This window comes from Ruditapes philippinarum, unplaced genomic scaffold (assembly GCF_026571515.1).
Source record: "Ruditapes philippinarum isolate M1 unplaced genomic scaffold, ASM2657151v2 ctg3459_1_1_1_1, whole genome shotgun sequence".
Taxonomy (NCBI): domain Eukaryota; kingdom Metazoa; phylum Mollusca; class Bivalvia; order Venerida; family Veneridae; genus Ruditapes; species Ruditapes philippinarum.
This window is the reverse complement of record NW_026855417.1, coordinates 238,653-382,831: the sequence shown is the minus strand read 5'-3', so window position 1 is coordinate 382,831 and position 144,179 is coordinate 238,653. Positions and strand designations below refer to the sequence as shown.

The 144,179-nt window shown below is 33.0% G+C and overlaps 10 protein-coding genes and 3 long non-coding RNA genes across 21 annotated transcripts in view; 7 read left to right on the top strand and 6 right to left on the bottom strand.

Annotated features, from left to right (window-relative positions):
- LOC132743235 (cholesterol transporter ABCA5-like) overlaps nucleotides 1-15,333 on the bottom strand; it is a 44,000-nt gene extending 28,667 nt beyond the window's left edge. Inside the window, exons 1-6 of one of the 5 annotated variants that reach the window (XM_060731769.1) lie at nucleotides 15,158-15,333; nucleotides 10,791-10,935; nucleotides 8,877-9,652; nucleotides 8,056-8,242; nucleotides 7,550-7,726; nucleotides 352-496 (exon numbers count right to left, since the gene is read on the bottom strand). In XM_060731769.1, the coding sequence (XP_060587752.1) occupies nucleotides 352-496; nucleotides 7,550-7,726; nucleotides 8,056-8,242; nucleotides 8,877-9,652; nucleotides 10,791-10,877 (1,372 nt within the window). In that variant the 5' untranslated portion in view covers nucleotides 10,878-10,935; nucleotides 15,158-15,333. Of the gene's footprint in view, nucleotides 1-351; nucleotides 497-7,549; nucleotides 7,727-8,055; nucleotides 8,243-8,876; nucleotides 9,653-10,790; nucleotides 10,936-14,574; nucleotides 14,766-15,157 lie in introns of those variants that run through there. The other 4 variants (XM_060731768.1, XM_060731770.1, XM_060731771.1 and 1 more) reach the window with 4 other exon arrangements.
- A 6,271-nt stretch (nucleotides 15,334-21,604) lies between these two features.
- LOC132743234 (transmembrane protein 180-like) lies at nucleotides 21,605-26,784 on the top strand. The gene is made up of 4 exons (XM_060731765.1): nucleotides 21,605-22,636; nucleotides 22,924-23,078; nucleotides 24,538-24,621; nucleotides 25,619-26,784. The coding sequence occupies exons 1-4, from the start codon at nucleotides 21,752-21,754 to the stop codon at nucleotides 25,914-25,916; spliced, it is 1,422 nt and encodes a 473-aa protein (XP_060587748.1). The 5' UTR covers nucleotides 21,605-21,751; the 3' UTR covers nucleotides 25,917-26,784.
- A 4,379-nt stretch (nucleotides 26,785-31,163) lies between these two features.
- Nucleotides 31,164-46,188, top strand: LOC132743233 (transmembrane protein 180-like). The gene is made up of 4 exons (XM_060731764.1): nucleotides 31,164-32,065; nucleotides 32,268-32,422; nucleotides 42,500-42,583; nucleotides 45,703-46,188. The coding sequence occupies exons 1-4, from the start codon at nucleotides 31,178-31,180 to the stop codon at nucleotides 45,977-45,979; spliced, it is 1,404 nt and encodes a 467-aa protein (XP_060587747.1). The 5' UTR covers nucleotides 31,164-31,177; the 3' UTR covers nucleotides 45,980-46,188.
- Nucleotides 40,654-41,015, bottom strand: LOC132743219 (uncharacterized). Its single transcript, XR_009627545.1, has 2 exons — nucleotides 40,852-41,015; nucleotides 40,654-40,717 (listed from the first exon to the last, which is right to left on the bottom strand). It is a non-coding gene; the product is annotated as an uncharacterized LOC132743219 (long non-coding RNA).
- Nucleotides 46,189-50,432: 4,244 nt separating the features above from the next.
- Nucleotides 50,433-58,749, top strand: LOC132743232 (transmembrane protein 180-like). 3 transcript variants are annotated; one of them, XM_060731763.1, is made up of 5 exons: nucleotides 50,433-50,498; nucleotides 53,920-54,935; nucleotides 57,030-57,184; nucleotides 57,428-57,511; nucleotides 57,983-58,749. In XM_060731763.1, the coding sequence occupies exons 2-5, from the start codon at nucleotides 54,048-54,050 to the stop codon at nucleotides 58,284-58,286; spliced, it is 1,431 nt and encodes a 476-aa protein (XP_060587746.1). In that variant the 5' UTR covers nucleotides 50,433-50,498; nucleotides 53,920-54,047; the 3' UTR covers nucleotides 58,287-58,749. The 3 variants fall into 3 exon arrangements, with proteins under 3 accessions (XP_060587746.1, XP_060587744.1, XP_060587745.1); XM_060731761.1 differs by lacking the exon at nucleotides 50,433-50,498 and adding an exon at nucleotides 51,498-51,751; XM_060731762.1 differs by lacking the exon at nucleotides 50,433-50,498 and adding an exon at nucleotides 51,838-52,025.
- Nucleotides 58,750-60,742: 1,993 nt separating this feature from the next.
- Nucleotides 60,743-61,617, bottom strand: LOC132743249 (putative per-hexamer repeat protein 5). The gene is made up of 2 exons (XM_060731784.1): nucleotides 61,567-61,617; nucleotides 60,743-61,330 (listed from the first exon to the last, which is right to left on the bottom strand). The coding sequence occupies exons 1-2, from the start codon at nucleotides 61,615-61,617 to the stop codon at nucleotides 60,743-60,745; spliced, it is 639 nt and encodes a 212-aa protein (XP_060587767.1).
- On the top strand, nucleotides 61,616-62,458 carry LOC132743247 (serine-rich adhesin for platelets-like; the record flags this gene model as incomplete). The annotated part of the gene is made up of 1 exon (XM_060731783.1): nucleotides 61,616-62,458. A coding segment is annotated over one exon (843 nt), but the record flags the coding sequence as incomplete, so codon positions are not given.
- Nucleotides 62,459-81,117: 18,659 nt separating this feature from the next.
- On the bottom strand, nucleotides 81,118-94,601 carry LOC132743231 (uncharacterized). The gene is made up of 3 exons (XR_009627547.1): nucleotides 94,514-94,601; nucleotides 93,711-93,843; nucleotides 81,118-81,168 (listed from the first exon to the last, which is right to left on the bottom strand). It is a non-coding gene; the product is annotated as an uncharacterized LOC132743231 (long non-coding RNA).
- LOC132743218 (uncharacterized) lies at nucleotides 87,028-88,513 on the top strand. Its single transcript, XR_009627544.1, has 4 exons — nucleotides 87,028-87,247; nucleotides 87,713-87,818; nucleotides 87,981-88,091; nucleotides 88,481-88,513. It is a non-coding gene; the product is annotated as an uncharacterized LOC132743218 (long non-coding RNA).
- Nucleotides 94,602-94,606: 5 nt separating the features above from the next.
- LOC132743230 (uncharacterized) lies at nucleotides 94,607-102,998 on the bottom strand. Of its 2 annotated transcripts, none has more exons than XM_060731758.1 (5): nucleotides 102,813-102,998; nucleotides 101,476-102,418; nucleotides 97,399-97,553; nucleotides 96,677-96,760; nucleotides 94,607-95,233 (listed from the first exon to the last, which is right to left on the bottom strand). In XM_060731758.1, exons 2-5 carry the CDS (start codon nucleotides 101,713-101,715, stop codon nucleotides 94,924-94,926), a joined length of 789 nt encoding a protein of 262 aa, XP_060587741.1. In that variant the 5' UTR covers nucleotides 101,716-102,418; nucleotides 102,813-102,998; the 3' UTR covers nucleotides 94,607-94,923. The 2 variants fall into 2 exon arrangements, with proteins under 2 accessions (XP_060587741.1, XP_060587743.1); XM_060731760.1 differs by lacking the exon at nucleotides 102,813-102,998 and adding an exon at nucleotides 102,537-102,654.
- Nucleotides 102,999-103,815: 817 nt separating this feature from the next.
- Nucleotides 103,816-105,268, top strand: LOC132743246 (solute carrier family 49 member 4-like). Its single transcript, XM_060731782.1, has 2 exons — nucleotides 103,816-104,717; nucleotides 104,952-105,268. The coding sequence occupies exons 1-2, from the start codon at nucleotides 103,907-103,909 to the stop codon at nucleotides 105,266-105,268; spliced, it is 1,128 nt and encodes a 375-aa protein (XP_060587765.1). The 5' UTR covers nucleotides 103,816-103,906.
- Nucleotides 105,269-105,924: 656 nt separating this feature from the next.
- On the bottom strand, nucleotides 105,925-122,959 carry LOC132743228 (AN1-type zinc finger protein 1-like). Its single transcript, XM_060731756.1, has 8 exons — nucleotides 122,842-122,959; nucleotides 114,303-114,345; nucleotides 113,587-113,626; nucleotides 112,566-112,693; nucleotides 111,542-111,636; nucleotides 110,798-110,991; nucleotides 110,163-110,243; nucleotides 105,925-106,787 (listed from the first exon to the last, which is right to left on the bottom strand). The coding sequence occupies exons 1-8, from the start codon at nucleotides 122,897-122,899 to the stop codon at nucleotides 106,620-106,622; spliced, it is 807 nt and encodes a 268-aa protein (XP_060587739.1). The 5' UTR covers nucleotides 122,900-122,959; the 3' UTR covers nucleotides 105,925-106,619.
- A 164-nt stretch (nucleotides 122,960-123,123) lies between these two features.
- On the top strand, nucleotides 123,124-138,114 carry LOC132743226 (cyclic nucleotide-binding domain-containing protein 1-like). 2 transcript variants are annotated; one of them, XM_060731755.1, is made up of 14 exons: nucleotides 123,124-123,250; nucleotides 124,287-124,368; nucleotides 124,908-125,021; nucleotides 126,451-126,497; nucleotides 127,391-127,562; nucleotides 128,046-128,194; nucleotides 129,597-129,727; nucleotides 130,765-130,826; nucleotides 131,692-131,770; nucleotides 132,241-132,373; nucleotides 135,099-135,208; nucleotides 136,502-136,652; nucleotides 137,224-137,291; nucleotides 137,944-138,114. In XM_060731755.1, exons 1-14 carry the CDS (start codon nucleotides 123,136-123,138, stop codon nucleotides 138,070-138,072), a joined length of 1,542 nt encoding a protein of 513 aa, XP_060587738.1. In that variant the 5' UTR covers nucleotides 123,124-123,135; the 3' UTR covers nucleotides 138,073-138,114. The 2 variants fall into 2 exon arrangements, with proteins under 2 accessions (XP_060587738.1, XP_060587737.1); XM_060731754.1 differs by lacking the exon at nucleotides 135,099-135,208 and adding an exon at nucleotides 133,265-133,374.
- Nucleotides 138,115-144,179: the final 6,065 nt, after the last annotated feature.

Genomic DNA, 144,179 nt, shown 5'->3' with positions numbered 1-144,179 from the left:
AAACACACTAGAAGATGTTTCATGCCAAATATCTAAGCTCTAGCTCTTATGGTTTTTTAAAAGAAGATATTTAAAGTTTTTTCTTTCGGTTGCCATGGCAACCAGAGTTCTGCATGGAATTAAATTCTTTGAACAATTTTTAAAAGGTGACCACCAAAGGAACATTCCTGTGAAGTTTGGATGAAATTGGCTTAGTGGTTTATGAGGAGATGTCATTTAAAGTAAAAGTTTACGGACGGACGGACGACGGACGGACGACGGACGGACGACGGACGAAAAGCGATCGCAAAAGCTCACCCTGTCACTTTGTGACAGGTGAGCTAAAAACAACAACAACACAAGAACTCTAACCTGGTATAACATTATCAAAGTAGACTGCCAGGGCAAAGTAAAGTATTGCATCTAGTAACAACATAAGGAGTGGACCATACAATGGGAATTCTCCCTGACTGGCAGTTTCAAACGTCATACCTCCACGTATATCCAGAAATATCGCCTGAAATATATAGACTATGTTATCTCACTATTTTAAACCCTAAATTTATTATTGTACATTTTTTTTCTAAAACTGTGACTGTGTCCTTTGTCATTTGAAATATTCATAGGAGATTTTAACTCTACTTCAGACTAAACCATATACCATAATCAGGAAAAAATACACTGTCAAATAATATGCTTGACTTTTAACCTTGTATATTAAAATGCAAAGTTAATTTCCACCAATTAGTCAGGTTTTCAAGTCATATAACAAACTTAGAAGCAGACTAGACTTTTTGAAGAAAAAAAAACAAAAAAACAAAAAAATAAATCATACCCTTTTTAAAAATTACACTTCAATTTATTTGAGATATGGCTTTATAACTGCCCAATTTTTTGTTTTTAAAATTGCCTTTTCCCAGTCATATATTCTAAATTTTTTTGCTTTTTTTTGTTTCACCTTGCAAATTACTTTTTTAACCTTTTTTACATATTAGTACAAATATAGATCGCTAGAGTACTGAAAATTTCTACTGTAAAAACAAGAGCCCGGTTTGAGCCGGGTGATGCTCCCCGAATAGGTTTTTTGGACACAGGAAAGTAACACCTCTTGTAGTTTCAGAGTTATGTCCCTGGAAAAATAGTTCAAAAGTGCAATAATTCCAAAATTAGGCAAGGCCCAGAGTTTTACTGTTCTTTGCCACTGCACTTCTAATCACTGTGATTTATCAACCTACAAAGTTTTCTTGTTCATATCTGTTATGGTTTCCGAGTTATGTTCCGGACAACTTCAAAAAAGTAAAAATAAACAAAGGGCAATAACTCCAGAAATAGGCAAGGCAGAGTTATGATTCTTGTGCACTGCACATCTACCCATTGAGATATATCTACCTACAAAGTTTCATGTTCATATCTCTTGTAGTTTTACAGCTATGTCCAGTACAAGATTTTTCTAAAAAGGGGAGATAATTCAAAAATGAGGCTTTAACAGAGTTATGGTTCTTTTTGCACTGCACTTCTACTCAATGAGATATATCTACCTACAAATGTTTCATCTTGATATCTCTTATAGTTTTAGAGTTATGTTCCGGACAAAGTTCAAAGTGTTGAAATTAACAAAGGGCAATAACTCCAAAATTAGGACAAAAAAGAGTTATTGTTCTTATGCACTGCACATCTACCCATTAAGATGTATTCACCTACAAAAGTTTCATGTTGATATCTCCTATAGTTTTAAAGTTATGCCCGGACAAGATTTTTCTATAAGGGGAGATAATTCAATAACCGGGCAAAATAGAGTTATGGTTCTTTGACACTGCACTCCCCTTCAATGCCCTCTACCACTGTATGAAGTTTAAACAAATTATCTCCAAGGGTTTTCAAGTTATGCTCCGGACAAGACAACGGACGGACGGACGGACGGACGGACGGACGGACGGATAAGGCGCCGACTATATGCTCCCCTGAAATTTTTCGGGGAGCATAAAAATTGGATACATTTTTTAAAAGTAAATTAGGAATAAACTTTTTCATTCAAACATGATTTTTTGTAATGCTTACCATACATGTACAGTTGGTACTAATTTCTAATTACTTAACCTTTTGGCCTAAATAGTTAATGCTTAATTTAATTAGAAACCTTGTTACCCTACAAGTAAACATTTGTCCTTGACAACGCAAACAGGTCAGTTTATAGATATTGCGTTATACACAGATAAACTAACTTTTATTCTGATAAAAATTTCAAAATACATTATATGGTTTATTTGTAACACAGATAGATAACCTGAATGTTAACAGAACATTGAGGTAACTGCTTGATAACATTTTGAGTCAACCTCACTTGACATTGAATAACATTGTAAACAGTTAGGTGACACAGATAACAAGCACATAGTGAGACAAATATGTTATCTTATTCTATCTGAAGTGAACAATATTTATAATATAATCAAGCACATGTGATCTAACTCTCTTTAAAGTCATATGTTGAATGATTAACATTAACACTGCTAAATTTTTAATCTACTTGCTGGGACAAGAACAGACCAGCCTTTTGTCACCAGTATAGAGCCAGGCTAGTCAGTACACCAGAACAGTCTGACCAGGCTCTTTACTGCTGGTAGCTCAACTTTTATATTTTGTTAATAAAATACCTAAACTTTTAATTAGACTTATCCAAATTCACAGAAGGACAAAATCTATTACAAACATTCTGCAGGGTAAGTGGTTCAGTCAAATGCTGAAAGACGTTTAACCTTTAACCTCTAAAGTTTACCCATCTAAATTCACAGTGAATTTTGAGTTTAAGAAATAAATATTAATGCTGAAATGCTATAATAAAGCTGTATCTCTGGTACAGAGACAAGTTATCATTGTTGCCACTGTTATCATCAAGTAAAATAGATAAAGTGCCACTGTAATTATTATTACAGGCTTTCTTTCCTCAGAGTTTCTTCTTAAAGAACACGTGAATCCCATTGGTTCATGTATTTTACAAGCATTACAAGACTTCAATACATTCTAAACAGAACAGCATGCTAAACAAACATAACATACCAGTGGCATGCCTAATGAACGATCTTCACACGATTAGACCAACCTTTTTTTATTATCTAACTTTAAGTTCAAGATAGTAAGTATACATTGGGGTGTTAAAGTTAACAAGAGGGCCATGATGGCCTTGAGATCGCTCACCTGTATATAGGCCCCCCCCACAACCCCCACCTCCCCAACATTGCAGGGACAATTTAACCCAAGGGCTTTTATTTGCACAAACTTGGTAGACACCCATAAGAAGATGTTTCATGCTAAACATCTAAGCTCTAGCTCATTGGGCTTTTTAAAAGAAGATTTTTTTAAAGTTTTTACTATACACATATAGTTAAAAACAATGACACCCCTGGGGCCGGACCAGTTTTGACCCCAGGTCTTTTATTTGAACAAACTTTTAAGACACTCACTAAAAGATGTTTCATGCTTAATGTCTTAACTCTAGCTATTTGGGTTTTTTCAAAGAAGATTTTTTAAGTTTTTGCTATATACACATATAAGGAAAATCAATGACCCCTGGGGCGGGGCCAATTTTGACCCCAGGGCTTTTAATTGAACAAACTTGGTAGACACCCATTAGAACATGTTTGATGCTCAATATCTTAGCCATAGCTCTTTGAGTTCTTTAAAAGAAGATTTTTTAAGTTTTTACTATATGCATATAGGGAAAATCAATGACACCCCGGGGCGGGCCAATTTTGACCCCAGGGCTTTTATTTGAACAAACTTGGTAGACACCCATTAGAACATGTTTCATGCTAAATATCTTAGCTCTAGCTCTTTGGGTTTTTTAAAAGAAGATTTTTTAAGTTTTTACTATATGCATACAGGGAAAATCAATGACCCCCTGGGGCGGGGCCAATTTTGACCCCAGGGCTTTTATTTGAACAAACTTGGTAGACACCCATTAGAACATATTTCATGCTAAATATCTTAGCTCTAGGTCTTTGGGTTCTTTAAAAGAAGATTTTTTAAGTTTTTACTATATGCATATAGGGAAAATCAATGACCCCCCGGGGCGGGGCCAATTTTGACCCCAGGGCTTTTATTTGAACAAACTTGGTAGACACTCGCTAGAAGATGTTTCATGCCAAATATCTAAGCTCTAGCTCTTTGGGTTTTTTAAAAGAAGATATTTAAAGTTTTTTCTTTCGGTTGCCATGGCAACCAGAGTTCTGCATGGAATTAAATTCTTTGAACAATTTTTAAAGGTCACCACAAAAGAAACATTCCTGTGAAGTTTGGATGAAATTGGCTTAGTGGTTTATGATGAGATGTCATTTAAAGTAAAAGTTTACGGACGGACGGACGACGGACGGACGCCAGACAAAAAGCGATCACAAAAGCTCACCCTGTCACTTTGTGACAGGTGAGCTAAAAAATGATGTCTATATGTCAAAATCTAACCATAGCACTAAAATTTATGTTTTCATAGAAAGGTTTGAATTACCTGATCTATACAGAGGGCTAGAGCTACAGGTGATAACAGACATAATTACCTGATCTATACCGAGTGCTAGAGCTACAGGTGATAACGAATAATTACATGATCTATACCGAGCGGTAGAACTATAAGTGATAACAGACATAATTACCTGATCTTAATTATGATCTATACTGAGTGCTAAAGCTACAGGTGATAACAGACATAATTACCTGATCTATACAGAGTGCTTGAGCTACAGGTGATAACAAACATAATTACCTGATCTATACCGAGAGCTAGAGCTACAGGTGATAACAGACATAATTACCTGATCTATACTGAGCGCTTGAGCTACAGGTGATAACAGACATAATCACCCAATCTATAGAGTGCTAGAGCTACAGGTGATAACAGACATAATTACCCAATCTATAGAGTGCTAGAGCTACAGGTGATAACAGACATAATAACCTGATCTACACAGAGCGCTAGAGCTACATGAGATAACAGACATAATTACCCGATCTATACAGAGTGCTAGAGCTACAGGTGATAACAGACAGGTGATAACAGACATAATTACCTGATCTATACTGAGTGCTAAAGCTACAAGTGATAACTGACATAATTACCTGATCTATACTGAGCGCTAGTGCTACAGGTGATAACAGACATAATAACCCGATCTATACAGAGCGCTAGAGCTACAGATGATAACAGACATAATTACCTGATCAATACCGAGCGCTAGAGCTACAGGTGATAACAGACATAATTACCTGATCTATACTGAGCGCTAAAGCTACATTTGATAACTGACATAATTACCTGATCTATACTGAGCGCTAAAGCTACAGGTGATAACAGACATAATTACCCGATCTATACAGAGTGCTTGAGCTACAGGTGATAACAGACATAATTACCTGATCTATACAGAGCGCTAGAGCTACATGTGATAACAGACAGGTGATAACAGACATAATTACCCAATCTATACCGAGTGCTAGAGCTACAGGTGATAACAGACATAATTACCTGATCTATACAGAGCGTTAGAGCTACAGGTGATAACAGACATAATTACCTGATCTATACCGAGCGCTAGTGCTACAGGTGATAACAGACATAATAACCCAATCAATAGAGTGCTAGAGCTACAGGTGATAACAGACATAATTACCTGATCTATACAGAGTGCTAGAGCTACAGGTGATAACAGACATAATAACCCAATCTATAGAGTGCTAAAGCTACAGGTGATAACAGACATAATTACCTGATCTATACTGAGTGCTAAAGCTACAGGTGATAACAGACATAATTACCTGATCTATACGGAGCGCTAGAGCTACAGGTGATAACAGCCATAATAACCCAATCTATAGAGTGCTAAAGCTACAGGTGATAACAGACGTAATTACCTAATCTATAGAGTGCTAGAGCTACAGGTGATAACAGACATAATTACCTGATCTATACAGAGTGCTAGAGCTACAGGTGATAACAGACATAATTTCCTGATCTATACAGAGCGCTAGAGCTTCAGATGATAACAGACATAATTACCTAATCAATACCGAGCAGTAGAGCTACAGGTGATAACAGACATAATTACCTTATCAATACCGAGCGTAGAGCTACAGGTGATAACAGACATAATTACCTGATCTATACCAAGAGCTAGAGCTACAGGTGATAACAGACATAATTACCTGATCTATACCAAGAGCTAGAGCTACAGGTGATAACAGACATAATTACCTGATCTATAACGAGCGCTAGAGCTACAGGTGATAACAGACATAATAACCCGATCTATACAGAGCGCTAGAGCTACAGGTGATAACAGACATAATTACCTGATCAATACCGAGTGATAGAGCTACAGGTGATAACAGACATAATTACCTGATCTATTTAAAGAGCTAGAGCTACAGGTGATAACAGACATAATTACCTGATCTATACCGAGTGCTAGAGTTACAGGTGATAACAGACATAATTACCTGATCTATACTGAGCGCTAGAGCTACAGGTGCTAGCAGACATAATTACCTGATCTATACCGAGAGCTAGAGCTACAGGTGATAACAGACATAATTACCTGATCTATTACCGAGCGCTAGAGCTACAGGTGATAACAGACATAATTACCTGATTTTTACCGAGCGCTAGAGCTACAGGTGATAACAGACATAATTACCTGATCTATACCGAGCGCTAGAGCTACAGGTGATAACAGACATAATTACCTGATCTATACCGAGCGCTAGAGCTACAGGTGATAACACACATAATTACCTGATCTATACCGAGCGCTAGAGTTACAGGTGATAACAGACATAATTACCTGATCTATACCCAATGCTAGAGCTACAGGTGATAACAGACATAATTACCTGATCTATACCCAATGCTAGAGCTACAGGTGATAACAGACATAATTACCTGATCTATACCCAATGCTAGAGCTACAGGTGATAACAGACATAATTACCTGATCTATACAGAGCGCTAGAGCTACAGGTGATAGCAGACATAATTACCTGATCTAAACCGAGAGCTAGAGCTACAGGTGATAACAGACATAATTACCTGACTCTATACCGAGCGCTAGAGCTACAGGTGATAACAGACATAATTACCTGATCTATACCGAGCGCTAGAGCTACAGGTGATAACAGACATAATAACCTGATCTATACCAAGCCCTAGAGCTACAGGTGATAACAGACATAATTACCTGATCTATTTACCCAATGCTAGAGCTACAGGTGATAACAGACATAATTACCTGACTCTATACCGAGCGCTAGAGCTACAGGTGATAACAGACATAATTACCTGATCTATACCAAGAGCTAGAGCTACAGGTGATAACAGACATAATTACCTGATCTATATCGAGCGCTAAAGCTAACAGGTGATAACAGACATAATTACCTGATCTATACCAAGCGCTAAAGCTACAGGTGATAACAGACATAATTACCTGATCTATACCGAGCGCTAGGGCTACAGGTGATAACAGACATAATTACCTGATCTATACCGAGAGCTAGAGCTACAGGTGATAACAGACATAATTACCTGATCTATACCGAGCGCTAGAGCTACAGGTGATAACAGACATAGTAACCATCTGCCGTACACAGGTACCGAGTATGTTACGTTGCCCGTACCCTCGTCTATTGTCCGTGTTAGACTCACTATCAGGTATAATGTGCTGATCAACATTGTACTCAAACTTGATAATCCACCCGCAGTCTATAATATATATAACACAAAGTAAAATGATTGTATTAAAATACTGACATACTGATAGGTTTTCTAACAATATTAACTATTATTTCAAAGTAATTACTATTTAATCCATTCATAGGTAATTCATATTTATTGCTATATTATCTCTTTTAAAGACATTAGTAACGAGATAAATTATCTTTTCTTGAGAAATAAATGAATCAAATATGGGAACACAATGTTGAATGTTCTTTTTTTCCTACAGCCTACATATCATTTTTTTATTAAGAAAAAAAGAAGGCTATATTTATGGCTACACATATTGTATACTAACAATGCTAACTAGTACTTACAGTAGCTTTATTAAAGAATGGTGTAAACAAGAAGGCCAAAGCAATGATTGACAGTCCGTACAAACACAGCAACATAAAGAATAGAAATACATTGCTGTTCTCAAAAAACTTTGTTGCCACTGCGATGATAGTTACTATCCCAGTGATAGCTATGATCATAAAAATATACACCAACATATAACTCATCCTGAAAATAAAAACCATCATTTATTAGTTATGGTCAACCCTAAACCTGCTGAATCTATTAAATGGACTTGTCCAGCTTCAATTTTTGGAACCGTCCATTATCAATTTTGGGGATATCAAGATGAAAATTTGAAATGAGAAAGCGTACAGTACACAGCCTAGTCAGACTACAGGCCCGGCCCTGTGTAACTTGTGGCAAAGGCTAATCACTCAGTTCCAGGAGGGCAATGGTTAATAACTTGTTTCTAATTCATTTAGGTGGAGGGAACAAGACGTCATGTTTTAGGAACGTGTTGTGTATAATGACATATTTTCTCATGTGACACAGCTATGGTTGTACAACTTGTAGAGTAGTTCTAGTAAATCTTTTAATCAGACTCCGTAGATGTTAATACTAGCTCCAAGTTTTCATCACAATAAAGCAAAAAAAAATATGCTTAAATTAAATCATATGTAAAAATTATACTATACGTAACAAATATGTTTCTATACAAGCAGAATTTAAGATTCTAATCTACAACAGAAGGTCATATAATATACAGCACTGTTCTAATAATTAAAGAAAGGAAAATTACAAGAATATAGGAGAAGGGAAAGTCCCATAATACCGTACTATTAAATGAGGAAAATGTTACCAGAATGCAGAAGATCTAAGTCCCATCATTCTCATGCCTTCTTTTATCTTCTTTTCCTTCTCTGCCACCAATGCTACAGTTAACATTGTTATTAACGGCGAATACGCGATCACGAAATATATTGATGATACAATCTGTATGTAGCTTGTGTCTTGCAGGAAAGCTGATTTCGGTAACATTTCTACCAGTATATCTGGTAAAGAAAATGTCATAACTCCGGTTTCTTTTTGTATCAGTGCTGTATCAATTGCCGACTGTAATATTGAAAATGCTGCAAACAGGTAGCTATTGACTTGACAACTATAGTCATTTTGAAGACCCCCATCATTAGTCTGTCCGTTTTTTCCATCTCTACGACGACAACCTCCTTGTCCAGTATACGTTTTACCAATGTCTGTATTTGGTAATTTACCATCGGGAAATCTTAGAGCATAGGTCAAATTTGAACCATTATTATAATTGATGACAATACCAGCTAGGATATTTGTCTTGTTACGAACGTATTCAGCCTCCACCTCAGTTGCATTAGCGAAATACTGAATAACTATCGTCTGATTTGTCTTGTCTAGAATCAACTGTTTCACGTTCGCCATCAACTGCTGAACTTCTGCAGTATCTGGTGATACTATAAGGTTTTTGTTAGCCATTGTCCAGGTGAATCTACTATCATATAGTGAATAATTTGGAAAGTTGCCAAACTGATCAAGCGGGTCATTTTGTGAAGTTAATCGAATGATTGCCAGTATCACGATAAAGTAAACCGGTAAGAAGAACTCCTGTAGAGAAATGTAAATATCTTATTACAAGGACATTATATGTATAGTCACTAATAGGATGTACCTAACTTTTTATAACTGATATACTGAAATTTCTTTATACTTTAAAGCATACATATTGCTGTTGTTGTTTTCAAATAACTTATATAATGATTAATTGTTCATTTCCATTAAATGTTTTACATACATGAACATCTATTGTTGGATACATATTAAACTGACATAATGTATGCGTATCAAATTAGTGTTATTATATTGATGTTTTCAAACATTGTTATTTTACATGAATTATATTATATACATTTGCTTCTTATACAAGTAACATTTTACATCTTAATACAAATATTAACTTACATTTTATTGTTGTTTTCTTATATGCCTTTCATTATTACATATAATGTTGTTTTCTTACACAACTTACATCATTATATTGTTGTTTTATTATGCAACTTACATATATTGTTATTTTCTTACACAACTTACATATATTGTTGTTTTCTTATCCAACTTACATCTATATTGTTGTTTTCTAAGACAACTTACATATATTGTTGTTTTCTTACACAACTTACATATATTGTTGTTTTCTTAAACAACTTACATATATTGTTGTTTTCTTACACAACTTACATATATTATTATTTTCTTACACAACTTACATATATTGTTGTTTTCTTATGCAACTTACATATATTGTTGTTTTATTAATTGCAACTTACATATATTGTTGTTTTCTTAAACAACTTACATATATTGTTGTTTTCTTACCAAACTTACATATATTGTTGTTTTTTTACACAACTTACATTTATTGTTGTTTTATTATGCAACTTACATATATTGTTGTTTTCTTACACAACAAAAATTTATTCTTGTTTTCTTACACAACTTACATATATTGTTGTTTTATCATACAACTCTCATATATTGTTGTTTTCTTACACAGCTTACATATATTGTTGTTTTCTTACACAAATTACATATATTGTTGTTTTCTTACACAACTTACATATATTGTTGTTTTCTTATACATCTTATATTTGTACATGTATATTGTTGTTTTCTTACACAAACATACATATATTGTTGTTTTGTTATCCAACCTACATCTATATTGTCATTTTCTTAGACAACTTACATATATTGTTGTTTTCTTATTTCTTCTTTTTAAGAGAAGAACTTTGTACATCATAGCCTTGAACTGACCAAACCATGTTGACTGCATCGTCAAACGTTGTTGACCTGATTGTATGTCAGGTGTCACTTTATTTGAGAATGGAGTTCTGAAAAAGATAAAAGTGAAATACTGATCATTTAAACACTAATCCTAAAATGTTATATACTAGAGAACTACATACAGTGTTAATGCTTGTCTGTAAAGGGTAACCACTATCAATAACTGATTTTTATAAATACGGTATCATAAATTTTAAAAGGGGCATAACTTCTAAAAGTATTACTTTCGGGATCTTACAACTGTACCTCGTCATGCCCAGATAATAAATCAAGTATTAAAAGTTTCAAGTTGATATCTTTGACATGTTTAAATTATTCTATTAATAATAAGAATTTTTTACAAATTTCTAAGTTAAAAAATAGCTTTAATATATTGCTTTCAGGATAAAGTCCCTTGCTTTACAACTATGCCTTGTCATTGTCTTCAAGTCTTCCAAGATTCACATTGTTTTGAAATTATTCAACTTAATAAACAATTAAAACAAAAACTCTTAAATTCAAACTTAGGAGGCATTATTACTCCACATATATAGCTTTCAGAGAAATGCCCCTTTTTCAAATTAGTGCCCCTTGTCAAGATTAACGAGCAATGTAAATGTGATACTGTTAGAATTTTTTCGTGTATGGGCTATATTAAGTTTTTGTATGACAACAATAATGATGACAACAATGATGCCTAACCAATCAAAAATTATAACTGGACATAATCCTTGGCTAATGAAAGGATAACACAGAAATGACCCTGGCTTCCTCTAATTGTTATATGGTGTTTATTGATATAACTTTTGACAATGTTGATGGTATGTACTCTACCAGTCTTAGTCTCTACAATGAATTATACTACAGTCTCACCAGTAACTGACCTTCCTGTTTAAATAAACTATGATTGGGATCATTTAACTGTTTATATAAAGATGAAGTGTTTAAATAACTTCACAATGCAAGTAATCAAAACTTTGTAGAGTCAGTCCAAAAGTTTACAAATGTATTAAACTATTTAAGGAGCTCAACTCTGACTGCTGCGTCTGAGGTCCAAAAACCTAAAAGCATTAAATTTAAATTCCTTAAATAGAACAGAACTGATGGGGCATTTAAAATGAATGATTTGCTAAAAGATACTGATAATTAAGAATGTACTCTGATCGTAAATTTTTGCTATCCTTATCCAAATTTGAGTGAAACCTGTTATCTGTTATCGTGCATATAATTATTAGTTTATATCAACTGAAGCAGTAATCTCGTAAAATAATTTCCCGTCCAAGCATGTCAAAAAAACCCAGTGGAGTCCCTTTAACTTCATAGTTCATGTTCAACATTACGAGCTTGACAAATCTTTCATTTTGCAGAAAAGTTTTCTAAGTCACAATATATTCATTTAGAAAGCAAACAGTTTGCAATACTATAAGGCAAATACACATATACTAGACGTATAATGTTATATGATATGAACATCATCTGAACATATGATATGTGAGTTAAAGTCAATTATCTTAAAATGTGTTTCATGCTTGATGATTGGTTGTATCCTCCTCACTTCTACTTGTAATTATCATTAAAACTCATCTTACACCAAGTAAGTAAGATATTATATAAATTATGTACAAGAAAAGCATTGATGCAAAGCAAAAAAAGAAATGCAGCAAGTGAAGATGAACTAGTAGACATCTGATTATAAACTTTTCAATGGTTAATTGTTTTAATTTAACAAAGATAAGATAAGATAATCTTTATTTATAGTCGGTTTCATAAAAACATATAAACATTAGCTATATAAGCTATTGTCCAACATAACAAGTATTGTATTACTAGACATTTAAATATTTAATTTTTTTCCGTAAGAACTTTAATTCTATCAATGTTAATGATAATATCCAAAATACACAGTTCTATAATATCCAAAATATATACCCCCTATATGGTATAAGTTTATTTATACTATAATATAGGGTATTTTTGAATAGTATCATTTATATTGGTTGTTTGATAGAATTTCAAGTTCATGTGGTATTTTCTTTGGAACATGCAACATAATAGTCAAAATGAACAAAGTCTATTAATTTATTTATTTGGGAGGTCAATCTACTATTTTAATGACCTAGTCTGACCCTTCAGTGTGTTTACATGCCTATCAATAAACCCATGACAACTCATTTTACATATTGCAACATTTCATTTTCGATAATCAAACACTCATATCAATACGAATGTTCGGCTTTTATGGCCGACAAAAAGGCTCTAGAAGTTGCAATTGCCCTTTCACAAAATCTGATTTCATTTGATAAGGGTGTCGCCCTTCGGCGTGGACGCTAATTAACATCATCAATTTAGTGGCATCAAAATTATAAAACAAATAATTGAAACATAAACACTGTAGAACTGGATATGTGTCCATAGGACACTGATGTCCCCACATTCTACTGCTTAAAATTGTTAGTCTATTGACATACAACATGACAGTATGACAGACAGACAAACAGACAGACAGACAAACAAAGGAAATTCTACATGTCCCCCTTCCTGCATAAAATAACCTCCTATTTTTACAATGTTGATTATCTTGATTTCTCCCAATATTGAGCTGCAAGAATTTCAAATTTCAATTTTAGATGTATGTTTAAAAGAAATTAAAAACAAGCAAAATACAATGCACAACTACACCTGCTGACCAACATTTCTGTAAAGTTTCATGACTCCAAGTCAAATATGTTTTGAGCTGCATGTGACACAATTTGAAAATTGCAAAATATATTTACTTAGTCATGAGCAATAACTATCAAAACTGAATAAATATACATTTTACAAGCAAAATCCCAGGTGCACAACTTCACATGCTGATCAACATACCTGTAAAGTTTGTTTACACTAGCTCAAGCACTGTTAGAGCTACATATGTGACACAGCACACACGCACTCTGATGGATGGACAAGGGCAAACTTAAATACCCCCTTCCCCCCTCCTCCCTGGAGTGGGAGCATAAAAAGGTGACATAGAGGTGTGTGATTCATGCAACCTAATGCAGGCCAACTGGATGACACAGTCAAATGTACATATCTATATCACTATATTCAGTCAAACATGAATGCATGATATAAAACAATCAACTACAGGCACTAGCTAGCTTTTGATAGCTCACAAAAGTCCAAATAATATCATGCATTTTAATACCTGTAATAAAATAAACTTTATCAATTTATCAAAAATGGAATTATGAATAAAACATACCTAACAATTACAATTGCACATGGTGTGCACAAGGATGGAAAATTTACTTTGAACTCAACTGTATAACCGTAGTAGATTAAGCTCAGTGATCACATGTGGGACTAGTCCAATATATTAGACGTTACAGGCTTGTTATAGTTTTTGTCGGTCAAGCTGCCCAGAAGCAAAAATATCTCAAAGCGACGTCATATTTATAGGACTAATGTGGGACCAGATCACATAAAAGATGCCAAGACATATTCTGCCACTTAAATGAAAAAATACAGTATTTAACAGTGTTTAATTCTATAAATAATAATTAATTAAGCCTTAAAGCAGTCACTCTGGAAGCCAAACAATATACCAATTTCTTAGTTCTCTGAAGGTCCTGTTTACCTAGTTAACTGTTTGTAAACATCATTTTGAAATATTAAATAAATTATAACCAGTTAATAACACCTCGAATAAACTGATAAAGGCTTACCCATTTCTATCCATTCTGAAAGGAAAACGAGTTTTTCTGTTAGATAAGAAAATATAAAGTACCTACTATGAAACTATCCTCTTATCATCAGAGTTTGTGACAAATATCCACCCTTTCCTAAAGATTTACAACCCCAATCACTCTTCTTATCATGTCCTCAATATTGAACTGATACTGTATAGTCTGTTTCAATTTTTGTAACTATCTGTTTTCTACTGTACAGATGTCCTATAGTCTGTTTTTAGATTGCATTCTATATGTTTCGGCGCACGGACTTTGCGGTGTTTCGGTTGATAAAAAATACCAAATTGGGAAATATGTTGCCATGTTTAAATTAAGAAATAAATATAGAGTGTCCTGAAGGTGAATATTTATATGGTGATCCGATAGATGCCTTTATTCCCAGTAATGTCAAAGATACTTGCATGGTGGAGGCACGGACTTTTGACAATTGAAGCCCGGGATGGAGGCGGCGGCATCCGTGATTTACGTTTGGACATATTTCTACTTTTTAATATCACATATGTTCTCCTTCAATAAAATAATTTTCATAGATAATTATTATAATGTAGAAACAACTTACGTTTAAGAAAATATCCTGATCGTTGATCAACTATCATAGGCTACAATTCGAATAAGTTTGTTAATGTATGCTGCAAATGTTTAAATATGCAATGTTATTTTGCAAGCCAACATACATGTTTTTAGATCACCTTAATTTTGAAACAACTTTGTTTACATATTTCACGTGATAACGGATGATTAATAACCAGCTAAGCAAGTTAAACCTTCCTGTATTGACATAATAGCTATCGTTAAACTTCACATGGCATACGTGATACATTGCGAAATATCTGTTGATATAGAATTTGACCTTGCGAAATATCTGTTGATATAGAATTTGACCACGACAAATTGAAAAGGTATGGATTGATAATATTGTTTTGTTTTTCAGCAAGAGTTGTGAACTATAATAAGATCTGCACTATTTCAAGTCCTATCATCACGGGGGAGGAACTGTTACGGTTCTTATGATAACTTGTCATAACTGGTACGGAGTTCGACGGAAACTTTTGTATATACAAATAAAACACTCGTCAAAAATGGTAATTTTCATCTTTCAAAAGTGAGTTTGAGGTGCTAAATTAAACATTGGTGATTATTAGGCTTGCCTTACATATCCAATTTATATTTTATGTGTCCAAAAATAATTTATAGTCATTTTTTCATCGTCTCTTGTTTAAAATCTGGTAAGTTTGAGTAAAATTTCCAAATTACTTATTAATTCGCACATATTGACTTGTTCACAGATATAGATATATAAAAATAAATAACAAAATATACTCAGAAATAGATCATATAAAATTGAATTCTTAAAATCGTATTTTAATTTTTGCTGTTCTAAGTCTGGCTTGAGTGAAATACGTTTCAAATGCTTAAATGTTGTGTGTTTTATGTAGTCTAGCTGTAGCATGTATTCTGCTGTTTATATCTATTTATATCAGATCTTCTTACTTTTGCTGATATCGATAAATGTTAGTACAATATTGTCTTATCTGAATAGAGGAAAACCGAATCCTTAATTAGGAAAGACCAAAACGGCAATATTGAAAATGTTGCAGGCTCGGTTTGATTGAGCCTGTTCATGGACGGTACTGGAAAGTGCAAGTTACCGTCCACGCCCCGAAGCACCGACTTAAGCAAAATTCAACATTTAATCACGAAAATGGTAAAATTTTGAATTAATAAACATCCGCATGAAGCTTAAAGCCTTTCGTTGTATTGTAACCATGTTTTTTTTTATATATCATATCTTTACCAAATGTAATATATTACAGTAGACGGTGTAATTAAAAAGCTCATTAGAGCTTATATGTTTGTTATTATACGAATTCGACTTATAATTAAAATTTACTTGACTTGACCAGGTACGTATATTAATATACGTACCTGACTTGACTTTAAAAGTGCTGGAATCAATGATCCCGAAGGACCAGAAAAATATAACAAAGTGAAGTATGGGGCAACTACAGTATAGTGACAGCTGCCATAACGGACTTGACATCCGCTGTTGTGATGTAATAATGATCTAGATCTGGAGAAAAACTGTTCCCTCGGAAGAATTAATCACAAAAAATTATATGAAAATTGCAGACTCGGTTTGTTTGAATCTGTACATGAGGCGTAATGAAAAAAATGCAACACCTCTTGCGCACCCCAAAGGTGTTAGTCGCATTGATTTGACCTAAAATATCTTTAATCTTGTTATTTTTGTAATAGTATATCTATATACTAAAACAATTAAAATAGAAAAAAAAATTGCTATATTGTTATAGACAATAACAATATGTCTATAACAATATAACAATAATCTTTTTTTTCCCCTCTTTTAATTTTTTAGTATATTGATATAGCTCTCATATTACAAGAATAACAAGACTGAAGACATTTTAGGTCAAATCAATGCGACTAGCACCTTAATTAATTTGACGCACCCTAGCACCTGATTGCACCTGATTGATCGGTATTTATTTTTCAACACTTAAAAGTGCTTGAATCAATTCTAATTAGTTGGACAATGCATTACCATTATACATTATTACATTTTAAACAAAAAGCATCCAGTTTTTACTTTGTTTTGAGTTGGTTTTATTGAGGGGCAGAACGCCTGTTACAGTAGAGATAAAGAGAGTAAGACAGTAAGAGTTTTCTCCCTTTATTTAGTTTGCGCCATATGTACGTACGTCAACGTAAGACTATGGATGGTAAGATTTTAAGTAAATTCCTTTCCTACTTAACATATTATTAGCAGAAAGTCAAGTTCTGAATGGTTGCTAGCAAAATATTATAGAATCATGGGTCTTTTCAGGCTAGAAACACAATTATTTTTCAATGATGTTAAAGGATGATATACATATATATTCTGTAGGCCTACTTGTCTGTTGATTCAGGTAATGTACGTACCTGGTTGATTACAGATAATCATATAAACAAATGTAAATGGGTCATTTCACGTCCATTAATTATATATTAGGTTATAGGTTATTTGCGGATGACACTATAGTCTACTTGACAATTAAAGACCAGACTGACGCTGACAGACTACAGGACGACCTACATAAACTTGAAGTTTGGGAACGGGACTGGGCCGGTACCACTAAAATACGCAACGGAGATTTTTTGGCGCAACGGACGCAACGGGCGCAACGGAGTTCAAAATTTAAAATGTGGCAATAAAATACGATTAGCAATGCATTTTTTCAATTTATATTAGTATGTGCTTAATAAAATAATATTTTGAATTTATAGAAATCATCTAAAAACAATATGTTCTATATAATAAGCATTGTATTATTGTAATACCGCTCAAAACTCCGTTGCGCAAAAATTCATTGGCGCAACGGAGATTTATTTTTTTTTAAACTAGCAAACAAAGTACTTTTAATTGAATTTGCATTAGTATATACTAAATAAAGTCATATGTTGATATTACAGAATCAATGTTAAGTATTTTTTATTATAAACATTCATTGTATTGTTGTTATATACCTTTCATAAACTCCGTTGCGCCGATGGATTATTGCGAAACGGAGATTTTATATTCAAAACTGTGTATACTGTTTTTATGTCTAAAACATAAAATAATTATATAAGTTGGTATTGTTGATATTTATACATATTTTTAACATATACTGTATAAGTTTTGATTTTATTAGGTAGAATACTGGATATATCAGATTCTAAATGGACGGCGAAATGGACATAATTTTTCGGCGCAACGGAAAATAAAGATTTGCATAACGGGTAGATCTTATATTTGAACATAACATAAGAATTTGAGAATAATAAGTAACAGTCTTTTAAAACTGATTTACTTTCCTTTATTTTTTAGAAAATGTTGAAAATAGGATATTGTAAAAGATATTTAAAATTACGGCGAAATGGACACATTTCGACGCAACGGGGATTATCATAACAGTTTTATCATATTATATTATTTTATCAATTTATTATCTTTCATTAATCATTGTGTACTTTTTCAATAACAGTTCGTTGCGTATTCGTATATTTCATCAAGAGCAATCCAAATATTTCATAATTATGATATTAACAAAAGGTAGTCAATTACGAGAGAATTGTTAGCAATTAGCAACGTATCGTGCATGTGTATGGCACGGGTGTTTTAATGTTTTTAACACTTGTAATAGAAAACTTGACCGTCATCAGTGGCGATTCAGACTCCAAAATGTTTTATTACGTCTCACATTTCATATACACCATTTTTTCTCATAGTTTGAGTGAAATATTGGCATAACAAGCTTCAAAAAGCAATATTTTCGACAATAACAAGTTATAAAAAAAAAATTTAATATCTTAGAGTCAATACATGTTTCTCTTTATCACATTATCTAAATGGTGTGAAAACGCTTACGTGTCCAATAAACATCAACCACGTGTCATTGGTAATTTAATTATCGGTACTTAACACCCGTGATAAACATTCTGCCAATCACCAAATTGCTGTTGTTTCGCTAAATAAACAGTAGCTGCATTTGATTTTAACGGGGTTTTCTGATTGGGGAAGGAATTGTTATAAGTAATGTTCAATTTAATTATTTTATGTGTTTTACTGTTTTAAAATGGATATAGAAAGATCAGCAAATTCTACATGCATGTCGTTTTAACTATTTGTAATACAAATCTTTTGAATAAAGATATGACTTTGTTTTACAATCATGTCATTGATTAAAGTCATTACAATATTTAACGTAAATATAACGTAATACACGGGAAAAAAAGAAATAGATTTAAAGACTCATGTTTATCTTCGAATATCAGCCATGACGGAAATAAACGTATTTATTTGTGTAGCAATAAAGCCATTAAGCAGCGTTTTGTTGAAATTGGTTGTGGTAATTTATTGTTAAGATTACATTAGAAAGTCCACAGCGTATGCATTACGGACTTTTCGTATTCTTTAAGTAAAATTCTGAAAATTATGTATAGAAAATTAAGCTATTACAGTACTTTTCGTAAAAATAACGAATTAAACGGGGAAAAAATGAAACAGATTGTAAAATCCATACTTGTCTTCCAGTGTCAGCCATTACGATAAAAACATTGTTTTCTCTTTAAATTCCGTTGCGCCGAAAAAAAATCTCCGTTGCGAATACAAAATGTCCATTTCGCCGGCACACAATCCTTTACAACATCAACATTGCAGCTATATTTGATATACGATTAAGGTTTCTATGTCTTTTTTAAAATTAATTTATTAAATAACATTGGTGTTAATTAATTTCATATATTAGTACATACGTTGTGCCGATTTTCCAAAATTATCTCCGTTGCGCCGTGAAATTCCATTTCGCCAGGCATATATAATCCTTCAGTGTAAACATATACAATTTATGAAACATTTTAAACCATACTTACTTAATAGTGCTAAACAATCATTTTAGATGCTCAAATATAGCATATTGACTTAAAAAAAGGTGTTGTGTCGTTTTTTTTTTAAAAAAATATCTCCGTTGCGCCATGAAATTTCCATTTCGCCAGGCATATGACCCTTCAGTGCAATTAAACATATACAATTTATGAAACATTTTAAAACAAACTTACTTAATAATGCTAAACAATCATTTTAGATGCTTAAATATAGCACATTGACTTTTAAAAAAGGCGTTGTGTCGTTGTTGTTTTTTTAAATATCTCCGTTGCGCCATGAAATTTCCATTTCGCCAGGCATATAACTCTTCAGTGCAATTAAACGTGTTCAATTTATGAAACATTTTAAAACATACTTACTTAATAATGCTAATTAATCATTTTAGATGCTTAAATATAGCACATTGACTTAAAAAAAGGCGTTGTGCCGGTTTTTCTAAAAAAAATATCTCCGTTGCGCCCGTTGCGTCCGTTGCGCCAAAAAATCTCCGTTGCGTATTTTAGTGGTACCCGGACTGGGCTATGGAGTTCAACCCAGACAAGTGTGAGCTGCTGAGGATCACCCGTAAAAAGAACCCCACCATCTTGCCATACACCCTTAAATAATAAAACTCTCAAATCAGCAGAATCTGCAAAATACCTTGGAGTAACTATCTCTTAAGATCTAAACTGGACACAGCACATAAATAACATCACCTCCAAGGCCAAAAATTCTCTAAGATTCATCCAGAGAAACGTCAAAACCCAAAACAGGCAACTCAAAACATCAGCCTATGTTACTTATGTCCGACCACAACTAGAATATTGTTCCACCATATGGCACCCCTGGCAGAAACATCTAAGTCATAAGATTGAAAGTGTCCAACAAGCTGCGGCCAGATATGTCTGTAATAATTATAATTTCGACAGTAGTGTAACCCAAATGCTAAATGAACTTGGGTGGCCTTCCCTAGAAAGCCGCAGACTCCAGTCCTCTCTAGTAGTGTTCTATAAAATCCAATACAAACTTGTATATGTTGACCATAACCATCTGACCCCAACTAGAAATCTGAACTTCCTGATCCCACAGTCCCGTACCCAATATCATCTAAATTCCTACTTCCCTAGAACTCTCAGGTATTGAATAGCCTTCCATATCAGGTCAAATCCAGTCCCAGCCTAGATACCTTCAAGGATAGGCTGGCGACAGTCACCTTCTAGTCCCCTCCCCAGTATATTTTTAATCTTGCACTATTCTTTTTATCCTGCACCTTTTTTATCTGTGATCTTTATCTTTTAGTATGCACTAATTCTTTTAACACAGTTTTCCTGACAAGCGCCTCCCAGTCATAGTCAGAATTGATTGTTCGGGAGTAACATGTAGATGTAGATGTATATTAAATTTGATCCTTTTATTCTGGAAATATAATATAAACGAATGACCCTTACCAGTTCCTTCCCTGACAGTTCTCCCCAAGGTTTGGAAGCTCTTTTTTTAGATTCAATTAATGGAAATGAATACCCCTCCAGGTATATACAATCAAGTAAAAGGAATGTTATTTTGATAGAAAATTACATAAATCTCTTTTTTTATTTCAGGAAAGGTAAAGTTGACATTAATGATTTACAGATGTTAAGCATATACACAGAGGAACTATTCTACACAAGTAGAGTTGAAACACCCTCTTGAAAAGAGTATCAAATGAGCTGAGCTTGCAATTCTAGAAGGGATTCCTAATAGTTCAGCAATATGTCAAAGGAATCTCTACAGAACAGGATATTGGCACTCTCTGCTCTATCAGTTGGATTTAGTCTAATAAGCTCAGCATTCAGCTTTTATTATGTGAAAGTATTTCTAAACCACTATCACATAGAAGAAAGCTGGTTTCAACTGTCCCAGACACTCTTCATGATTTGGAATGCCATTAACGACCCTCTGTTTGCATATTGTCAAGACAGTACAAACTTTAGATGCTCAAGAACTCGACGTGAAAGTGTTTTATATGCAGCACCATTTTTTGCTCTCTCATTCCTCGTGCCATGGTTTCCATGGGGAGATCCAGAGACGCTGCAGCCATGGGTTACAGGAATTCATCTAATTACAGCCTTATGCTTCTGGGACACTATGTTTACATATGTAGGATTAGGCTATTGTTGTCTTTTCACTGAAATGACCTCAGACAATAATGAAAGGCTTAAATTGATTAGATATACTCAGTTAGGTAGCCTTTTGGGATCCTCAAGTGTATTTATTCTACAGAATTTGTCAGATCAGTTAGAAAACTTTCAGATGTTTCAAACGACATGTATTTTAGTTGCAGTGATCAGCTGTTTATTTATGATGTATTGTGGGAAGCATGCTCACACAGAGAGAGAACTTCAGCAAGAAAGTGATGCAAAATCTGGCAAACCTCAAATCGTTAAATTCCAGGAATATTCCTATTTTACACTCTCTAAACAAATTTTGTTTAATAGAGATTTCCTTGCATTTGTGATAATGAACTTTTTCCAAGAATTTCACCGGACATTTGTATCAAACTTTTTCGCAATATTTGGGGACCAACTGATTGAAAAAGGGAGCATTCCATCTATTGTGAGAAGCACATTTTATGGGGCTAGTACAACAGGTGCAAAGGTTGGTTCATTACCTCACACAGACACATATAAAAAATTATATTTAATATGTATTTAGTTAATAATTAAAGTTTTAAGTTAAAAGATATTAGTAGTATACTTCTTTGAAAGAAAATTAATTGTAAATAATTAAAGTAATACTTTTATAATTAGACAAAGCATGAATCATACATGCCATATTTCCCAGTTTCCCAAATAGGGGGATTTGTCTTGAATGAACTTCAAAAACTTTATCATGGCAATATAAAGTTTTTTTAGTTCATTTAACAATAATTCATTTGTTTTCAGTTAACTGTGATATTTGGAGCAAGTATTGTCAGTCGCTATGGTTATTTCAAGGTGTTACGTTATGGTCAGATCATCTTGGTAATCTCTGGGCTAGTTTATTATATCATTGGTCCAGTCAACCAGTGGTGCTTGATGTTATTTATGCTATTAGACAGGTAAAATTTAATAATAATACATATATATCATCTGTAAATATAGAATCACCACTTTACCAGTCATATAACTTTATCAGTCTTTCTGATTATCACCAGAATACCCGGTACTTGCAAACCAAAACTACAATAAGAATTGCTGGCTATCATTGAGTACAAAGATTAACAAGAAAGAGCAGCATTCAATGAATGAATGTAACCCCAATCTTTGTGCAAAAATTATGGTGTTTTATTTTTCTTCAGTTTTTTAAGCACACTTATTTGAATAAAAGTAGTACTATCTTAAACACCCTGGTGTTAGTTTGAACATCATTTATATAAACATGAATGTGAAGAAAACTTTCAGCTTATTTGAATCTTTCTCAAATATGTTTCCTGTATTTATCCAGAACTGCTGTCATGTTAGGAAACATAGTCATTGGTAACATCCAATATTATAGGCCGCAAAGTTCAGACTCATGACCCCTGGATTAAGAAACACTGACAATTTAACCCTAGACCACTACTTCCTTTTATCTCACTGCAAATATTTGGTTCAGATTTTTCATGCTCTGATGGTTTTCATTTAAAACTCCACACATGTCTTTGACATGCATTTAATTACACTTCCTGCTATCTAGATGATATCCTTAACATGATTAATCCTTATTTTGATCAATTGGTTTCTAAAATATATCCCAGTGAACTTAAATTGAATAAAACTAACTCATCAGACGTTATTACATCTTTTTTATATTTAAACATTTCTATCATTAACAATACTATAGTAACTAAAATCTACGATAAAAGAGATGATTTTGATTTTAATATTGTTAACTATCCGCATTTAGATGGAGATGTACCTCATGCTACATCATATGGGGTGTATATTTCTCAATTAATTAGATTTGCTAGGGCGTGCAGTCGTGTTGATGGTTTTAATGAACGCAATTTATTTATTACTTACAAACTTCTTAAACAAGGTTATCGCTATCATAAATTGCGTAAATATTTTTCTAAGTTTTACCATCGTAATTCAGATTTAGTTTTAAAATTTAATTGTAATTTGAAAACTCTTTTACGACTAAGTATTAGCCAACCTGATTTCTATGGAGATAAGGTGTACAAACTTTGTAGGATCATGGAGTAATTAGTTTATATTATTTCACACATTACATGTACCTCCCTTTGCCGCTATTTTTTATAGATTTCTGACGAATCATTTCTACTCTGAACTTAGTATTCTCCTGGATTAAGTTTCTTTTTCTCCATAACCACTGAAAGCATTCACTTGAAACCTAGACATATGGTAAAGGAAATAGATCTAGGTCTATGACAAGACCCATAACCTTGGCACGGAATTTTACTGGATAACTCTTCTCTGTGAAATTTTGTTTGGCTCCTGTTTTACTTTAAAGCACTGAGAAATGAGAAAATTACAGTATGATTTGTTATAGCAAGTCTTGTTTGTTTGATATTACAGTTGTTTAGTGGATTGTATAAGTGCACTGTTCAATCTTGCCTTGTCAGATGTAGCAGACAATGATGTGATACGATATAATAGAAGGTAAAAACTATTTTTATTTTTAGAGTTTTACATATTAAATTTTGTTTCTTGTATTTATATTTATACTCGTATGAAATACTCTAAGAGGGTATACTTTTCGTTGTACTGTAAAACAGGGTGGTCAATATAAAGGAAGTTTTTCTTTATGCATATGCAAACTTTTCAATAACAGGAATGTTTCTTTAGTGACATCCTTTGATATCATTCATTTCTTTTGCTGTTTTGTATTTGTAACACATACCTGGTTGTCATGGAAATAAATAAAAGTTAAAAACATGCATTGTACTTCTGAAATAAAGAAGGAGGTTGATAATGACGATTCATCTTTCTTAGGAAGAAAAAGAAAAGTTGACAACTACAATGTTGCTTAAGAAATGTTTACTATTTAGTGAATTTACAATACATCATTTTGAAAATGATTTGAATGCTGTTACATGGAGTATAATTCTGTTACATTAATGCCCTTTTATTGCAAAAGTTATCAGGTTTTGGATAGTGCCCAAATCTTTTCCCTGCTGACTAAAGTACATGGCATTTTAAGGACAGTTTATGAGTTTGTGGCTGTTATAATGTTTTTTGTTTTGTACGAGTGCCTGTCTGTGTTTTGTTGATGGGGAATTAAACTTTGAGATATTGGATATGTACCGGTAAACAGTGGTTTAACATCAATATTTACCTTATATCTTCATTCTACGACCTGTTGGCTTTTTCCTCGTTAATGTCAAATCTTTTTTAGGGGGATGTAAATATAAAATATAAATGCTTCATACATGTCATAACCAGTAATTACGTAACTGTTGGTTAAGGAATCCAAAAGAGAATATTCTTTTCAGTGGACTCAAACCAACAAGTTTCAGATAAGGATTCCTAAATTACACCATGCAAAATGCATATAGCCGTGAAATTATCATGTCTCTAATATATAAAGTGCAGGTTTTAATTAGAATAAAATTTTGATACTGATGTTGTCAACAATGAGATTTGTTAATCTTTTCAGACATCCAGTTACCTCGATGGTTTACGGAATGAACGCCCTGGTGGTAAAACCTGCCCAATCATTGTCACCAATGTTTGTTGTTAAGATTTTAAACGTTTATGGATACGACCATTTGAAAGATGGAACACTTAATGCCACAGAGGTTCAAGATCTCAGCAGTGTTATGTTTAACTTGCTATGTCTTTATCCATGTGTTATTGGATGTATTCAGTTTTGTTCATGGTCATTTTATAGAATCAGGGAGAAACAGTCATTTGACATGACTGTATATGTTGGTGCAGGGACCGATACAGTGTGACAGGAGTAGTAGTTTTATTATTTATACATTTCTTAATTTATGTATCTATATTTTGATGCCTATTTTATGTTTGTTTGAAAAATTAATTTTAGAAGAACTTTTATTAAGTTTTGAATTGCTGGATATTGATTGTACCGGGTATTTGTTGTTGTTGTTTTGTAAACAATATGTATATATTTCGCTCACCCTTACTAAAGGTTCAGGGTAAGCATTTATGATAGGCAGATAATCTACATTTGTGATTAAATTTCCTCTTTCTCTGATACATTAGGTCTGTTTCACTTTAAATCTTGCCTGTGCCATTCTTGGGTTGTCTTCTTTTAACGCTGATCAAAGTAATTTCATAATTTGATAAGTCTTTAGTACACACTACTGAACCTACTATAGGAAAAAACTAAGGACATTTTTCAAGTGAGCTTATGGGTCTTCACTAAACTAAATCAGTAGTATCATAGATTACAAACAAACAAATGAATGGTACATAGCTTTTAAATATCATTGACTTTTCGATATCTCCTCTTTATCCAATGTATATAACTTTTTAAAGCTTGTGAAAAAACACCTTTGTACTTTTTTTCATGAATGTGTGGATGGATAATCACGTTACGATGTAAATGAAATGATGTAGAAATTTTTAGTCGATAAATCATGACCCAAATTCGGTATTAATTGGATAACCAAACAGTGCATCAGACAAACCCACATTAGAAAATTGTATAACTTATCCTTTATTGGAATGGCGGGTTAATATTTAGAAATGTTGTATCAATTATCATGCCATGTACAAAAATTATATATTTTATTTTGATGGTTCTAGTCAAATGTTTATGAAATAATTATCATTTATGAAAATAAAAGAGAAGAACTAGCAGAATTTATACTTTATCTATTATTTGACGGTAGCTTGGTTAAATAAACTAGTTTTCTATTTTAAAAAAACATTTAAGGGATTTCAGTCCTAAAGAATTGTGCTACCTTGATATAGTTCTCTTCAAATGCGTACTGGTAGTACTGGAAATTTACAGAACCAGTTTTAAAGCTGGCACTGACGATGTAAAAAAGTGCTGTAAAAAGTGCGCATAATGAGTCTTAACAACAGAGATCTTGATTCTTCTGTATGATATAACATGTTTTCTAAGCGGCACAATATAAACATTTGCTTCCTCAATCCTTCCTCTTACACAATGTTTGGTTTCTCGTTTCTTCCTTAGTATTCAAACTTGACGCTTCTCTTGTTTTCTGTCAACAGAAACAGTATCAAATGATTCTTTGCCATTGTAATGCAAAGAATTAAATTCATATACATGTACTTTTGAAAACTATCCATTGATAATTTATAAGAAAATTCCAAGGCAGAACTTGGTGTCAAGGAATTTTCAAAACAACCTTTTAAGTAATTTTCAAGCATGATCTACACTAGATTTCATACTTTGGAAGATAGCAGCTCCCTTACCCAATAACGATGCCTCAGTGATTATATATATTTCCTTATAAGAGCCAAAGTATGCCATAACAGTGTCAGTACTAAAAGTAGATTTGATTTTATGAAAGGCTTCTTGTTAATTTTGCCGTATCCATTTTGCATTTTCTTAATAAAATGACGAATTAGCTCTGATGTGAATTGATTCAAAGTGTGACGCATATATTGTTTGTCATAGCTTAGCAGCTTACCATTCTCACCTCTGGCACAGTTTTTGCTGTGCTATATATTTTCAATAAAAATTTTCTCGGAACTGCTGTCATTCCACCAATGCTTAAATATACCCGAAGAGGTTTTTCTGATGTGTTTTTTAACTCAGTTTAATATTTTTCTGCCGAATTTCCGTGAAACTTCGTTTATTTTATCAGTATATAGTTCTTTTTTTTCATCAAACACACTGATTTATGATCCTGGCTTTACTTTTCAACGGTATTTATGATTCTTTCATATTTGCTCTTTAATAGCATAAAATTCTCCGAAAGTCTTGGTTATTCCATTAATTAATAATGGCTTCGTGTCGCTTTCTTACTGATCATTTGACCACTTTTTGATTCTCTTCGTCGTATTTTCATGGCATTAACAGGACCATGCTTTGCTTTACGTACAATTTCAGATGCTTGAAAATCTGATAATTCCAGTGTTCCAACTTCTTGTGTGTGCCTGTCCAATGTATGTTATCTAATCGTGATCTCTCCTTTATATTTTTATCAGTTTTCTATTTAGTTTGCCTACCGTGCTATATTTCATTGATTTTTTTCTTGGGCGGAGTATTCTGTTAACTGTAATTGTGCGGTTCTCCGTGCTTTCTAATGTGTCAAAATGCAATTTGCTTACCCTCCGAATAGTAAATACAAGAGGTATGGTGTTTCTTGTCTTAGATATGTCAAACCCGTTGATTCAAATGTTAAAATATATTGATCCATCTTATCTATATGATACAGTCACAAACAACTGGTAATGTTTGTATTATTTTTGACACCGTATCAGTTTTCTGATAAAAGGACATCAGTTCCAAAACAGGTATTGTACACTAGTAGTTTTCTATTACTATTTTTAGCTCACCAGAGCCGAAGGCTCAGGGTGAGCTATTAGTATCAAAGGGGGATACTTCGGCGTCCGTCGTCCGTCGTCATGCGTCAACAATAGTCTTCTTCTCTGAAACCGCTGGGCAGATTTACTTTAAATTTGGTCTGTAGCATCCTTGTGACAGTCACACTTGAATTTGCTCATGTCATTTCAATTGGCCCCTTTTAGGGGTCTCTAGGGCTAAAAATAGAAAAACCTTTAAACATCTTCTACTACAGAACTAATTGATGGATAATCACCAAACTTTGCTTGTAGCATTCTTTAATTTTAATTGGTAGTCTTTTATCAAATTTGCTTATTTTAATTTGATTGGCCCCTTTTTGGGGTCTCTAGGGCTAAAAATAGAAAAACCTTTAGACATCTTCTTCTACAGAACTAATGGATAGATGATCACCAAACTTTGTCTGTAGCATTCTTGGGTAGTCTTTTATCAAATTTGCTCATATTAATTTGATTAACCCCTTTTAGGGGCCGCTAAAGCTAAAAATAGAAATACCTTTGAACATCTATATCTAGAGAACTAATTGATGGATGATCACCAAATCTTGTCTGTTGCACTCTTGGGTAGTCTTTTATCAAATTTGCTCATATTAATTTGATTGGCCCCTTTTAGGGGTCTCCAGGGCTTAAAATAGAAAAACCTTTTAATGTTTTCTTCTACAGAACTAATTGATGGATGATCATCAAACTTGGTCTGTAGCATTCTTGTATAGTCTTTTATCAAGTTTGCTCATATTAATGTGATTGGCCCCTTTTAGGGGCAGCTAAAGCTAAAAATAGAAATACCTTTAAACGTCTATTTCTACAGAACTAATTGATGGATGTCTGTAGCATTTTTGGGTAGTCTTTTATCAAGATTGATCATTTAAATTTGATTGGCCCCTTTTAGGGGTCTCTAGAGCTCAAAATAGAAAAATCTTTAAACATCTTCTTCTATAATGATCACCAAATTTTGTAGCATTCTTGGGTAGTCTTTTATCAATTTTGATCATATTAATTTGATTGGCCCCTTTTAGGGGCCGCTAAAGCTAAACATAGAAATACCTTTTAACGTCAATTTCTACAGAACTAATTGATGGATGATCACCAAACTTTGTCTGTAGCATTCTTAGGTACGCTTTTATCAAGTTTGCTCATATTAATTTGATTAGGCCCTTTTAGGGGTCTCTAGGGCTAAAAATAGAAAAACCTTTGACCATTTCCTATTGAAATAATTGATAGGTGATCACCAAACTTTGTAGCATTATTAGGTAGTCTTTTATCAAGTTGCTCATATTAATTTGATTGGCACTGTTTAAGCTAAAGCTTAAATGCCTCAGGTCATGGCATTTCTTCAAATTATTGTTTAAACATATTCTATGCTCATATTAAATATCAGAAAATATTGACAATGGATAATTTGCAACTCTGAAAAGCAGTTGTTTCCGGTGAGCGACTAAGGGCCATCATGACCCTCTTGTTTATTTTTATTATTTCGCTAGTAGAACATTTCAAAAACTAAACCAATCAATTTCATTTTGATCCTCGTCGCCATTGTACTGTACATGTATAGAAAAATCAATATGGAAGTGTTTAGAGAATTTCACTCGTGCTTTATTTAGTCAAAAATACAAAAAAGCTTAAACTGAAACTTTACATGCACAATGTGCACACAGACTTAATCAATAACCGCCCATTAGACTTTTTATTGAACTCCAGTCGGGGACAAATAGTTTTATATTATAGTTTACACAGTTCCTCGGATTGTACCATATCAAAGGTAATAATATTAGTTTTAATTTTAATATATTTCACGCGTGAATACAAGGTATATGGTTTAAAGTAAACTTTTAGTTTTAATGTTATGTTGGCTTGTACTTTTTACCTTATTTACATTAAACCTTTGAGGAAGTTTAAAAATTGTACATTCCGTAAGCTGTTTTATACGCAGTCATGCATTTTACACACGTTAATAATATAAACTATAGTGAATAATAGACAAGGAAAAAACCTTAACATTAGAATAATTAAATACACGATCTATAGTTGGGTTGTTAAATTAATTAAAACTCGCCATGATACTGGTGATTTGTATCCCCTGATTAAGCAGGAAAAGGTTTTACTGCAATTTCTCCTGAATATTAGATAGTTTGAATTTTCAATGTAGAATATTTTGTAATTGCTGTTTACATGTATTACAAATGTATAGCAAGGAAACTATGAATAAATGCATATTTTCCTTGTGTTTAATTTTATATTGTTAATAAGTTTAAATAACAACAAACGCATTACGAGCAATATTAACAATGATATACAGGCAAGCCTGTGTTAAAGACCTCTTCTCAATAAAGATAACCCTGCAAATAAAGGTCATTTGTCATTGCCTTGGGTGGGCCCTTTGTTCGCAGGTTTGACTATATGTATGTTGATGTTAGTTTCATACACTTGCTTAAAAATTATAAAAAATACCCCATTTTTTAAATTTGGGGAAAATTTTACGTGTATACAAAATTTTAATTTTATAAAAGTTTTAAATTTTAAAATTTTTATCGTGAATGGTTTTAAATTTTATTTAAATTTTAAACTAAGCTTTATTATACTTCAATATTGATACAAATAGCGGGATGCTTTTTGAGATAACCGAAATCAATTTGTACATGATTTTTAATTTTTTGGGAATTTTCAACTACAAAATTTAACTGTACATACATAAAACATGACGTCAGGAGCATCATTGCATACGAGAATAGTTGCGCTCGCAGCTTCATCTTTTGGATTAAGTCTGGTTAACTCAGCTTTCACCTTTTATTATGTTAAAGTGTTCTTAAACCATTACCATATAGAAGAAAGCTGGTTTCAACTGTCACAGACACTCTTCATGGTTTGGAACGCCATTAACGACCCTTTGTTTGCATATTGTCAAGACAGTACAAATTTTCGGTTCTCAAGAACTCGACGTGAAAGTGTTTTGTACGCAGCTCCATTATTTGCTCTCTCATTCCTTGTGCCATGGTTTCCATGGGGAGATCCAGAGACTCTGCAGCCATGGGTTACTGGAATTCATCTGATAACTGCTTTATGTTTCTGGGACACAATGTATACATACATTGGATTAGCTGCGTGCTGTTTATTCACGGAACTGGCGTCTGATAATGAAGCAAGACTAAAAATGATAAGGTACAATCATATTGGGTCTTTGGTTGGTTCGTCAAGTATTTTTATTTTGCAATACATGTCAAATCAATTAGAGAATTTCCAAGCTTTTCAAGGAGGTTGTGTCGCTGTAGCTGTTTTAAGTTGCTCGCTGTATATCTACTGCGGCAAATATGCACATACAGAAAGGGAAATTCAACAAGAGAAAGATGTGCAATGTGGGAAACCTAAAGTTATAAAATCACAAGAATACTCCTATTTCACACTTACCAAGCAAATACTATTTAACAGGGACTTTCTTGCTTTTGTTATAACGAACTTTTTTCAAGAATTTCATCGGACTTTCGTATCGAACTTTTTTGCAATATTTGCGGACCAGTTGATAGTAAAAGGTGCCATTCCATCGGTTGTACGGAGCTTGTTTTATGGAGCCAGTTCTGCTGTTCCAAAGGTAAAGTTTATTTTATTCTACATTAATTATAAATTTATTTACTAAATACTGGCATCAACATGGTTTTTCTAGAACACTAGCTGACATCAACATATTTGTTACAAAAATGTTTTGTCGAGTTTATTCTCGGTGATAAAGCAGTTTTCAGTATACAAAGTTTTTAAGTATTAACATTAAAGATGTTTATATGTTTTATTTTTAGATGGTAGTGATATTTGGTACCGGTATAGTTGGCAGGTTTGGGTATTTTAAAGTGATACGTTACAGTCAAGTGTTTATGATGGTGTATGGCTTGTTTTATTTCATGACTGGAATGGGCAACCACTGGTGGCTTATGTTGTTTATGTTGACGGAAAGGTTAGTTTTTTTCCCGCAATTTCGATTGTTTTTTTCCCGAATCCCAAACGTAAAAAACTAAAAAACAAAACAAAATTTCGAATTCGGGAATTTTTAAAAATTTATAAAACATTTTGGGTTTCGAAATGCAAACAATACATACTTAAAAAAAATAAGTAAAATTTTTATAAAATGACAAAAACCTCCCATAAAAAACCCTTTTTGGGCCACTATTTAGAATTAAAAACTTTTCAAAGGGCCTTTTTCCCCAAAACTTTTAAACAATCTTTACAAATGCCGCAAAAAATTTTCAAAGGGGGGGAAAATTACGTGGGGAAAAAAATATGTTTCCCCATAACCCAATTTTTCCCAAAACCCAAACGCGCCCGGGTTTTCAACAGGGTTTCCAAAAAATTTTGGGATTACAAAATTTTTAAAAACAACAAAAAAAATTTTAAGGGGAATTAATTATAAAACGCTTTTTAAAAAAATTGTTCTGACGAAATTTGATCGATTTTAAACTTTTGGGCATCTTAAAAATAAAATATAATGCTAGAAAGAAAAAAAAATTTTTAAATCAAAGGGATATTAACTGGCCTTCAAACGGGGGAATCCCCTCGGTCCCCTCTAAAAAGAATAGTTTATAAACAGGTTTTTTTTAAGAAATTTCTATTTCTTTTTTGTTGCCTTTTTTTTAAACCCGGGTTCGCCCTACTTTTTACCTTGCCCTTTTTTTTTACTATCATTTTTATTTGGGAAAAACCTCAAAAAACCATTCCAAATCCCCATTGACCTCTAGGGAGGTTTTCGTAAAAAAATCATAACGACATCACCAACGCAAAGTTTTCGGCCCGAGCAGGAACCTTTTACCCTTTCCCAAAGGGTTATTTTAAGTATTTCCCGTTTCCATCTAACCAGAACTCATTCCCAAATATTGGTTTCCCTGGCCCAATGTTTTCTGGAAAAAAAATGGGGCTTTTTTTTTGTTTCCGGGAGGGTTGCAAATGATCTTGGATTTAAAGTAAAAAGGGGATTTGGCGTTAGGGGTTCAGCAGAAAAAAGGATTTCACATCATAACAGAAATCGGAGGGACTTTAAACCCAAGGGCTGGGGTTCGCACATAAAATTTGGGAAAGGCTTCTTCACCCAAATTTGTGCCCCTTTTTTAAAAATTTTAAAGGGGAAATAAAAGGGTTGCGAAACCGAGCGGAATTCGGCGCCCCCCAAATTTGCCCCCCATTGGCTGGGAAAGAACGTTCATATTAAATGGGAAGTCCCCCCCCTCTTTTAAATTTAGAAAAGTGAGGGTTTTTGGGTCAAAAATTCTTTCTAAAAAAAGGGCGTTTTTGAGCTCTTTCTGTCTCTAAAAAATTTGGGCCCCCGGTCAGATCTTGGAAAAACAAACCCAAACCACAAATTTTGACCCAAACAAAGAAGAGCTTTTAAAAAGGACTCGTTTTAAAAAGAACTGTTTCCCTTTTACATGCAGGGCTTAAAAACCCAGAGCCCGTAAACAAAACCCCAAATTTTTTAAAGTTCTTTTTCCCTTTTTTTAAAAGGTAAAAGGGTTTCCAGAAATTTACAACCAAAAAATTTAAAACGGATTCTTTGGGTTCGAGTTCATCAAGGAATTGGGCCATTTTTTGTATTTTGGGCAATGAGCCTCTCATTTTTAGGGGCAAATAAAGCGGGCAAGATTTCGGGAAAAAAAGGGCAGAGTTTGAAACCCGAAAAAGCAAAAACCCTTTTGCTCTGATTTCATTTAGGGTTTCTTCCCCACCTTGGTTTTTTACTCTCTCAGGGAAAATTCAAAAGAATCAGATAAAGGTTTCTTTCCCTTTCCCGGGGTTTAAGAAAGGGGTTTTGTGTCTCGCTAAGAAAAAAACTGCAAATTAGCTGGGACGACCCCCAACTTAAGAAAATTTCCCCCACCTTTAAAAGGGGTCTAACTTAAAAATAAAAACCCTTTTTTGGGAAAAACTTTAAAATGTTTTAAAATTTTTTTAAATTTTTTTGTTCTGAGACTTGAAAATGCTGCAAAAATTTTCGTGCTTGCTCATCGTTTGAAACCCTTTTTTGCCCCAAATTTTTATGTTTTCTCTTTCGGTGATTAACCCTCTTTTCCCCTGAACTGGATATAATTTTTTAAACGCACCCTAAACGATAAAATTTTACATGCCATTGAACACCTTTTGGGTAGAATTTTGCCCAAGCTTTTCCTAACAAAGGAAGCCCGAAATTGCCCCCTTTGCAAGAGCCCAATAAAAAAAATACCCTTTTCTTTCAAAAATATGGAATGAGCACTTTTGGCTAAAGAAGTATGAACAATGATTTTTTAAACTTCTGGTCACGGGAGACAATTTTCTGATCTGGGTACTTTCTTTTAACAGAAGGTTTTAAAAGGCTCCACAAAAAATTTTTGGGCCCAGTGAACCAAGGGGTTCAAACCCTTTTCTTGAGCATACGCCCCTAGATGCAATGTCGGCGGGATTGCAGCTTTTTAACAAATTTTTCCCAAATGTTTTTCTTCTGAAATTGGTTTCCCGGAATCTCTGTACTCTATTTGCGAAAAAGAGGGTTAAAATCTACGGGAGTCTTTGGAAAATATAAACCAAGAAAAATTTTTAAATTTGGTGGGTAAAAACCACTGGGAAAAAATTTTGACCCCAAAGTCAAATTTCCCAGCTGCCCCAAATTCCCAAACCTTTTAATTAAAACCCACGGCTGCAGTAAGTTCTAGCCCGGGGAAATTTGTTGTTTTTTTTAAAGGGGGATGAACTTTGATTTCCCCTAACAACAGCGAACAATGAACTTTAAATTTCTTAGGTCTATCATTCTCAGGTATGACCCACGGGCAAAACCCTTAAAGCTTGCATTTTAAAATTTAAATTTTAATTGGGTTTACTCACGAAGAACCAAAATTTCTCGGTTTTTACCCCTTGGCACTGAAAAGGAATGCAAACCGGGCAAGATTAATGTCCCATTCCCCGGGGGGCTTAAAATCATCAGATAAAAAATATCCAATAAAGTGTTTTTTCACACAATTTGCTGAAAAGCTGTTTCCCTATCAAAATCACAGGGGGCTGAAAGCCAAGAGGGTATAAACGGGAATCAATTGGACAAAACCCCACGACGGGAAAAAAGGGAAATTTTTTTAAGGTGATACGGAACGGGAAGGGTTTTTCCGTTTTCCACAACTTTTGTATAAAAGAGTACGCCCCAACAGGAAAATAACCCCAAACAAATGACTTTCTCAAAGGGAACTAGACCTTTTCATCAACAGGTATGTGTTTAAGCCCTTTCTTTGCTGGATTAAAACTTGTCCCAATTTGAAACCAGCTTTACTGCAACATTTCTTTGCTCGATTTATAAAAACAAATTTGGGATCGTTCAGGGGAGGGCAGGATTTTAAATCCGTCATCAACATAAAATCTCCCCTGATAAAATTTAAAATTTCAGCCCCCAAACCAGCTTCGTAATCAAAGCACCCTGTTTAAGAGAAAAATTTGAACATCCGGGGACAAAACCGCCCCAAAAAAGGGGGCATTCATGTGATATTTTTCAACATCCACCAAAATTTTAAGACCCTATCCTTCCACCCCCAAAACCAAAAATCCCAATTTTCCTATTTTACCCAAATTGGGGGAAACTTTTGTTTTTGTCGAAAGGTGAAGGCCACAATTTCCCTTTTCCCTTAAATCTAAAAAGAACCCCATAGTTTACTTTAAAATTGGCCCCGGGGTTTAAAAGCCCATTAAGGATTTACCCTTAACTGAGAAATTTACAGTCAAAAACCCCTGATCTTGCAGGCTTTTTGCGGATGGAACCCCACCATGGTTTTGGTATCCCACACGGGGCCCAAACCCTTTAAACGGTCAATATTTTTCCAGGGGGACCCTAGCAAAACCCTTCTTGTTTAAGGGTTTCAAAAAATGCAGTATTTGGTTTGGTATATTTCACCCTTTTGGCAAGTTTTTTTCCCAACTAAACCAAAGAGGGAAAATAAGGGAGTAAGGATCCTTAATGGGTAAACGGGAATAAAATTTTAAAAGGTAACGGATTTATAGGGACCATCGGGTTGTAAATTTACCTTCTTGCAACAAAATATAAATTTTGGTCTTCTCGAGACAAAATTTTCACAAGAATGGAAAAAGTACAAAAAATCTAGATTCGTCATTTTCGAAAATTTTTTTGGGGTTAAACAAGTTTTTTTTAACGCTTTTTCGGGAGACCTAGCAAAATGAGTAGCCCAGAAAAAAAATTGGGGGGAACTTCACGGGGAAACAACTACAAAATGACTACTCCAATTTCATTTTTACAACTGTGCACATTACCCAAACCCCAACAAATCCCAAACGATCCCCCAACTAAATCTGCCCTCGGGGTTAAAGCCCTTTGGGCCATCTGGGGAATTTTTTTCTAAAAGAAGAAGCCCTAGAAAAATTATCCCTTATGAGGCGTCCCTTCGCATTTAAAGGGACAGGCATTTAAACTTGCCCAACATAGGTGAAATGGGGGCCACTCCCAATTTGAGGAAACGGAATGGTGATCATGGTGCATAATCTTTTTGGTTTAGCTTTTGGGAATCCATACGAAAAGCCCGCTATAAAGGGGGGCACAAGAAAATTTTTAAATTTCTTTCATGGAAAAAAACGTTTTTCAGAATGTTTTGTGGAAAGAAGAATTTTTTCCTTTGACCTGAAATCCCAAAAGGTTTTTGACAGGTGGGACTAAGAATAAATGAAATTTGGTCTATTGATTGCTCTAAAAGCGAAATAACGTTTTTTTCTGTGGGATTGTTTTTTTCTAAACACAATACTGGTACTTTTATGGACCCATTTAAAACCCATGAATGGTGCTCGTAGGAAATAAGTGGGGTTTTGTCTTTCTGGGGAAAACTATACTGGTACTATCATGGTAGCTTTTTAAAACATAAAAAGGGTGTCGTAGAAAATGTTTTTACGGGTTTTTAAAAACCCAACGGGGGTTTATTTTTTGGGAAACCCTTTTTTAGGATTTTCTGTGGGTTTTTCCCAAATTTATAACACCACCTTTCCCAAAGACTTTGGGTAAAATTTTAGAGCTTTGTTTTCATTTTCCTTCCCTTTACAAATTTTGAAACTTTTTTTTGGGTTTTTAAAACAACAAAGAAAAATTTGTTTTTCTTTAATAAAACCCTTTTCGGGCATTTAAAGTTTTAACGGGACAAACTGCAAAACACTGATTTAAATAAAGGGTTTTCCCCCTTAAAATTTTTTGACAAATTACTAAAAATCCCTGAATTAGGGGGGAATTTAAGGGGGTTTTTTTTTTAAATATCAGAAAATTAGAAAAACCCTTTCAAAAGGGGGGTCCCCCCGTGTTTCATCCCCCTTGGGAAACCTTACCCGATTTATCTGACTCAGAGTGGGTTGATTGTTTTAAGGGGACTGAAGAGATGTTTTGGTCCCCAAGCATTTTGGTTAAACCAGACAAAAAAATTCCCAAAAATTGGGAAAAGGGGGGGAAATAAACCCCTTCTGACCCTTCATTTTACTACAAAACCCGGGTTCCCCAACGTGTGACAAATTCCACTTGGTTTAACTTAAGCAAAACTTCTTTTTTCTATCTCTTTGGAGACACCCAAGATTTACCAATAACCCGAAAATTGCATTGTCACACTCCCGGCAAGAAATTGAAAATCGCCTAAGACCATGAAAACCCCTCGCAGCTATTTTGGGCCCTTTTTTTCAACCCTTTCACAAAAGGGCTTTTGAAAAAAATTTAAAAGGGAGGGGCCTATTTTCACCCAACAAACTTCTGCTCATCTTTAAAAATCACAAAAGATGGGAAATAACTCTCAACTACCCAACCGGTTCCAAAAATGTATTTCTTCAAATAATGAATTTTTTCAAAAAGGCGAATAGGGACTTTTTTTTCAAAAAAGTATTGAAAACTGTTTACATCGGGGGTATTTCAACGGATCTCCAAAAAATATTCCAGGTTCCAGGAGGGGTAGTTCTATTAAGACCCTATTTGTTCAAACCAAATGACTTAAAGTTAATCTGCTCGACCCCTTTATCAAAAAACCCTTCTGTAACGTTGATTATTAATACGATCTTGACCTGCTTGTTTGTTTATGGCAGATTGTGAATCATGAGATACTGATGCCATTAGAAAGTGAACTTTTAGGCATAAACGGGTCTTACTGGCAGCGATTCAGAGCTGCAACAGGTGTTGAATCAAATGGGCAGAGAAGAAGTTTGTAAATTGTGGCATATGTGTATTTGACTGCCCTGAGTGTATTGTGAATGCGATGACTTAAATAATTTATAGTCATTTTTTGAATGCTATGAGATTGTGTATCAACATATTTTTGAACGAAATCAGATTTATCTTCAATATGCAACTGGCAACTGCAATTGTTTAGTCACAGTATCAGACTGATTATCTCCAACCAACTCCTGATCTAGAGCCATTAATCTTGCTTTAGCCATTTTTTAATTTCTTAATTGTTGTGATTTTTTCAAACTGGAGCGCGAGAAATGAGCTTCTGCTTCTATGTATCTGAGTCTAGCACTTAAAACAGCGGCTTCGGTTGCCGATTAGAAGTCTTAATATTCAACTGAATTATAAAGAACGTCGCGATCTATAAGACCTATTACTTTGTTGCGAACGTATTGACTGTAAGTCAAAATCTGTGACTTGAAGTTCCGAAATTTTTTCAGATATCCTACACATAATCAGCTGATGCTCAATTTCAATTTTATCGAATGTTTCAGAACTACGAAACTTCAATATTATCATCTGCGCTTAAATTGTTTAACTGATCGTAAGCCGTACACAGTTCAGCAAAAGAATTTTCGAGATTTGTTCTCTCGTCGCGCAGCGCTTTTACTTCTGAACTGTCCGACATAATTATAGATACTTGGACAGATTGCCTTCGCCATTTTGGACACGCAAGACCTGAAATTTTTGTTATATATATCCCTTTGATATTGGTAAACCTTTCTCGGCTTTAAGATCGGATTCCTAGAACTAGATGTAAATCTGGCGACGCGCTCTGAATTTCAGTATTGTCAGAGTTTACAACCTTTTTATTCAAGTGACTGCCCTTCTGCCATCTTAAATGAATGTTTGTATGCACCTACTATGCTAATATATGTGGTTAGTTTTTTCAAAATTGAATGATCTGAGTTAATATAAAAAAAAAAATTAAATTACCTTAGAATAAAGGTGTAGCTGGAATTCCCTGCTTACAAAAACAACAAATAAATCTAAGGGAAATTTTATCCCAAATATAAGTAAAAAATTTTTTTTATGTTAAAAAACTCTGGGCGGAAACCCCTCCCTTTAAGAAAAACAACTGTTTTTCCCAGTTTAAAAACAACCCCAAATTTTGGGTTCAAAAATTTGATTTAAAACGTTTTGGGAAAAATAAAGATGGATTTTTTTCCCCGGGAAAAACAAAAAAATTGAATTTCCGGAAATTATCTTGTTTTGGAATTTTTTTTTTTACGATTATGCACAAAATCCTGTTTTTAATTTTTGGAGGTTTTTCCCCGGGTTTTGAAAATTTTTAAAAATCTTTCTATAAATTTTTTAAATTTTCATTTTATATAATCTGTGGGGTCTTCGGTCTTTCTTTAAATTTGTTTCAAAATTTTTAAATTTGACCTTTAACTTGTTCCCACTTTTAAATTGAGTAATAGGGAACATGAATGAAACAGATCTTTTACCTCGGAGTACTTGTCAGCAAGGTCCTTGTACTTTTGCAGATCATTTTTCAAGTTTAGCAACTGGATTTGGTTTTAAGTTAATATATTTATTAACCTTTCTAGTGAGGTCACATGTGCCCAACCATATAAATAAGGCAATTCTTCTATGCTTCTTTAAAAGATCTTCAATGTTGTGTTCTAACCAAATATATCTTTCGTGGCAATTTGCCTCCACTTTTAAAACACCATATTATTTTCGTTTTCATGAGAAACACTTTTGTTGACAGCTAACTTTATATATCTACCCTTACTGTCACTTATAATGACTGGTTTCCAAGCCAGGTCTGTCTGTGAATTATCAGATGAAGTGGTAGCTTTACAAATATTTTTCTGAAGCCTACTTAAACTCATCTATAACAATCTTAGCTGGGGAGATGTTCCACAGATCTTGTAACAGGATTACACGGTGTGAAGAGTTTTCACTATGGCGACCAGTCGCCTTTCAGGGTATCGAGCTGATGGCGCGCAATCTGGCCGATTGACAAAGACATACACTGAGAGCTTAATACAGTTTATTTCCGCAATTTCGATTGTATTGTTCGCAATGCTCACGTGAAAACTGAAAAGACAAAACACAATCGAATTCTGAGACTTAAAATATCAAACATTTGGTTCGAAATGCAACAATACAATACTCCATAGAAAAATATAGTCAAAATATTATAAAATAGACAACAATTCTGCATAACAAACCTCTTTGCCACTATTTAGAACTTAAAAACTCTTCGAAGATCGTTTTCCCCCAAAACGTTTAACAATCGTTACAAATGCCGCAGAAAAGTCAAAGGGAGATAATCACGTCGGAATTAAATATGTTTCGCACTAAGCCAATTCGTACCACAACCAACGCGACGGCATCAACACTTTGTATATCATCATCTAGTGGATCTTTACAAATCTATATATCCATGGGATCCAAAATTGTTCCGTCCTAGGGGTCATTTATTTCAACATAAACTTATAATGTACGGAATGTCTTTAGAGATCGGTGTATAAATACCAGACCTATAGCTTAGATATCTAGCATAAATGTGTTCACCTTAATCATAAGAAATCATGAAAATTAATTGAAGGTTGTCTCTAGTTGGTGTGGATAGGAAGAGAAAAATATATCTTATTTATAAAGATAGCGTTTCTTATTCTATTTTTGATTTTATTCTATTTTTGATTTGGATGTAAAGATTTAAGCAGTGTGGTATTATTCTTTCAAGTTTATATATTGTTTTATAAATAGACCTGGCATCAAGAATGCCTATTAAAGTTACAGGATAATTAAGATTTAAAGCTTGACATTCAATTTCAAAGAATAAAGAAACAATCAAGAGATATGATGTTTATTATCTTTTATTTTAATATCATTTTAATAGAATGTTCCTTTTAATATCGAACATCGTACAACACATGTTTACGTTTGCCAATTGTATTCAGTGTGCATTTAGTCAGAATTTTAAAGCCGATTTATAATTGTGACTTTTTTTTAGAATCTAAGAGCTTATCGGAGATAGATAAAAAGAGTGTTACATAAAGCCGAGTCTGCAATTTTCATGTAATTTTCTTGTGATTAATGCTTCCGAGGGATCACATTTTATCCAGAATTTTATCGGACAAAATCACGAAGACTACGTACAATTGTTACCCCCATTACGTTGCCATTCACGCGGCAATCAATGTATTATCAGTGGGAAAAATATTATTATTATCTTCATTTTATGATTTTCATGCTCTTGTTACTTTTTTGTAAATCAATTTTCTTCACATTTTTAAAGTGCTTAATAGTGTTTTGGAAACTCTATTTAGAACTGTATAGTTTTACCTTCTACAGTTCTTAAGTTAGTACTTGAACAAGAACTTGTAAAATATGTTTAAATCATTCGTGAGTTCCCAATTGTACTCTTAAGCCAGGTGAGCCACTTCATGGCTATTACCCTTTTGTTTGTCATTATGTGTCTAGTGTATTAAATAGGAAAAGATATTTCTTATTGAATTTTATTGTTCAATAATTACAAAAATTAAAAAGTAAGTAAACATTCTTCTCAAATCCTATAAAGTAAAGTTAAAATATGTCAATTTTATGGATATAATTGAGCCGCGTCATGACAAAACCAACATAATGGGTTTGCGACCAGCATGGATCCAGACCAGCCTGCGCATCCGTGCAGTCTGATCAGGATCCATGCTGTTCGCTTACAAACCCTATAACAAGTAGAGAAACTGATAGCGAACAGCATGGATCCTGATCAGACTGCGCGGATGCGCAGGCTGGTCTGGATCCATGCTGGTCGCAAACCCATTATGTTGGTTTTGTCATGACACGGCTCATATGTTTTTTTGTATATTACAGCATTCTTGCAGACGGCATTTTCTTACTGTTCAATCTTCCACTCTCTGATATAGCCGACAACGATTTGGCACGATACAACCGAAGGTGAGACTCTGTTTTCTTTATTTTACTTCTATATAAAGGGTGTTTTCTTTATTTTACTTCTATATAAAGGGTGTTTCCTTTATTTTACTTCTATATAAAGGGTGTTTTCTTTATTTTACGTCTATATAAAGGGTGTTTTCTTTATTTTACTTCTTATAATACTGCACGTTTGTAACGTCATTTTTCATTGGATAATCGTGACGTTTATATAGTTTTATATACACGGCTGCTGTCGATTCATGAAGAAATTTTATTTTTTTCTCTAAAATGTCTTGCTGTATTATAATTTTCGTTAAAAAGATTTTGAAGGTTATATTCCTTTAATAAACGGCTTTTTCCCCAATAAAACCCTCCCTAACGGTGGGTTATATTTACAAATAGCCGTTTATATAGGGCCATATAACCAGTCAACGATCTTTATAACTAATAATATAAAGGGTGTTTTCTTTATTTTACTTCTATATAAAGGATGTTTTCTTTATTTTACTTCTATATAAAGGGTGTTTTCTTTATTTTACGTCTATATAAAGGGTGTTTTCTTTATTTTACTTCTATATAAAGGGTGTTTTCTTTATTTTACTTCTATATAAAGGGTGTTTTCTTTATTTTACTTCTATATAAAGGGTGTTTTCTTTATTTTACGTCTATATAAAGGGTGTTTTCTTTTTTTACTTCTATATAAAGGGTGTTTTCTTTATTTTACTTCTATATAAAGGGTGTTTTCTTTATTTTACTTCTATATAAAGGGTGTTTTCTTTATGTTACTTCTATATAAAGGGTGTTTTCTTTATGTTACTTCTATATAAAGTGTGTTTTCTTTATGTTACTTCTATATAAAGGGTGTTTTCTTTATTTTACTTCTAAATAAAGGATGTTTTCTTTATTTTGCTTCTATATAAAGGGTGTTTTCTTTATTTTACGTCTATATAAAGGGTGTTTTCTTTTTTAACTTCTATATAAAGGGTGTTTTCTTTATTTTACTTCTATATAAAGGGCGCTTTCTTTATTTTACGTCTATATAAAGGGTGTTTTCTTTATTTTACTTCAATATAAAGGGCGCTTTCTTTATTTTACGTCTATATAAAGGGTGTTTTCTTTTTTAACTTCTATATAAAGGGTGTTTTCTTTATTTTACTTCTATATAAAGGGTGTTTTCTTTATGTTACTTCTATATAAAGGGTGTTTTCTTTATGTTACTTCTATATAAAGGGTGTTGTCTTTATGTTGCTTCTATATAAAGGGTGTTTTCTTTATTTTACGTCTATATAAAGGGTGTTTTCTTTATTTTACTTCTATATAAAGGGTGTTTTCTTTATGTTACTTCTATATAAAGGGTGTTTTCTTTATGTTACTTTTATATATAAAGGGTGTTTTCTTTATTTTACGTCTATATAAAGGGTGTTTTCTTTATTTTACTTCTATATAAAGGGTGTTTTCTTTATGTTACTTCTATATAAAGGGTGTTTTCTTTATTTTACTTCTATATAAAGGGTGTTTTCTTTATTTTACTTCTATATAAAGGGTGTTTTCTTTATTTTACGTCTATATAAAGGATGTTTTCTTTATTTTACTTCTAAATTAAGGGTGCTTTCTTTATGTTACTTCTATATAAAGGGTGTTTTCTTTATTTTACTTCTAAATAAAGGGTGCTTTCTTTAGGTTACTTTTATATAAAGGGTGTTTTCTTTATTTTACTTCTAAATAAAGGGTGCTTTCTTTATGTTACTTCTAAATAAAGGGTGTTTTCTTTATTTACTTCTATATAAAGGGTGTTGTCTTTATTTTACTTTTATATAAAGGGTGTATTCTTTATTTTACTTCTAAATAAACGGTGTTTTCTTTATTTTACTTCTATGTAAAGGGTGTTTTCTTTATGTTACTTCTATATATAGGGTGTTTTCTTTATTTTACTTCTATATAAAGGGTGTTTTCTTTATTTTACTTCTATATAAAGGGTGTTGTCTTTATTTAACTTCTATATAAAGGGTGTATTCTTTATTTTACTTCTATATAAAGGGTGTTTTCTTTATTTTACTTCTATATAAAGGGTGTTTTCTTTATTTTACTTCTTTATAATGTGAGTCATGATGTATAAGACAACAGCATTGCCTGCAATCGTGTATCCTGTAGACAGATTGATGTTGTAACATTTGATTATCACAGAGACTTAATTTAAAGTTGAAATACCGTTGAATATATATTTGGCTTTCAAAGTTTGGCTTTCATAAAGCGTTGATTGTGACCATATTTCGAAGTTAACTAAATGTTGTTTGAACATCATTTCTACTTTTTAGAACATGTATTATTGTTAAATGGACTCCACTGAAGTTTTTTTGAGATGACGGGACTGAAAATATTTTTTCGAGATTAATGTTTCATTTGATTAAGATCTATACCAACAACTTTTGTACAAAATTAAGCTTATTCGCTCAGTCTGTTTTTTTTTTTCCAGAATAATTATTTTAACTGAAAAATGGGTCAAATTGTAAAGTGTTGCACTCAAAACGGAATAAGAAAAGCATAAAAATACAATTTTCGGGGATTTGTTTTGTAATTCTAACTTATCTTCTGTACGTTTTTCTTTTTCTATTGCCCCTGCTAATCTATGTTAAAAAATATGTTTTGAGGCTTTATTCATTAATTTTTAACGATGATTCAAGAAATAAAATCGAATCCTGCCAGTAACTGGTTTCTTTCTACATCAATATTACGGAAAGTCAGTTGTTCTAATCAGATGTCCGCTGGCGCCCAAAATATTGCACGAAGAGGCATCTGAGTCTTCTTCCACCACTAAAGCTAAAATGTCTCGATATGTCCATTACAATATCGAAATGACTTCAAAGCCAAGCACAAACTGGGTAAATGCAGGATACAAGAAGGACCTCCATAAGACCATATGTAAATGTGATAACGTCATATTTAATTATCCCCTTTTTCTTCAACTCTCTTGCAGCTTTCATGAAAGGAAATTAATTGCATTTAAAAACCTGTGTGCTGATCACTATTTACCCGTGTATAATGTTTAATTGTTTCAACATTTACCATGTACATCTTTTTGTCTTTGACAGGATTAAATGCACGATGCATGTGTTTTACAACATTCTTATGAATCTTTTCAGACATCCAGTTACCTCCATGGTTTACGGCATGAACGCCTTGGTGGTGAAACCTGCTATATCATTATCACCTTTGTTTGTTGTTAAGATTTTAAACATGTATGGATACGACCATTTGAAAGATGGAACACTAAATGCCAATGAGGTTCATGATCTCAGCAGCGCTATGTTTAACTTGTTATGTCTTTATCCATGTGTTATTGGATGTGTTCAGTTCTGTGCCTGGTCATTTTATAGAATCAGGGGGGGAAAGCAAGGAGAAAAAAGTCATTCGACATGATTTTAAATGTTGGCTCTAACAACGGCACTGTATTTAGTTTATTTCTATTTCTACTATTTTGATTGCTGTGATAAAGAATTTGATTTACTTTTATCATTTTTAATGCATATTTTATAATTACATGTATTTGCTTCGTATATTTATTTTTGAAGAAATTTTGTTAGGTCGTTTGAATTGCTAAGGTACTATGTATTTGTTTAAATGAAAAATCCAACATAAACAATTCACTTTGTTTCCTCTAATAGCACATATGTCTGATTTACTTCTGAAATTACCTTTGCCATTATAGCAATGTTCGATTGTTAAAATTTGTCTAAGTATTTTGATGCGTCCCCTTTTACATATCACTATAGCTGAACAACACCCTTAAGAATAACTTCACTTGAGCAAATTAATGGAGCTTCATTAAACTTAGTTTGTAGCATTCTTATATTTATTTTGAAATTAATCTTGTTGGGCCCGATGTTTTAAATACCGATAACCTTTCATTATCTTCTCCTTATTTGTGAATACATCAAGCTTGTTACATTACAACTAGGGTTTTGGTAAGAGTTAGATGAATTCTACTAGAGCTTAACATATGATTGGATCAAAACCGCTTAATGTATAACTGTCTTGTATGGTGCTCAATTAAGTGCGTGAACGTCATTGAGCTTGACAATAGAGCAGACAAAGGAAACAACATTTTGATTCGCTTATTTCTCAAGTGCCAAGTGGATTATTTCCAAACGATAAATCATTTTCATAGTCTTCCTGCGTTTATTCATTAATTTTTGAACCAATTTAGTTTTCCATAAACCTGATTCGATTAGCAAGTGAAATTTCTATCGAGATGTAATTTACAAACTTTGGTTATGATAATTTTTCTTTCCTGAAATTTTAAACGTTTTATTAAAAACGATTATGACCCTACTTTTTTATTACATACCGCATGCTTAGTGTTCAACCCCTATACAGTTGAACACAACGCTTTCGTCTTTTGATTTCATCTGACGGACCAAGTGGGAGACTCTATGAGGGACAGTTTTTAAAACCCATTGGGACTGAATTGTCTTAATTTTCGTCTTCTGTCTTGCTTCATCGGGCCTTTGTAGGCGGTATTCTTGCTGCTCTGTCTTCCTTTAAGTTGTGGTCATCCTTATTTACCTTTTGTTTTTCTGCCAAGGATTTACTCTCATTTGCTGTCGACCGAGCCAAAAATTGTTGACCTATCTATAAATAATTCCTCAGTGATAAATGAAGGAGTCTTCACAATATGATGTCTTTCTGACTCACCTGGGTACAGCAATAAAGTTCTCATACATTGCTATATGCTATGTTTAATCGAGAACTATCCACAGTTTCGAGGCTAAAAATCATGCCCCTGTGGTTTAACATGTAATGATTATAACTCTATATAATTGTCTATTTTTAGCTTTAGATTTACACTATTGCATTTTTTTCTTATCTTTTTGAATTTAACGTAAATAGAATATTTTCTTTTTTTTAACTTTTCATATGTATCTTTTACAAAAATCTCAGAAAAAAATACAGTAATGAATTACATGTATTAGGAAAAGACCTTTATAAGCATTGTATAATTTCGGATGTGCTTCTTTTCTATACCCTTGTATTGCGCAAGTAGTCATTGTATATGTAAGATATGTTTGTGCAAAATGTTTGAAATATAATGTGTTTAAACAAATTATCCTCAATTACTTTCTCCTTCCAAACCTCAAAGCAGACTTGGATCAACCTTAATAGGAGTATTGGTGCTGTTTTGCATAAATAGGTAACAATTAAGATACAAAAAAGACGTGGTTACAAGATTGGTTAGTGGAACTCTAAAACGGTTATATATAAACGGTGACAGAAGTGCATGATTCTCACACATACTAATATCAAAAAGAAACAATTTTAACTTATCAAAAAATACAAACCAAAGAACTCAGCTATTAAGCATGCTGTATTGTCTGGATATACTCAATAAAAATGAATAAAAAATAAAAAAATATAATAATAAAATAATGTTTTAAATTTATGTGCTTTATACAAAAAAATCTCGGGGATCACACGAGTAATGTAGACTTCTGGGTACTCTCTAGTTGAACGGGAGCTTACACATGTGACATTAGAGTAATGCATTAATGTCCTTTACATAAGTTATATGAATCTAACCCTGTGTTCAAAAATAGTTATCTGAATATATAAGGCAGGAGAGAAATTAATAAGTATAGATGTAGCAATGTCTTGTATATAAGGTACAACAAAAGTTATCTAGAAGTCATGGTGTGGCCCATCTTTGGTGTTCATTTTGTTAAATAGAATAATACAGAACGAACTGCTTGAACTTTGCATATTGTCTGAACATTATTTTAAGTGTGAATACAGATTTTATGTTCCGATATTTTTACAATTTCACAATATAATAATAAAAATAAGAATCTGTAACTTTTAGAAAGTCCAAAACAGCAAATTGAAACTGTTTTAGGCTCGGTTTCATCGAGCCTGTTCATGGCGGAAGCTGCTGTCCACGTCCCCCCACCGGCTTAAGCAGAATTCAACATTTTGATATGGTGAGGGTGATGTTTAACTTTAGTAACCTTTCGCAATTGTGTTTATACGGCGGTTTTTATGGAACCTCAAAAATAGGACACGTTAGTGTTTGTGGTACACTTATTTTCTTTTTTATTCGTTTTTTACTGGGGTTCGGGGGTTATAGTTTTCCCTTTTTGGGAATATTTTTATAATCCCCCTTTTTGGGAAATTTTGGGTTCCCTTCCCTTTTTTAAAATTTTGTTTTTTGGGAAAGCTTTTTCGGTGATGTGCAGGTTTTCAAAACCCTCAAAACCCCCTTCAATTTTTCCATTTTATTTAAAAGTTTGGGCCCATTGTTTATTCGTTTTGAGCACATGCAATTTTAACTTGGGGGAAGATACGCCGCTTTTCATGGAATGGCATTAACGTGCCACATTGTAAGTGATATCATCACCGCCGTATGAACACAAATGCAGATGGTTCTTAATTCAAATTTCACCACTTCCATGTTTTAATTTTGAACACTGCTTAAGTCGGTGCTATAGGAGGCGTGGACGGTAACTTGCAGTTAGAAATACGGTCGCGCAGGACGTGACAATCTTAATGAGTATACCTGTTGCACAATGCACATACCTGCAACACGTGAAAATCTAAAATTAATATTTGTAGCACCATGCATACAAAAACAGCATGAGACAACCTCAAAGCATACATCTGTAACACATGCAGCTCCAGTCAGTTTTAAGCCAGACACTTTTAACTCCGTGCATATCTGTTCTGAGCAAGAACATTTATGCATAGCAAGTAGGTGCAAATAAATGAGAACATTCTAACAGATCAAAAGATTACTTATGCCCAGAAACTATAAATATATGTACAAATGCAAATTACGCACTCTAAATAGAATACCACTTTATAATTTAAAAAAAATATGACGTATTGCTGTTATAGCATGATCCCAGAAATGATAGATCCGGAAGTAACTCAAATTGTATTAACTTTTCAAATTTAACTAATAAACATTGTTAATGTAATTATCAACGAATCAAATTGTTTCAGTTCCAAATTTAAGATTTCTTTCCATAACCTAATGTTTTTTATTTCTAAATCGTTATAAAAACTTATGCCTTAAAAATTCGCTTTGATTAAGCACACTTTAAAATCATTACAAAGCATCTGAACCACAATTCATTAAACAATGCTAGAAGGATGATTTTGAAACTGGGTTCTGTCTTCTTGTAAAGTACTTTGTAGTCAGTGACTATAGTAGTCTTTTAAATGTAAATATTCAATATTTTTGGTTAATGATGACAAAGATGCAATAATTGAAAACTGGCGAATCTCGTTGTCGTAATATATTGTTTCTATTAACAAATTATTTGCTGAAAATCACAATGTAAGGGGAAATAACTTCAGACTTTATTGAGGGACGGAATGCCGATCATTATAAAACATGATATTTCCAGGTGACAGATGGCTTATATCATATAAAACAAATTCGCTTAATATTATATATGTATATCTACATGTATACTACTACTAACTTACATGAAGTTTTTTTCTTCACGGATTCAAATTAACACAAGAAGAAACAGCAGCAGCAGCAGCAGCAGCAGCAACAACAACAACAACAACAACAACATTTATTTCATTTCGAAAACGTCTTGTTATTTCTGTGCATATATTATTTAAGATCTACACTGGCGTAAGGATATTGATGACTCTGTACATATATTGAACAAAGTCACTGCTGTTTGTACTACATGTATAGTTTTGTCGTATTGTATTTTTCTTGTATCGATTACATATATAAACTATGAACGCTATGAGGTTTTAATTCTACTAAAGAATGATAATCATTAACGTACAAAGTTATGCATAAGTAATATCAATAAAGCACTCAATGGAAACCTGGAATCGTTAATATTTCATGTTGGAATATATCAATACTTCTTGTGTCGGTATTTAGATCGTCTGCATATGTACGAAAGAATGGTAAAAAGTAAGTTTTATTTATAACTTTGAAGAAATCTACAATTTTCGGTATGGTGAATGTTTAAGAATGGTTGTCCCTTTTAATTGTACCTAGAAAGGACCAGTATATCTGAAATTGTGCTGTCCGTTGTATCAGTATATCACTATAGTAACGTAGCATACATGTGAAGTGACAACCGATTTCTAAATATCTCCTGTATCAATATCACGTAAATAACATACAAATACTATATATAACAATTTCCCACAGGTACAAATTAACGTTTGTTGTATGTTTCTTTAACTTGACGACCATCGCCTATATCACATTTTACTTTACCCATTTTATTTATCGGACTTTCAGATTTAATTTCCCGTGTTAATTGTTTTATTGTTTCGTTGTATTTTCTCTTCATATTTCAGTCTTAGTAATATACATGTTATGTGACAAGACATTGTAAATTGCACATGTTAGCACGCTTAAACGACAAAATTATATCATCATTTCTCGAGATAGATCACATATAAGACAGTCACGTCTTCCATATTAATGCATAGCTATTTTTATTTCAAAAGATTATTTTGTTGTTAATTTCATTTGTTGTTCATAATAATTACCGGTAAATTACAAAGATAATCACGATAAAAAAACACACACACACACACACACACAAAACCCACATCATGTTGACCAGTCGTAACTTATCGGCCATTTCCGTCAAAATTATTATTGGTAATAAAACATAACGTAATAATACGAGTTCATTAATAACTTATTGATACAGATGTATCAAAAATATATTTTGCATTAGTTCAGTAATTGAATAAACTTTCTACTTAAAATATTACGGAACTAATTGTTTTTTTTAACCCGTTAATTTACTTCATGACTAATTCAGTCATAGATCTATATAGCCGTTTCAGTTTTTTTTTGTATTATGATAAATATGGTACAATATATGGTGCTGTAGATTTTATTATAATAATAACGGTATCTCTATCATATACAGGATGATGTTGTTTTGCTACATTACATTAAATCAAAGCAAATAAAATATACACATTTGATCAGGTAGCACACCACGAGTGCACTGACTGGATCAATGACCACTAAAACGTCTAGATAATACAAGTGTGTATATAACAAGTGTGTGTTTTGTATTAAAGCTATCAAGGTCAAGGTCTAAACTTTTCATATTATATTTGACACACTTAAACTGTCAAAGTTGAATGTCAGACTTACGCGTTTATCACATTTTCTGGGATCTAAATTGTTTAAAGGTAAGTCGGTTTTAACACGTAAAGAGTATATTTAAATACATTGTAATTTACCTTAAATATTAAAATAAATTATGTTGGTTTAATATCAATGATAATGTACAATTCATGTAAACTTTTGAGGTACAATTTACTAGAAGTTAATTTACACATTCATTTATACGCAATATGTGATCTTACATGTTAAACATGTTATGTTAAAACATATACACGCGTGAATATGCCTCAGGTACTTTAGTTAACGAACTCGTGTTTTACAATATGGAACAGTAACTAGGTATGCTACTTTCATTTTTGATTTACAGATTTAAACTTTAGAAATATATGTCGCAGTTTTAAATCAAAGCTAGAATATGTAAATGCTAGATCAAGAATAGTTAATTAATGTGATATTTTGATATTTACAAATTGCATAGAAATGTTGTAAAATTGTTAAAAACAGAGACAACTGCGTGTATGATTATATGTGACTTATTAATTCCCCTGAATATACAGCTTATTATTTTATACTAAATCTTGGTTACTGATAACCCAGACTACATTCAGCACAATGATAATAACTTTGTAATGTATATAATTCTGAAAAATGAACAAAAATAGTTACAAAGTACATTACTTCGATTCCTAGTAACTACATTCATAATTATTCTTTAAAGTATCACGCCTCTGCAGATTCCAGTTAATTTTCATTAAAATTTGAAATTGTATCAAAAGTAAACTATTGTGAAGCTGACAAAGAAGATAATATGCACATTGGAAACGGCACTTGCAACGCAGGGCTCGACATTAACGGTTGTCCGACTGCCCGGGACAACTAAAAGTTTGGTCCGGGCAAGTTATTTTGAAAAGCACTTGTCCGACAGGGCAAGTGAAAATAAAGAGCATCATTGACAAATGCATGTACAAAATGAATAAAAATAACATCTTTTCATTTATAAACATCTTTAAAACAAAAATACACCATGAATTATTATCAATAATGTGAATATACTACGGTCATGTACATTTGTTGATATAGGAAACGGAAGCAAAAATATGAGCATGCGCCGCGGTAAGGTAATTCTCTGTTCTAATAATAGACTATATCTAATTTTGTACAAGGTAATTCCCAGGTTATGCTGTTGTTTAAATTTTGATGTTTGCATGTAAAGATATCATTGAAAATATGTAGATAATCATATTGATCTTTAAATATAATTGTTAAATAAAGTTTTTGCATTAAAAATGATTTATTGTTTAATCTAATATAACAACATTATGAACTTAGTAAACGAAGACTCGTTTACGGCTGTTGACTTGATGATTGAACTGGGAATTTCCTTACCGCGGCGCATGCTCATATTTTTCCTTCCGTTTCCTATATCAACAAATTTACATGACCGTAGTATATTCACATTGAATAAACAGATGAACCGATGTTTTAGAAAAACTACTAAATACAAAAAAATATTTATGAGCTTGTTTGTTTTTCTGATTTATACATTTTTACCATCTTTAGGTCAGGACAAGTAAGTCTTAGGTCACGGGCAAGTAGTTTTAAAAACTACTTGCCCGACAGGACAACCTGATTCAAAAGTTAATGTCTAGGCCTGCAACGCATGTTAATTACCAAAAAAGAGATCAAAATATGCAAAATTAACCCTTACTGGTAAGTAACGCAGTAGAAATATGGTGAAAATTACTGAAAATCGGCCATTTATCGCAAACCATATAGAAATTATCACTTTTATTTTCAATCTGTTTACTTTTCATAAAACCTCAATACATTTTTTCCAAGTTTGATTTTCTTTAAATATTTTGGCTCACCTGGAGGCATGCAGCTTTAATGTTTACTGTTTAATGCATTTCATTAAAAAATAAATTTTCTTTTTAGCTCAATCAGTGGTCCCTTTCAACTAAAACTTTCAAATATATTTTGCTATTATGCTATGATATACAAAATAGCGTATACTATATGATATATACATATATTTTCAACACCTGTATAGTTTACATATGTACTTGTATACTCATAAACTAAATTACAATGTTTACATTGAGTCTGTGGACAGTGATCTATATGTTGTGTTAATTAAAGTTTTTAACATCATAAGGGGATATAATAGCTCAATGATTTAAGATACTTGTGCAATAAATTGTATTGATATAAAGTTTGTATATTTACCTCCCAGGTGAAGTAATGGTATGACAGCTGTCGTATGTAGCTCATGTTTTAAGATAGCAGTATCGTGTTGTACGTGTCACACTTGTACAACTACAACAATTTCTGTGCAGAAACGGAATATTTATATACATCAAGATGACGTCACGAGTTTCCTTACATACTAGGATAGTGGCACTTGCAGCCTCATCATTTGGTTTCAGTCTGGTGAGCTCGGCATTCAGCTTTTATTATGTGAAAGTATTTCTAAACCACTATCACATAGAAGAAAGCTGGTTTCAACTGTCCCAGACACTCTTCATGATTTGGAATGCCATTAACGACCCTCTGTTTGCATATTTTCAAGACAGTACAAACTTCAGATGCTCAAGAACTCGACGTGAAAGTGTTTTGTACGCAGCACCATTATTTGCTCTCTCATTTCTCGTTCCATGGTTTCCATGGGGAGATCCAGAGACGCTGCAGCCATGGGTTACTGGAATTCATCTGATAACTGCTTTATGCTTCTGGGACACAATGTATACATACGTCGGTTTGGCTGCGTGCTGTTTATTCACGGAACTGGCGTCTGATAATGAAGCAAGACTTAAAATGATAAGGTACAATCATATAGGATGTTTAGTGGGATCATCAAGTATTTTTATTTTGCAATACATGTCAAATCAATTAGAAAATTTCCAAGCTTTCCAAGTAGGTTGTGTTGGTGTTGCAGTTTTAAGTTGTTTGTTACATATTTATTGCGGCAAATATGCACATACTGAAAGAGAAATTCAACAAGAAAAAGACGTAAAATGTGGGAAACCTAAAGTTATAAAATCACAAGAATACTCCTATTTTACACTTACCAAGCAAATACTATTTAACAGGGACTTTCTTGCTTTTGTTATAACGAACTTTTTTCAAGAATTTCATAGGACTTTCTTATCGAACTTTTTTGCAATATTTGCGGACCAGTTGATAGTAAAAGGAGCCATTCCATCATTTGTACGGAGCTTGTTTTATGGAGCCAGTTCTGCTGTTCCAAAGGTAAAGTTTATATATAAATGTACTTATTAATAGCATATTGTAAGATCAAATTTCAAATTAACAAGATGATTATAAATTGAGCGTATGAATTGAGTTTTTTTCTCCTCAAAAAAATTACTTTATTATTATAATCAACACAAGAGTCCATTGTTAACCTGTCTGTTTTGATGTTGAAAAATGTTAAACTATTCATTTTACAGGGCAATGAATTAATACTGTAGATTAAAAATTATCTTGATAACATATATAAGGTATGAAGAATAAAGTCTTTTTAGCTCGCTATTCAATGAATAGGGAGAACTGTTGTACTACAAGGGCCAGGGTCACACTTTGGTTGAGTTTTTGCGTTCAAGTTGGTATCTCCAAAACTACTGAATGGAATGGTTTGAAACTTCACACTCATATTTGAGAACATAATAGAAGGTCACTACCCAAGGCCTATAACTTTAACTTGGATTTCGACAGAATTATGGCCCTTTTTCAAATCTATATGTATACATTATTCAGCCTCTTGTTTTATTATCAAGCACTGAGAATAGTAGAGAGTGCTATCCTTCCATGATAAATTTTAAAGTTATATTAAATGATCCTGTCCTCTCTCTATTTCTCAAACCCCCTAAGAAGTCAGGACACAATAAATAATTACTAAAGCCAATAATATATATATATGTCTGACAAAAACAACAAAACAACGTGTAATTGTACTGATATAAACTTATATTATTTCTGATAAACACTGTCGATCTCAAATATATATCTAGACAGCTGTGACCAGAAAATAGGAAATGAGAGTCGCTGATTTCTTTGTAACATATGATACCTGCACACTATGAACACTAATTATGTAAGGCTTAATGTCTATATATTTACATATAAATATAAATATATTGCAGTTGCACAATTTTGGAGACAATTATATACACCCTATTTTTGTACTTGGTTGACATACTATATCATGGCAACATGGTAAAATATTGTCAACTTGAAACATACCTATAAGACATTTATATCCCTGGGAATATATTTTACTAGAGTGATGTCAATTCTTGAGGGATTCAGTCGGTCAAACAAGCATCTGTTGTCAATAAAAAATTCCATATATGTTACTCTGCTCATGAAATAACACTTTATTGTTTTTTTGTCTTTAAAGTGGTTTATGTGGACACGTTTGGACGGTTTTCCACTTAACTCTCATTGTACTTATACAGATTTCCCCACTAAGCAACCCGTTAGGCCTCAACAGACGGTAGGATTTTGAAGTACAACACCAATTAATTAAAACTAAGATGTACAGGCAAATCTTAATGTATGAAGGGTACTATTTCTTGAATGATAGGACATGTTCTATTTTGAAAATCTTGTCGTACAGATTTCTACAGACCTCCCACAATGACAAGTAACAGATTACCAAATTATCTGTAATGAATGAAATTCCAGAACAATTAGGGCTGAAAGGTAAACATAGTAGTAAAATGGGGTAAAAATGATGTTGAAAAACTCTTCAGGAGACCCAAAGTTGTGGTATGCTCGAATCCCAAATTATTTCGAAAATGAAAATGATTATGTCCCTGTATTGAACTCAATCACGGATGTAGTTTGTAGGCGGCCGGATAGGTCAGTCAGTAGAGCCGCATTACGGTATTCCGAGGGTCCCTGGTTCGAATCTCGGTCAGACTGCACATTAAAAAATAATATGAAAAAAAAATGAAAATAATGAAGGTGCTTCAATCATTACTCATGGAGAAAAAAAATATATAGTGAGTAAAGTATGTAGGGATCAATTGGGAGGGAACTTTATTTTAGGGAAACTTCAGATTATTCCTACAATGCAGAATTACAGTCTGAATGCAAGCGTTGTATTGCTTTGAAAATTGTACATCTTATCTCTAATTAGTGCTGTACAACTAAATCCTACCGTCTGTTGAGGCCTTTACTGAATTGATGCAGATTCCAAAACCATGGTCACCTATATATCTGAAGTATATTTATACTCTTGGGCTATTTCTACTTAAATTTGAACATCTTTTTAGTGAGTTTAAGTCCAGGAGTATCTATGATTTTTTCAATGTTCTTATTTTATTATTTTATTTATAGATGGTAGTGATATTAGGAACTGGTGTTGTGGGCAGGTTTGGATATTTTAAAGTGATACGTTACAGTCAAGTGTTTATGATGGTGTATGGATTGTTTTATTTCATGATAGGAATGGGCAACCACTGGTGGCTTATGTTGTTTATGTTGACAGAAAGGTTAGTTTACATATTTTTTTTTGTCTTTTTTTATGTTTTTTTTTTATTCAAAATTGAATAGTTAAAAAAAAATTTCAATTACGTCGTGCCAAAACAAAACCTCAGTGGAGAGCCTTCAAAGTTGACCGTACAGTTGACCTAAAAACCTATATATTGTAGTGAATTTTAACCTATTCTACACCGGACAATTGATCAAATATATCTTATGTCAATTATTTGAGGGTATGTTTCTATATATTTCAGCATTTTTGCAGACGGTATTTTTTCACTGTTCAATCTTCCACTCTCTGATATAGCCGACAATGATTTGGCACGATACAACCGAAGGTAAAAATATATATATTTTATTTCACTTCCAAGCTATTTTTTCAGCCATACTGCCCTTATTTTTGTTAGTAGTTATATTATCTTTTTGTGAAATTTCGCGGATTAATTAACTAGTATGTGTTAGTGTTCACACTAGACATGTTTACGTTTCAAAAGTATTCATTATTTACAGTATAAATGAAGACATAGACTTTCAATGTTTTACGAATTATGTGAGCAGTAATTCTGTTAAAGAACTACAATGTACATATACTTGCAACAAGGGTGTTTCTTAGCTTTACAACATTTGGCTTTGTACTAGTACAGTAAAAGTCATTGTTAATAATATTGTCACAACTATGGTCAGGCGATTTAACGATTATATAACTAATACAAAAATAAACATAAGAATTTAACCATATATACTTTTTGTATCTGTAGCCTTTGTCACGTGAACCCTAATGGACGGTAATTTCTTTTATATGGTTTCAGACATCCGGTAACCTCGATGGTTTACGGTATGAACGCCCTGGTGGTGAAACCTGCTATATCCTTAAGTCCTATGTTAGTTGTTAAAGTACTTAACACCTATGGATACGACCATTTAAAAGACGGAACACTAACTGCCACAGATGTCCGAGAACTTAGCAGCGTGATGTTTAACTTATTATGTCTTTTTCCATGTGTTATTGGATTTATTCAGTTTTGTTCATGGTCATTTTATTCTATCAGAGGAAAGAAACCTGTAGAAATCACGTGTGTAGTTTTAGCAGGTGGAAATGAATGCTCTACTTAAAATGCAAAATTTAAATGTGTTAAAACTATGAAACAATCAATGTGTTAAAATATGAAACAATCAATGTGTTAAACTATGAAACAATCAATGTGTTAAACTATGAAACAATCAATGTGTTTAACTATGGAAAAAAACAGTGTGTTAAACTATGAAACAATCAATGTGTTAAAATATGAAACAATCATTGAATGTGTTAAAATATGAAACAATCAATGTGTTAAAATATGAAACAATCAATGTGTTAAACTATGAAATAATCTTAAAATCATAGGCTTTTATTTGTTCTGGTGTTAAACATAACTTATTTGGTTAAATGCTAATCTAAGTATATTAATTAAATGAAATGAATACTATGTTTCATGCATGATTTTTTGGATAAGATATTGTAATTATTGCTGTTACTTTTTTCTGCTGTTTCTTTGTTTATTGGCTGATGATTCTTTGTTAGTTGGCTACAGTAGCTTTGTTTAGGTGCTGCAGTTTCTTGATACAGTTTCTTTGTTATGTGCTGCACTTTCTTTGTTTATTGAAAGTAGTTTCTTTATTTCTTGCTGCAGTTTCTTTGTTATCTGGTTGCATTTTCTTGCTGCAGTTTCTTTGTTTCTTGTTGCAGATTTCATTGTTTACTGACTGCAGTTTCTTGCTGCAGCTTGTTTCTTTGTTTCTTGCTGCAGATTTTATTGTTTACTGACTGCAGTTTCTTGCTGCAGCTTGTTTCTTTGTTTCTTGCTGCAGATTTTATTGTTTACTGACTGCAGTTTCTTGCTGCAGCTTGTTTCTTTGTTTCTTGCTGCAGATTTCATTGTTTACTGACTGCAGTTTCTTGCTGCAGCTTGTTTCTTTGTTTCTTGCTGCAGATCGCTTTGTTTATTGACTGCAGTTTCTTAGTTTCTTACTGCACTTTTTGTGTATTAGGAAAACGTACGACGACATCGTCTCAACCATACTCCGCCTATAATATTATTTTAGGTTATAATTTTATTTTGATATGAATGTTATACTGGTTTTAATGTTATTGTGGGTTTCTTGTCATGTACAAGACATTATGTGGATTTATATAAATGTGCCATATTGTTCTGTAGTTGTATTGTTGACATGGTGGTGAAACATCAAGTTTTATCTTAACAGCAAGTACACTTTGATGATAGATCTCTGACAAGTTTATATACTGTTTGATATTTCCGCAATTTAAACTGTTTTAACTGTTGCTAATAGTTTCTTCATAATATCTCTCGCTGTACATAATGATAATAGAAGATATTCAATGTTATAATAAAGTGTCATTGTATGGTTACAAGTTTGATATTAATAATACATATTTGTATGTAATGATATTATATTTCAAAATTTTAGATCCTATGAAGACAAATTGTTAATGTTCATTTGTCGGTTTAAATTACATTTGTAAACTTCAGCAAGGCAATATGTATTTTGTTTTCATGTATGAGTATAAAGTAAACTGTTGTTTGAAGCAAACCTTGAACAAAGAACACCATGGGGGATTTCTGTTGAATTGAAGTATGTTTTTATTTTTGCTAACAAATTATTTTTTTTTAATATTGTTTTTCAGAAACAAGCATTATGTTAAATTTGATTTTTTAATTGATTCAAAGTTTTCAACTTATTATTGATATAAAGTTGTCTTGCTATGACTAATGAACTTGCATATCAGAAAAATTTGTCTTGCATCCCCTTGTAAGACAAATCATGTGTTTTAAATGATGTCATACGCACGCGCCTTTGTGAATAAATTACGTTATTTGGATGACGTCATGTGCCGTTATGAATGAAGTAATAAATTCATACGCTTCTATAAGAAAATAGTGCTAAATGAAAATATTAGATTTTGTAATTTCTTTCCTCAATATCATTAATTTATAATATGCAAGAAAAAGAATCAAACACAGGGTGTCGTCACAAACAGGAATATATAGCTCTCAAGTAAATGTTTAACAGAAACTCGGCAGTACCGTGTTATCGCCGTAAAGAGTTATATATTCCGGTCTGTACCGACAGCCGGTGTATGATCCTTATAGTTTTATTGTTTTGAACTGGATAATGTATAGAATAGTAACGAATTATTTAACTCCTTCTATAGGATATGTTTTATCTATTCTTTATACATTGACAAGAATAAAATATATTTTTGGAAGACAATTCTTCATCCCTTTTAGCTCTTCTTTTTCGAGAAAAATTCAAGCTTTTGCTAGAGTTAGGTTGTTGCCGTTGCTGTCTAGAATCTTTAACGTTGGCCATTACATTTTATTACATAATGGATTGTCTTCATACTTGGACACAACAACCCTTTAGAGAAGACCTTCAAGTAGACCTGACTGAACTTGTTATATTTTTGATAAAATTGGCTGTAACTTGGTAATTTCTAAATGGATACGTGGACAAAACGATCATTTAGGTCATGCCTTCAAGAAGCCCAACTTGATTATGACCTACACTAATCAAATCTCACTACAATCTCCACGGCAAATCACACTCTCACTAACAAGTCCAGTACAACTTTCACTAACAATTCCAGTACAACTCTCACTTACAGGTCCTGTACCACTTTTACTTACAGGTCCTGTACCACTTTTACTTACAGGTCCTGTACCACTTTTACTTACAGGTCCTGTACCACTTTCACTTACAGGTCCTGTACCACTTTCACTTACAGGTCCTGTACCACTTTCACTTACAGGTCCTGTACCACTTTTACTTACAGGTCCTGTACCACTTTTACTTACAGGTCCTGTACCACTTTTACTTACAGGTCCTGTACCACTTTTACTTACAGGTCCTGTACCACTTTCACTTACAGGTCCTGTACCACTTTTACTTACAGGTCCTGTACCACTTTTACTTACAGGTCCTGTACCACTTTTACTTACAGGTCCTGTACCACTTTTACTTACAGGTCCTGTACCACTTTTACTTACAGGTCCTGTACCACTTTTACTTACAAAACCTGTACCACTCTCACTAACAAGTCCAGTACAGCTCTCACTAACAAGTCCTGTACCACTGTTACTAACAAGTCCTGTACCTTTCTAACTAACAAGTCCAGTACAACTCTCAATAACAATTTCAGAACCACTCTCACTAATAAGTCAAGTATCATTGTTACTAACAAGTCCAGTACAACTCTCACTAACAAGGCCAGTACCACTCATACTAACAAGTCATGTACCTCTCTCACTAACAAGTCCAGTACAACTCTTACTAACAAGTCCTGTACCCCTCTTACTAACAAGTCCAGTACCACTCTCACTAACAAGTCCAGTACCACTCTCACTAACAAGTCCTGTCCAACTCTCACTAACAAGTTCAGTACCATTCTCAGTAACAAGTCCAATATCACTCTCACTAATAAGTCCAGTACCACTCTCACTAACAAGTCCAGTACCACCCTCACTAACAAGTTCAGTACCACTCTCAATAACAAGTCCAGTATCACTCTCACTTATAAGTCCAGTACCAGTCTTACTAACAAATCCAGTACCAATCTCACTACCAAGTCCAGTACCTCTCTCATAAACAAGTCCAATACCAATCTCACTAATAAATCCAGTACCATTCTCACTAACAAGTCCAGTACAACTCTCACTAACAAGTCCAGTACCACTCTCACTAACAAGTCCAGTACAACTCTCACTAACAAGTCCAGTACCACTCTCACTAACAAGTCCAGTACCACTCTCACTAACAAGTCCAGTACCACTCTCACTAACAAGTCCAGTACCACTCTCACTAACAAGTCCAGTACCACTCTCACTAACAAGTCCAGTACCACTCTCACTAACAAGTCCAGTACCACTCTCACTAACAAGTCCAGTACCACTCTCACTAATAAGTCCAGTACCACTCTCACTCACAAGTCTTATACAAATCTTACTAACAAGTCCAGTACCACTGTCACTAATAAGTCAAGTACCAATCTCACAAGTCCAGGACCACTCTCACTAATAAGTCCAGTACCACACTCACTAGCAAGTTCAGTACCATTCTCACTAATAGGTCCAGTACCACTCTCACTTATAAGTCCAGTACCAATTTCACTAACACATCCAGTACCATTCTCACTAACAAGTTCAGTTCTACTCAAACTAAAAAGTCCAGAACCACTGTTATTAATAAGTCCAGAACCACTCTCACTTATAAGTCCAGTACCACTCTAACTTGCATGTTCCATACAGCTCTCACTAACAAGTCCAGTACAACTCTCACTAACAAGTGCTGAACCATTCTTACGAACAAGTCCTGTACCTCTCTCACTAAAAAGTCCAGTACTGCTCTCACTAACAAGTCCTGTACCATTCTCACTAATAAGTCCAGAACCACTCTAACTTACAAGTGCAGTACCACTCTCACTAACAATTCCAGTACAACTCTCACTAACAATTCCAGTACCACTCTCACTTATAAGTCCAGAACCACTTTCACTAACAAGTCCAGTACCACTCTCACTAATAAGTCCAGTACCATTCTCAATAACAATTTCAGTACCACTCTCACTTACAAGTGCAGTACCACTCTCACTAATAAGTCCAGTATCATTCTTACTAACAAGTCCAGTACAACTCTCACTAACAATTCCAGTACAACTTTCACTAACATGTCCTGTAACACACTTACTGACAAGCCCTGTACCTCTCTCACTAACAAGTCCAGTACCACTCTCTATAACAATTTCAGTACCACTCTCACGTTCAAGTGCCGTACCACTCTCACTGATAAGTCAAGTACCACTCTCACTAACAAGTTCAGTACAACTCTCACTAACAAGTTCAGTACCACTCTCACTAAAAATGCCAGTACCACTCTCACTAACAAGACCAGTACCACTCTCACAAGTCCAGTGCCAATTACACTAATAAGTCCTTTACCACTCTCACTAACAAGACCAGTACCACTCTCACAAGACCAGTACCACTCTCACTAATAAGTCCAGTACCACTCTCACTAACAAGACCAGTACCACTCTCACTAGTAAGTCCAGTACCACTCTCACTTACAAGTCCAGTACCACTCTCACTAACAAGTCCAGTACCACTCTCACTAACAAGTCCAGTACCAATCTCACTAACATGTCCAGTACCACTCTCACTTACAAGTTTAGTGCCACTCTCACTTACAAGTCCAGTACACTTTAACTTTCACTCTGACTACCACTCTAACTCTTACTTTCACTCTAACTATCACTCTAACTTTTCACTCTATCACTCTTACTACCACTCTAACAACCACTCTAACTACCACTCTAACTTTCACTCTATCACTCTAACTATCACTCTAACTACCACTCTAACTTTCACTCTATCACTCTAACTTTCACTCTTTCTATCTAATTACCACTCTAACTACCACTCTGTCACTCTAACTATCACTCTAACTTTCACTCTATCACTCTAAGTATCACTCTATCACTCTTACTATCATTCTAACTACCAGCTTCTGTCCCACACTCAATTATAATTTCATTAAAACTCTCATTTTCCACCCTCTCCCCTCTCTCTTACAAATTTAACTACCACTCTCACTACCAACTTCACTCACACTCTAGTTACCTTTATAAGTACCACTTCAAGTAGGATAAGTAATGTAAGAACTTTACAGGAAACATATAATATTTATATGAACCTGATCAAAGAGAATCGATTATGGGCATAGATTAGGTTATCATACTTAAAAAGCAATTAAGGTGTGTGTTTTAGCTATACGGAAATTTCTGAAAAGGAACTTTCTTACCCTTATCCCTCTAATTGACCTTTTCAACCAGTATAGACCTCAGGACAGTCTGTGGACCAATCTCTACACTACTCGTATTTGCTGACCAACTTACTTAACGATGATCTTTTTCTTCTTGTGCTAAAATGTAAATATATAGTAGTATATTGACTTACATATACAATACTACTTCACTATAATTACAGCAATTGCCAACAGAGCAAAAGAAGAAACGGGTAGTTCATCTATAAGTAAATGAGTATTTTGTATGGAAACTGGTAACAAGATACAAATCGTTAAAGTTTTTTAGAGAACACAATACATGAAAGCATTTCTGAGACATAAATGTGCCTTTAAGAAAACGATAATGGCTTTTCTAATAGATGTCTTCAAAGGGAACGGGATGGGGTTAATTTGCTAAAAATATGTGCGAAATCATCCTATAAACAATGACATATGTTTCAATTTATGATATTAATACTGAGTCTGCACAGCCGTGACATAGGTTATGCACATGACCTTGTTGATGTGAACATTAGAACAAAGTTTAAAGAAAATCCTTCAGCTGAAAGCCACACAAATTGTTAGACATTTGACCTTCCCTGGTGACCTTAACCTGCACACACTGTCTTGTTCAGGTGAAAATTTGAGTCAAGTTTGAAGAAAATCTTTCAAGGTGTTAAAGATTAATAGAAATTGTGTAACGTTTTAATTTTTAACTTGAAGACCTTGACCTTTAACCTATACAATGACAGCGTGTCTGTCTGTCTGTCTGTTCAGCCAGCCTGTCAGTCAGTCAAGGTCATTGTAAATATCTATAGTACAATACAGGGTTTTACATATGGTACAAATTAAATATCATGACATCAACATGCCAAATAGAAACTATGAATAAACAACATGTGTTCTTTATTAAAACATTTTAAAGATAAAATTTGAAACATTTCTATTAACATTTTTATTTATTCAATGAATTTTGGAATATTTGATATTTTTCATTTATATTTATTTACTTATTAATGTACGAGGGATATTCTATTTATACAAGTTTTATGCGCAAAATTTATAGTTCTTCTGAAAGTGGATTCAATGTCAACACAATGGAACATTCATAATATATCAAATATACACAGGTTATCCTGATTTAACAAATTGATATTAAACAGTTACAATTATTTCTGGTGGAAAGCCACAATGTTATCACTTGGAAATCCAAACATTTTATCAGTCATAAGGTTTAACAACTTATTAAGTACAGACGGCTAAATTGATATTATCACCTAAATATAAAAAGCGGCCTTCAGCTTTTCTAAAAGTTATATATTATTTTTAGATAAATCCTTGCTTGTAATTAAGGTGAAAAATAAAATTCGCCATCGTTAAAAAACATAAGAAATAGGGAAGCCCTTCGATACCTCTAATCTGCCGAACCTCTTTCTGTAAGCCCCGATCTTCAATTTTTAGAAACGAACGTTACAGTTGCGTTAAAAATAACTCTCGGGACGCTATGTTAAAAAATAATGAGACAACACAAAATTAGTTTTTATCGCTTAAATGTCGATTTAGGAACATTTTTGTGAACATTTGCCTAATTGATTTTGGTGTGTATGTGCGCTCTTGTGTGTGTGTGTTTGTCAGTATGTGTGCGTTCGCGTGCGTGCGTGCGTGCGTGTGTGCTATGTATAAAATATTTATCAATATTTTAGGCAGCGGCTGGGATTCCCATCGATATTCCAGATTTCATGAATGGCATGATGAGAGGTACAGTCCTGTCTATTGTGACGACCATTGAGGAAATGTAAGATTTTATGTGAAGCATTTACTTGTATAGCATAAAGTCGTTTTCTGTTTAGTTTTCTGTTAAATTAACATATTGTTTTTGTGTTAAAGATCCTGTATGTTTTGTGATTGATATTTTTACTGTATGAATACCACACTAGCAAAAAATTATATATGTACATATTTATGCAAATAAAACAATTTTCAAACATCGAAGAATATGTAAAATGTGTACTGCAAATATTTGTGCACATTAAATTTAATCAATAAATTACAGGCATTTATTTCTTATTGGAAAATTTGACTTAGAATTTATAGAAAATATATTTCTAATTACCTCCCTTTATTTACATGAAATGTTAAATTGGGTAATATCTTTATAAATAATGCTTATTGGAACTTACAATATTGACAAATCTTAATTTGAGCATTATATTTATGAAATAAAACCATGAAAAAATTGTGTTACAGGATCTTAAATCGGCACATAAAATGATATCATTTTGTGTAATTTTGAAACAATATTCGTTAAAAATTGTATTGACATAGCTTACAAAGATTCGAAGTCTAGTAATTTATAACAATAATTAATAAATAATCATTAATAATTAATAATCAATAATTATTAATAATTAATAATAATTAATAATAAATAATGCAAATGTATATAGCAATAGATCTTATGTTATTATATTGTTACTTGCATTTACATGCGTGAATTAAAGATAAAATCACATTAACTGAAAATATTTTAAAATCAAAAGATTTGAGACAATGTTTGACTGAGATCCAATATAATTTTCTTCGGTATATGATCATGTATTAATGTACGTTATATGATCATGTATTTATGTACGTTATATGATCATGTATTAATTTACGATGATCATGTATTAATGTACGGTATATGATCATGTATGTATGTACGTTATATGATCATGTATTAATGTACGTTATACGATCATGTATTAATGTATGGTATATGATCATGTATTAATGTACGTTATATGATCATGTATAAATGTACGTTATATGATCATGTATTCATGTACGGTATATGATCATGTATTAATGTACGGTATATGATCATGTATTAATGTACGTTATATGATCATGTATAAATGTACGTTATATGATCATGTATTCATGTACGGTATATGATCATGTATTAATGTACGGTATATGATCATGTATGTATGTACGTTATATGATCATGTATAAATGTACGTTATATGATCATGTATTCATGTACGGTATATGATCATGTATTAATGTACGCTGTATGATCATGTATAAATGTACGTTATATGATCATGTATTTATGTACGGTATATGATCATGTATTAATGTACGGTATATGATCATGTATTTATGTACATTATATGATCATGTATTAATGTATGGTATATGATCATGTATTAATGTATGGTATATGATCATGTATTAATGTACGTTATATGATCATGTATAAAGGTACGTTATATGATCATGTATTTATGTACGGTATATGATCATGTATTAATGTACGATATATTAGCATGTATTAATGTACAGTATATTATCATGTATTAATGTACGGTATATGATCATGTTTAAATGTACGCTATATGATCATGTATTAATGTACGTTATATGATCATGTATTAATGTACGTTATATGATCATGTTTTAATGTACGGTATATGATCATGTATTAATGTACGTTATATGATCATGTATTAATGTACGGTATATGATCATGTATTAATGTACGGTATATGATCATGTATTTATGTACGTTATATGATCATGTATTCATGTACGGTATATGATCATATATTTATGTACGTTATATGTGCCATGTTCAAATACATACAATATACCTCAGATCTCAAGCATAGAAAAATGTTTCTATCTCATTTATATAGTGAAGTATTATAAAAAAGATAATTTTACTGAGAGACAAGCAGGCTAATATCCGTTGGTTTAAACATATTTTATTCGATATATTTACATTATAATGAACAATATTTATACAATACATTTGGGATTAGGCAGAAAGCTTTCGAAGCTTATGAGTGTCCTGTCCCAGTTTAAACAGTTTACATCTATACAGTTCATGGCATTATCATGCACAAAATTCATTTAGTTGAAAATATCAAAGACATTATTTTTAAAAAAGAGGTATTTTGCAAGTAAAAAATACTAAACTAAATGGTCATGCAAAAGAAAAATGAAACAAAATGGATGTGAAAAAAAGCAACAACAAAGAAACAATTATTATATAACAGAGATTAATTTAGTTAAGTCACCGTTTAATTTTCACCTTGGAATGTGAAATTGAAAAGACATCTGTGTTTGAACGGAAACAAAAGATTGTAAAAAAATCTTAATTTAAAGTACAATAATGCAATTAAAATAACTGCCAGCTAATATTGTCTAATATCCCTTACACAGCATATGAACAAGTGTTCATTTAATTCACGAGAGCATATTTATAATTTTCTAAACATAATTTTATTAAATTAACAAGTGCTGTTTTCTGAAAAGACTTATACCAATTGCTTTTATCATTTTTTTAGGAATGGGATAACATTTGCTGACAATATCACCATAAAAGGTCCAGACTACTACTTTAATAGTAACAGCAGTTCAATGGTCATGTAAATATAATTATTTTATTGTTTATAAGCAATCATAATTTATAAAACAATCATAGATTACAAGAAGTAAAAGCAATTCCAAAAATGCCAGGAATCGCCGTTCAGTCAGTTTTTCGTTTTGTTTTTTCTCATGAAAGACAATAAAGCTATTTTGTTTTCTTTTGACTGAATTGTTCGGAGTATAGTTTAACTCGTAGATGACTACACACTGGTTTCGAGCTCCGTACATAATCATAATGGCAATATTTCAATTCTATATACAAGAAGCCCGATAAAACATTGCAAATGGTGAATTCAATACATATACCAATAACAATCTACTATAATACAGTTTTTGATAAAATATTACTACATGTTATTCCCATTTGTATGTTGTGTTGAATTATTGATGGTGTTCAAACATATTTTTGTCAGCATTTATACTTTTTTCCATTGCCAGTTGTCATGTACACTAAAGGCAAAGAGAATGCCAAGGAACGGTCGGCACAGGCTATCGTAAGAAGTGCATCTCAGAGGAAAAACACGTATTACTTTCAAATTCCAAACAAATGACAGCATGGAGGTATTGTTTTTATATTTAAAACATCCTAAAAATTAAAATAAAAACATTAATTCTTATTCATAATAATGCTTAGCATAAAATTTAACATTCATTCTACAACAGTTTACAGAGTCCTTTGTCGGTGGCGGTGTTGTTAACGCGTCAGACTAGTAATCTAAGGATTGCTGATCGCGTGGGTTCAAACCCAGTTAGGTGCGAATCGTTGTTATCTTGAGCAAGGAACTACATGCATTGCTTAGTACTGGTTGGTTCCAGGAATGGATTTCGAGTGTTTCAATAAGCTTTTAGTTTCCATCACAATTGAACTAAAATAGATTTGTATAAACAAACTGAATCCTTAAATTACTTGCTTGATAATGGACACACTGTGGATGAAAGTGTAAAATAACTGATACCTGTATTTCAAGAAAATGTCAGTTTCATCCAATTATTCTTTTTTTCAGAGATTTTTTATAAAGGAAATCCACTAAGGTCCAAAAGCTCAAAAAATATATAATTTGATTTTTACATAGATCTATTGGGGCACTCAAAACATAAATATATTCAAAAGAAAATTTAAAAATATACTCAGAAATAAATAAACTTTTTTTTCTTAGCCCGATTTGAGTGACATGCGTTGCAACGCTTTTGAATTTTGGATCATTTTTCGCAATTAGAATAATCAGACCGAAATAACAGAGTGAGCGCATGATCTGAAAGTTAGCACACATGTTATTTGTCTAAACCTTCATCTAGAACATCAATCTCCAAACACATATGTATAGACCCGTCATGTCTAAAAACACGCAGGGATCCCTTTAAGAAAATCACCAATATGCAGTAGAACACCGTGACCATAAATATAATTAAAACTTTTACTTAAATGCACTCGCGTATGACTTAAACTTTAATGTGCTATTTTTAACCATCTTTAAACTTACAATTTATTTATTGGAACAGAATATAACACAACACAACAGAATGGAACAACACTTTATCTCTATCATGCAGTTAAATTTTCAGTCTAACCATTTTTAAAATGAAAAATGCATTCTCATTAGTAAATTTTCTTTCTCTTTTAGCTCATCGTCGATAATACGATTTGCAGGTTTAGGATGGTGGAGCTTTATCCTGGCAACATTAAGCACATGATACTGACAAATCCAGTGCAATCAATTTCTTTCGGTTAATATAACATTATATGATTGATACATGTGAATAATGCCTCGATGACACGTTTTTTTCTCTCGGGATTATTCTTCAACTTCAACCAAAAACATGTGTTTTTTTTTTATTCTAAACCACTTGAATTGAAATTAAAAAATTACTAAACAAAAATAACAACATTTACTTAATTTTCTAAAACGATCTTAAAAAAAATTACTTTCGTTTACTCTTTATTCCCCAGCTTGATTCTCAAAGTAAATAAAATTTTTAAATCAGTAGGTGGGCGCCTTGCCTGGGTTCCGGTGTTACTATGTTGGGGGTTTGCTTCATTAGAACGGAGCCCAGTTTGTTAATTACAAGAATTTTTAAGCAAATTTTGTATGAAATTATTTGATTTCTGCCTCGTAAATATAGATATTATTTTTTGTTAGAAAGTTATTTACAATCCTTTAAGAATAAGACTGGAGATACAATAGAAATAATACACCTCGTATCAACAGATATTGTTTATTTGCAATACATTGTGACAAAGAAGGATGAATACCATTTATTGGTATCCCTTTTTTAAAATAGCTTCAATCGTTCTAAAAATTTTTATATTTGCCCATCGGGTTTTTAAAATTTAAAAATCATTTTAAACGCAAAATAAAAGTTTTTTAATTAAGTTATCAAAAATATTCCATGAATCTTTATCGGGAGAAACGCAATCTTTAATCTAACAAACTTTTTTAAATTTATCATTTTGCAAAAAGTTGCCTTTTTTAATCTTTGTTTATTTTTTAGAATTTTTTTAAAATTTGTAGTTTCGACCCATTGACATGTTAACAAATTTTTTGTAAACAAGACGATTCCCTAGAAAGTCGAAAAAAAATTCTTCTTTTCTTTCTGCTAAATTAGCTCTTAACTATAATTTTAAAAAGGGTAAGACGTCACGCAAATATTTGCACGCCTGAAATACCATATTGGGAGTCGCAAATCCACGGTGGTTTTATTAACTTGCATATTGACATTTAAACAGTTAGGGCAATCCAATATATCACTTTATTAATCTGGCCGCCATTATGATTTTTGATAATAATAATCATTCTGAAAATGAAAGCTAAACCCCTCATTTAAAAATTCAGATGGTTATTGGTGTTAATTAAAAAGCTTGGGAGCAAAGATAAACTCAACAAATTTTGACACTAGAATTATAGCCACAAAAAAACTCTTTTTTAACCTAACGTTTAAAACCCAACCTAATAAACGACTTTACCAAACGGATTTGCACAGCTTAATTGACTGTTCCCTTAAGGTTCAAGGATTTGAAAACGTAAAATATAACAATTTACTTACAAACATACAAGACGGTACCTTTTATTTAGCTCAATAGTTAGAGGTTGGGGCTGAGAATCGGCCATCCGGGGGTCGATTTCCGGACGGTGCAGGTAAATTTTGTTGTGTTTAATCTACGGCCGTTCGCTCTGTACCTCTGATCTTGCATCCTGTACAGAAGTAATCAGTTCCTTGCAAAAGTGAAGGCAACTAGAACTTGTAAAATGCTTGACAGTCTGCCCAGGAATGATGCGGTGGCTGAACTATGCTCTTGATAATTCATTGTGGCTTACTGCCTTAATCCGGAGTAAATCTACTACCACCACCACCACATTATAGAGCCTGGTCGGGCTCAATGTTGGCCGGTTCATGACCATAACTTCAAGGCTCCGACGACCAGCTTATATTTCGTAGAAGTATAGCTTAAAATTGTCAAAGTCTTTTTGATAAGCGAACGACCATATATCTTGCTAAGTCATTCTAGTTACTTGATTCCGACTATATACCGGACGATCGATAGCTAAATTAAATATAAAATTATTCTGTGTAAAATACGGCGTGAATTTCATAATGTTCACGTTATGTAAATGTCGTCTGCAAATTCATTAAATAGAGGATATTTGTTTAGTTCAGTGTATGATCGGAATATATTTCACCAATTGAGCCCCAAAATGTATAATTCACGAGTGGCGCAGCCACGAGTGAAATATGAACTTTTGGTGTTCACAAGGTGAAATATATTTCGATCTTCCACTAAACTAAACAAATTTTCTCACTAAACTAAACAAATTTTCTTTTTATTATATGCAAAGAAACGTTTTAAAAAGACATTAAACATAATACTGAATGAAAAGCGCCCCAAATAATAATACAACGTGACGTCATTTACGACGTCACGTCATTAAGTTGGTACCCAGTTCTGTGCTAGTCTGGATTACCTGCCCTTTTCTCTCCGTTCAATAAATTTTATAGTACGACGGGAACCAGACTAGTTCTATGCACGCTGGTATTTTACTGAAACAACGTAAGGGGCTTAAATTCAAAACAGTGAAATTATCAAAGTGGTAATTTCACTGTTTCAAACAGTGAAATTACCAGTTTTATATCACTGATATATTTCTATAAACCACCGAAAAGCATGTAATAAATACCTCATATATGCCTTAAACTCACGCATGCACACTCTAAACGAAAATCTTCAGGTATAAAATGCGGCTTAGGTCACCCTGTATAAGTGACATCTACGATGAAAAGAAATAAATTAAATAATAAAAAAATAAATTGGAAATTACATTTTGATGATTTTCAAAGAATATTTATAACCGCATGGAATCTTTCAAACGTGAAAAAGAAAAAAATACGTATGGTACGTGGTCCTGTCCGGTAGAGGGCATCCAGTTTGTGCTTAATATTAACACTGTCCGGTAGAGGGTATTCAGTTTGTGCTTAATATTAACACTGTCCGGTAGAGGGTATTCAGTTTGTGCTAAATATTAACACTGTCCGGTAGAGGGTATTCAGTTTGTGCTAAATATTAACACTGTCCGGTAGAGGGTATTCAGTTTGTGCTAAATATTAACACTGTCCGGTAGAGGGTATTCAGTTTGTGCTAAATATTAACACTGTCCGGCAGAGGGTATTCAGTTTGTGCTTAATATAAACACTGTCCGGCAGAGGGTATTCAGTTTGTGCTTAATATTAACACTGTCCGGCAGAGGGTATTCAGATTGTGCTTAATATTAACACTGTCCGGCAGAGGGTTTTCAGTTTGTGCTTAATATTAACACTGTCCGGTAGAGGGTATTCAGTTTGTGCTTAATATTAACACTGTCCGGTAGAGGGTATTCAGTTTGTGCTTAATATTAACACTGTCCGGTAGAGGGTATTCAGTTTGTGCTTAATATTAACACTGTCCGGTAGAGGGTATTCAGTTTGTGCTTAATATTAACACTGTCCGGTAGAGGGTATTCAGTTTGTGCTTAATATTAACACTGTCGGGTAAAGGGTATTCAGTATGTGCTAAATATTAACACTGTCCGGTAGAGGGTATCCAGTTTGTGCTTAATATTAACAAACAAAATAAAACAAAGTGAACATTGAAGAATTTATATCGTCATAAGAAAAATAGAACAGAACAGAACAAAACATACTTTATTTCTGACTTGGGCTCAACACCCATCATGCGTCATAACATAACATGTATAATTATTTTACAATGCATGCATCAAGAATCATATCATAATAAATTCAATCAGTTATATTCAAATATTTATGACATAGTTAAACATGTTGATTGAGAATGCCAAAAATAAATTTCTACATTAATAATATCATATTGATATGCTAATCTACCAAATTGTCTCGTCTTTCAAATGCTTTAATACAAAATAATGCTAATTTTCTAATAACCAATTTTCTATCTGCGTTTAACAATTGTATGAATTTAAGAAAACTAGATCCTAAGTGACATTCAATGTATTAACAGGAAGGTTGCTAATCTATTTCCATTAGCTTTTGTACTGGGCAAAAAACAGGAAATAAGTACTTATTTATTTATTGTTTTTTTTTGTTGTTGTATATTTAGGGAGACATTATGGTTTCTTTATTTTGATTTAAGAATGTTAAGAAAACGCTAATGACTTATGAAAATAGAGTCTTTAAAAGGGAATAATTTACATAAAACATGTGTGCGTCTACACACCTAAAAGGGTTGTTCTATAAACAAAGGCATTATAGTTTTCCGGTGTATGTAACTTAGTTTTTTGTGCCTTTCTAGGACAGTAAGGTCATAAAAGAGATCAGTTTGTTTCGTTTATACCTAAAACAAAATACTATATAATAAAAAAATGCACCTGACATTATTATTGCTAACAAATTGTAAACTGAATAGTAAGTTAGAAGCTGTTTTAAACTTAAGTTAAAACATGATGTTTTCTTTGTACAGAGAAGAACAACGCAAATGAAAAAGGCGGTAGGGTCTGTTTTGAAGTAAAAAAAAGACACAAAATATACAAATATGACTCATTAACAAGTATAAACAGAGTCAGATCACTAGGAACTGAATTAATAGATAAATAGATATAACGAATTGATTAAAACTCGTACAAATATCACCCATTAAAAAGTCGTACACATATCACTCACGTATAACACTCACTAAAAACTCGTCCAAATATCACTCATTAAAAACTCGCACAAATATCACTCATTTAAAACTCGTACAAATATCACTCACTAAAAACTCGTACAAATATCACTCACTAAAAACTCGTACAAATGCCAGTCATTAAAAACTCGTACGAATATCACTCATTAAAACTCGTACAAATATCAGTCATTGAAAACTCGTACACATATCACTCACTAAAGACACTTACAAATACCACTCATTAAAAACTCGTACAAACATCAATCACTAAAACTCGTACAAATAACACTCTCTATAAACTCGTACAAATATCACATACTAAAAACTCGTACAAATATCACTCATTAAAAATCGCACACATATCACTTACTGAAACCTCGTACGAATATCACTCATTAAAAACTCGTACGAATATCACTAATTAAAAACTCGTACAAATATCACTCACTCAAAAGTCGGACACATATCACTCATAAAAAACTCGTACACATATCATTCATTAAAAACTCGTACAAATATCACTCACTTAAACTCGTACAAAAAACACCCATTTTAAAGTCGTACAAATATCACTCATTACAAATATCACTCATTAAAAACTCGTACAAATATCACTCATTCAAAACTCTTACAAATATCACTCATTAAAAACTCGTACAAATATCACTCATTAAAAACTAGTGCGAACATCAGTCATTAAAAACTCTTACAATATCACTCATTGAAAACTCGTACAAATATCACTCATTAAAAATGGTGGGAATATCACTCATTAAAACTTTTACAAATATCACTCATTGAAATCTCGTACACATAAACACTCACTAAAAACTCGTTAACATATCACTCATTAAAAACTCGTACAAATATCACTCATTAAAAACTAGTACGCATATCACTCATTAAAAACTCGTACAAATATCACTCATTGAAATCTCGTACACATAACACTCACTAAAAACTCGTAAAGATATCACTCATTAAAAACTCGTACAAATATCACTCATTAAAAACTGGGGCGAATATCACTCATTAAAAACTCGTACAAATATCACTCATTAAAATCTCGTACACATAACACTCACTAAAAACTCGTAAAGATATCACTCATTAAAAACTCGTACAAATATCACTCATTAAAAATTGGTACAAATACCACTCACTAAAATTCGTACAAACAACACTCATTTAAAACTCGTACAAATATCACTCACTAAAACTAGAACAAATAACACTCATTTAAAACTCGTACAAATATCACTCACTGAAAAATCGTACACATATTTTAAAATTCGTACAAATATCACTCATAAAAAACTCTTACAAATACCACTCATTAAAAACTCGTACAAATGTCACTCAATGAAACACGTACAAATAATTAACACTCACTGAAACTCGTACAAATTTCACTCACTAAAAACTCGTGCAAATATTTTGAAACTCGTACAAATATCACTCATAAAAAAGTCTTAGAATATCACTTTACTAAAACTCGTACAAATAACACTCATTTAAAACTCGTACAAATATCACTCATCTAAAACTCGTACAAATATCACTCACTAAAAACTGGTACAAATGTCACTCACTTAAAACTCGTACAAATATCACTAACTAAAAACTCGTACAAAAATCACTCACTAAAAACTCGTACGAATATCACTATCTTAAACTTGTATAAATAACACTCATTAATAACTCGTACAAATATCACTCACTAAAAACTTGTACAAATATTACTCATCTAGAACTCGTACAAAAATCACTCACTAAAACTCGTACAAATTACTCTCATTTAAAACTCTTACAAATATCACCCACTAAAAACTAGTACAAATGTCACTCATTAAAAAGTTGTACGAGTATCACTCACGAAAACTCGTACAATTAACACTCATTTAAAACTCGTACAAATATCACGTAGTAAACTCGTACAAATAACACTCGTTTAAAACTTTTACAAATATCACGCACTAAAAGCTCGTACAAATATCACTCATTAAAAAGACGTACGAATATCACTCACGAAAAATCGTACAAATAACACTCATTTAAAACAGGTACAAATATTACTCATTAAAAACTCGTACAAATATCACTCACTAAAACTCGTACAAATAACACTCATTTAAAACTCCTGCAAATATCACTCACAAATATTTCTGATTAAAAAGTCGTACGAATATAACTCTCTAAAACTCGTACAAATAGCACTCACTAAAAGCTCGTACAAATATCACTCACTTAAAACTTGTACAAATATTACTCATTTAAAACTCGTACAAATGTCACTCATTAAAAACTCGTACAAATATCACTCATATCGCATAAACTCGTACAAATAACACTCACTAAAAACGCAAACGAATATCAGTCACTAAAAATCAATACAATTATCACTCACTAAAAACTGGTACAAACGTTGAAACCTTTATCTTCGCATGGAATTTTCCTTAATGCAAATAACACAATATTCAATATTTTGTTTGTTTTCTTCTTCTTTTTCTTCTTCTTCTTCTTCTTCTTATTATTATTATAATCATTATTATTATTATTATTATTATTATTATTATTGTTGTTGTTGTTGTTGTTATTGTTGTTGTTATCATTCTCTACATATGTGCAGACTTTAACTTTTACTCTGTATTGACGTAGCCAAAATCTACACGTCAAAGTTGTCAACTATTATATTTTAAGTTTTTTTACCCCGCTTAAAATGACTTTAGAGATAAATAAATTACTGAAAAGATGATTAGATATGGCCGATAACAACATTTAAAGCGCAGCCTACAGTCAGAGAGTGCAGATGAAAGAGTGTCAGCATATAAAAATGTTTTCTTTTATGATATGTTTTATTTTCTACTTTGAATACATTTATAGCTGTATGAACTATATTTGTTAAAAAGTTGCATGTTTATATATATCCATACTGTACATACAATGTTTATATATTTGATCAACCTTTAAAAAAAAAATTCGTACAAATATCACTCATTAAAAATTCGTACAAATATCACTCATTAAAAACTCGTACAAATATCACTCATTAAAAACTCGTACAAATATATCGAATTCATTATGCACAAAATGCAGTTATAAACAGAAACGAAACTTCTAACAGTGAATACTAGTACTGAGTGTAATTAAATTTATGTCCGCATCATTTATGTACGGATGTCAGTGGACGATTCCGGTTTTTCGTTGCGGAACATTAGCCACACCTTTTCCTTTCATTGCTAGGTCAATTGCTCACAAACAGTATCACAAACATAACCACGTGCTCTTTTGTGCAAACCAGGTCAACCAGTGACTATGTATTATCTAAGTGTAGCAAGTGGATAACAAGCTAGCCAATTTACATTAAACTGTAAACACTGGAAAGGTCCCATCTCAAGTTTCGACGTCTTCCTCCACCAATAAAGTTAGAAAGTCATCGTATATACAGTGTCGATGTGTCCTAAAGTCCAACAAAACAAACAAACATCTCTAGATTCTGTTAAGATGTATATGCTATTTCCTGTTTTAAATATTAATGTTAAATAATTCATTTCTACCCGTAATGTCAGAAGAAACATCGTTTTACTTTGCTCGATTTTTAATTATCATAATGAGTTTAACTACATTGCCACTTCGTGCAAGAAAACCTAAATTATGTCAGCTGTAGCGCATATAAACAACTTAAAATAATGAAGTGCATGTACTTCCACGCCTGCTTAACACGTTTTCGTATTGTTCTTCAGCGGACTTGTGTAAAAGTTAAGAAATAAATTCAAATTATTTTTATAACTTATCCCGCTCTTTGCTTCCTCCCATGTCTATACAGTGCTTCCTCCCATGTCAATACAGTGTTTCCTCCCATGTCTATACAGTGTTTCCTCCCATGTCTATACAGTGCTGCCTCCCATGTCTATACAGTGCTGCCTCCCATGTCTATACAGTGCTGCCTCCCATGTCTATACAGTGCTTCCTCCCATGTCTATACAGTGCTTCCTCCCATGTCTATACAGTGTTTCCTCCCATGTCTATACAGTGTTTCCTCCCATGTCTATACAGTGTTTCCTCCCATGTCTCCCATGTCTATACAGTGCTGCCTCCCATGTCTATACAGTGCTTCCTCCCATGTCTATACAGTGTTTCCTCCCATGTCTATTCAGTGCTGCCTCCATGTCTATACAGTGCTGCCTCCCATGTCTATACAGTGCTGCCTCTGATGTCTATACAGTGCTGCCTCCGATGTCTATACAGTGCTTCCTCCAATGTCTATACAGTGTTTCCTCCGATGTCTATACAGTGTTTCCTCCCATGTCTATACAGTGTTTCCTCCCATGTCTATACAGTGTTTCCTCCCATGTCTATACAGTGCTGCCTCCCATGTCTATACAGTGCTGCCATCCCATGTCTATACAGTGCTGCCTCCCATGTCTATACAGTGCTGCCTCCCATGTCTATACAGTGCTTCCTCCATGTCTATACAGTGCTGCCTCCCATGTCTATACAGTGCTTCATCCCATGTATATACAGTGCTGCCTCCCATGTCTATACAGTGTTGCCTCCCATGTCTATACAGTGCTTCCTCCCATGTCTATACAGTGCTGCCTCGAGGACGACAAAGATCACTGACAGAAGAACCAGTAATTTATTGACCAAGGTTAAACATGGATTACCCTTTGGAAACTTTTGTCCTACACTATTATTCCATTAACCCAGGTTAGCAATATACCTCCACCTGGTCATCTTGTTTTAAATCACATCACTTCTACTTTTGTGAAATTTATAAATATCTAGAACTGATTAGTGATTAAATGATATAAAATCACCTCAACACGAGTACAGAAAAATCAATTTAATGTGTACAAAAAGCACGATAAAAAACCTTGTTACGTAAAATATAGTACATGTATATGAGTCAAATGTTTTTGTTTCGTTTTACGGCGCACCGACACAATTTAGGTCATATGGCGCCGAAATAGGAAATGTGATTTTTGACTCGGGTGTTACAAACACCAGGGGGTCAAAACCAACTCACCTGCTGGAGCTTAGAAATGCATAAACTCCAGTAAATGAAATGTTTAAACTGGACTGAACGTTTTTGTTTCACCGGTTGAATTTTTTTTATCCAAATAGTTACCTGCCCAGAAATGATAAGCTTGACCAAAATAACAACAACAACAAATGGAAATACGTTTTTAAATACCTTTTTACTGATATTATCCCATGGTGATATCATATATCACCCAGGTGTTGACGTTGAACGTTTTTGATATATACTGATATGAATAGTAAAACAAATAACGTAAATATCCTGTACAAAAATAACCAGTATTGCATTTTTTTAGTTTCAGGCATTTTTTGAAAACACACCGATAAAATAATGCCCGAAAAATTCGTCAATTTCCGAAATTTATTTTCAAAATTTTGTTTAGTGACATGAAAAATAACAAATATATTTTGGTCCACCATTTTCTTAATGAGAAAGCCATTCCGAGCAGCCCATAAATTTGGAAAGATATGTATGGGTTAGAAGCGCATATTGGGTGTTCTTCGTAAATACCGGGTAGGCGAACACGTGACTTTTACGGTTTACGCGTACAGACAATATTGCGGCCTAAAAAAAACCCGCTTCACAGTGTTTTTTCAGGTAATTTCTTTATTATATCCCTTTTACTTACATACGAGGACTGTTTTCCAGCCTACGCAGAAAAAAGAAATTGTTGCCGCCTTAACCCTTATTTTCCACCCCTTGTGCTCATAGCTTTTTAAGCAAACACTCAAAAATTCAACAGAAATTTTCAATGTAAACAATTATATTTCGGGTAACATTCACGCAAAATTTGTATTTTTATGAATTTGATTAAAACTACGTCGAGTTAGAAAAGAGAAAATGTTCATAAATTTCTTTATTTGAAAATGTAAATATTAGGCATGTTAAATGTTGACTGGTCATTTTCTATTCCATTACACGAGAGAAAAATGATTTTGGTAACTCCCACGCATACTTTTATTGTTGATAACTCCCACGCAATATTTTTATGTGCAGGCAATATCTAATGCAGGTTATAGCCTAGATATTGATTGAAAAAAATCATGATTGATGCATTAAGCATCAAAATTTCATAGAATTTTGAATAATATTAAGAGTACCGCAAATAGGTCCTTGATAGAAGTAACCCAGCAGGCACATCAACGGTGAACAACGTTGAAGTATGACAGATTTTAAACGTTGAAATAACGTTAGATTTATGTTCGAATTTGAAAGTTTAAAAAACGTTAAGTTCAACGTTGTCACAACGTTGAAGTTTCAATGTCATTTTCAACATACTTTAAATATAAATATAAAGCAAAGTACTGTAGAGTTTAACAAAAAAAATCAAGACACTATTAAAAAATTCAGCTATTTTATTTCAAAACTACAGTTCAAGTGTAGATTAAATTCAAACGATTTAAGAAGTCCTTTTAGTTTAACAATTAAGCTACAATCTGTTCCAATCTACCACTAGTTCTTCTTCTGGAGCTCTTCTTGGTATGTCTAAAGTGTGTCATGATGGTGTTTGAATACTTCTACTGCTTCTGCAAATAAAATAAGAAGTTACATGTTAAAATTGACTTGGTCAAATCTCAAATTATATATAATTAATCAACTTAGTGATTTGTTTTATCTTAAAATGCTTATCTTCTAAGATTTACATAATAAAACAGCATATAGAAAACTTTTTAAAAAGAAGCTATTTAACCCTTAACTCATATATACGCGAAACAACGCACTTTCGACCCCCCCCCCCCTTTTTTTTAGGCCTGAAATAGTGAGAAAATGTCCTATTTTCCCCCAACACATGTTTTCGTTTGAGAAATGTTGTTTAAAAAGTGAGCACTTTTTCGGCGCCGCCCCTGTCCAAAAGATACTTCAGAGGGTTGCCCCTTCTTTTTGGGGGGTTTGAAGGGGGGCGGAGTACCCTGATCGCAAAGAAAATTTTTGACTTGTGAGAGGCTTTAAATGACCCCAGGTCGATCATAAGGTAAGGTGTAAACCAACGCTGAAAAGCCTTTGACTCTATCTCAATCCCTTGAGAAGTAGTGATTTTTGCAATTTTCAGATGTCCCTCGTTGCCATAGTAACAGGAAATTTAACTTGAAAGAGGGGGCTTTTCAGTGAAAATGGCCATTTTTCACAATATGCTCATGGGTGAAAGGGTTAACTTAAAAAATTATAAATGTTACAAAACAACAATTTTTCACCAAAATTAGGTAAAAGAATAGATTTTGGGTGATTCCAAAGTTTTTCATCATTTTTTGTTAGCCCTTTACCCCTCGTTGCCATGGTAACAGGAAATTTTAGACTGAGCATGTCGTTACAAAAGCAATGGTCCCAGTCAACATTTGTGCCAAGTTTTGATTAGTATTGAAGCATTTTTCATAGTTTCATAGCAGTTTGAACTTGTAAGAGGAGGCTTTTCAGTGAAAATGGCCATTTTTTACAATATGCTCAATGGGGGAAAAGGTTATGTCTGACCTATGATTGGTAAGAAAAACTGCTCCCATCAGTTACGTCAGCATTTTCCCAAGAACAGTCCCTTTCCATGTTAAATTTATGGTAATAGAAGCTATAGCTGTAATACTTTAAATTTAAGCCAGGACCAGGATCTAGAATATAAAATAAACTTATTATTCCCTATATATTCACGGCAATTAAACTTAAAATTTAACACTCAACTTTATTATTTAACCACGAACAGTTTAATCAAATTTATTTTGAAAATGCAATGGATTTAATGTATTTTTTAAACTAATTCACATTTAATTCTACTATCACTAAGATATAAAATTAATACAGCTAAATTGACGAATCGTCTTGGGGCGTAAATTATATGGGGCGAACAACACTTCATCTGCTTATAAGGTTACAATAATATGATAAATAAATTTCAAAAAGGCATGGCTTGTAAAAAAATCATAAATTGCCAAGCACATCACATAACTTCGCGTAAGGCCTACCAAACCCAAACATTCAATTTTTGTCGCCTTTTGATACAAAAAGACTAATTACCCGTACCAAAAGGAAAGGTTTGCCGGCAAATTCGCCGCAACTTTGCCGCAAATTCGCTGCAAACCTTTTTAGTTCGCCAAACACTATGTCAAGTGTTTGCCAGATATTCGCCACTAGTGGCAACTCTGTGGCAAACATTTGGCGACTTTGCGGCGAATTCACCAGAATATTTAAGTTGTTCGCCAAAAAAGTTTGCCAGAAAACTTTCAGTGGAAAACTAATTTGCCAGAGATTGCCAGAAACTCTTTCTATCAAAAAAAATATTCGCTGAAAGTTCACCAGAAAAAACTTTTCTATAAAAACAAGTTTGCCAGATAATTCGCCACAAAACATATCAGTTCTGAAAGTTAATCCAACTTTGTTCAGTAAATAACTATTTTTGCCAAAGGAATTATATTATTATGCACATATAAAAAAAGTCCTTCATGTACCTACCTATAACCACGGATTTAAATGTCAATTAAAGTCCGTGCTATAACCTACCTACCCAACCTTATTTTAATGGGTCGGGAAGTGGAAACAAAACAAATTTTTTGCCCTAAGAGTTATCAAATTGAAAAATATCATAATGTATCATGGAGGGTATTGTAGTTCACAATAACAGTTAAAAAATTATAAGGTAGAAAGACCCATAATGAAATCGGCAATCTTCGACAATTACCGCCATATCTCGCCATTTATTCGTAACGAACTTCGTTTTGTTTACGTATAAAGTCGGAATTCTAATAATAGCGAATATCCCCGGTCACGTGGTAGTATTCCCCAAGAAAATGACGTAATTTCCGCAGATATCTAACATGGCGTCTTACAGAGCTGATTACGCTCGGTCGATTAAAAAAAATGTAAAAAAGATGCAGAAAACTCAAGTTTTTCTGACTTTATTAAAGAACATAACAATAGTGCAGGTAACCAGTATTACGTGGCCAACCAAACCAGCTCTACAAGACATTCAACTCTTCCTAAATCGGTTGATAATGAGGGTTGGAAAGAGGGAAGAAGAATCGTTGAGTTTGGCGTGTTACGGTCAAACCTAAGATTTTGTAAAAAATGTAGACTTGGACCAGTTGGCTACCATTAACAACACTGATTAACTTTTTGACAACATGTTAGGTGAATTTAAACAGGAGTGTCTGGTTATTTGTATGTGAAATGTCGAAACACAGAATGCGGTCATGTGAATTGTGTTCCCTATGGAAAAACACACAGACTCTAGTTGATTGAAGACCTGTGAAAGTTGGAATGCCATGTTTTCGTTGTCAACACAAAAATTAGGAACAGGTAAGTGATTAATGTATTGCATCATAGTTTACATTAAGTACTATAAACTGATAATGAATTCATAGATGTAAGGTCTCGTACCAAAATGAATGGAAGTGGCTAGCCGTACGGCTAGCCAAAAGTTCTAGCCGTACGTGAGTCACGTACGACTAGCCAGGACACACTGTATTGTCTAGCCGTACAGCACTTTTCAAATTTATATAGAAGTCGAAAATACATATGTTATTTCATGACTTTAAGCGAAGATTTTAACCAAGAAATAGTAATTGTCTTCGTATATTTACTTTAAATAGAGATTAATCGCCTTGTTGGCTACAGTAAAAAAAATACGAATATCGATCTTTATCATCTCAAGACATCGAGAAAAAAATAGTGTTAGATCGCAGTTAAATAACATCACAGATTTATATAAATCCGTGATAACATCAATTGAAATAGTTTACAAAATTTTGATAATAATCCTTTTTTGTTTCATAAAGTTTAATTTTCGACACCTTTAAAATGAAAAAAAAAAGAAAATAATTATTGTTAGGCTCTGATATTTGCGTCAATTACCGACGGTATAGAAGTTTGTCCATCATTAAGGAAAGTTTGCATGTTCCGTGAAACGCATTTTAAAATTCTGTTGTCAGTCCCTGGGTAGGCTTTATTTCAGGCTTATTAATTGAGTGTGCTTTTATGTTCGATATTTATCTACTGTATTTGAAAATTATACAATTATTTTTGCTTTTCATCGTTTTTTTTTTTCAATGTTCTTTTTATTTATTTATTTATTCCACTCCGATCATTATTTATTCGATCCATGTGCTTAATTAACAAAAAATCATCTTTCAGTCAAATAAAACAACAAATCATAATCATGAAGCACAAAATAACATAGGATAACATATGCATCGTCGACTTCTATATAATTCGAAAAGTGCCGTACGGCTAGACAATGCAGCGAGTCCTGGCTAGTCCTACGTGACTCACGTACGGCTAGAACTTTTGGCTAGCCGTACGGGCCCGTACGGCTAGCCACTTCCAAAATGAATATATCGATACATTATGATTTATCAGTGTTTATTTACTTGTCTTCCAATGATGTCAAACATGTAAAATTATGCGGACCAAATTTATGTTTCAGATTTATAAATAATTAATTTATTATACAGAATACATGTATCTTGTTTGTGTTTAGCTGTAAAACACTACTCCTTATTGTGAAAGAGGAAAAGAGTCAACTCGGCCCTATACCAACTCGGCACGGGTCAACTCGGCCCACTTTACAAAAATATATATAACGTATTTACTTTGCTTTGCATGCTGTTAAGGTAAATGAATAATAAGAAATATCTCATTATTATATAAATGTCATGTTGAGGTTACTTATTTGTATTTTTGTGTAAATAAAATATGTTGAACATGATTAATACATGTACTAGTAAATCCTGATTTTGTCTCGTTCTGCCTCTTCACTTGTTTGTATTATAAATATAATATAAAGCACTGTTTGTTCTTTGTTATGTTTATAAACTCTCTCTGTCTCCACGAATTGACAGTCCTTTTATGAACTACGTAAATAACCGAGGTAAATCGAGTGGAAATACAAAAGTTGTTTCCCTTAGTTTCCCCTCGCTTGCAAAATAATGCAAATTTAGCCGTGTTTAAATCGCTAGTTTGGGGCGATTAAATGTCCGATTTTAAAATGTATTACACAAACTTAAGCTGGTGATCTTAGCTTCCTCTCAGTATATATTTTAACAAATTGTTTGACAATGAAGGTATTTAAATTTACAGTTAAACCTACCACAAGTCAGAAATACAGTGAGATATGCAATCGGTTATCTTTACTCACAATTCTACTGATAAGAAAAGCCTGTCTGCTGCTAGTTCGGAAACTGTCAATCTGTGTATTATAAATAATTACAATAAATAGTGATAGATCTAACACAAACCTAAATATTAATGATCGAAAAGTGGGCCGAGTTGACCCGTGCCGAGTTGGAATAGGGCCGAGCTGACTCGGAGGCCGAGTACGTTTTAGGGCCGAGCTGACCCGGATTCGTGAAAGAAGTGGCTACTGGTTGGGGACCACCAAAACCAGACAACCACCAAACCTGGACGGCTCCAAAAATGCTTAATTTTCTATTTTCTATATTCAGTGGTTGTCAGTTACTTTTTATCAACAATAAATGAATGTTATTTCTAAAATTAAGTAAATAAATTTATTTCAACCTCCGTAAATGGTAATATTTTAATGTCTATTTCAAGAATGTTGACGTTGAAATTTGGGGGTCAAGAGGGCAATGCCTGACCTCATATACCAACTATAATCATTTGCAGAGTAAACAATAGAATATCCAAAACTTCAGGATTTGTTGCTGAAATATTGTATAACATGTTGAAAATCAAAAATTAAAACAGCCAAGCTTTTATCTGAATTAAATCACATCATGTACATATCTGTCCGGACACATGGTACTGTAGTGTAGACATTTTAGGTAATTTTTATACCCACGTTTTCGAGCCTCAGATATAAGTGTAAATACAATCAGAAATAAACAAACTAGTTTGTTAGTTAGGAGAAGAACCTAGCTGAACTGTCTCAAATTTTTAGGTCTCTAGGTTAAAAATTATGAAATCTGTACGGAAAAAAGTTCTAGCCGTACATGACTCACATACTCCATATAATTTTGAAAAGTGCCGTACGGCTAGCCAATACAGTGTGTCCTGGCTAGTCGTACGTGACTCACGTACGGCTAGAACTTTTGGCTAGCCGTACGGGCCCGTACGGCTAGCCACTTCCTATTGTGAAATGTTTTATAAACTTCCCTCTGAACTGTTTTAATTTCCCCAAAGTCACTGAGAAATTTGAAAAACAAATGATAAAACGTTGCTAAATTAAATCTTGCAACAATGCAATTTTTAGTAAGACATTACAGAATCCTACATGTACATTATATAAAAGACACAGTTTACACTAGGCTGCCAATACACACAGTCACAGTACTAATATTCAATGTACATGAGGCAGCTAAATATAGCTCTATATTAATTTATGCAATGTGTTATTATCACGGTTATGTAAATTACAATCCATGTGAAGTTTTTTTTACAAAATATTTGTATACTTTAATGAAATAATTTGTTTCTTTCATTTTCTTACAGCAATGATTGATAGTGTAGGTGGGCCGGTGAGGGTCAACAATTTGTTGTCAACACTAAATATACCAACAATTGGAAATAAAAACATGAAAAGAAATGGAGAGACGTGTTGGAAATATCATTGAGACAGCACTGGCTTCTATGCCGACAGAATCTGCTGCATAAGATCAAGGAAATGGAGTAAGACACATTTACATTTACAATGATATTTTCAAAATAACATGTACTTGAATTGGAAGAATTTCAAAAATTATTTTGTAATTATATGTCTATGCAGCTTATCATGGTATAATCCTATATTGCTGGCACACTCGTGGTTTAGGGAACCAAAGAATATTATACAATCCATATATGAGAAAAGAATTTTTAAACAATGGCTTTGTTGTTTTTGCATTTTACTCTATATTCATGTGCATATTTCTTTTTTCAAAATAACATGAATGTGTAATTGTTTTTTTAAAAAAGTATTTATTTCTACATGACAAACTGGGTCTGCCTGGGCTCCTTGCCATTGGTACTTGTTGCTTGGTCATATGGGGGTTGCGTTCATTGAACGCCGCCTTTCCTTGTTGATCTTGTTTATCATATTTTACCTTCATTGGTTTAAGACTAAAATTCATATTAAATACATACATTCTTTTTAAGGGATGTGCATCATGAAGAATCAATGGTATCAGAACACAACATCATGGAAGATCTTATTGACAAGATCTCGGAGGATGTCCTTTGCCAGATGTTTGCCAGCACTAAAGTGAGTACTGGTAGTTTGTTTTCTGTATTTTGTTTATTTACGAAAGTAAAGGACTATGCAAAACTGACTGGTATTGTTGAACTGTTTGTGTTATGTCAGTTGCTTCAATATATGAATATCTCTCCATATACTGTTTGTACATATGTATTTTTTTTATTCAAGGTCTATTCATCAGTCAGATGCTACAGTTACAAATGACAGTGAATGGTCAGATTTATACAATTGTGATTAACAATCCTCAACAATACATCAAACAAAAATGCCTATTAAACTGTAAGTTGAAATCTATGAGGTTTTTTTTATATATATTTATAATCATGGTGTAGCAATTAAATGATAATACTTTGATAATTTTGTAATGCTATTTGGGGTCGTCTTCAATAGAAACAATTTGATGTAACTTCATGTGATGAATAATCGATATGCAGTCCGAATTATTTCATAAAAGTGATTACTAAAATTTGTCAGGAAAAAATCGTGCAATTTGCATTAATAATTAACAAAACTTATTCTAGTAACTGTATGAACATTGTGTTACATTAATTATAAATATGTTATTGTCAATTCATTGGTGTTCAATCTTCAATATTTGTCAATATTAGGTTTAAAGATGAATTTTAAAATACAGAAAATATTTTTGAAATATATTTTTACAATTACAGTTCTCACAGACAAAGGTTGAAAACAAATCAGAAGTGGTCCACATCTTAAAAAACATCACAGCAGATAAAGACTTTCCCCGAAATTTCCCTGTAAAAACCCGCAGTGGTATGTCCAGTGCAGTAAGATACTGCCTGGCACAAAAGAGGATTTGACAGTTTAACATGTAAGTAAAATAAGATTATTTTTATCCCCCCACAATGTGGGAGCATATAGCGTGGCACTTGTCAGTCTGTCCCAAAATCTTGTGAACGCAACTCCTCTTAAAACCGGATGGCAGATTTTGCTTTAAACTTCCAGGGATAAATAAACTTAATGTGTAGATGGTAGTAAAGGAAGGAATTTTTGCTGCAACCAAATTTAACAGAATAATGGCCCTTTGTTGATTTTTAGTTTTCAACTTGTGGCACATGTAGTCCAAAAAACTATTTGACCTAGAGTCATAAGATTGACAGAACAGTGGCGTGTGGGGGCATCCGTGTTTTTATTGACACATTTCAAGTTTTTCTCAGTCATCATGTCAGTAATGATTTAGAATTTGTCAGAAAAGTATCTGTGTATATTTTAACCACTGTTATTGATGTATAATTGAAAAAGTGAGTTTTGCATACAAGTAAGACTGGTTAGTTCAACATTGTTCTTTCAAACAGTGGCATTTAGAAGAAAAATCCTAATGGTTATTTGAATTACCCTGGTTTTAACTTTGAGTTCTGACCTAGCTGTCATGTTCACAGCATGGTTCATTTTTGTGTCGCCTCTACGGAGTAGTGGTAACATATAGGGATCATTTCTCCGTCGTCTTGTCTATCTGTCCGTCCGTCACAAAACTTGTCCGGACTACTCCTCATAAACTACTGGTGCAATTTCATCCAAACTTTACAGGAATGATCAGTACCAAGTCTAGTTGTGCATTTTGTCAGCATTTTCCGGTTCAATGATTTTTGTCAGAGTTATGGCCCTTTAATAATTTTTATTTTTAAAGTTTGTCTTGACTACTTCTCTTATACCACTAATGCAATTTCAATGAAACTTTACAGGGTTGATCTGTAGCTTAAGTCCTTGTGCATATTTCATGGGTTTTCCGGTTGAATGATTTTTGGCCGAGTTATGGCCCTTTGATAAAAAGGTGTTTTTTTTCTGTGTGTTGCCAGATACACAAAAACTTGTCCTGACTACTCCTCATAAACTACTGGTGCAATTTCATCCAAACTTTACAGGAATGATCAGTACCAAGTCTAGTTGTGCATATTGTCAGCATTTTCCGGTTCAATGATTTTTGTCAGAGGTATGGCCCTTTTTTAAGTTTGTCCGGACTACATCTCTTATACCACAAATGCAATTTCAATGAAACTTTACAGGATTGATCTGTTGCTCAAGTCCTGGCACATATTGCACAGGTTTTCCGGTTGAATGATATTTTGGCAAGTTTGATGAAAAGGTGTTTTTTTTTCTGTGTGTTGCCAGATACATAAAAGCTTGTCTGGACTACTCCTCAAAAACTACTGGTGCAATTTCATCCAAACTTTAAAGGAATGATCAGTACCAAGTCTAGTTGTGCACTGTCTGTCTGTCACAAAACTTGTCCCAACATGAAATTGGCCATCATGAGGCTACACATGTGATCACTGATCGCTCTTGTTTGTTATTTTGGTGTTTTTTTAACATGATACCTTGATTTCTTAACTAAGTTAGATAAACTTATAATATATGAGCCACTTGTCATTTGTAAATAAATCTAGGTTTTGCAATGCAAATACATGTTTATCCCAACAGATCAAAATCAAGCCAGCAATAAATAATAATTGCCTTTGGTGTTTATTTTCTTCATTTGTAGGTGGGCTTTACTAATAGATTACTGCCACTTTACTTCAAAGTGGGGTTTTGGGGTTTCATTCACCTTCAGTGATAGTTCTAGTTTTATCCAGTATAAACATGGTTACATGGAAATGAAAAATAAACCTTGTTTTTTTCAGTGTACTGCACCAATAAACTAAATATGGAGAGAAGCTTAGTCACCAAAGCAGTCAACACCAAAATACACACAATGGCCAGGGCACTGAAACTTGGAAGAGTGAAATTGTAAAGTAGTGCGTTTTTAGCTAACAAAGTGACATTGCGAGCTTTTGTCTATCTTTCGTCCGTAAACTTGATCTTTAAACAACATCTCATAAATTGCCAAGCCAATTTCATGCAAACTTACGATATTCTCTAGTCAGTTTTTGTTTTGCTTGCAATCGTTATATGACATGACTAAAGACATTTAGTTTTATTCTTAAGTTATTATGTTTATGTTTGTATAAGACCCAAATATATTGTTAAGATTCATTTTTACAAATTTGAAAGCCATTATTGTTCTAGTCAGTTTTTGTTTTGCTTGCAATTGTTATATGACGTGACTAAAGACATTTAGTTTAAATCTTTAGTTATTATGTCTATGAGGGGCGTCCGTGCCCGAGTGGTTAAGGTCATTGACTTCAAACCACTTGCCCCTCACCGCTGTGGGTTGGAATCCCGACAGGGACTTTGGATTCTTTCTTGTGAGGAAGCTATCCAGCTAGCTTAACTGAACGTCAGTGGTTCTACTCGGATACCCGTTCGTGCCTGAAATAATGCAAGGAAGGGCACCGTTCGTGCCTGAAATAATGCAAGGAAGGGCACCTGAACGTCACGATATGACCTTTACTGTGTTGATGTGACGTAAAAACCCAAAACAAGCAAACAAAAAATTATGTCTATGAAATTCGTTGTTTGTATAAGACCCAAATATATTGTTGTGATTAATTTTAACAATTTTGAAAGCCATAATTGTATGTGTCAGATATTGTTTTGCTCACAATCATAATGTTATATGACATATGAGTTTAAATCTGAAGGTATTATGTCCATGAAATATGTTGTTTGTTTAAGACCAAAATATATTTTTGAGATTCATTTTTACAATTTTGAAAGCCATTATTGGTCTAGTCTGTTTTTGCATAACACATAACGCTATTGTTAGTATTTATTGTTATTAATAGTGATTTGTCTAAGTGGATGTTGAAGTATGTATGTTATTCCATGCCAGTTCATGTTTGAATGAAACTTTTTGTCCAGTTTTCAAACTGTAACTTTTCTGATATTTAGCTTTTACAACAATATTATATTTCCCATTTATGGTGCTAAGAAATACTGCAACATGTGCTGAATAATAGCTATTGTCAAACATTGTTTATATGCTCCCCGAAAAATTTCGGCGGACCATATAGTCATTGGGTTGTCTGTCTGTCTGTCTGTACGTACATACGAACCTGATTCGTGTCCAGCCATAACTTTGTTATTTTCAAGTTGGATTTTTAAAACTATTTCACAGAAATGCTCACCATATTGAGACGACTGTAGCCCGCAACATTTGGGTCGCTACCTTGAAGGTCAAGGTCACACCATGACCTTGAACAAAATCATGTCCTGCCCATAACTTCGTTATTTGAAGTCGGATTTTAAAGCTATTTAAAAGTAATGATCACCATATTGAGACGATGTGTCGTGCACAGCATTTGGGTCGTTACCTTGAAGGTCAAGGTCACAGCATGACCTTAAACAAAAATTGTGCCGGCCCATAACTTGGTTATTTGATGTCGGATTTTACAACTATTTTCACAGAAATGATCACCATATTGAGACGATGTGTCGCACACACCATTTGGGTCAATACCTTGAAGGTCAAGGTCGCAACATGACATTGAAGCAAAATCGTGTCTGGCCCATAAATTCGTTATTTGAAGTCGGATTTTACAAACTATTTCACCGAAATAATCACCATATTGAGACGATATCTCACATGCAACATTTGGGTCATTACCTTGAAGGTCTAGGTCACAGCATGACCTTGAAGCAAAAATGTGTACGGCCCATAACGTCGTTATTTAAAGTGGGATTTTACAACTATTTTGGAATTATCACACTTTGAACTTTGTCTGGGACATAACCCTGAAACTTCAAAAGATATACTTTTCTGTATCTAGGATCACCCAGGTTCAACCGGCTCTTGTTTTAATTGATTGTTAATTAAGCAATATGAACAATTCATGATAGCATCATAACTAAAGAGTGGAAATTTATGAAAGTCAAATATGTATAGAATCAGTTGCTAATAAAATGTGTGTAAAATTTATCTCTTTTTGGGAATTAATTTCTTTATTTTACAAATTTATCAAATTTCATTTTATTCTACTGATATGTTTGTAATATTTCTTTTATTTTCTTTTGAAAAAATGTGTTAAACCAATATGTATTTGTTTTCTTATAATTCAGCTAGTTTTTATTATTCTAATGTTTGAAAAAATTGTTCGCCAGAACTTTACCAAAATGTTTGCCAAAATATCGCCATAACATATTTGCTGAAACTGGCAAATATGCAAATGAAGTTTGCCGCAGTGTTACCAAAAGCTTCTGGCGAACATCCGCAAACTTACTATGCAAATGAAGTTTGCTGCAAATTTGCCGCAAACTTTTGGCGAACATCTGCAAACTTTTACCATGCAAATGAGGTTTGCGGTAAATTTGCCGCAAACAGAAGCTACCTCCCCCTATAGTTAGCGGCAAGTTTGCCGCTAACCTCATGAGTTGCGGCAAATTTGCCGCAAACCTCATTTGCATGGTAAATAATTGCTGAAAGCAGTTTGCCGCAAACTCACCGCAATGTTTGCGGCAAACTTGCCGCAATGTTCACCAGAGAGCCCTTTTTTTGGTAAGGGAAAATATTAGAAGGAGGTTTTGTATTTCTGTTTTTATTAGTAAAATTACAGTTGTCATTTTTCATATTTTGCAGATATGGAAGGTTCCATCTCGGATATTGTTTGTGATAAATGTGGGAAACATTTCATTCGCGGATAGGTCTCAAATATTGACCACATGAACAGTCTACACGGCACAGGACCTTATAAATGTTGTGGTAAAATATTTTATAGCCCAGCAAATCGGAAACGTTACGGGTTTTACTGCTGATATTAAGATGACATTCAAACATAAGTCCTCTAGATTTTATTACCTAGTTTGTAAAATAAAAGACCCATTCTAATATACTTTAGGTTGTTTTCTTTTATGCTTTAGATTTAAAAAAAACACACACACAACATAATAATGTTAAATACAGACACTAATTTGAAAAAAAGTTGGTTTCATAAAAGACTAAGTGATAAAATGACTTGAATGTCTTTAAAATCTTAATATAAAGAATAACATAAAATGCCATACCTGTCACGTTTCGATTTGTCACAACATTTACAAAGTCCTGTGCCGAGTAGCCAGTTTATGTGGTCATTAAGACAAATGTTGCCCAACATTATCCACAAACAATACCCGAACTGGAACCGCCCATATCTGCAAACTATGAAAAATGACAACTGTAATTGTGCTTATACTGAAATCGACCTCCTTCTTATATTTGAGACTTTTATTTTAATTTCTGCGATTAATTCATCTATATCGAAACTTCATTAATATATTCACGTGAGTATGTATTCTGCTATCCATAGGGGCTTTCTTCTATCCAGGACCTTTTGGCGGTATTTTTAATATTATTCAAAATTCTTTGAACGTTTAAGGCTAAATGCATCAATCATGATTTGTTCAATCAATATCTAGGCTATAACCTGCATAGATATTGCCTGCACATAAAATATTGCGTGGGAGTTATCAACAATAAAAGTATGCGTGGGAGTTACCCAAATCATTTTTCTCTCATGTTTTGGAATAGAAAATGACCAGTCAACATTTAACATGCCTAATATTTACATTTTCAAATAAAGAAATTCTATGAACATTTTCTCTTTTCTAACTCGACGTAGTTTAATCAAATTCATAAAAAATACAAATTTTGCGTGAATGTTACCCGAAATATAATTGTTCACATTGAAAATTTCTGTTGAATTTTTGAGTGTTTGTAAAATCTATGAGCACAGGAGTGGAAACTAAGGTATAGGCGGCAACAATTCTTTATTCTGCGTAGGCTGCAGCAGGTCTCGTATGTAAGTAAAAGGGATATAATAAAGAATTACCTTAAAAACACATGTGAAGCGAGGTTTTTAGGCCGCCATATTGTCTGTACGCGTAACCGTAAAAGTCACGTGATTCCCTACCGTGAATAAGAAAGCTAAAAAGGAGCGGAGCTTGCGAAGCGACTGTAGCTTTCTTATTTACGAAGAACATCCAATATGCACTCTAACCGGCTTAGTGCTCCGCCCACTTGCGTTTTATAATATAAAACGTCCAGTTTATATAAAATCTTTTCTATTAAGATTTGAAACCTGAAAATTTGAAAAATCCTCGTCGGTGATTGGCTTAAAAAAATTGGAGAGCACTAAAATTGAATTAATCCATCATTTCTCGTACATTTTCATTACAAAACATGAAAGTGTTTAATGAATTAATTATGTATAACTAATAAATTGATAACCCCTCGACATGTCTATATACCATTGATGACCGTACTATCTTCTCGTGGAACAGTAAATGTTATATCTAAAGTCCGTCTATCACGTATTGTGTAAAATGACCAGGCAATGTATTGTATACACCCTATCACAAGTGGGACTAGACATATAAAACTAAACATTGCCTTGTTTAAATTATCTATCTGGAGAGGATCAAGTTTATGATTTTTATGTTTCTTATATCCATACATGTTGAGAATTTTAACAACAAACATAGGAGCCAGTGATAATGCCGGTTTCGTCGCTAGTGAGTTACATCCATATACCATCGACGTCACAGGGTGTCTGAAATATGTAAGAAATAAGTAATTCTGAAACAACGGAGGAATTTTTCGTTATAATGATGATGATAATACTGATGATAATGATACATGATGATAATGAATCATTATCATAATGATATGGATAACGCTGATGGCGATTAAGTACTGGGAGGGTAATGATAATTACTGCGACGGTAATGAGGATTACTGCGACGGTAATGATGAAACTGCGACGGCAATGATGATAACTGCGACGGTAATGATAATTACTGCGACGGTAATGATAATTACTGCGACGGTAATGATAATACTGCGACGGTAATGATAATACTGCGACGGTAATGATAATTACTGCGACGGTAATGATAATACTGCGACGGTAATGATAATTACTGCGACGGTAATGATAATTACTGGGACGGTAATGATAATTACTGCGATGGTAAGGATAATTACTGCGACCGTAATGATAATTACTGTGATTGTAATGATAATGACTGCGAGGTAATGATGATAACTGCGACGGTAATGATGATTACTGCGACAGAAATGATGATTACTGCGACGGTAATTTTGCTTACTGCGACGGTAATGATGATTACTGCGACGATGATGTTGATTACTGCGACGGTAATGATGATAACTGCGACGGTAATGATGATTACTGCGACGGTAATGTTGATTACGGGACGGTAATGATAATTACTGCGACGGTAATGTTGATTACTGCGACGGTAATGATGATTACTGCGACGGTAATGATGATAACTGCGACGGTAATGTTGATTACTGCGACGGCTATGTTGATTACTGCGACGGCAATGTTGATAACTGCGACGGCAATGTTGATTTCTGCGACGGCAATGTTGATTACTGCGACGGCTATGTTGATTACTGCGACGGCAATGTTGATTACTGCGACGGCAATTTTGATTTCTGCGACGGCAATGTTGATTACTTCGACGGCAAAGTTGATTTCTGCGACGGTAATGTTGATTAATGCGACGGCAATGTTGATTACTGCTACGGCAATGTTAATTTCTGCGATGATAATGTTGATTACTGCGACGGCAATGTTGATTACTGCAACGGCAATGTTGATTACTGCTACGGCAATGTTATTTACTGCGACGGCAATGTTGATTTCTGCGACGGCAATGTTGATTACTTGGACGGCAATGTTGATAACTTTTACGGTAATGATAATTACTGCGACGGTAATGTTGATTACTGCGACGGCAATGTTGATTACTGCGACGGTAATGATAACTGACAATGATGACTGTGATAAAGTTTTATGGCTTAACTAATTTTAACAAATTATGTTTATATAATATATATTTTATGTCTTAAAGCAAATTGTAATAATGGTTTAAAGAACGTGTTAGAATGTCTATAAAAAGTTATTCTTTTGAAAATTTTGTCATGTTCGATATTACATATTACAGAAAAGTTAAAGTTTCACCTCCTCTGGTATCGAGCACGATCTTGATCCGCGATGTCCGACACAGCCAGACCGTACAATGTGTGCACACTGCTCGAGGTTCCACTGTAATATAATAATCAGTTAAAATACAGCTGAACTATAGTGAAATAATTGTATGTGGTTCAATTACAACATAATATGAAATAATGTTAAAAGTAAAATGGATATTAAAATAACAAATCAACAAACACAACAACACATGCTGATTTGAGTTGTGTATTCTCTTGTGAAAACTGTCGAAAATAAAATAATGTCTGTTCAAAAAAATTATGCTTCTTTACATGTATAAAAAGATTTATAAATGTGATGATTTCAATAAATAAATCATGGTAAATTTGGTGAATAAAATTCATGCTCAATAATTTATGTTATTCAAACGGTTATGTTTCAACGACCCCAATTGCTAATGATAACTTTCTATCACAGATACAAATTTTATAGTGAAAATTAGCATGGGTCTCTTTATTTAGACTCGATAACAAAACCACTTTTACCAGGGCCCCAAAGTGGTCTTAATAGCGAGATTTTACTGTAATACGGTCATACATGATTTCTGTACCATTGCCTGATCAATTATCATTATCAAAATGTTTTACATGTATATTACTACTCAGTATAGTACCTTCAAATATTACACATATATTGTATAATAATGTAATATATTGTATAATAATGTAATATATAAGAAACAGATGGTTTACCTGTCTAACAACATAAAGAACATTATACACCAGTGGTTGATTGGTCCAATCATGTAGTATATCAATCCATATCCAATCATGAAAATCTGACTATATCGAATCACCTTATAATAGCCAAATTTACCCACAATTCCAGTGCCAAATATTACTATCAGCTAAAATAGAGAAGAAAAATAACAACATTTTCATAACTATTCAAATTATTTTCACTGATTATATAAAAAACAACATTTTGTGGGATAGAGATAGTCACAGTCTATCTTATATATTATGCAAAAGGTCCGTCCGCCCTTTCAGGCACTGAGAGTACGGACCCCTAACTTGCATGTTGCAAACCATGACGTGTATGTTGTCTGTTCCTTACCACGTGCACGTGCATGCTTCATAACCCATACCACCTGACATTACAAGTGTCAACACGTGCATGCTTCATAACCCGTGCCACCTGACATTACACGTGTCAAAATACAATATATCTCTGTTTTGGTTTATCTAACGTTAATATTCTTCACTTAAAACAATGCGTGATGATTAATTAATTATTTTTCAATTACCAGGGTTCACTTTACAAATGGAATCATTCACCTATATGCCTCATACCATATTTAAAAGTTAATGCTCCAGTTAACTAATGAATTCATGCTGATGATATGTACGGGGAAGACACAGTCGATAGTGAACATATGTTTCTCAGGTCACATCATTGTTCTCAGTACAATTATCGACTCAAAGTGGAAGGAATATATCCATTGAAATGGTAAAATGTTACTAAGTTGGCCATCATAAAAGAAAGAATAATTCATGCTCATGACAGGCCAAGATAAAAATTGTTTTAAATTTTTCATTGATATCAACATTATGACTTTGTATAAACATAAAATATTACATCTTTTATTGAATGTTAACAACTGTACAGTGTTGTGTGAAAGTTTGAATCATAAAATGTTGTTGTTGTTTTTATCTTTGTCATAGTCGTCATTTAATCTCGTCATCTAAATTATTTCGTTTTTAACACACCCAATGAGACTTGGGCAAAACCATATAGTTTGTAATAACAAATATAATTATCTTTATTACACAGTTGAACGGAATGCGATATGATATCTATACGTCTATGTCAAATCTTTCTCCCTAAGTTATCTTAACTTCCTGATTTACTTCAGCCATACATTATCCTCGTTACTTTTCTTCATCACAATTAAGTAATAGAAAGAGCATCGAAACACGAGGCTATCTGATTTGTACGAGGGGGCGTAGCCCCCCCGAGTATTAATCAGATTGCTGAGTGTTTTGATGTTCTTTCTCTTTTGTATCATAGTCAAACATACAAACACGTCCTCTGTTGTCACAATATGAAACCCCGGGAAAAAGTAACCGATGAACGAGCATCTGAATATGATATTTCTGTCGCTTTCTCTTTCTCTTCCGTCACAAAAATGAGCCAATCAATGGGCATGCTCTGGAGAACTAATTCCTGCACACAAGTTAACGCACAGTGCATGTATATGTATACTATTAAACTCTGACTCATTTTCAACAGAAAGGTCCCCAAACTATGATACAATTGTTCCTTACGTAACCGGTATATCAGTGCCCACGTTACCGGTATATTAGTTGCCACGCTACCGGTATATCAATGCCCACGTTACCTGTATATCAGTAACCAAGTAACCGGTATATTAGTGCCCACGTTACCGGAATGTCAGTGCCCACATTACCGGTATATCAGTTCCTAACTAACCGGTATATCAGTGCCCCTCGTTACCGGTATATCAGTGCTCACGTCACCGTTATATCAGTGCCCACGTTACCGGTATATCAGTGCTCTCGTTACCGGTATATCAGTGCCCACGTTACCGGTATATCATTGCCCTTGTTACTGGTATATCAGTGCCCACGTTACCGTTATATCAGTGCCCACGTTACCAGTATATCAGTGCCCACGTTACCGGTATATCAGTGCCCACGTTACCGGTATATCAGTTCCTCACTTACCGGTATATCAGTGCCCACGTTACCGTATATCAGTGCCCACGTTACCGGTATATCAGTAACCAAGTAACCGGTATATTAGTGCCCGCGTTAAACGGTATATCAGTGCCCAAGATACGGTATATCAGTTCCTCACTTACCGGTATATCAGTGCTCACGTTACCGGTATATCAGTGCCCTCGTTACCGGTATATCAGTGCCCAGGTTACCGTTAAATAAGTGCCCACGTTACCGGTATATCAGTGCTCTCGTTACCGGTATATCAGTTCCTAACTTACCGGTATATCAGTGCCCACGTTACCGGTATATCATTGCCCACGTTACCAGTATATCAGTGCCCACGTTACCGGTATATCAGTGCCCACGTTACCGGTATATCAGTGCCCACGTAACTGGTATATCAGTGCCCACGTAACCGGTATATCAGTACCCACGTTACCGATATATTAGTGCCCATGTTACCGGTATATCAGTGCCCACGTTACCGGTATATAAGTGCCCACGTAACCGGTATATCGAGCAGTGCCCACGTAACCGGTATATCAGTACCCAAGTTACCGGTATATTAGTGTCCACGTTACCGGTATATCAGTTCCAACGTTACCGATATATCAGTTCCAACAGTACCCACTTTACCGGTATATCAGTGCCCACGTTACCGATATCCCAGTGCCTACGTTACCGGTATATCAGTGCCCACGTTACCGGTATATTAGTGCCCACGTTACCAGTATATCAATGCCCACGTTACCGGTATATCTGTGCCAACGTAACCGGTATATCAGTGCCCACGTAACCGGTATATCAGAACCCACGTACCGGTATATCAGTGCCCACGTAACCGGTATAATATCAGTTTCTAAGTTACCGGTATATCACTGCCCACGTTACCGGTATAACAGTGCCCCCGTTACCGGTATATCATTGCCCACGTTACCGGTATATCAGTGTCCACGTTACCGGTGTATATTTGCCCACGTTACCAGTATATCAGTTCCTAACTTACGGTATATCAGAGCCCACGTTACCGGTATATCAGTTCCTAACTTACCGGTATATCAGTGCCCACGTTACCGGTATATATTTGCCCACGTTACCAGTATATCAGTTCCTAACTTACCGGTATATCAGAGCCCACGTTACCGGTATATCAGTTCCCTAACTTACCGGTATATCAGTGCCCACGTTACCGGTATATCAGTGCCCACGTTACCGGTATATCAGTTCCTAACTTACCGGTATATCAGTGCCCACGTTACCGGTATATCAGTGCCCACGTTACCGGTATATCAGTGCCCACGTAACCGGTATATCAGTGCCCACGTAACCGGTATATCAGTGCCCACGTTACCGGTATATATCAATGCCCACGTTACCGGTATATCTGTGCCAACGTAACCGGTGTATCAGTGCCCACGTAACCGGTATATCAGTTCCTAACTTACCGGTATATCAGTGCCCACGTTACCGGTATAACAGTGCCCCCGTTACCGGTATATCATTGCCCACGTTACCGGTATATCAGTGCCAACGTTACCGGTGTATATTTGCCCACGTTACCAGTATATCAGTTCCTAACTTACCGGTATATCAGTGCCCACGTTACCGGTATATCAGTTCCAACTTACCGGTATATCAGTGCCCACGTTACCGGTATATCAGTGCCCACGTTACCGGTATATCAGTGCCCACGTAACCGGTATATCAGTGCCCATGTAATCGGTTTATCAGTGCCCACATTACCGGTATATCAGTGCCCACATTACCGGTATATCAGTGTCAACGTAACCAGTATATCAGTGCCCACGTTACCGGTATATTAGTGTCCACATTACCGGTATATCAGTGCCCGCGTTACCAGTATATCAGTGCCAACGTTACCGGTATATCAGTGCCCAAGTTACCTATATATCAGTTCCCATGTCACAGGTAAATCAGTTCCCACATTACCGGTATATCAGTTCCCTAGTTATCGGTATATAATTTCAACACTAACACCTTATATACCAAATGCTTTATTAATCGTTTTAATATTTTCGCAATGAATTCGAAATAAAATGAAAGAAAAATAAAGTTGTTTCTCACCTTTGATGTGGTAGAACTCGCCCCATAAAATAAGCTCCTTACAATAGGTGGCACAACTTCCTTACTTATTAGCTGATCTCCAAAAATTGTAAAGAAATTAGACAGGAAAACTCTATGACATCCTGCTAGAAAGTTCATTACTGCAAATGCTAAAAAATCTTTTGTGAAGAAAATTTGTTTAGTTAACGTTAAATACGAGAATTCTTGAGATTTTAGAACTCTAGGTTTACCATTCTGCATGTCAATCTCGTGCCGAAGTTCTAATTCTGTATGCGCGTGTTTGCCACAGTATCTTAGCAACAAAAACTAATTATAGCTAGGACTATACATGTAGTTTGAAATGTTTTAAAGTTTTCTAGTTGATTTGATGCATACTGTAAGATAAAAACACTAGAACATCCTAGAAGATTACCTATTTGATTATAACGTATCATTCGAAGTCTTTCATCGTTATCCGCGGATATTTCAGTAAACAAACAAGATGATGCAAGTCCTATGTACGTAAACATCGTGTCAAAGAAACATAACGTCACTATGAGATGAATACATGTTATCATAGGCTCGACATGCCCAGGTTTCCCCCATGGAAACCACGGTACAAGAAATGATAAGGCAAATAATGGCGCGGCGTAAAGAACACTTTCACGCCGAGTTCTTGTGCACGCGAAATTTGTGCTGTCTTGGAAATAAGCAATTAACGGGTCGTTTATCGTATTCCATATAAGGAGAATTGTCTGAGATACTTGAAACCAACTTTCTTCAATGTGATAAAAGTTTAAAAACACTTTGACGTAATAGAATGCAAACGCCGCACTTAACATGCTAAATCCCATATGAAGAGCACCAAGGGCAACAACTCTTGAATAAAGAGTCGGCTGTAGCATTATTCCGACGTGTGTACAACTTCTCTAACACTGTATAATGTGTCTTCATTCGGTCAGTGCTGTAAGAAACAAAAATTATACATTGTAAATGATTTATATTGAAACACCGTTTATATAAGGCTTAACAACAACATGTAAAAGATTAACTATATATTATGTTATGATTTTAATGTATACCTTGATTGAAGCATATTAAACACGCAGTTTTCTACAACACGAACTAATTTTAGAATAATCATTACGTTTATAAAACAGTAAATATAGCACAGTAATCGATATCCGCTTTAACAGATTTTTTAAACCGTCATATTATACCGATTATACTCTATAGTATCAAAGCGTGTAAATACGATACATGTACTTTAAAATCACTAATCCTACAGGTGTCAAGTTCATATAGAAACTTTGTACACGTCAAAATATCAAACATATAAATCACGATAAAAGACATACCTTCAACAGTGCTAGCTCCAGATCGATTTACCTCATTTAACCTTGATGGACTTTTATTATTTATAATGTTAGAACAACTACGACACAGTATGATCGGATACAACTACTATATTATATCCATGACTTGATTTAACATGTCAAAAGATCGACCAACCGTGCACATTTTATTTTTTTATGTTATATATATCGGGTTAAACTGAAACATAAACATGGAAGTTTGTTTTAAAATGAAATCGATAACATCTGTTTTATAATTGATTTATATGGGTTTTAGATAGGCCTACACATGAAAAGTTTTACATCTAGGATCTTATTGTAACTTGTTGTATGGAAAAGGTTTCATTTGAATAAATAAAAGCAATCTCTTCATCAGTAAATTGGCGCCATTTCTACCTAAATCAATAAACTGGCGCGATTTCTAGCTAGCTCAGTAAGTAAATGATATTTTCTCTAGTCAGTAAAATGGCGCGATTTCTATTTCAATCAGTAAAGTGGCGCGACTTCTAAGGTAATTTGCGATGTTATTTCTACATCGATCACTAAATTGGCGCTATTTGTACCTCCATTAACTAGCTTCATTTCTTCTTGAATCAGTTAACTGGCAATATTCCTGACTTGTGATTTCCACATCAAATGAAAGTCATATTGTAAATGAACCTATAATGGTACGAGGTAAAATGCTGAAGTAAACACTAGACAATAAAGCGTGTAGTATGTGTTCGAGCTTCCATCTATATAAATACAGACAATTAGGGTATTCCAGTCATACGGCAACTCCATGTATACATATGTATGTATAGTTAGTTATACACGTAATAAATACATCGACAGTTTCGATCACGAATGTTAAAACACCAAGTTTAGTGAGACATCATCAATTGAGATAAGATAATGACATGATAATATGATATACATGAAAGCAGTCGTGCTAGACAATATATCTGTGTGACTCTGCATAAATTTCCTAAAACGTTATTAATTAAAATAGCTTGGCCTAAATTACCTTACTATTGGGAACCAATGCTCCCATATAATCAGTAAAGACCACAAAACAAAAGACATAGGGCATCAGTGGATAATTAACTAGCGGTAATATGATGGAAAAAAGAGACGATACTTCGTATTTACTAGCTACTAGTAAAACACATGTATACAAAAAACGATGGTGGATAATGGCGGTTTTCTGTTTCGTTTGCTGCGAGCAGTCAATGATTTGGAATACGTGGGGACCTATAGCAGAGTCTTCAGAAATCGTGTTTGGTTGGAATGATGGTAACATTGCATTGGTCACTAACTTAGCTAATATTAGTTATATGTTTCTAGTAATTCCAATGTGTATGGTCATGGACACTAAAGGATTGCGATTTTCAATGATTCTATGTTCAGGAATGTTGTTATCTTGTACAGCAATACGTTGTTTCTCTCTTGAGCCTGTTACAGCTACTATAACAGCCTATATTTGTGGATTAGTTCAAGGTATCGCCGCTACAATGCCATTTTCTGGACCTCCTCTTGTCGCCGCGGTGTGGTTCCCGCCAACAGAGCGTCCTGTAGCGACAGCTATTGGTTCATTCTTCAACTACCTCGGTCTTAGCTTGTCATTCATTGTTGGTCCACAGCTTGTTTCTGACCCATTATATGAGAAACTTATACAGAACACAACCAATGTGACATCAGCATCTAATATAACCGATGCTGATGATAATAATATCAACCATAAAAGTAAAGTTTTAAATATTGACAACTTGAAACAAGGAATATTAAACCTTTTATACACTCATACCGCGATAGCTGGACTTGTGTTTGTAATAACAATTGTCTATTTTCCCTACCTTCTACCCACTCGGCTAACATGTTCCTGCTCACACAAAGGACAATGGAATAACGGTGCATTCCAGCGTACGGGTAGGGATGTATTAGAGTGTACCTAAGCAAGGGGGTTCTTTTGGCATACGTTAATTGGATGTTTCTCAGGAATTTTGATTGCAAAATTTTCTGACTTTTTCCATCGACGACGGAAACTTTTTCTTATATCACTTTTCACATGTGCAGTAGTGTGTTGTATCTGGTTTGCGTTACTATGTGAAGGTATTATAACATATGATATAAAAGCACTGTATGCATCGTGTATATTACTAGGGATATTTATAAATGGAACTGTCCCGTTGTTTTACGAGATATCAGCGGAGGCGTCATATCCTGTAGCAGAGGGCGTGACAGGAGGGTTTTATACACTTGTTAATAATGTAGGCGGAGTTATCTTATTGTCGTTAGTATCAGTGCCTAACATAGGAACTAAATGGATGAACTGGACAGTGTTAGGGTCTCTAGTTGCAGCTATACCATTGTTGTTTGTATTTCCTGAACGTTATAACAGAACTGACATTGATTTAAACATAGAAACTGAAACATATGTCACCGATGCTGACAAGAAGGTCAACACTGCCGACAAGTAGGCCAACAATGCTGACAAATAGGCCAACAATGCTGACAAGTAGGCAAACAATGCCGACAAATAGGCCAACAATGCTGACAAGTAGGCCAACAATGCAGACAAGTAGGCCAACAATTATAAACATACAGCCACAACATTGATTCAAGAAGTTCATTTGTTTAATATTTTATGCAGACATTTGTCAAGAAAGTTTTTGTAATGTTTACGATTATATTACAAATGTAAAATTGTACAGGCACAAAAACATTGTATATAAAACAATACAGTAGACTTGTAATCATTCTCATTGTTTTAAAAAAGAATAATTTTCAACAAGATTGCATTACCAGACAAGATACTTTTGAGTAACATATCCATCTAAGACTACCTTACAGTACAGTGGCATCAGAATTGATAAAAACCATTATTTCCAAGTATTCCTTTTGAAATGTTTTATTAAGAGTAGCACAAGGAAGTACCTAGGTAAAGGTCATATACATTTAGTTTGAGGAAATATTGTACATTTTAACATTAAGGCTATTATGATTGCCTATTTAATCATGAATATCTCCCCATTAAAGTACAATGGGTCTACAAGCCGTGGACAGGGAATTTTTTTGCCAGAATTGTATAAACTAACTCTAACATTGGGCTGGTAAATATATTGATAAATACTGATAATTTTTTTAATGTTTATCATCTTTTATTTTGCAACTTTGGTTTGATACAAAAATTACTCAATATCAATAAACATAAAACAACATTACATGTTTGCATCATATATCATCTTAAGATATCCAACTATAAATGATAAATTCCCCTGACCTGCTAGAACCAGGTGATAAACCTTTGCCACCAGTATACAGCCAGTCCAGCCTGCACATCCATGAAGTAAGATTGCACAAATTTAGCTGTTTAAAGGTTGTAAGATTACACAAATTTAGCAGTTTAAAGGTTGTAAGATTACACAAATTTAGCAGTTTAAAGGTAGTAATTTTACACAAATTTAGCAATTTAAAGATTGTAAGATTGCACAAATTTAGAAGTTTAAATGTTGTAAGATAACACAAATTTAGTAGTTTAAATGTTGTAAGATTACACAAATTTAGTAGTTTAAATGTTGTAAGATTACACAAATTTAGCAGTTTAAAGGTTGTAAGATTACACAAATTCAGCAGTTTAAAGGTTGTAAGATTACACAAATTTAGCAGTTTAAAGGTTGTAAGATTGCACAAATTTAGCAGTTTAAAGGTTGTAATTTTACACAAATTTAGCAGTTTAAAGATTGTAAAATTACACAAATTTAGCAGTTTAAATTCAGAAGTATAATGGTTGTAAAATTTATAACATTAGCAGTGTTATGTTAACAATCATCATGATATTTTATAGACGGATAAGTGGTCTAATATCTCAGTATTATTGTGAACATATTCTAGTATCACAGATGATCCATTAAATATCAGTTCCTGCTTTAATAACATCTCTATATGACAATCTGTTTGTAGAACAGTTCCATCATCAGTGCTGAATAATCGTAGTTTCTGAAAATTAAAAATTGAAAATCTTTTCAGATTAATCTGATAAAAAATATCCTTTATAGCCACAAGAGGGCCATGATAGCTCTAGATTGCTCACCTGAGATACATTTGAAAACTAGAAAATTAGTCAATCATGAATAATGGAATAGAATAAATCCTTGACTACAAAAAAATCATTGACTAAAGAAATTTACAAATTAAGAATGTTTAGTTTATAAAGATAAATAATAAAAAATAACAATTTTTAATTCCTCATACAGATCCTTAAAAGCATTGCCTTTAAATGTAATTTTTCTACATACAAATGTTACAAATTAAATAAGAAGATATAACTTTGCCCCATTAATTCACTCTATTCTAAAGTTATGACTTTACATTTATCAATTCATCTTATAACAAATGTCAAAGGAATCATGCCCTTATAAAAACATTAAAACCATGGGACCTTAACTGTCAATTAAAGTTGGTGTTTAAACATATTCTTGCATAAAAACTGTGCACCTTGGTATACATTAACAGAGAAGGAAAACATGCATTAACAGGTAGATTCTCGTGACCAGGTGCCATTGTTGCATAGTGTTTTTTTTTTTTATTAAGCATGGCTCAAGGCACAATGTAACAAGAGCTGTCCGTAAGACAGCGCGCTCGACTTTTTTATTGCTTGCCAATAAAAAAAGTTTTTGCAGTAAAAGGCAATACAAGAATCTCTGTATTTTTAAAGTGAACAATGGCCATGAGCATTAAGATATTTAGTGAAGAATTATTTTATTATGACATAATTTATGGTAAAGTGAACAAGTGGATAGGAATGAATTTTTTTAGATTTTTTTAAGTTTTTTAGTGCTTGCCTATAATACAAAACATTGACAGTTAAGGGCCATAATTCAAATAAAATCTTTGACAGAATTACCTTCTCCTGGACATGTTTGGGAATCATGATTGTAAACAAAGTATTCCAACTTTCAAATTAATATCTCAAACAGTTCAGTCAAAAAAGTGGACTGGTACTAAAAACTTAACCAAGATTCTAAGTCGATAAAAGGCCTTAATTTTTAAAACAAATCCTTGACAGAGTTACCTTCTCTTGCGTACAGATGGGGGTAATGATGTGAAATAGCATTAAAAGTTTCAAAGCAATATCTCAAAGGGTTAAGGCAATAAGTGGATTTTTACCCATATTCAATGTATTTTCTAAGTCAAAAAGGGGCATAATTCTGTCAAAAACCTTGACAGAGTTATGTCCTCTTGTCTGTTGATGAAGGTCGTGATGGTAAACAAGTATGGTCAGTTTCAAAGCAATACCTCCAATGGTTTTGAAATAAAGTGAGGTGGGTACAAAAAAACTTAACCAAGCTCAATACACTTTCTAAGTCAAAAAAGGGCCATAATTCTGTCAAAAACCTTGACAGAGTTATGTAACTCTTGTCTGTAGATGGAGGTTATGATGGTGAACAAGTATGGTAAGTTTTCAAAAGCCATACTTGTAATACTTCTGAAATAAAGTGGGGTGGTACGAAAAACTTAACCAAGGTGTGACGCCGACGCCGACGCCGGGGCGAGTAGGATAGCTCCCCTTTTCATAGAAAAGTCGAGCTAAAAACAGCTAAACGCAATGTCGACCCTGGTTACTTAATTATCAAAACATAACTGTCAAACAACATTGCTCTAGCACGTGGAAAACATGGCACGAGCAATGGTTTCTCAGTACAAAATACAGACAATGAAAAATGGAATTGCCTATTTAGATGTAAACTATTATACAAGAATAGCGTTAATGCACCTTTTCTTGTGCATAAACATTCGAAGAAGCATTCAGACAAATTAAAACTCTTGCCCTGCCGACTCAGGCTTTTAATGTGTCCTCCTGCTTCAACAGATGTTAATGTACCAAGCAAGAGGGCCATGATGGCCCTGAGGTCGCTCACCTGTATATAGGGCCCCGGAGCGGGGCCAGTTTAAACCCCAGGGCTTTTATTTGAACAAACTTGGAAGACACTCATTAGAAGATGTTTCACAATGTTAAGTTTTTATTTTCACAATGTTAAGTTTTTAACTACACACATATAATGAAAAAAACAATGATCTCTCCTCCCCTCCTCCCCTGGCAGGGCCAATTTTCACCCCGAGGGCTTTTATTTGAAACAAACTTGGTAGACATCCATTAGAAGATATTTCATGCTAAAATCATCTAAGCTCTAGCTCATTGGGTTTTTTTAAAAGAAGATTTTTAAGTTTTTACTATACAATATAGTAAAAACAATGACACCCCTGGGACAGGGCCAGTTTTGACCCAAGGGCTTTTATTCGAACAAACTTTGTAGACACTTACTAGAAGATGTTTCATTGCTTAATATCTAAAACTCTAGCTATTTGGGTTTTTTCAAAGAACATTTTTTAAATTTTTACTATATGCAAATAGGGAAAATCAAATGACCCCCGCAGGGCGGGGCCAATTGATCCAAAGGCTTTTATTTGAACAAACTTTGTAGACACAATCACTTTAAATCGAAGATGTTTCATGCCTCATATCTAAACTCTAGCTATTTGGGTTTTTTTCAAAAGAAGATTTTTTTTCAAGTTTTTTACTATATGCATATAGGAAAATCAATGACGCCCCTGGCCGGGTTCCAATTTTGAACCCCAGGGCTTTTATTGAACAAACTTGGTAGACACCCATTAGAAATGTTTTATGCTAAATATCTTAGCTCTGGCTCTTTGGGTTCTTTAAAAGAAGATTTTTTAAGTTTTTTACTATATGCATATTATAGGGAAAAATCAATGACCCCCGGGGCGGGGGACAATTTTGACCCTAGGGCTTTTATTTGAACAAACTTGGTAGACACCCATTAGAAAAAATGTTTCATGCTAAATTCTTAGCTCTAGCTCTTTGGGTTCTTTTAAAAGAAGATTTTATTCAGTTTTTACTATATAATTATATAGGGAAAAACCAATGAACCCCGGGCCGGGACCAATTTTGACCCCCAGGGATTTAATTTGAACAAACTTGGTAGACACTCACTAGAAGATGTTTCATGCCAAATATCTAAGCTCTAGCTCTTAGGATTTTTTAAAAGAGGATATTAAAATTTTTTTCTTTGGGTTGCCATGGCAACCAGAGTTCTGCATGGAATTAAATTCTTTGAACAATTTTTAAAGCTGACCACCAAAAGAACATTCCTGTGAAGTTTGGATGAAATTGGCTTAGTGGTTTATGAGGAGATGTCATTTAAAGTAAAAGTTTACGGACGGACGCCGGACGAAGGACGGACGACAGACGAAAAGCGATCACAAAAGCTCACCCTGTCACTTTGTGACAGGTGAGCTAAAAAAAGGTGCATTAACCTTTTATTGTATAGGTTATATATGTAGATAACATACCTTTGCTGTTTGTACATTGTTGTTATTTTGAATACCCAGTCTTGATGCTATACTGTCCACAGTTCTTCCTATACTCCATGTCTATATCATACAAAAAATATCACATGTAATTATATATAAAATATTTTTTGTTTCAAGGTTAATGCCTCCATACCCCTTACCCTGCTGAAACCGAAAGAGATAAGTTTTTACCATCAATATGAAGCCAGGCCAGCCTATATATTAATGCCATCTCTTACTGTTGGCTTATTAACTTGAATTTTAAATTTTCATCTTGATATCCCCAAAATGACAATGGACAAGTCAAAAAATGGGACGTAGACCAGTCTTTTCAATAAATTCAGCAGATTAAGGGTTGAGATATTACATAAAACACAGTACATAAGTTGCTTACTTTTGCAAGTTAATAACGTTAAAATAATTATAACATTAAACATATCTGCAAGCTGAGCAGTACATAAAAACATTGTTATTTTTTTTAACTTTTATACAGCTAATAATTTTTACAGGACAAACAAAGTTGTATGTTCTAACAAGACAAGAGGAAATTAATCATGACATGATATTAAGCAATGGATTGTATGTTGACATTTACGATTTCATTAATTTAGATTAACGGTACACAGTAAAACTACCTTAGAGAAGAACATAGGCTGTGGTTCCTTGTTGTATTGACTAGGTGGATACACTCGTAAATACACTCTCTCCGTCTCCGGACATCCACTATCTCCTTTAGCATGCATTTTCATTTTCATTAAAGCAACTTTAGCTGCTGTCTTACTTGATTTTGCACTCACTCGAGATTTCTTAACAACCACTGATTTTGAAGCTGAAAGATTAAATTATCTTATAATAATATATTAAAGTAATTTCATATTGTGCCCCATTCCAATACATTATGCAATATCTTACTTGATTCTACTTTTCATACATTTTTACAGTGTGACAGCAATATAAAATTTGAGCCAAAATGGATTACTATCAGCAAACCTTTTTATCAGATTTATCCATTATATGTACATAAATGCAGAGAAACACTGCAAAATATCATGGTGACTTTCCAGATATACTGGTGGAGGAAGACGTCACATGCCCCTCTGTGCATTATTTAAAACACAGGCTGGCATCTGAGTAACACAACGATCATTCTTTAAGCTAACTGGATAGCTTCCTCACAAAAAAAGAATCTAAAGTCCCTGGAGCGATTCAAACCCAGAGCACTAAGGGGTAAGTGGGTCAAAGTCAACTAATTTTAACACATTGCCACAGATGCCCATAAATGATACTAATAATTATTTCATTTGTTTAATACAAAACTAAATATAATATGAATGACATGTTTAATTTACCTATAATTTGGTAGACAATAAATAACTTACCTATGATTTGATTGACATGTTCAGCAGTTTTAGAACCAGTGTTCACTAATTCTTCCTTTAATTTACTACAATCATGGTCTTGTGCATGTCTGTGACTTAAAATAGAAAATTATATCAATTTAGAAACATATATCATGACTCATGACATACAGAGAAGAAGACCTCCCTAGGCATCTCCATATCAAATTTGAAAAACATTGATATAAAAATAAAGGTTGTGTGAGCAAAAATGTTTTAATTTATTTTTTACAACAGTGACCTTGACCCCAGAGACCCCTTACTTCAAAAAAGTTAGAGGACAATTGAAAGTATTCACCTATCAAATATGGAAGATATCATTAAATGATAAAGTAATTAGAAGAAGATAAATCCAACTTGCCAGAATAGATTAACCATACAAGGCCCTGTTTTCAAAGTGGTAAATAGGGAAAAATAGATGGCACAGTAATATAACCTGGCAATATCATAAGTAAGGGAATTATGAAGCCTTTAGTACAGATAGAGTTTAAGATATATCCAACTACGGTAACCATATCTATTTTCAAAGTGCTGAAAAGGGCAATAACTTGCAAAAGGATAATTAATAAATATGGTGTCCATTTAAGATATATAGTACACAGCAAAGCACTGAGGGCCTCGTCGCATTATAGTGACCGATCAGTCAGCCCCCAAACAGTCAGCCACCAAACAGTCAGCCCTCAAACAGTCAGCCCCCAAACAGTCAGCCCTCAAACAGTCAGCCCGCAAACATTTCACAGACCAAAGGTCACTATAATGATGTCTGAAGTACTGTGTGCTATTTCATAAATTATACCGCACTTTCCTGTGAAAATTGTAAAAGTAGGAAATCATATTGTTTTAATCACAAAATTTCTTGTAAAATGGGCTGAAAATTGTTGGTTGACAGCTTATAGTTCTCACAGTTGCACGCCGCTTAAATATTTTGCAGTCTGACAAAAACATAATACTGCCCACTCGCTGTAATTTTTATGACAATAAAGGAAAACTTTCATGTATTTCAAACCTCAAACAAAATACTTGTTGACATTTATCACAGAAAATCTCTGTAAGTTCTCTATTACTACATCCTGTTAGACTACATGTATATCCTCTAGCTCCAGTATATTCACAGCCCGCTGATGTCAACATATCCTGTAAATATATATTCATTTTAGTTTTATGATCCAGTTTTAGGCTACACAAACATTTTGTATAAGTAGAGATTCCAGCTTTCCTGTTGTAGGAAGACCTCTGTTTCTACTGTTTGTGTACATTCTTATTATTTATGTCCCCAAATTTGTCGGAGCTGAAGTAGAGATGTCAACTTCTTTCTACTGTACCAGTACAAAATCGTGTATGGTTAGACTTTCACAATTTCAGAACTGACAGGAGGTAAGTCTAGTTGTGTTACTGTGTCAGAACAGATAATTGGTTGTCTTATAAGGTAGATACAATTGTACTTCCTATCTAAAAATATTCAGCAATACTTACAGCTGTTGAATTCTAAGTTATTTTAATTTATGAATTTTGTCTCATAGAATTAATGTCTAGCAACATTGGAGTTGTTTACCATTGTTTGTTGTGCCATGAATTGAATTAAAGCAGTATATTTACTGCGCTCAGAATATTGGCGACATAACGGTATGTTCTTATCTTCGGAAAGGGCAACTAGTGGTTTTGTAATAATGATAATTTAAAGACATGTGAAATACTTATTTCCTGTATTGATATAACCTCTGAATACATGAAAGAACATTTTGTAAGATAAAGTAGCAAATAATATAAGTTACAAATATAGTATTTGACTTACATCAAAATACATGATCTGACTGTAGAGTTATTTTTGACATTGCCAGCACAAAAATATATCACTTTTTAAGCTAAATGGGCCTTTAAATACAATATTTTTCTACCATTCTTCTTCAGTAAAGAATCCGCTGCATGTATATTTTAGTAATGATTCTAATTCTTAGAGTAAAAGGCCATCTTCAAATAACCAAAAGTTATTAATACATGTATGTGAAAAGAATAAAATCTATCTTTACCTTTGAACAGGAATGGGCATCTTTTGTTCTATGTTCTGAGCTAAAAAGATATAAAGTTAAACATACATAGACACTGAAGAAGACAATTAATTTCAATATCTAAAAATATTTAAACCATATTTATGAGGTATCAGGTTCAGATATAATGTTATACTTTGACAACATACCCATATAGCAAGTTAAAGGTAGAAATGCTGCAGTCTCTTAGTTCAGCCACCATCTTACAATTTATATTGTTAATTCAGTAAGGCTTGCTTGTCTCCCAAAAGTACAGGCTGCTTATTAAGAGTGAAAAAGTTCTTCATTTTGTTAGTTGTTTATATTTGCATATTTTCTGCGTCAATTTTAAAGCTGTAAATTACAACAAGAGAAGTCCTAGGATACAACCCAACAACATTGAGGTGCATAAATCTTTTTAGCCAAAGACACTACTAAACCTGCAAATGTGTACATGTACTTATTTGTATGAAATCATGAATAAATTTGATATAAATTCTATTTTGTTTGTTTTGGGTTTTACATCACATTGACACAATATAGGTCATATCGCGACGTTCCAGCTTTACTGGTGGAGGAAAACCTCAGGTGCCCCTCCGTGCATTATTTCAGGCAGGAACGGGCACCTGAGTAAAACCACCAACATTCCAATAAAATTCTATAAGAGATTATGCATTGTAACTGCATTCAAAGGTAAATAAAAAGTTAGAAAATCGTACCAGAATGTATTACCGCAGCCATCACAACCAAATGGTAAAAAATCTGAAAACAAATACAAAACTCATGATTAAAACAATAACATAGAACAAGACATGAAAGGAAATTGTCACAAAATTCATTTAATATTCAAAAAAGAAACAAAGGCCCATAATTCTTTCCAGTGGTTTTATAGGGCCAATAGGCACTTTCTTTCCAGCTAGTTAACTTTTTGTAAAGGGCAGACTAATTTAAGCTCTCTAATGTCTTTGAATGGATCAACTATTCAAAATCCTTTTGTCATGGTTAATGCCTTAGTTTTCAATAATATTTTGCTAGACTTCAGAATCTGTCTCCAGTTATTTTTAACATTATGATTTCATCCAATATCATTTCTACAGTGTTTACGTTTCTCTACAAAATCTCTCAGATTACTTCTAGCCATAGGGTTACAGATAGGGGTCAGGTATGGCCTAATTAATTAAGCATTAACTGTTTGACCCATTTAACTTACTGTTTTTTCCTTCCGTCAAACCGTTTTGCCTACTTTTAACTGTTATTTTTAAGCACAGAAAATTTAGTACTGCTGCTGGTTTGAATTGTTTTTTATTTAATTTGAACAGTAAGAATTAGAAAACATCCTTCAGTTCTTTAAAAAATCATTAGAATATTTATTTTGTTACTTACCTCAATCAAAAATTTATTCAATGAGAGGGCTCTGAACGCATGCCAGCCATTTATTTTTAAATTTGTTTTGTAAAATATTTTTTTCACAATGTCATTGTAGTGGATTTAAAATACAATTACCGTTGAGAGTTAAGTGGGATAATTTGTCTTCAGTTCTTTCACTCTCATGGGAGTTTGTTTCAAAAGCTAATGTCTTATCAGTTAAAGACTAAAGTGGGCCGTTTCTTCCTTTCGTTGCTAGTTATATCAACAACTTTTAATCAGCCAGTGTCGATGTAGAAAAATGCAATTTGTGGTTGGACTTGGAAAAGGACAATGCCTTAAAAAAATATCTCAATGTCTCTTTGCCAACTTTAAGTACAAATATAGTTGTTAATTAGGGTTAGTGTTATAAATGCCTTATGGGTTAGAGGGATATGGGTTAGAGTCAGGATGACTCGCATGTATCAGTGCTATACACTGGGCATGTAAAAGAACCAAGGGGTCTTCTACTTCTACTTCTATGATGAACTCGTCTGTAAATCCGCTGTGCAGACATCAGCGACGAGTGGTGATGTGAATTGTGCTCCATAAAACGTGGGCTAAAAACCTGTCCCCCCATGTGCGGCACTAGTTAAAATAATATGAAAACGTAGTGTGAAGTAAGATCCAACATGTTTGTACACTATACACAATGTTTAATAATTTACACAAATACGTAAGACTGGACAGCAGATTTAAAACTGTCCAGGTTGTCCACAGTTGTGATGTTAGCTGGAAGGTTGTTCCAATAATGTAAAGTTCTTGGAAAGAATGAATGTTTGTACGCATTAAGTCTGCAGTGATAAGTGACAAACTTTACCGAGTTTGTGTATCTTGTTGATAGTTGTGGGTGGTATTCAACTGGTACAGCCACCAGGTTATTAAACACTTTATTCATGAGAATTAAGTTCGCACACTGACGACGTTGTTCAAGTGTTGGCCATTTTAGTTCGTGTAGCATTGATGTAACGCTAGATGGGTTATTACGATTGAATGGTTTATTCATGACGAATCTTGCCGCGTTCAGTTGTATTTGTTCAAGTTTCTTTGATGTATTAAGTTGTTGGGGATTCCACATTGGTGACGCATATTCCAGTTTAGGTTGAACCAAAGTTTGATAAGCTCTTTCTTTTACTGTGGTCGGGCAATGTTTTAAGTTCCGTTTGATAAAACCAAGAGTACTAGAAGCTTTTGCTGTGATTGAATCGATGTGTAGGTTGTATTTCAGAGTATCTGCTAGTTCAACTCCCAGATATGGATGGTTTTTAACAACATGTAGTGATTGATTTTTCAGTCTATTCAATAAGAGCTGGTCTATTCAATAAGAGCTAAGGACTGGTTCGGTAGTCAGACTATTCTCTCCCTTACCAGTTCCTCCCCTGACGTTTCCTCCCTGACGGTTCTCTCCCTATTTTGGGGGAGAACTGTCTGCATATTTGCAAATTAGAAGACAGTTCCTCCCCATTTTTATTTTTATAATTACATTATTATTAAAGTATTTAGAAAAATTTTAGATGATAAATAAATGGATAAGTTTATCATGAATTGATATAAATTAGAAAAAAAAGAAAAAGATTTTATTGAAGTGTTTAGATGTTAAATAAATGGGTACGGTAGGTTTATTATAAATTGTAATAAATTAGAGAGAAAAATACTTTAATGAAGTATTCTAATGTTTTATTCAAGTTTCAATTTTGTTAGCATCATCAGCAACAATAAATCAGTAAGTTTATTATCAAATATTAATATAAATTAGAGAAAAAAATATTTTATTGAAGTATTTAGATGTTTAATAAATTTGTAACTTTATTATCAATTGATATAAATTGAATTAGAAATTTTTTTTTTAACATATAATAATAATTGATCAATGATTATATTAGTTAATTATTCTGATTTTTTAATTAGATGTAATGTATACTTTTTAATGTGTTTAGTCATTGAAAATAATTAATGAATAATTTACTTGATTAGGATAATCATAAGATATTATTGTTATTATTATAAATAACAAGAGCTGTCAGTAGGACAGCATGCTCGACTATTCTAAGTGCTTGATAGTAAAAGAGCCTTCATAATGTTAAATTTTTTAAGTTCACTAAAGGGCCAATTTTTTTTTATAAATTCATGTTATAGGCCAATTATACAGTATTGGCTTGACTATTCGGAAGGTAATGTCACAAGGGTGTTTTATTGAGTATAATAATACTAATAACCTATGAATACATAAATTTGACAGAAAAGGTACAAAGGCTTGTTATTAAGATGTTTTATCAAGTAAATCACTGCTTTATTATTATGAATGCATAAAATTGTCCCAAAAAGGCACAAACCCTTCAGTAGTTATTGAGATAACAGCTTACAAGCAAAACTTTACCATGAATTTCTAAGTTGAAAAAGGGGAGAAAAATCAGCCTAAATGCAAGATAGAATTATGGATCTTTGTCAGTGACCTACAATTATGACCCTAAATGCATATGTGAAATTTTAAATAAATATCTTTAATAGTTATTGAGATATGTAAAACTTGCATGTAAACATTAACCAAGAGACTAAGTAGAAAAGGGAATATGAATCAGCCTTAATGCAAGATAGAGTTATGGAACTTGGTCAGTGACATACAATTATGACCCTCCAATTATGACCCTAAGTGCATGTGTAAAGTTTCAAGCAAATATCTTTGAAGACCTTTAACCTTTAACCAAAATTTCTAACTTTCAAAGGGGCAAATAATTCTGCAAATTTTGCAGACAGAGTTATGCAATTTTGCAAACTGATGTACAGTGTTACTATAAAAAAGTATTTTAAATTTCAATTGAATATCTCAAGCAATAATTGAGATATTTGACTTTATAAAAAAAATTTCTAAGTTAAAAAGGTAAAAATGAAAAATCTGACAATGAACACTTATTATCGTTTGATCCGAAATGGATCGCAACATGTGAAACTGGATTAACGTCACAATTTCTTATATCAAATCTATGTTTATTCATTCTGCATGATACATTTTGATTAGTCTGACCTACGTATTGCTTTTTACAGCCTTTACATGTAATGAGGTAAATTACATTACGCGTAGTACAATTAACATCATTGTGTAAATCAAAAGAACTACCTGTTATGCTGCTATTAAATTGGGAACCAACAATTATATTGTTACAATGTGAACATCTACTTCGTAAACATTGGCTAGATAAAAATGTGCGATCAAGTAAAGCACTTCTAACAAGATAATCTCGAATGTTTTTAGGACGTCTATATGCTAAAATAGGTTTGAACTTGTTATGTATATTTTTAACGCTTACCTTATCAGACAAAAGTAATAGATCCCAATATTTATTTAAGATTTCACCAATATTAGGCAGAGATGTATTAAAACATACAGTAAAAGGTATTATTGAACTAGTATTTTTAACGACAGGACTTAGAGCATCATTTTGGGACATGCCTTCAATTTTAGAAAACGCTTTCTCAATAATAGATTTAGGATAATTTCTATCAGAAAAATATCTATTTAACGTATCTAAAGACTGCTTAAAAGTACCGTCATCGGAAATGACACGTCTATAACGTTTAGCTTGACTAAACGGGATACCACGCTTACATGATAAAGGATGAGAGGATGTAAAATCTAAATACATAGAGGATATTCAAGTTTTGTCTATAAATACATGATTTATTTTCATCGAGTGGTATGAAAATAAATATTTCATGAGTGGCGGTAGCCACGAGTGAAATATGGTAATTTTCATGCCACAAGATGAAAATAAATCATGTATTTATAGAAAAAACTTGAATTTTCTGTTTATTATATACATTTTTCTCTTTTTTGACAGTAAAATTTTAAAGACTTTCCCTTAAATTTTGTGTACTAGCAGAATTTAAAAGAAAGTAGTCCGGCAAGACACCAGTGAAAATACGGAAAATATGTTTCACTGCAGTGAAAAATAAATTTTTACAGTGAAAATACGGAAAATGAAAATACGCATTTTATTTCATCAATATTTCTCAATATTTCATTTGTAAGTATATAATAAAAATGCATATTTGTAGGTTTGCAAAATATATCGGTAACAATTTTTCCTGTTACGTCTTTAGATACAGAAACATCAAGAAAAGGTACCGAACTTTTAGAAATATTGTAAGTGAATTTAATATTCGACCTATCTCGTGATACAAATATTATTATCAAAAAGGCAGACAAATCCAATACCATCGTTATAATGGACAAACAGAAGTACATCGACGAAGTGAATCGACAACTGAACGATGAGCGATATTACAAAAAAGTAGAAAAGGAACAACATAATTTGACTAAGTTAAAAATAGAAGAATGTGTAAATGAAATACAGGAAAACAATGTAAGCATTACTAAACAATTTGACATGTTCCCGTCTACTATTCGTACACCTCAATTTTACATTTTACCGAAAACGCATAAATCATATGATGAGAAACTTCCTCTTGGATACCCTGGTCGTCCCATTGTTTCAGCATGTAGCTCCAGTACTGAGAACATAGCGAAATACCTAGACTTTATTTTAAATCCTTATATGCAAAGTTTGCCTTCCTATATCAAGGATACCACCGACTTCATAAATAAGGTTCGTAATCTTAAATTAAACAAAGACACCTATCTAGTTACCCTTGATGTTTCATCATTATACACAAATATCCCTCATAATGAAGGTATTGAATCTTGTATATATTTTTTACAGAAAGATAAAGGAAACAATAACATCAAAGCTAATGATATAAGGAAATTGTTAAATATTGTTTTACATAATAATTGCTTTGAGTTTAACGATCAGAGTTATTTACAAACCATGGGCACAGCAATGGGAAGCCCTATGGCACCTTCTTATGCTTCATTATTCATGGGTAGACTAGAAGAGCAATTTCTTAACTCTACTTATGTAAAACCTGATGTCTGGTTACGTTTCCTAGATGATATTTTTATGATTTGGAATGATTCTTTGGAAACGCTTAACTTTTTTATAGATTCCTTAAATAGTTTCCACCCGAATATTAAATTCACTTACAATATTTCTAAAAGTTCGGTACCTTTTCTTTATGTTTCTGTATCTAAAGACGTAACAGGAAAAATTGTTACCAATATATTTTGCAAACCTACAAATATGCATTTGTATTTAGATTTTACATCCTCTCATCCTTTATCATGTAAGCGTGGTATCCCGTTTAGTCAAGCTAAACGTTATAGACGTGTCATTTCCGATGACGGTACTTTTAAGCAGTCTTTAGATACGTTAAATAGATATTTTTCTGATAGAAATTATCCTAAATCTATTATTGAGAAAGCGTTTTCTAAAATTGAAGGCATGTCCCAAAATGATGCTCTAAGTCCTGTCGTTAAAAATACTAGTTCAATAATACCTTTTACTGTATGTTTTAATACATCTCTGCCTAATATTGGTGAAATCTTAAATAAATATTGGGATCTATTACTTTTGTCTGATAAGGTAAGCGTTAAAAATATACATAACAAGTTCAAACCTATTTTAGCATATAGACGTCCTAAAAACATTCGAGATTATCTTATTAGAAGTGCTTTACTTGATCGCACATTTTTATCTAGCCAATGTTTACGAAGTAGATGTTCACATTGTAACAATATAATTGTTGGTTCCCAATTTAATAGCAGCATAACAGGTAGTTCTTTTGATTTACACAATGATGTTAATTGTACTACGCGTAATGTAATTTACCTCATTACATGTAAAGGCTGTAAAAAGCAATACGTAGGTCAGACTAATCAAAATGTATCATGCAGAATGAATAAACATAGATTTGATATAAGAAATTGTGACGTTAATCCAGTTTCACATGTTGCGATCCATTTCGGATCAAACGATAATAAGTGTTCATTGTCAGATTTTTCATTTTTACCTATAGAAATTATAGACAACAACATGGACCGGTTATGTAAAGAATCTTTTTGGATTCATAAATTAAATACTATGATTCCAAATGGACTAAATAATAAAGTATTGTTTGATTTATAATATGTTACATGAATATTAATATGTTTGTCTATTATCTTATTTTTATTAACACTGTCTAATAGACATCTGTATCACTGTTGATCCATTTTAATTCATGTACCAGCTTTATTTATAGCATAAATATTTGTTTCTACATGTTATCATAGTTTTGCCGCTAAACGCCATAACGTTTTTCGCGCGTTTAACGCGTGTTCCGTTATGACGTCGCTTCCGGTAATTTTATTATGTTTTGCACTGATGAAGGCATATAGCCGAAACGTTTGCAATTAAATTAAATTACTAAATGTTCGTGTTTGTGTGGCTTGTCTGATTAAGTTAAAAAGGGGCATAATTCTGTCAATATTGTAGGCAGAGTTATCCAACTTGTAAATCTGATGTACCTTGTTACTATAAATAAAGTATTGTAAGTTTCAATTGAATATCTCAAGCAATAATTGAGATATTTGACTTTATAAAAAAACTTTAACCAAAATTTCTAAGTTAAAAAGGGGCATAATTCTGTCAATATTGTAGGCAGAGTTATCCAACTTGTCAATCTGATGTACCTTGTTACTATAAATAAGTATTGTAAGTTTCAATTGAATATCTCAAGCAATAATTGAGATATTTGACTTTACAAAAAACTTTAACCAAAATTTCTAAGTTAAAAAGGGGCATAATTCTGTCAATATTGTAGGCAGAGTTATCCAACTTGTCAATCTGATGTACCTTGTTACTATAAATAAGTATTGTAAGTTTCAATTGAATATCTCAAGTAATAATTGAGATATTTGACTTTACAAAAAACTTTAACCAACGCAGACGCCGACACGGACGCTGACGCCGACGCCGGGGCGACTACAATACTCTCATATTCTTCGAATAGTCGAGCTAAAAATGAAATTTATAGGCAAAAAATGATTAATAAATTCTAATTGCTAAACTTTTGTATAATGAAAAAAGTTCAATACACACATGTATGCATTAAGTTTGCTGCCAGTGATAATTGAAGTGTTTAGTAATTCCTTGGTGTTGATTAGATTAAAATAGCTGTGAAAAGGTGTTGATGAATAAGTATTATATTAGTTATTTTGTATTATATATTGTTTCAAGTTAATGACTACATGTTTTTAAATCAATTTCGTAAAAAAGTAAATGTGGAATGTGTTTGCATACAGTTGTTTATATTTATTTTCTAGAACTATTTAACAAATAAATGAACATCACAAGCTAGACCGTAACATAATTACAGGTGTATATCAATCACTGTCCATTGATCTATATTTCCACAATAAAGGTGTTGATAGGATTAAAATACTGAAAAAAGGTGTTAAATTTACAAACACTTTTCAGCTGATAAACATAAAACATAAAATGCATTTACTATCAAACACATTCTTTTAATAATCTTCATTAAGAAATATTATTAGATTAAGTCAAAACTAAAATGATAACTTATAAAAATAAAATTGGGGGAGAACTGTCTGCATATTTCAAATTTGGGAGAGAACCGTCAGGGGAGGAAACGGTTAGGGAGAGAACCGTCAGGGAGAGGAACTGGTAAGGGAGAGAATAGTCTGTCATTCGACTGGTTCCCGGATTCGGGAGCTTCCCTTGTATCTTATGGCTGTCTCTTTCTCTTTAATGTATACAATGTTTGCCTGCTTAGAGTGATCGTAAACGATTTTAAAGCAGTATGATGTAGAAATAGAAAATTATATCCGAAAATAATTATCCAAATATGCATACAGTTAAGCAAAAAATTACGTTTTATTTCATCATTATCATCTCAAGAACATATTTCAATTGACATGATGTAAAACCCAGCAATAGCCTTCTAGGGAATAATTACCTAATTGCTTGCAATGTTCAAAATTACAATGTTTTCCAAGATCCGGCAATTCTGCCATTGTTGTTGTTGTTGAGTGTTGTTGTTGTTGTTGTACATAGCTTAACCTTAGTATCGAATTTAAGGAAACTACAAAAAAATGGTCAGAATAACAGAAATATTTATGTAATGTTATTTTTTTAATAACAAAGTAAACAAAACGTATAGCTAATATAGGATACCTTTAGATACTCGATTAGTGAAAATTCGAAACTAATATGTGCAATATTTTCGTTACTACTGTAAACAATATGGCGGATGAACAAGTGCTCTGCTGATTGGCAAAATAAGGAGAAAATGGCCCTTATGAAAAGAAGAGATATGGCTATCCGGCCATTTCATAGTGCAGATGCTAGAAATACATCATTTAAATGTAATTTTTAATGGCGCGGAAAGCCACGTAAATTATCCTCGACTATCGATACCTTACACAGTATATACAGTATCAAAAATTATTAGTCTAGCTTAAACTGTTAAATAGATCTCTACACTGTAAATGGTGAACATTAACTTTTGACTTTGGTAATATGAGTAGAAATACATTTCAAATGTGATTGCTTAAAACAATACATTATTGCAGTATTATATATATTGAACTGTTCCTAATATTTCTGTGCTTAATGGAAAAACAGTGAAGATACCAAAGCTGTATCTAATATGAAATTAGGTGCTACCTATGGCGCCGAAAGCTCTTATGATTTAATTAAGCATAACATCTTTAGTGTACATGTTAACCAGATCTATCATGCAATTCGTTAACAAGTAAATGCAGGTATTTTGTAAACAGAAACGAATAAATTGGTGGTGTTCAACCTATCATCGCAAGAGGGACCACTGCGCATGCGCCGGCGTTTGGGTCCGCCATTTTCTGTTAATCTCTAATTCACATTTGTTGTTTTTGCATTATTTTTAATGTGCTTATTTATCAAAAAGGATTTAAAAGTAACTTTTTACATTTATCATCATTACTATAGTTCTTATGAATGAAATAAATGTTTATTTTCTGATTTTGTACATCATTCTTTCACCGGAACTGTTATTTAGCATGCGTCTGCTAGCAATAGTCTGAATTAAGTAGACGCTCATTAAAAGCGCTCTGATATCTATATTTAGCTCGAAAGGATTTCAAAATGGCAGCGCCCAGTTAACTAAGGATTTTTTCACAGCTCATTAGGTATAGGATCTATATATTTTTGAAATTTTCATTTACTTTTAATTTAATTTCATTTGAATTGATACGCGTCATACATGTTATCTAAGAGCCCTATAGCCCTCGCGGGGCCTTTGGCCCCGCTCGGACTTTCCGCGTAATAATTAAAAAAAGAAATTAACACCAAAGTGACTGATATTCCTCCATAACTGTGTAATTTATATATTTTATGATAATCTTTGTTTTCATTTTTTTTCAGTACCAAAGTTAGAGAAACCACCAGCAATTGATTATGACAAGCTGAGAGAACTCTGTAGTATAGATGGACTCAAAGATGTTCAGTAAGAAACATTCTTGCACTCCTAGCTTGACTTTTCGCAGAATTGGGAGGCTATATTAGTTTTCTTTGCATCAGTGTCGAAACACTTTGGTTAAGATTTTTACTTTTTGCACTTGTACATTATCTGTCATGAACAGGCTCATTTATGTCAAGCCTGCAATTTGCATGTAGTGCTATTTTCATTGCTTCCGAAGGAATCAAGGCATTTTCCAGATATTGAAATAGCATGACTTGTGTATAGAAATTTTAGAACATCTTTATTATTACTTTACATGATATACAAGACATGTTAAACAGTTGATCCAAATATTGATCTTGAATTATTCTTGACCTTACTGGGTACTTTGATTCAGTTTGTCTCATATATGTATTGTATGCACAATTTAATTTTAGCATAATATGATCAAGTTTGGTTTCATAAGTAGTGTATATAACATTAGGATCATTTGATCCTGATCCTGATCTTCAGATTCTTTGTGAACATGGGGCCTGGTTTCAGTATAAAATTGATATTTAACATAATATTTATGTACTATTTAGGAATGGCGTCTCACAGACATCTGATGAGGCACATGAAACATTTATGCAGAGTTACAAATCAGTTTTTGTGCAGAAACCAAAGAAATTAGGATTTCCTATTCACTCTGAACAACGGTATGACCGTATACATACATTTTATTTACATTTTTCACAAAAATGTAACAAGTATTTTTCTTTTTAAATTTACCTTCTTTTTATAAATTATAATGTTTGTATTTATTTCTATATATGTTTAAAGACAATGTATATTAAGTAATAAGAGGAAAAAATGCATGGTTCATCATAAATATTTTAATAAATAATAAATTATGCTAATACATGTATTTTCATTTTCACCAATTGTTGATGCAGTTATATTATTTAATGATTATAATATGTACCCCTACTGTTTAGTATTTTTTTAAGACCTTGGTGTTTATAATATCTCAACAATTTAGTATTTTTAAATATGATAATTAACTCCCCTGTTAAATGTATCTAGCATGTTTGTTTTATACAACACTGTTTATTATCTCCCTTTTTACTCTTATCATTTCTGCATTAATTTTTATTAGCTCGACTTTTCTATGAAAAGGGGAGCTATCCTACTCGCCCCGGCGTCGGCGTCGACGTTGGCGTCACACCTTGGTTAAGTTTTTCGTACCACCCCACTTTATTTCAGAAGTATTACAAGTATGGCTTTGAAACTTACCATACTTGTTCACCATCATAACCTCCATCTACAGACAAGAGTACATAACTCTGTCAAGGTTTTTGACAGAATTATGGCCCTTTTTTGACTTAGAAAGTGTATTGAGCTTGGTTAAGTTTTTTGTACCACCTCACTTTATTTCAAAACCATTGGAGGTATTGCTTTGAAACTGACCATACTTGTTTACCATCACGACCTTCATCAACAGACAAGAGGACATAACTCTGTCAAGGTTTTTGACAGAATTATGCCCCTTTTTGACTTAGAAAATACATTGAATATGGGTAAAATCCACTTATTGCCTTAACCCTTTGAGATATTGCTTTGAAACTTTTAATGCTATTTCACATCATTACCCCCATCTGTACGCAAGAGAAGGTAACTCTGTCAAGGATTTGTTTTAAAAATTAAGGCCTTTTATCGACTTAGAATCTTGGTTAAGTTTTTAGTACCAGTCCACTTTTTGACTGAACTGTTTGAGATATTAATTTGAAAGTTGGAATACTTGTTTACAATCATGATTCCCAAACATGTCCAGGAGAAGGTAATTCTGTCAAAGATTTTATTTGAATTATGGCCCTTAACTGTCAATGTTTTGTATTATAGGCAAGCACTAAAAAACTTAAAAAATCTAAAAAAATTCATTCCTATCCACTGAACCTGCAGTGTTCAAGGGTATCACACAATTCAGTAAAATAATTCTTCACTAAATATCTTAATGCTCATGGCCATTGTTCACTTTAAAAATACAGAGATTCTTGTATTGCCTTTTACTGCAAAAACTTTTTTTATTGGCAAGCAATAAAAAAGTCGAGCGCGCTGTCTTACGGACAGCTCTTGTTTGTTTTTCAGGGAGCAGCTAAAATCTTCTATGCTCAGCATAACCCATAATGCAACAGGTAACTATTTTGCCATGTGGTAACGATGAATACCTCCCTAGATGTTTTTGTTTTGCAATACAAAGATCACAACATCATATTCCATTGTTAAGTGTATATCTGTATTAGTTCAGGTCCAGTATTGTAACTTATGTCTCATCAAGTGACCGTCTGCTAATCAAACATGATGGAATCAGCAGTAAGAGACAAATGACCATCTGAGACTCAGTGTCAAAGATCAACTGGCACTTTGCAGTGGTCGAGTGGTTAACACTTCAGACTAGTAATCTAAGGATTGCTGGCAACATGGGTTCAAACTCTGTCAGGTCAAGCTGTTGTTTCCTTGAGCAAGAAACTTTTTACTCGTTGCTGAATACTGGTTGGTTCCAGTAACGGATTCAAGAGTGTTTCAGTAAGCTTATAAATTGCAAAATATCAAACTAAAATTATAAGTATAAAATATTTTTACTTATTGCCACAGAGAAATTTTGCCCTGCCCAAGAATCATACCAGTGACACCTGGATTAGATGCTCTCCCTAATGAGCCATGCGGGCAGTTTGTGCATCATGTTGATATATTGTCAATACTAGAAGTATATAACCACTGATCCTTTAGTGAAGTTCCACTGTAATTAAAGTCTCATCAAATAGACTATCAGTAATTTTATTTGGAAAAGTGTCAAATGATGTGGTTGGGTTAAATGTTGAACCCTCGCTTTCTTGATTTTTAGTAACCTTAATATAAACTATTTGTTTATCTATATATATTGGTTTCAAGACAAAGATGATCACTACTTGTTATTAATGTTGACAATAAATTAAATTATGCTTACATCACAAGAAGATTAGTCACTTTAATGACTTTGAAAGATTTACTTTTATATTACTGTTGCGAATATTTTGTGATTTTGTAGGTAAAACAATGGAGAGTGACAAGAAGAAAGTGAAGAAGGAATGGCCAATAGATAAAATAACACATGACATTAGAGACTACATGCCACTTCTACATAAACAAAGAAAAACCAAAAACCCTGCTTTAATCAGGGAACAAAACATTAAAACTTTACGTAGACTAAGTAGAAAACTGTAAGTTTAGTAGTTAGGATAACATGAGTTACTCCCCTTTATTTATTTGAAACTGTTTACTATTTTGAACTTAACTGGTAGTAATATTAACCTAATTTATTTGATTTAAAGGTTGCTCTATTGTTTTATATTCAACAAAGAGAAAACATAGTTATTGACAACAACAAATATCATTGATTCATGCTAATAAGATGAATTTCAAGTGTAGAAACAAATATAACATCTCATAAATTTAAAATGATTAGGAGTGTAATTACAAAATGTGAACTATATAGAAATAAATGAAAGAGATTCTGTTAGAAATTGCTGTGTCTTTTCTGTAAACCAAATAGTTAATCTTTCTTATGATGTATAGTGTCTTTAAAACTGTCCTTCAATATTAACAGTATATACCTAATAAAGATCATAAAGTTTGTTACAGGAACACCTAAACGGTTTGAATTAACATTTATTTTAAGGAATTTTTATATATATATTTTTCAGGCCATTTCAAAGAACTGCCTCAGATAATGATGAAATCTTCAACATTTTACGAACAATTTCATTCTTCAAAGAAAATGTTCCTGAACATATATTAAAGGAATTGTGTGTAGTAGCTGTACATGAAACATGGAAAGATCCAGAATTTACTAGTAAACTTTTGAACTTCTAGATTAAGTAACCTCTTTTGGTATTCTTTTAACAAAACAAAAGATCCTTTTGTAATACAGATGATCATTGTTTAAGAAGCTGCGGTCAAACAGCCTTTAATAGAATAAAATTTGAAATTCTTACAAAGATCAAGTGAAGCACATAATATGGAAAAATCTTCAAAAGATAATAAAGAAATACACTTACAATTATTTGGAAATTGATTTTCTATGCAATTCTTAGCATAATTTGAACGAAAAAACTTTGCAACTCTACTTGTTTTGGGTATTTTACGCAATAGAAATGATTATTCTGGAAAAAACAGGGTGATTGGAATTATCACAAGTCATTGATCCAGACTTACATCAAATGGTTACCCTTTAAATCTTTGAAAAATATTTACAATCCTGTCATGTCAAAAATGTTCATTCGAGTCCCTTTAATATTGTAACATTAGGAACACATATTAAATGGCACATTGCAATAATTTAAAGGTTGGACTGATTTTATTATTTGAGGAACAAAATATCATACCTCATGTCAAACTAGCCAATATATTTTGATGTGCCAAAGTTAAGATTCTGAAATATTTTTATTTTTAGTCAGAATCTCCCTTCTACGAGTGGAGATATTGCCCTTTCACATAATAGCACAATATCTCAATGCATTGTACAATTAGTTAATATAAGAATTTTCTCTACCAATAAAACTGAAAAGTTTTGCATGAATTCATTATAGTATTGATATTACTAAAATGCTGAAGAAGAAATTAATACAGTTCAGTCAGGCATTCTAGAAAACATATTCATATCATAGGAAAGATTTTAGTTTGCTTGAGTACCAGTGTTTGGCTGTCCTGATGTTTAGAGGTTTACAATGATCACAATGTTCCAAATAATACTTTATCACACATCCATGCCGCTTTTACGACTCCGTAAAAGTGGTATTGCACGGCTGTGCATATATTTTGACAAGAAGTCATTAGCGTTGTGTATACAAACATAGCGTAAAGATGCACTAAATGTTATACTATAAGCGCATCAATGTAAAATGACTCTTTTTTTTTTTGCTTTAAACAGTCTTTCTTTTGGGTATGTGATAAATACAATATTAAATTCGTGTAAGTTCATCACTGAATTTATTGAACTGCTTGAATAAAATAATATTTTGCTTGCCAGATGCTCGCATAATATAATTTATACAACTCGTGCAATAAATTTAGTATTGTACTTACACTCATTGAATATCCTCTATGTATTGATATTTCCATACTTTTATTCACAAAGATAATTTTTTTGTGTTATCTGTAGTCTAGAGTTTTCAGTATTTATCAAATTTTCAAATTAGAATATAAAACTTTTTAATGTAAGTTTGAATATTTATGTTTTTTTCCTCTTTTTACAGTTTTTGGAAATACAGGGTTACATTTGGTATTAAACGGGATTGTTAACCCAGTTACAAAACCATGGCTTAATGAAGATGACGGCCAAAGTCTCCGTACTCCTACTCCATTAAGTGACTTATCAACCACAGAGGTAGGTTTTAAATAAGTTTATGTGCCACAGAGGTAGGTGTTTAATTAGTTTATGTGCCACAGAGGAAGGTGTTTAATTAGTTTATGTGCCACAGAGGTAGGTGTTTAATTAGTTTATGTGCCACAGAGGTAGGTTTTTAATTAGTTTATGTGCCACAGAGGTAGGTGTTTAATTAGTTTATGTGCCACAGAGGTAGGTGTTTAATTAGTTTATGTGCCACAGAGGTAGGTGTTTAATTAGTTTATGTGCCACAGAGGTAGTTGTTTAATTAGTTTATGTGCCACAGAGGTAGGTTTTTAATTGATTTATGCATCACACATGTATGTTTTTAATTGATTCATCCACCACACAGGTAGGTTTTCAAATGCATCAAGTGTTAATTGCAAATGTTTACTCGTCATTTGTATTCATTGTGTTTAACAGAGGGGAGGGAAAAATCTCGGTACCAGTAAATAAGCTATGTTATTTCATAGTTTACCAGAATTTATCCCGATAAGTACATCTGTGCTGTTTTAGAAAATGAAAATAAAACAGTAAACCATGAATGTAGAAATACTTTAAAAATAGTAAATAGAGCATGATTAAGCCTAATACCTATTGCATCATACATGTCATATATTAACTAAAAGGTTATCTATTTTTGATGATGTGTTTTTCTACTAAAATAACTTTGTGTAGAGCACTGTACTTTCAAGGAAGGTAATGACAGCAGGGTTCAAACCCCAACAATTGTGAGGTTTTCTTTCTGCTTCCTCGATCTGAATAACTCTAGCATAGATTTTGAATGAAATAAAGGCCCTACATTGATGAACATAACAAAAATCTTTTGTTAATGTAATTATTTCTTTGTTAATTCTTACATTTTCAAGGGTCTTGTTTTACTTTCAAACAGTTAAAATATTTCTACTGGCAGCTGTTATTACAAAATAAATCCAATGACAAAATAAATCAATAATTTTCAACTTTTAGACTTGTATGTACTTGTATATTGTGGCAAAATATTTAAATATCATAAAATTTTATCTTATTTTTTGTAGATAAAAGTCGGTCAATGTTTTGGAACACTTCGTAAAGTAGATGGAAGAGGGGCTAGCTCAAAGTAAGTAATTAATATGATGAATGGTTTGAAAATTGACACAGATTTTGATACAGAAAAATAATGCCTATGTTATGTATACTATATAAAGCTGATCTAAGTACTCACATTTGTATGAGGTTAAGATTTACATAGATTTGTTAGACTTGATAGTGTTATTATTTGAACTATTTTTGTGATGTGTGTCCAACTTTGCCAAGTGATGTTTTAAAATTATATGTGTTTTGCTGGCTTAACACAATATGGAGAACGTGGGTGCAAATCCTGTCAGGGGAAAGCAGTTGTTTTCTTGAGCAAGAAACTTTACATTCATTTCTTATTACTGGTTGGTTGAAGGAACAGATTCAAGTGTTTCAATAAGCTTATAGCTTCCAACACAAACTAAAACTAAATTTGTATAAACTTATATTGAGAGCATCATATTTGTAATCCAGGGCTCGCTGACTTGATCCTCCGCCTAGGTGAAATTTGTCTGTGATTATTAATCTGGAAAGTTGACTCTAATGGTCATTTGTTTCTAACAGCTGATTCAGAAATCATGTTTGATTAGTAGTCAGTTACTTGCAAAGAAATCAGTTATTACTGATAAGTTGTCAGGTTGACTGACTGCAGATATATACCAAAAAAAAGTTTTAAAATTGGCATAAAAATTTGATTAACAAAGAAACAAACAGTTCATTATTTTAACTTATTGCTATTTCATTGGCTACATGGAAAGGTAAAACTTGTTGCAGCCTCATATTCTTGTTCAGTGCAGCAAAATTGCATGATTTTACCAAAACTGTTGAACAAAAAAACTGTTTCTTCTTAAGAAGGCACTTATGGCTTGGATCAGCAGCTTGATATCATTTCTTTTATTATTTTACAGGGTTTACAGTGTGGTAACAGCAGATAATAATTGTGAATTTCTCAAAATTCCCTCTGCAGATTATGCTAGAGTAATAGAGGTAAGCTATTACATTATCTAAATTCCCATATTTGTCCATTTTTATCATGTATATATTTACAACTATAGAAAAATACATGTAAAGATATTGTAACTTTTGTATGTTCCCAACTTTTGTAATGTACATAACTTTTGTAATGTCCTCAATTTTCATAAGAGCATAATTCCAATAATAATGCTCTCATTTTCCATATGTCCTCAATTTTGGTAGGTCCTCATTTTTCCTATGTCCTCAAATTCAATATGTGCTCAATGTCAATATGTCTTCAACATCTATAAAAATGTATGTCAACTTCTATATATCCTTAGCATTTAGATGTTCTTAAATTCTATAAGTCCTCTTTCACTATATTCACAAACTCAGTATTTCCTCGACTTCATTTGTCAGGATAAAATAATTTACTATGTTGTATTTGCTTATGTAAATCTTGAAATTTATATTGTATAATGTTAACATTGATTTGTTTTCAGCAAATAAAACAGAGAGAACATACAGAGAAGGTAAACTTGTTGTTATCATGTGGTCAGTATAAACTATGGCCAAGACAACCACTACTTCAAGTGGCAGAACTTATTGAATGGATTAGCTACCCACCTAATACAGGTAAATATCACAATAATAATAATAGGAAAGAGCTATGTATTCAAAGACGTATCAAACTAAAATTAAGAAAAGAGCCAAATAACCATTAAAATTTCATTTCTATTAAACATGAAATATTTATGTTAAAGTTTATTTCACAACTTCTTCGATCAGTGTGCATCTTTTTGCTTGTTTAAAAAAATGTAATTGGTGAACAATTGTAAAATCACATCATCAAGATGCATGACATATAATTAAATGTTTCTTAAAGTTTTTAATAAGAAAATAGGTTACAATCATCACTTTGATAGGAAACTTAATTGAAATTATTATTAGTATTGTTTAGCTCAGGATGGCATATTTAAACATGTTATATATTATAAAAATATTACAGTGATTGTGAATGAGGGTTATATGGCACTATTTATGTTTTATATATTATATACATGTTACAGTAATTGTAATTGGTTATATGGCACCATTTATATTTTATATAGTGTGTATTGATACTAAAGTGAAAGGAAGTGTTTATTTATATTACAGTGATTGTAAATGATTGGTTATGTGGCTCTTTTTGAATGTTATACATTGTATATTTATATAACTGTGAGTGAAGTTTATATGGCACCAGTTATATGATTTACATTGCATATTAATATTACAGTAATTATGAGTGAGGGTTATATGGCACTGTTTAGATGTCATAAAATGTATATCTATATGGCAGTGATTATGAGTGATGGTTATATGACTCTATATGATTTAGATTGCATATTTATATTACAGTTTTTATGAGTGAGGGTTATATGGCTCTATTTAAATGTTATACATTTTATATTTATATAACAATGATTGTGAATGTATGTTATATGACACTATTTATATGTTATATATTGTACATTTATATTACAGTGATTGTGAGTGAAGGTTATATGGCACCATTTATAGGGTTTATAAAAACTGGAGAATGCCATATACTACGAATGGTGGAGGTCATGCACACACTTTCAAATGGCAAAAGGGTAATGCACTGATAATCTATATGTTTTAAAATAACTACTTTTATAAACACACCAGTGACACAGAGAATGTGGGGAATCACAGACATATTATGCTATGTGTTCTCAAATTCACATGCTATTTCACTGGCAATGAATTGACTTGGTTCTGATCTTAGCTGATTTTTGCATTGTATTCTTTTTATGGATATGGAATTAAAACTTTCCCAATGGTATTCCTTCATGATGTCTATACTTTCCAGGGTATTTTGTGGGTTTGATTAACTCCTGTTTTTTCTTCTTTGTATGCTGTGGTACAAATTTTTACAGAGAAATATGAACTTATATTGTTTTATGTCATTCATCATATTTTGCAATTTTTCATCATGCATGTTAAGGTCTTCTGTTGGCCTTTCATAATTACTTACTTACTGTTGGAGTCAAATATGCAAATTGCACTTGCATATTTATCTCATAGTAGTTTTTTGACCAGGAGATTTCTTCAGAAGATAGGCATTTCTTTTCTCAGGTTTGTGGTACTTGTTTGTTATTATAAAGTGTTTTCAAATGAAACATTTTGGAAAAAAGTAGCAGTTTGAATTTTGGCATGGTCATTTTTTCTTCTTTTTTACACTATTGTAACAGCACAAACAGCACATTGTTAAACAATTGAGAAATAACACAAACACATTGTTCCACACTTGAGAAGTAGCATAAACACATTGTTCAACACTTGAGTAACACTTGTTACACTTTGGAGTAATAGCACATACACATTGTTACACTTGAGAGTAATAACACAAACACATTGTTACACTTGAGAGTAATAGCATGAACACATTTTTACATTTGATAGTAATAGCACAAACACATTGCTATACTTGATAGTAATAGCACAAACACATTGTTACACTTGATAGTAATAGCATGAACACATTTTTACATTTGATAGTAATAGCACAAACACATTGCTATACTTGATAGTAATAGCACAAACACATTGTTACACTTGATAGTAATAGCACAAACACATTGTTACACTTGATAGTAATAGCACAAACACATTGTTACACTTGATAGTAATAGCACAAACACATTGTTACACTTGAGAGTCACAGCATAAACACATTGTTACACTTGAGAGTAATAGCACAAACACATTGTTGCACTTGAATGTAATAGCACAAACACATTGTTACATTTGACTCACAGCACAAACACATTGTTACATTTGAGAGTGATAGCACAAATACATTGTAACACTTGAGAGTAATAGCACAAACACATTGTTACACTTGAGAGTCACAGCATAAACACATTGTTACACTTGAGAGTCACAGCATAAACACATTGTTACACTTGAGAGTAATAGCACAAACACATTGTTGCACTTGAATGTAATAGCACAAACACATTGTTACATTTGACTCACAGCACAAACACATTGTTACATTTGAGAGTGATAGCACAAATACATTGTAACACTTGAGAGTAATAGCTCAAACACATTGTTACATTTGAGAGTCACAGCACAAACACATTGTTACACTTGAGAGTAATAGCTCAAACACATTGTTACACTTGAGAGTCACAGCACAAACACATTGTTACACTTGAGAGTAATAGCACAAACACATTGTTACACATTTGTAGCAGCACATTATATACATGCACACAAGTTTATGCACACTGAAGGCACACACAGGCATACACTATCCTGGAAATTATGAAAGCTGCTGTTTTTCCAGTTTTGGCCAGTGAGGAATACAAGGCCCCTTATGTTGCCATAGTGAAGTCAGGGGAGGCTATTATTATGAAACAAATCCTTGTTGTCATGTATGTGCCTGGTGGCAAAAAGGTTTGTATAATTCTCTTTGTGTATAAACATACAACTTAATCTCTTTTACGGTTTTGTTGAACTCTTGTTTGATATGCTCAAATAATTTCAAAATTAAGCATCATTTTGTGTGTTATACTTTGACCCGAAATTGACAAATATTTCTATCATTCTTGCATGGTTTTGGACTTTACATTGAATCATTTGTGGTAGCTTGTCATAGGTTAAACTGATTTTTTGTTTTTGCAATTCATGCTCAGTTGTATTATAATACAATAGATCATAGCAAGATGGTATCATATATGATAAGCCATGTATTATGTAAACATATTGCTTTTGTTAAAGGAGAGGACTACTATGAGCTATTGTAGCTCTCGGTCCAATTCCTTTCTACTTAAATTGTAAATTATTAACATGTATATATTATCTGAATAAAAATAAGTTTAAACCAAGATGGTATCAAACATGGTTCCTGTTCAATTTGTCATGGTTCTGAACTGTTAAATGTTTAGGAGAGATAATGTGTAAGCGGCTGGATAGCTCAGTCGGTTAAGAGCCGTGGAACGGTATTCTGAGGGTCCAGGGTTGGGGTCCCGGTCAGGTTGCACATTTTTCTCATCCTGGGACACATTCTTTCTAATTTCACCTTAATTGCATGTGTCGGAAGTTTGTTGAATTTCTTCTGTTCTATGCTTTGACAGGTTACAAGCATACGGATATGAATATTGTTATGTTTTGAGCTGAGATAATTCTGTGTTTACATCAAGTGTTAATGGATCATGTAATTCAATAGTTCAAATACCCAAGTGTGTTTGATTCACCTCCCCTGTTGTATTTTTGTTCAATTACATCAAAGTTGACATATAGTACTATATTAAGTGTTTTGATGCAGATGATTTATTTTCTTTATATTCTGTTTGAATAAAGGTTTTCTATATGACATTTTCAATTTTTAAAAAATTATTGTATTTTACATAACACTCACACTGTAAAGGTTATGTGATAACTTTGCAGCTGTTTTGATGAAGGTAGACCACAGATGCTCCTTTGTGCTTTACTTCAGACTCAAGCATGTAGGCAGCCATGTTATATAGCTATAGTGACTGCTTTTTTCTAGTGCATTTATCATTATGCTCCATACATTTACTGTATAAGTTTAGGTTGCTTTTACATTTGTTCATCTTAAAATATGACGCCAGTACTGAGGCAGAATGGAAAAGTTAAGGTTAAATATACTATTAAGTTATATGAAATACATAAGCATTTCTTGAAATATTTCTGATTTTAACAAAATGTCAATTTTATGTTATTCAGGAGAAAAGAACAAAACAAGTTGTAATGGGAAGACTGGGAGCATCAGAATCATTTGCTGAACTCTCAGTACTACTAAATGAACAGATCACATGTTCAGTTGTCACGGCAACGGAAATGACACTTGGTGTTATAAGACCTGAAAAAATTAAAGGTAAATTATAGCATTTGCACAGCACTAGGTATTTATTAATAGAGACTTGCAAGCTTTTCAAAGAAAAACAACAATAACAACAAAATACTTTTTAAATGATTTCAGTCATCTCAGCATTATATTTACTCTGAATTTCTTAGTTACATTGTAGTTAAATATCTGTAAATGGTATATACACAAAACTTAAACAATCCACTTCTCATTCATGTATTAAAAGTAAAAAAACATGATCAAATTAAAGGGGTTATGACTTATTTTAATGTTAGCTGTTTTCATGTAACATACGTTAGGCTTTAAATGTGTTTAGTAAAATCTTAACAATTTTTATACATGAGAAGTAGTACAATTATACCAAAGAATCATTGTAAATGCTTTAGTTTTGCTTATATAAAATATGTAATTAAGATAACGAGTTAGAAATTGTAATTTTAGGACACCTCTAATGAAGTAATTTATGATTTATAAAATCAACAGTTGATAACAGTCAGATATGATGTATTTTATAAACAAACTTAAAATCAAGCACACATATTATCACCTATAGTCATATAATTTTATGTTAATTTCACAGATTTGGATGAGGTGACTATTCAACTTTTCAAACAGTCAAATAACAGAACATTTGGTGACCTTACAAAGGTAATAATGTTTATTTCATTTTATCAAATTTTAAAGATGAAAAGTTTAGAGAAATTTTAAGTTCGAATGAAAGTTATGTGAAGGTGGGAAGACCTTTTTGAAAAGTGTTTAATTTATGATGTCATTGATGATGTATTGTACTATGCTATTTTTGATGATTTCATTTATTGTGCTTTTTTAAAATGTCATTAATAATGCCATTCCTAATATTTTGATGATGTCATGTTAATTATTCATTTAAGTTATAATTTTGATGATATGTCATTTGAATTATTATTTTGATGATGTCATTTAAACTCTTATTTTCATGATGTCATTTAAACTCTTATTTTGATGTCATTTAAACTCTTATTTTGATGATGTCATTTAAACTATTATTTTGATGATGTCATTTAAATTATTGTTTTGATGATGTCATTTAATCTATTATTTTGATGATGTCATTTAAATATTATTTTGATGATGACATTTAAATATTATTTTGATGATGACATTTAAACTCTTATTTTGATTATGTCATTTAAACTATTATTTTGACGATGTCATTTAAACTCTTTTTAAATGATGTCATTTAAACTCTCATTTTGATGATGTCATTTTAATTTTCATTTTGATGATGTCATTTATGATGTCATATAATATTTGTTTACAGGATGATATACAAGAAGAGTATATGCAGCAGGAACTTAAGAGAGAGTGGAATGAGTTTAAACATGGTGTTCTATTAGACGTTATAAACTCACGAGGAATTAGACCTGGTTATGGGAAGTGGTCAAAATGAAACGGAACCTGCCCAAAAATATATATAAAATATATGTCGGAGTACAAAATGAAAACAGCAACAGTTATCACAGTCATTAGTTATACAGGGTTCAATTTTATATTAACTTACCTTTGCTTCTCAGGTATGTTCATGTATGTCATTAATAAAATGCACAGAGCAGTGAGGTTTTATCCTTTGAGAGTGTCAATGACAATGACAGCAACCTGCGATTTAATTACACACCTATAACATGAACCACTTATAAGACAGGGTCTTACTATAAAACTCCTGTTTAAGTCAGATTTGATTTCTTCGGATATAAACTTCTTTATTAAAAGGGACAAAGGTGTATTTTTGTTATCTAATCTTTGCATGAAGTAAAGTAATCTCTATATAAATCACAAAATGAAAGGTCTTGTAAGTATTTATTGTTTGTATTTGAATATCATTAATGTAATAACAGGTCATTTAAAGCAGATGTTACATTTCATATTGTTACATGTTAATAGAATATAATCTTCACTTTCCTTTTTGCAGAATATAGTACATGTTGCAATATCTTATTTCAGTCCTTGCCATCTCACTGAATGTTATAAAACAGTCTGTACTGAAGTTTTTAACCCTTACACTTCTGAATTATTTAAAAAGGACATACTCAGCTTTTAATCTGGAATCTAAATCATCATTTTACAGATATTCAGTATTAAAAAGATATAATTGAACAATCAACAGTAAATGAGGTGACCAGATTTTATACTGATAGCATAGACAAGTCAAAATGCTACCAGCATTCAATGAGTTAGATATATTTAATGTAAGATATAAATGTGCTTTATTGACTCAAATATTTACACTCAATTTTGTTAGTCATCTAAGTCATTGAGAACTTTATTCTAGATCGTAAGTCAAAATATGTGAGAGAAGAAAGGAGGTATCAGGTGTACAGATTTTATCTAGTAATTTTTATTTGTTTGGGTCGTCAGACCAAACAAATAATGGTAGCGAAATTTCAGGGTCTAATGTTGTTAATTGCAAATGCCGAAAGTAGTCCACTTTTTTTGAAGCGGTTACTTCCCTTTTGTATGTACAATAAGCCGAAAAATTCAGGGGAGATCACTGCGTAAAGATGGTCAAAGACAGGCGCGTTAATTTTCAAGCAAAGTAATTCCCGAATGGTCGAAGATTTCTAATATTGTTTTATTGTATTTTCTGATCGAAAATAAGTAAATACAAAGCGGAAATTCAATCTCTGACACAGAAGTTTACGACAAACCTAACAACAAGTAGTTCTCAAAACAGCTTAAAACTAGCGATTTAAAAGAAAGAAATGTTTTATTTTGTTACAAGTATCCAACAAATTAAAACGCATTCAAAGTTAAACAATAGCGTTGGCTTAAAGAATTGTCAATAAATGCACAATCACAAATTACGCGGATGAATATGATTTTATCAATGAAAATACTATTTTTAGCGATATCGATTACCGAATACTACACAAACCGAGTAGTGGAATATATAGATTCTACATGTCGGACTGTTTGGGCGAGAAGATTTTCGCTAAAATATTTACTTCAATTTTAAACAACAGGTTTATCCTGAACAAAATACCTCGAAATTAATAAGGATTACAAACCCGAAATGCAATGGAAGTTCTAAATTTAGAATGACTTGATGTTAATCAGTTTTTGCTTGTATAACTTCTCCGTGGTACAGTGGTAACGCGCTCGCTTAGTGAGTGAGAGGTCTCGAGTTCAAATCCCAGTCGAGGAAACTTTTTTTTTGTTAAATTCTTTTTTAACCTTTTACCCCATGAGCATATTGCGAAAAATGGCCGTTTTCATTGAAAAGCCTCCTAGTTCCAGCTTTTAAACTATGAAAAATGCTTCAGTACTAATGAAACTTGGCATATATGTTGACTGAACCATAATCTCTGTAACAACATGCTCAATGGTAAATTTCCTGTTACCATGGCAACGTGGGGAAGTCTCAAAATTGCCAAATATCACTATTTTGCATTGTTTTTTTTCCATCAAAAATGATTTCAAAGTGCTGCAACTTCTCAATGAATTGAGATAGAGTACAAGGCTTTTCAGCGTTGGTTACTAGTTACCCTAAGATCGACCTGAGGCCATTTTTAGCCTGTCACATGTCCAAAATTTTCTTGGCGATGAGGGGTTCTCCGCCCCCCTTCAAACCCCCAAACAGAAGGGGGCACATCCCCCTTCTAGCAACCCCCTGATGTAATATTTGGATGGGGGACGGCGCCGAAAAAGTGCTCACTTTTTTTAACAACATTTCTAAAACGAAACACAGTGTTTGGGGCCTAAATAGGGTATTTTTTCACTGTTTGAGGCCTCAAAAAAAAGGGGGGGGGGGTTGCAAAAAGCCGTCGAAACACGCTTATATAAGGGAAAAGGTTAAGTGTCTTTGTTAAGAAAGTAGCCATGATATGCAAGGATAAAGTGTGGCTGTCGTAAAAAATTAACATAAATGATTTTTTGATGCAACTCTAGTTATGCAGAATTCCGTATGTATCAAACTCTGCATGGTGCCTTGCAAAATGAATTATAATACATAAAAATAAACTTATGCAGGAAAATGCATACAGATATACAGTACTATTTAGATTGCAAAGATCAGAAAATACCACAGAACTTGCAGCCCTTTGATTCTTTATAAATATACATGCTTATAGTAAGCTCCAGGATTATTTACATCTGTATTAAACAACAGTTAAAGTCGTTACAAGCCCTAATTTAGAATAATATGGTTTTCTTCAAGCCGTTCACATATAAATTCACCGTGGCTGAAGGGTTTTCGGGCTCGCTTAGGAAGCGAGAGGTCTGGAGTTCAACTCCCAGTAAAGGTAACTCATTTTTTTTCAAATTGTTAAAGTCAAATAAACATTGGACTGAATATCAGTGTTGCAATTAGTCTTATAGCCAATTTACTACAATTAAAACGCTGGAAAGCATTGGTGGCACTATACATATAATCTCACAACCTGCACCTTTCTTACATTCTGAAACCCAAACAAATTCAGCGCCTTCTGTGCTTTGATTTTACATGTTACAGTAGTTCTTTATTATTGTTGTGACGTGGAAACATTTGTATTAAAGCGAGGTTTATATGTTGTATGTTTAACTGTTTATGAATGTTTTTGTTCAATGATAAATTTTCTAATTTTTTTTTATATTTAGATTTATTTATGGAAATGGAATGAAATTATATTATTTCTTATAAGAAATGGAAACTGAAAACTTCATTAAATATTGACTTTGAGGCTAACTATTGTAAAATATCAAGAATCAATTAGTTTGATATTTGAAACACTTGTAATAACAACTATTCTATATGATAACATTTTTTTCTCATACTAGTTATGTACATGTATGTCCTACTAGAAATATTGTTATAAGTTTTTACAATTATATAAATGAACAAAAATCATAAGTATTTGTTTTATATGCAACCACGGACTGTAATTTACGTCCGTGAATCAACAATGAAAAACATCTTTTTTATATCTCTCAGAAGATGCTGTAGTCAATCATACAATCACTTAAAACAAATGCTTCCAAACTTGGTTGAGTGAACAGTAAAAAATGTCTAGAGGATGTGTGTAGGGTATACATGTATCTAATATTCAAAGATTTGACACAAGATGATTGAAACCACGCCCCTCTATAAGGGATATCGATGGAAGTAAGCTGAGTTTTTACCATCCGACTGTCCCCTCTCTGGATCAAGCTAGGTCGGTTCGATAACATCCTTCCAAAGTTAAGGGATATTCATCAAACTGGTAGTACAGGGATTTTTACCATTTGACATTTCTGGTATATTGGGATGTTTTTCAAGGATTTGATAATCAGAAGTCAAAATAACCGCTATTCCTATGGGTTATGGAAGAGCAAATTTGTCTCTGGCATCACCCGACCTTATTCAAAACAAACAAGAATGACATAAATTTATATTATAGTTGAGATAAAATGTATGCTGAGGAATAACATATTTGACATTTTGTTGCTAAACTTTGCTTAGTTCTTTGTTTTCTGTCGTCTGCTACTAGTTACTTTGTTAACCTCTAAACTCAAAATGAAACTTCCTAATATAAAAATATCTGCGCCTATACATTCTGTCTCGGTGTGTGTTCAACAAATATAGTGAGAAGGAAGAACAAAACATATTCTAGAAATTAAGATAATCCGGATATAGCCATTGGTTCTACTACTCTGTTGTCTTCAATAATATGTAATTTTTACAGACGTGAACGGTTCTATTTAAGTTAAGCTTGTATGAATGTCACAGTCGGTGTCAGACGACCGTTGTTGTTTTGGTGACTAATAATGATAAAAAACAATTACAGATAAACCCGTTTCTAAATGGTAATCATATGAATTGGCGATAAATATGATAGAAAAAAAACCCATAGAAACTAGAACACATAACACAACATAGTGGAACGGGTTTTACTAAGTCAAGGGCAATAACTCTGACAAAACTGAATATACCCAAAAGCTAAACCCAGGTGCACAATTTCACATCCTGATCAACATTCCTGTAAAGTTTTATGACTCTAGGTGAAATACTTTTTGAGCTATGTGCGACAGAAGTTGGAAATTGTAAATTTTTACATAAAAATGATCGAAAATGAAGCGGTGGTGGCATCTAGAATCTTCAAATGGCAATGAAAGATTTCTTTTGCAGACAACGTGAGAAAGACCGGGTGACATCGCTTGTCACATAATAAACAATACAAGGTGGATGCCCTTAAAATTACTTTTAGCAGATGATAAAATAATATAAAGGTTCTCTCAGTCTCATAATTACAATGCTGCAGGTCTTTAGTCATGCTTATTATTTTCACTAAGATGTGTCAAGCGCAACATCCTTTAAATCAGAATATAAAATAGATTACAAAAAATAAATTTCCATCTACAACTGTCCGAGTCAACGCATTTTTAGAGAACCCAATAGATATTTGGACAAGGTTTTCTCCAAAGAACAAACATACAGCGGACAGTAAAAACTTGAACGTCATTCAACATAGATTAGTTAAAATGTTGTAGGCTCTGTTTGTTTGATGATGGCAGTGGTTTGTGCATTTTACTGTCATAGCTCTCTAGCATTTACTGAAAATGACTTATAAGTCACTATGGTGATATTTCAAGTTTAGTAACATCTGAAAATGTGTTTATAAGACGGTAATCAAGGAGCCTCCAACGGCATCTTCTGCCATTTCTTGAAAAGCGGCGTATAAAGTCGGATTAAAAGAATGTGAAATAGTTAAACTCTATTACTTTAATTTTGAGAGGTGTCAGAAGCTATGATCGAAGCATGAGTATCACAGACAGGCTTTACTTTATTAAGATGATTATGTACAACGACAATCTCCTTGAGAATCTAAATTGTCTAAATTGTTTCTAGGGGCAATTGTAAATGTGTATTTCAGCATAAAAAGTGTTGCTAGTAAAAAGTCAAACATATTAAGAGGTGGTATCTACCGAGAGCAGAGCAACGAAAACCTTAAAAAGCAAATAGTTGAAAATTTTAAACTTAGTATAAATATATCTGTTTAGAGAAAATGGAAGGTGCAACATCCCTCTTAGATGAAGTACGACTATCACTCAGCTTAACAACTGTTGAAAGTTTGCTTCTACTACTGTGTTTGTTTGAGTGAGGATTTTACGTTAATACACATGTCATATGCAGTACATTTCCTTCTCCCTCTTGAGCCTGTGACTATTGATGTTCCTTTCTTTTTAATTTTACGGAATTTGTTTTCAATTATTGAACCCAGAATCAAAACATTGACACGAAAAACATTTATTGTAAAAGAAATTTTCGCAGCTACATCAAGGCTATAAACTGTCAAAGAAATAAATTGTTTTTTACGAGAGCAATGTTCGTAAACACAAGCAGCTCTGATGAGTAACGTGCAGTAACGATGCGCTGGGATAAGATTGTGAGGACGCAGTCTTTCACGATCATGACAAAGAAAGTAAGCGACGTATATGTATTCTGTATGGCCGACTATAAATTGCGTGTTTTTAAAAAAAATCTATTTAACATATTGATGGTGACAGAAGTTGACGGAAATGGCAACCTAATATTGCGACGTTATT

Bases quoted from the DNA above. Each gene is read 5' to 3' on its own strand.
- LOC132743226 (XM_060731755.1), top strand. From the start codon at position 123,136: ATGAACAAGTGCTCTGCTGATTGGCAAAATAAGGAGAAAATGGCCCTT. The intron at 125,022-126,450 runs GTATGACCGTAT...TTTGTTTTTCAG, and splicing joins CCTATTCACTCTGAACAACG to GGAGCAGCTAAAATCTTCTA. The intron at 137,292-137,943 runs GTAATAATGTTT...ATTTGTTTACAG, and splicing joins CATTTGGTGACCTTACAAAG to GATGATATACAAGAAGAGTA.
- LOC132743232 (XM_060731763.1), top strand. From the start codon at position 54,048: ATGACGTCACGAGTTTCCTTACATACTAGGATAGTGGCACTTGCAGCC. The intron at 54,936-57,029 runs GTAAAGTTTATA...TTTTATTTATAG, and splicing joins CCAGTTCTGCTGTTCCAAAG to ATGGTAGTGATATTAGGAAC. The intron at 57,185-57,427 runs GTTAGTTTACAT...TATATATTTCAG, and splicing joins TTGTTTATGTTGACAGAAAG to CATTTTTGCAGACGGTATTT.
- LOC132743233 (XM_060731764.1), top strand. From the start codon at position 31,178: ATGACGTCAGGAGCATCATTGCATACGAGAATAGTTGCGCTCGCAGCT. The intron at 32,066-32,267 runs GTAAAGTTTATT...TTTTATTTTTAG, and splicing joins CCAGTTCTGCTGTTCCAAAG to ATGGTAGTGATATTTGGTAC. The intron at 42,584-45,702 runs GTGAGACTCTGT...GAATCTTTTCAG, and splicing joins TTGGCACGATACAACCGAAG to ACATCCAGTTACCTCCATGG.
- LOC132743234 (XM_060731765.1), top strand. From the start codon at position 21,752: ATGTCAAAGGAATCTCTACAGAACAGGATATTGGCACTCTCTGCTCTA. The intron at 22,637-22,923 runs GTTGGTTCATTA...ATTTGTTTTCAG, and splicing joins CTAGTACAACAGGTGCAAAG to TTAACTGTGATATTTGGAGC. The intron at 24,622-25,618 runs GTAAAAACTATT...TAATCTTTTCAG, and splicing joins GTGATACGATATAATAGAAG to ACATCCAGTTACCTCGATGG.
- LOC132743246 (XM_060731782.1), top strand. From the start codon at position 103,907: ATGATGGAAAAAAGAGACGATACTTCGTATTTACTAGCTACTAGTAAA. The intron at 104,718-104,951 runs GTAGGGATGTAT...GTATATTACTAG, and splicing joins CGGTGCATTCCAGCGTACGG to GGATATTTATAAATGGAACT.
- LOC132743230 (XM_060731758.1), bottom strand. From the start codon at position 101,715: ATGCAGAATGGTAAACCTAGAGTTCTAAAATCTCAAGAATTCTCGTAT. The intron at 97,554-101,475 runs GTGAGAAACAAC...TCTCTATTTTAG, and splicing joins CGAGTTCTACCACATCAAAG to CTGATAGTAATATTTGGCAC. The intron at 96,761-97,398 runs GTAAACCATCTG...ATTATATTACAG, and splicing joins TTCTTTATGTTGTTAGACAG to TGGAACCTCGAGCAGTGTGC.
- LOC132743249 (XM_060731784.1), bottom strand. From the start codon at position 61,617: ATGGTACTGAACTTGTTAGTGAGAGTTGGACAGGACTTGTTAGTGAGA. The intron at 61,331-61,566 runs GTACTGGACTTG...CTTGTTAGTTAG, and splicing joins AGGACTTGTTAGTGAGAGTG to AAAGGTACAGGACTTGTTAG.
- LOC132743228 (XM_060731756.1), bottom strand. From the start codon at position 122,899: ATGGCAGAATTGCCGGATCTTGGAAAACATTGTAATTTTGAACATTGC. The intron at 114,346-122,841 runs GTAATTATTCCC...ATTTGTTTTCAG, and splicing joins TGAACATTGCAAGCAATTAG to ATTTTTTACCATTTGGTTGT. The intron at 112,694-113,586 runs GTAAAGATAGAT...ATATATTTACAG, and splicing joins ATGCCCATTCCTGTTCAAAG to GATATGTTGACATCAGCGGG.